Source organism: Rhineura floridana, chromosome 2 (assembly GCF_030035675.1).
Source record: "Rhineura floridana isolate rRhiFlo1 chromosome 2, rRhiFlo1.hap2, whole genome shotgun sequence".
NCBI lineage: Eukaryota > Metazoa > Chordata > Lepidosauria > Squamata > Rhineuridae > Rhineura > Rhineura floridana.
Window position 1 is genome coordinate 52,598,665 of NC_084481.1, and position 144,179 is coordinate 52,742,843.

Here is a 144,179-nt window from a genome sequence, read left to right on the forward strand (position 1 = left end):
ATGGGAAATGGCGTGCCTCTTACCCTATACTGCAGGGGTGGGGAACCTGTGGCCAGATGTTTTTGGACTCCAACTCCCATCATCCCTGAGCACTGGCCATGCTAGCTGAGGCTGATGGGAGTTGGAGTCCAACTGCATCTGGAGGCCGCTCCCCCGTCCCCTGCTGTTTTGTGACCCGAGCAAGGACAGGGGATGGGGTGGCAGTGGGGCCTACAAAAAAGATAAGGCAGCCGGCGGAGTCGAAAGGAGGCGCTTGGTTGAGCTTGTTTGGGTCCTGCTGCTGCTCTTGAAGGAGCGCCGCGTGAAATTGACAAGCGCTTTTGCTTCTGGTCAGTCTTCTGGTCAATCCACACAAAATGCGAGGAATGATAATAATAATTAGTCGTGTCTGGTCTGGCTAATAATAACAGTAATCATCGATGAGATGCGTGTGCGCGCGTAGGTGTGTGTGTGTGGTGATGTAGCATTGGAACGAGAGTATTTTATAGCAAGACGGGTGAATTTTCCACCCCACCCCCTTTTCCTTTCTTTTCCACAGAGACAAAGCGACGCTAATGTAGACTCTTCTCTTTTCTGGGAATCCAACGTGGTTGGGAGTCTTTCTATCCGAGCAAACTCGACAGGACGACAAAGATCTCTCTGTGTGTGAGAGAGAGCGAGAGCGAGAGAGAAGGTGCAGGAGAAGAAAAACCATCTCCTGTGGCTCATTAATTCCGCACCATTCTGATCAGAGCTTCGCTGGCACTGCTAAGGTTATTCATGTTCAGGTAGCTCCTCTTTTCCCTCTCCCTCCCCCTGCCTTTGGAAAAAAAATTAAATCTCTCTCTCGCTCTCCTCATCTCTCCCCCCCACCCCCACCCCCACCCCAGAATGTTATATTATTAATTGCCAATTTGCATATGTGTGCAGCTGCTGTTTTGGCATCCGATTAGCTTGCTGGAGGTATAGCGGAGCATTTGGCAGCTTTCCTCTTTGGAGGGAAAAAAGGTGGGGGGGGGAGAGAGAGAGAAAACGAGGAAGGCGGCCTCCCCTAACTACAGAACAGCTGATAGTCTATCAGCCATAGACCCTGATGGCGTGAATTACAATTACACTACTTTTCACACTAAATCTGGGTGATAGCTACTTGGAAAGAAGTTTCATCTTTTTTCCCCAAAAACCACAAACTGAAAAAAAAAAAGGGGGGGGAGAAGAAATTACATGGTCATGCTGTGCTTTTAAAGGCGGTTTAGGTCACTTTTGTCTATTTAACACCTAATTCCGAGGAGTCCATAGGCATCTGGGAGATGTGAACGGCGCCTAACAATGATTTAGCTGTTCAGATGGGGGAAGTTTTCCCCGCACCCCCGTCCCTTCCGTGTATAAATCTACCTCAAATTACATTTATTAACAAGGCGACCAGGAAGTGTTAAAGTTGTTAGACGCTTCATTGATTAATAATTTGTGGGGGATTTTCAGTTATCATCTCCAAAGTCATGGGGTGGTTGTGGCTTGTTTCGTTTTATTATTAATATATTAATAGCAATTTTAATACAATACTGAGGCAGTATCGTATTAAATCCACCGTCGAATCCGAGGTTCTGACTGCAAGCGAGCTGCTAAAAGGGGTCGCGTTCTGATTGGCGGTTTGGTCTCTTTGACTGCCCAATCTTACCCGTGTTTATTTCGAAGTCCCACTGTGTGCCATTGAAGTCATTCAAAAAATTATCTGCCACTTTCCCACAAACAATTGCGCTCAAAGCGGCTCACAACAAACACAGCAAGGCATTCAAACACAATGTTGAGAGCGCTTAAGGACTGCAGCCCTAGCAGCAGTCATTTGGGCCTGTGATAAAAAAGAGGGGGCTTCAGGTCCAACCCAAAATATATTGAACTGGAAAGAATAGCCCAGCCCAGTGTATATTTACTCAAAAGGTCCAACAGTGTTTAAGTACGGATGCCTAGGATTGCAGCCTAAAAGTGGACCGTCCTATCCCTTCAGTATATGAAGCGCTATTGAGTTTCTTTGATTTCAGTTCCTTGACTCTCCCATTGAAATCGACGGAACTTCAAATTGCTACACTTGACTGGCTCATACCCACTGATTTTAGTGACGGGGGTTACTAAACCTGGCATCAGCCATGAAGTCCAGTCTTGGCCAACTCAAAGTGTCAGAATAACCTACCTCATAAACGCGTTGGGAGAATAAGATGGGATGACCCCCAGGTGTTAACATGTTCGTTACACGACGAACCTTGATGAAAGGGCGGGGTTGGGATAGATAAATGAACGGCATGTTGCCTTGTCTGCCTAGAGCTATTCCACGAACCTTACATGGAGAGAAAGAAACGCGGGTGTGGCACAGAAACCTGTTAAGAGTGAGATGGACAGCTTCCCCATCGATGAACTGGGAGCTCAGTCGTCTGACAGACGTCCTTCCTGCTGACTGCGTTTGGCCTCCTCAATCCGAGACGTCAGGGAAAATGCCACTGCTTTCAATGTAAGTTCGACGGCTCGACCTGGAGGTTCTCAATGGCTGCTAGTTATGATGGCTTTGTACAACCTCCAGTATCAGAGCTGTTGTGCCTCTCTTGCTGGGAAATCCCAAGAAGGGAGAATGTTTGCGACCTTCCCGGAGGCCTCTGGATGGACGCTGTGAAGACAGGATGCTAGACCAGATGAGTCTTGGGTCTGATCCGGCAGGCTCTTCTCGGGCCCTACTGACCTGAGGAACAAAACCCTTCCCTTTTCATTGCCACCGGCGCTAAAACCTACCTTCTGCCCATGCTTTCTTCCTATACTTTAATCATCAGCTATCCACATGCACTCATTATATACGGTATATCAAATCTTACACGTGTAAATAGTGGTAAATAATCAGTATTAAATATTTCATATATAATTAGGAGTCATGGGATTGGGGTGTGTGTGTGATCTACATATACCCAGAGAGAGCAAGATAAATCTCATGCTTTAAATATACGGTTCTAGCTAGTCCTGGCTCAGCTAACCTAAGAGAAAATAGACTGTTTTCCTTTTTTTGTGAGTTGCTTGCATTATTAGATTTCTCACTCTCACAGATTATCCAAAAACTACCCATTGATTGATCGCCCGTAGAGCTGCATTTGGTGTAAAGAAAAACTTCACAGCTTTATTGGCTCCCAGGAGACAAAACAAACAGAACAAGATATTCTTATTAATACAAACAATGCAACAAACGAGGGAACCGTCCCATGGAAATCAGTTCAGCCAAAGCAGTCCAGCGCGCCGCAGCCCCAGCTGAGGATATACCCGGGAGGATGGCTCAAGTTTTGCGGCTGGCTCTCTCAGGCAAAAGGCCCTCTGGGATTTGCAATATTGTTCACAGCATCTCATCAAAGAGATCCCAGTCAGTGCTGAGGAAGATGCCACCGAAGTAAAGCGTGGAGACTGGCTTGGCGTTTCCACTCGTTCAGCCATAAATGGGGATGTTGATTTGCTGGTTTTAAAAGGAGTCAAACCCCGCCTCCCCCGAGCCCTCCTCCACCCCGCCATTCCTTAGAAAAGCCTTCCTCTTGTGGAAGTTGCTTTAAAAGCCTTGGGCCCTTTCTGTTGGGGTTCCAGTTCGGAAGCATGAATAGTCGAGCATCTCGATCCTCCTAGGTGTGTCTACTCGGAAGTAAACAATGCATTCCTAACCATGTCTACTCAGAAGTAAGACCCACCTAGACAGGGAGAGTGAGTGTTGGATCGCAGCCTGCCTGAGGCCTGTTTTGCTCCTAGGTATACGTGCATAGGATCGCAGCCTCAGGCTAATAAGAATTAAAGAAGAAATTCAGGAATCCTTCCTGGAGGTTGCCCTTAGCGATCACGGTTATACACGCTGCGGAACTCTGCTTAGCACGTAATAGCTCTGTGTACGGTATAAAAAAGCCTGATGGCAGAGACTAGTTTGTTCTCAGAGGGGCAGCGGCGTGGTCGTCCAGGGGCTCAGGGGGTCTTAGACCCTTTACTTTTTTGGGAGCAGGTTCCCAGCAGGGTCTCTGTTTCCAGCATCATGAGCCAATCTGCATGAAAGGGAAATGTGTTAGCCACTGCAAAGAGTCTTCTAGCATGTTTCCTTGTTCTTTCCTGCTGATTGGAGCCAATCGGAGTAAAAGGAGGCGAGTCAGCCACTGAGAAGCCACTCCCCTTTCATGCCGATTGGCTCCTAGGGACATCTGTCGTTGTGAGAGAAGGCATTAACAAGGATAGAGAAGCAGAAAGCAGTATTCAAACCTGGCCAGGTTATTCTATAATATTAGATTGTATAATCTTAGAAGGGGTGTATGTAGCCTTGAGGGGATGTAGCTGTGGCTATCATGAAGAGACCCTGCACTCCTGAATTTGCCACTACACTACTGCGGAGGGAGTCAATGGAATGAAACGCCTTTCCCCTCCAGTTTCTAATTAAAGCGGGGACCAGTTGATTTTTTTTGCGGGGGGGGGGCGACTTATTTAGGGAGTTTGTAGGAAGTGGCATCATTTTGAAACCACCGATAGCTCAGGGCTCCTTTGTTAAGGCCTGCCTGTGCTTCCTCTTCTCAGGTTTAACGGCAAAGTAAGGCCTGCCAGCCTGCCCTTTTTACTTCATCTGGTTCCAGTAACATGGCTTCTCACAAGGAACCTTGGGATTCGTAGTCCTGCGGTGGGTGAGACGTAGTCTATAGGACTGTTCCCTCCACCTCTCACAACAGTAATTCTAGGGGAAAGCCAGGCTTCTTTCAATCATCATAAGGCCCCTTTTGATAGGGTAGCATAGAGGTGGATGGGCGGGGCCATCTTTTCTCCTGTCTTGAAATATTTGGGAGATCTTGCCCTGACTGTTGGAAGTGGGGCAAGAGCAACTCCTGTTTTGTTCCTTTGTTTATGTTCCAGAAGGGAGATAGAGTTAAGGTCCTCCAGATGGATAGGCTTGATTACCTTTACCTGTGATGCTCTGACTGACTTCCTTCCATTGCTAGACTGATAACGTCTTAAGGGAAGCTTATCTGCCCTCCTCCTTCTGCCCTTTCCTTTCTTCTCTTCTCTTCTCCGACTGTCCGGGAGAGAGGAGACACCTTTGTCTCTGCTCGCTGTCTCCTAGCCATGAGGGCAACTCCCAAGCCTGGGTATTACGCCTCCAACTTAGTTAGTTAGAACCAGGTATGCCTTTCTATCTACTATGTATTTCTATAAATAAAGTAGCTTTTCTTATTTTACTAAGTCTCATGCAGGGTAAAAGCCTGCTTTCTTAGGTAAACGCGCACACACACTGGCACACTCGCATTTCAGACCGCTGTTACTCCCTGCTTAACTAGTTTTAGCACCACAACACTGACATCCTAAGTGTGATTACTTGGAAGCCCATCTGCATTCACTGAGAGATAATTTATTTCATTTTTTACATTTATATCCCACCTTTCCTCTAGGAGCTCAAGGTGGTGTACATGTTTCTCCTCTTCCCAAATTTATCATTCCAAGTAAGTTGCAATAGCTTATGCTTTATGTATATATAGTTAAAAATGCTCTTTGAGGCTCACCAAAGCCATTGGGAGTGAGGAGGGCCCTGACCATGGGGGGGGGCTTTTTTGGATGTGGCACCCCTTTCTTGAACTCCTGTCCCAGATAAGTTTATTTGATGCCAGCATTTCCATCTTTCATTTTTCCTAAGTCTGTGAATGCACTGTTGTTTTTAATATCCTATTGACTGGTGCTTGTTTTTGTTTATTTTTTACCTTGGTTTTTTTGTAAACAGTACCACTGAGGAGAAGGCATATATATATATATATATATATTAAATAAATGTACCTAGAATTGCAGCCTTCATATTCTGGTGGAGCAGAAGAAGAGGCTGCAGTGGCTGATAGGACTTGCCTTTTAGTGGGCCCAGTCCAAAGCAACCTTCCTAGCAGAAATACAGCCCTATTGAACTCAGGGTGGGACTTACTCCCCAGGAAGCATCCACTGGAGCAAGATGCACAGACCACAGGCAGTAGCTGCAGGCCAGACATGTGTTGATAAGAGGTGCAATGGATATTGCCCTCTTTGGGTCTCTGAAATTGGGCAGGCCATGAAACACTTTAAAGGTGCTTAAAATAAATAAAATCCTGCCTCACTCTAAAAAGTGGCATGGGCTTTTGCTGAACCCACCTCATCCTATTCAGCTTAATGAAACCGTCCACAACAGGCCTCCTGCTCTGGATGTAATTCTGGTCAAATTTACTGATGTGAAATAAGAGCACATAGGAAGTTGCCTTCAATTGAGTCCACCTCACTCAGTATGGTCTCGGCTGACTGACAACAGCTCTCCAGAGTTTCAGATGTTGGAAGTGTGGCAAGAGCAACTCCTCTTTGGTTCTCTTTGCATTCCTAAGGGGAGATAGAGAGAGGGTCCTCCAGCTGGCTAGGCTGCCTATCCTTCCCTGTGTTCCTCTGTCTTCCTTCCATTGTAAACTGATACTCTCAGTGAGCTGACCTCACTTCTGTCCTCTCTCTCCTTCTTCTTGTGAGGCCAGCCAAGGGAAAGCAAACATCTTTGTCTTTGTTCTCTCCCCCAAAGCATGAGGGTAATGACCAAGCCTGGCCGCTGCGCCTCCAACTTAGTTAGTTAGCTGGAACTAGAGCCTTTCCTATCAAGTATGTATTTTGATTAATAATATTCGGCACATCTCTTCCCTGAATATGTTCCACAAGGCCTTAAAGACCTGGCTCTTTCAACAGGCTTTTGGGATTTCTGGGGAGGCTTAATATTTTTTGTTTACATGCCTCCTATTATGCATTGTTTGTTTTATAATTTATACTATTACACTGTATTTTTGTATTGTATTTTGCTATATTTATTGTATGTACGTCGCCTAGAGTGGCCACTGGCCAGATAGGCGACACATAAATTAAATTTATTGTTATTATTATTATTAAAGTAGTCTTTTCCAGTGGCATCACTAGCAGGGTGCGGGGAGTGCTGACCGCACCCGGGTGACACCATGAGGGGGGTGACACCCAGAGCTGCCCCGTCATGGGGCAGGGCACCCGTGCCATTGCCCAGCAAAGGAGCCAAGAAGCGCTCTGGGTTGGCGTCGGAGCAGCCAACTCCTCCTCGCAGGCAGGCAGGCGGGCGGGCAAGACCAGGAGCAGCATCAGTGGGGCGAGGGAGGCACGCCAGCATTCCCAGGCCTGCTTCTCCGGCTGGGTGCCCCTCTGGCGTGTGCCCTCCCAGGGGCATGGGTGGCTGGCCTTGTGAATGTGCGTGCACACGTGCACGCTCAGCAGGACATTTGGGGGTTCACCAAGGAGTTACCGCACCACACTGGGTGATACCAACCCTAGTGACGCCAGTGGTCTTTTCTTATTCAGTGATCCACAGCAAAGTTTCGCTCAGGTAAACCACACACACGCACTCTGCACAGAAAGGCAGAGCAAGCTACACTCAGCTAAACTCTGCTGATTTTACCAACACTCCACTATCAGACAGATGACTTCCCCATCCCTACCTGGAGATGGCAAGGCTTGAACCCGGGACCTTTAGCATGCAAAGCAGATGCTCCACCCCCAGGCCAAAAAGACACAAAGTTAACAGTCACAGGAGGACAAGCAATGGTTCCTTCTCCTCCAGTGCTGTTAGTGGATTTCAGGGGTCATTCCCACTTGGATGGGATCAAGAGGGAGTCATCGGCAAGGTGGTCTGTAAAGAAATTCTTAGAGAAATGGTGCCCCATGGCGCAGTGTTTTAAATATGTAAGCAAAGGTAGGAGGGCCCATCATGAAATCCACCACTCCCTGGCTCCCAAATTTTAGCCAGTTGTACTACAATAAAGGCTTCTTATGAAAAAGCAAGGGTGCCTCCTCCCCCACCCCTAATTCCAGCATGGCTCCCTAAAGCTGTGTGTGCGCAAGAGTGTCTCCAGTTTACTTACTGAAGCCTAGAGAAAATACCATTAGAATCACAATGTGTTTTACAGCCCAATCCTGTGCAATAAAGTCAGAGCTCCCGAGCTCACTTACCTGAAAGTAAGTTCCACTCTAGCCAATGGAAACTGACTAATCAATGTAACAGTGTAATCCTGTATATGTCTACTCTGAAACTGTCAGATATTCCAACAGAAATAATTCCTGTTCAATGGGACTTACAGGTAAGTTTAGAATCGAGCTGCCCATCCCACTGAGTTCAAGTGAAGCTTTCAAGTAACTTTGCATAAGATTGCAGACTTGGAAATTCTGGTACACCCCTCCAGTGAAAACCAGAAGGGGAGCTGGGTAATATGAAAACTCTTGCCCTCCCACAAAGGTTGGCCGTGAAAGGGGGATGGGAGGCCTGATTCCCTTTCCCCAATATTGCCTTTTAGAACAGAGCCCTGGGTTTTTGCTCCTCACATTCACCGGTTAGAATCTGAGCATCGCCACTGTCTGCCTCCCAGTACGCCCACTGAGTTTGCCCAGATTCAGTAAGAGCGAAGCAGCATCAACATGTTCAGGAATGGCACACCTGACTTTATCTCCAGAGATCAGCAGAGAAATGTTGGAAGGACGTTGGCATCTGTAGGATCTGAGAGGTTTCTCGCCTTGTCACTCAACAGACCAACAGGCCCTGTTAGTACTGACCAATCACACAATGGCTATCCTTCCAACATCTTCAGTCTACTCCATCCAAGTGTGCATCCTTTGCTTAGGATGCAATTCTATATCTCATTGACTTGGAAGTCAGTCCACTGAAATCAAGAGGGCTTGCTTCCAATAAACCTGGCTGGGTTGTGGACTTCAGGGATACCATCCTATAGTGACTTGCAGAGTAAGCCCCACTGAAGTCAGTGGGAATTTCCGAGTAAACAATGTGACAGGATGGAGCTGCATGTTGCAGTCTTCTTCAGCATTTGTTTTCCCTGCTTGTGAACATGTTAAGCCAAGAGCCTCCTCACTCCTGATGTATCTCAGTTTAAACATGATATAGTAATTGCTAAAGAAAAGTGGGCATTTCCCCCCTTCCAGATCGACTGCAGTGTGCTTGGGCTGGGCATCCTTCTGATCTTATCTCAAGCAACTTCCACAGTGAGCAAATACAAAAATCAGGCTCACTAAAGGCCTGCAGACAGACTTGCAATAACCTTTATTTTATTTTGTTTTTTAAAAAAGCAAAACAAACCCATGAGCCGTGGCAAAAATTCAGCCCTTTATTTGCCCGAAATCAAATATCTCATCATATCTCAGAGTCTCCCTCCATACTGGCATTCATATTTGTAGGGCTTGCTCATTTTGCAATGGCTCAGAGTGTAAAAGGAAGAGTTTTGCTTTTCTTTTTCATCTACGGGGGAAAAAAGCCTTTGGTGATTTCACACAGATTGTTGTCCATGGTTTGTTTCCTACGGTGTAATAATTAGTTAAATTAGGAGGGTGGAGACAGAGAGAGGCAGAAGGAGAGCGCTTGGTATGAGTGTGTGTTCTTAGGGTGAGCTGGGGACGGCCAATTTGATACCGTGTAAAAAGAAAAGGGAGGGTGGAGAGAAATTCTGTGCAAAGGTTCCTGGGAGTAAGCCGGGGCTTACTTCGGAGTAAGCATTTTTTGTTGTTATATACAAAGGGACGAAGAGCCGACCTAGCTCTAGGTAATCAAGCTCATCGACGGTTTTTTTTATCAAAATGGCTAACAGCGCGAATTTATGCATGTCTCTTCAGAAATAAGTCCCATGGGTTCAATGGGACTTACCCCCAGCTAAATTGACGTGGAATTGCAGCCCGCAGGTCCTTTGGCAAGCCAAAGCAAAGCAAGCAAAACAAAACAAAAAGACCCAACCCTGCGATTGTCGACGCGCAAAGCCTCATACGGCTTGACGGTGATTACATTTGCGAAGTGAAGTAAAATGGTCCAAGGCAGGCCTGGCGCCGCTGGCTGTTCGCCACCATCCCAGTCTGGGAACCTGCAAGTCAAAACCGTAGCTAATGATTGCAGTCTGCAAAGCGCAGCGACATGCACACATGGCTTAGGAAGAGCTCCTTTGTAAAAAAAAAAAAAGAAGGAAAAAAAGCCGTTTCTGTGGGTTTGGCTGCTGAGTTCCCCGTGGGCTTTCGCATCTTGTGGCTGGCATGGCGCCCGAGGTTTCTTCCCAGTGCTCCCATGGAGCTTGGACTTGGCTTTTTACGCCCCCACCCTTCTGTCCCGCGTTATGCCTAGAGCCTTTCCACAAGCTTGCCGCCTAGAAACCGCTGAAATTGACAAGGGCTGCCAGGCACAGTCGCGCTCCCGGGGCAAAAACCAACCTGTTCCGGCCGGGACTGAGAAATCTGGCCCGAGCTCCCCCCCCCTCCGGTCCGCTGAGACCAGTTTCCCTCTCCCCGGGAATTCTGCAGGAAGGGTGGTCTCGAAGGGGAATGTGGGTGTTTGTGCTGCCTTCCAACAGAGATGCTGAGTACCGCGGATTAGACGAGTTCGTGTGTGTGTGCGCGCTTGCTTGCGTTCACAACAGAATTACCCCCCCACACACCGCTTTCCACGAGGGGACCCATTCAGAAGTCTGTAGGCTTAGCTGACGCTCCCCAATCAATCAATCAACGGGCGTTTTTGTTTCTTTTATACAGTCTGTTTTTCAGTGTAAAAAATCTAGGCTGCCGATATTTAGGGCATTTTTAACTATATATACATAAAGCGAAAGTCATTGCGGTGAGAAAGGAGATGCAGTGTTCTCGAGGCCTAGGGAATCCAAAAGATGCCTGAGCTGATCAGTACTGGACTTAGAAGTATTTCGATCTACCCCAGAGAATCAGCGTTACTAAGTTGCTCCTACCCCGATCCTTAACACTGAAATCGCCTTGAGTTATCAAAGGAACTTCCAAGCTAAGATCGAGCGGTATCAGTCCCAGTTTAACCGGTCCTTTCCAAATATCACTGGTTCTGTAGCTGGATTCATCGCCCAAGTTTCTCTGTACAACAGACTTTCCTCAACAGGTGGGACTGAGGTACCAATACCAGGAAAAGGTTATTGTTACCCTCTCACCCCTTATCCCAAAATTGCGTAATGGCCATATAACGAGCTGGTTTTTGGTAGGCAGGCCGGCCTGGGCTACATTCGGGATCCGGGATCGATGGAGATGACTTTCCATATCTAATCATAGGTGGAGAGCCCTCCAGATACTGTTGGACTCCAACTCTTATCAGCCTCAGCCAGGGTGGCCATTGGTCAGGGACCATGGGAGTTGGAGTCCAACAAACACACAGGCGTATCCATTCTTGTACTAGAGGAAATAAGGAGGAAAAGGCAATGGGAGGAGCTCTATTCCAGGACAAGGGGCTAGCAATAAGAGTGAGATGTTACTTTTGCGATTTCTGGTGAGTTTATTTCAATGAGAAGAACAATTAAAAAAAATAACTTTCTTGAAACTTACAGGACGCTCCTATCCTTTGAATTCAATGAGGCGAATGTGTACTTGCTATACTATAGTACACACGCTCCTTGCCAATTGTGTCAGCCTTCGCGGACAGGGGCCTATTTGTATTAGCGCAGCCAGGATCAAGCTGTAGGCGCTGCCCAAATACTCATCAAAAGGGAACCCGGTGATTAACTCGTAAAGATGGAAATCGCGATGGCGAGGCCGGCTCCAGGTCTGCCTGTTGCAGCTGCGGTGGCCCTAGACGGGGCGAGCGGTTTCTCCAAACACCTGTTATAAACAGAACCGACGCCAGCTTCGGAGTCCGTGATCTCGATACAGTCCTGAGCTGTTCTCTCCTTCCAATTACTGCTTTAGTGCCTAATTAGCGCGTGTTGTTCTCTAGCTGTATGTGAGCCTACCGATGGCACCTGAGGCAATTTATCAATTAGACGGCAACTAATGCATTCCTGGCGGTTCAAAGGTTAAGGATGGAGCGTTTGACACCAAAGAATGCGTTGCGGTGTCAAGGCTGCTCAGCTGGCCAGTTGGAAACCTCCGCTGGCCTAATCCAGCCCAGATCCTAATCAACAGGACCTTTCAGCAGTTCTTGCTGCTGTTATTATTATGATCCCCACCAGTTCCACTGAACTAGCAGTTGTGCGTTTTTTGGCAAGTCACTATTTCTCCATCTGTGAAATGGGAATAATAACCTATCTCACCATAAGCATGTAACATTCCTTTTTCGATTTGTGCGCGCTCAAACAACCATACCCCGAAAAGCTTCTTTCCTGCGTATTAACTTGATTCAGTGAAAGGTGTTGTCTCATTGGTCCTAAACTTATAATTCTGTGCTAGCTAATAATCCGATCTTGGAAGGACACCACTTACTTTCAGGCCAGGGGCGCAGTTGATAAAATAACTGACGCAATTCAAGGTAGACTTTTCCTCTGTTTTAAACATTTATGCCTCCCTTCGAGTAGTGCATATAGGTAATGGTGAAATTTCCATGCCTTTCAGTGGGGTTGGATTGTTCACCTAAAATTGTTATTTTCCTGGGCCTTTAACACCTGCAGGACGCCGGGTAAAATCCCACCTACCCACCCACCCACATGATGTAGCGAGGGGTCGGAAAAGAGCTGGATTTCCGTAGGTCAGGATCCTGGTAAAGACACAGGAGCTCTGGGAGGGAAAGGGACTTTTAAAAAGTTGACAACCTTAACAAAAACATTAGGATGGGGTTGGAACATGCCATCACTGACTGGCAGCGACTCTTTGGGATTTCAGACAGGGGGTCTCTCCCAGCCCTCCCAGGAGATGCCGAAGATCGAGCCTAGCATTTCCTGCCTGCAAAGCAGATGCTCTGCCACTGAGGCGTGGCTCTTCTAAATTTTTTTTAAAAAATCAAAAAAAATCACAGGATTTCTGAGATAATCAACAGAATATAATTTTGTACGCGAAAAAGACTTTTTAACAAAAGATTATGGACCCTCCTGGGTCGGAAAACGGACATTTTCCTTACATCACACGTTGCTGCCCTCCTGCAAGTGGAATCCTCTGGTCGGCCCTCCAGTGTCCACAATCCTCTTGACAGTGCTAGGAAGCAGGAGTTTTTCTTTTGAAGGAAACCTGTTTTTTCTTCAAAGGCCACATGGGCAAAGTCCAGCCAGAGCTAATCACTTCCATGTCCCGTTGCTTTGAGCAGGATAAGATAGAAGCAGGTGTTTAAGGGTGCAACCCTGCGGACACTGATTTGGGACCCAGCCCCTCTGAATTCAGTGGGGCTTATTGCTGAATGAACATTCGTAGAATCGGGCTTGCCTTCTCCTGTTGAAAGCAGTGGGGTTCTGAGCATGGCTCTGTGGGATCCCCCCTCCCAGCACAGTGAGGTTCAACGAGAGTTAGCTTCTGGAGTAGTTCCTTGCCGTAAAGCCAGCAAAAAGTTCTGTGGCACCTTCAAGACTAACAAATGTATGTGGCTAAGCTTTCCGGGACCACAGTCCACATGTATGCCTAGGATTGTTGCTTTACAAGCGTTTAGCTTGGGTTGGATCGTGACCAGCGGCTTTTTCGTGTGTGCGTTTTAGCTACAGCATTTTTGGGATGCCCTAGGCTAGGGCCTAGATGTTTGTGGCTTCAATTCGCGTCATGTGCCTTTCAAAACCTTGCAATCAAAGCAGCAGCAGCAGCCGTCTAAGTGCAACTTTGAAGCTTCTGGGGAGAATCTTTTATTGATGAACATTAGTCTTTGCCGCCCAATGTCCGCTCGTGTCTTGGGTCCCATCTCTGCGCGTCACTGCCAGTGTCCTTGTCGAGAAAACCATTAGGGTGATAGCCGGCGTGAGTCGCACTCGGAGTTGACCCATTGAAATCAATGGACTGAAGTGACGCAAGTCTACTGATGCCAATGGGTCTATAGTTAACGTGTTGAGAACACCCTTCACTTCTTAGCTCTCCTTCCCCCCGACCTGGGCACAAACCGGAAAGGAGTAATAAAGCCGATTAAGAAACAAACTTGCTTCCAGTAGCACAAGGAGACGCACCCACTCATCCATTCCTTTTTCTTTGCCCGCGGATGGCTCCTCTGACTAACCGAAAAGTAGAAAACGCTACTTCACAAAAATGTTTAGGGGTTCACTTCCTACGTGACTTTTTCATCGAAAGAAAGCCGGATTGAAATCGGTTTCAGATACATAAAGACAAGCCAGGGTTGTTTTGTTTTGTTTTCTTTAAAAAAATCCTGCCTGGACAGATTTTCGAAACGCAACATCGGGAGGCATCTCAAGTCACCAAACAAACAAATAGGTGTGTTAATTTTATTGCGTCGTGGGCTAAAAGCGGTGCTTATCTTGCCCATCAACAGGCCCAGCAATGCACCTACATTCCTCCACCAGGGAGAGAGCGAGGTGACGTCCGAGGCAGCCGGATGGTGGAATCAATATCTGCTCATATCTTGCCTTCTCCTGTAGCATAATCTGGCAGCAGATAGATACCGAGTCACCTTGGAAAGCCCGTGTGGGAAGAAGCAGCCGCCTCCTCCTCAGCCATATGGCCAGGGAAGCAAGCGTCAAGGCACCTTTCAGTCCGTCTGTGCAAATAATTACAAAGATCGATCGACTAGGAGGAGGCCGGGATTCATTCGCCTCTCTCCCCGCCTTGCTCGACCAGGTAGAGGCGCCGTCGTGACTGAGCTGCCTCCTGTTCAGAACCAGGGCAAGCCAAGCTTGGGCTTCCACTAGCCACGCCGCACAGTGCATTATTATGGCAAAGAGAACGGTAATGAAATGGGCATGTTGAGTAAATATATAGGATCTCTTCCCCGCCTTACATTTTTCTTTTTGCAACCTTCCCCGTCGGAAAGCTACGGAATGCTTCGCCATCTGCAGAACTCTTCTCTCCTAAATATGCTCACGCGTAAAAGACAGGGTAACGATGAAAAATCCCATCGACAGTGACAAGTCAGTGTTCAAAATAAAGCGAAGCAAAGGCGACCACAGGGCCGACGATGGAACTGGTAGTAGGAGAGGGAATTTACATCGAGGAGTGGATAAGGTTGCTTAGGGGAGAGCGAGCGAAATAAATAATCCTCAAAAACCTTCATAGCACGAAGCTTTTTTCTTTTGCGGGGAGGGGCGTGGACGTCTCTCATTCCGTGGAACTGCTGGCGATCTGGTCGCCCCTTTGCATCTCGGGAGTCCAAAGGCGTGGGCTTAGCTGTGGAACCCTCCTCTGTCCCTGTGCATGCACGGATATCAGCGTTTAGCTCAACCTCGCTTATGGGGAATTCTTATCCAGCATCAATATGTTGTTCCCTTCACATTAAAAACACACACACATGCAGTTTCTGTAACTCTGTAATTAATAATATTTTAATGTTAAAGAGAAGTGTATAGTAATCAAAATCTTTAGGGGCAGAATGGAGTGGAAACTGAGAAGGATTTGATAGTAAACAATCCAGCGCTCATTCCCCTGCCTCGTAAGACTAATAAGAGGCACCGGGTGCTACAAGACGCTACATTTTGAAGATGTGCTTTAACGACAACAAAATCTTAGGAGGAGAAGCAGGAAGTGTAGGGAGCTCGGGTGGCCAAAGCTGGATCAGGTACGACGGCTGGCTGCGAAGTGGGGGTGCAATGCAGGATCTGCACACAAGTGTGGCATTTGTTCTTCTCTTCCTGGTCATCTGCTGTGAGTGTCTGTTGAGTTCTGGTAAGGCTGCCCAAGATATTTTGCTGCCTGAGGCAGGACAGGAAATGGTGCCCCCCCTCCAAAGTCAAGGTGCCTGGTACCCAGGTAATAAATTAAATAACTTAAAAGTTATTCATGGCACCCCAAACCAGCTGCCTAAGGTGGCCACCTCTGCCTAATTATATTGCTGGCCCTGATCCTGAGCACATTTGCTAGGGTGTTAGTCCCACTGCAGTAAGTTAGACTTATTTCTGAGTAAAAGTCAGGGTCATTGGGAAGGAAGGGTGGGATATAAATTTAATTAATGGTGATGATGATGATGATGATGCAAAGGCTCAGACTGCACTTGTTAGCTAGGCAAAGGCCTGTCTGTCTGGATGTCATCAGGAAATGCCACATCATCCACATGTGAGTTGTCCCACTTGGTTTATTGAAGGCTTCCAGGAACCTTGCACTGAGTTTGCAGGATGCACTTCTGTCAAACTGCTACCACATATAAAGTAGATAGAGACTGGCATCCTACACAGCTAGTATGTCCAGTATGCATTGAAAGCAACCATAGGCCATGCCTCACTGTGGAGTGGTATCACTGAAGTCCTTGACAAAACCTAGGATGAACCATTTTGTCACAATGGAAAATACTGTAGAATGGAACAAGTAGGAATGGCAACATAATGTTGCAGTATAGAATGCTGCTGTTCAACCCTCTAGTCTTATCAGCCATGTCCTCCTCAAAGGTACACCATTATATTCCCATTCCCTCCCAGCTCCCCAACCCAACAGTCACTCAGCATTCATTAGCCACTGAACATTCACTGCCATCCTTGGGGCATTTCTGGGGTCCCCCTTAGGATTCATCTCCAAATATTTTTCTTCTTGTGCAAAGCTTGGGGTTCCCAACCGGTTGATACTTCCCTCTTTGACATCAACAGATGGTGCTATTTTGGCTACATAAGCAACACCACTCACTGCTGAACATGGAAAATAGAGGGAATTATGGTTTCATGTTATAACTGAAGTGTCACTCAGGGCTGCACCTCCTAGCTACTTACATGACTCACACTGCATTAGATTTTGGGCTTTCTAAATTTTTCACTAGAAACCAGTTCTTCATTACTGAAGGAAGAGTAAACAAAAAACACAGTAGCATCCTCTGACTTTGAAGGCCTGATCCCATTTGCAAACTTTAAGGTGGCCAATGGTTTTTATTGGTTTCAGAGTTTGTTGAAATAATTTTGTTTTTAGAACTTTTGATTTCGTGTTTTACTGTTTTTATCTTGTACACCACTTCGGTGGCTCTGTGCTATGAACAGGTCTATATATTTGTTTAATAATAATAACAATAATAAATAATGGCTACTCACTGGTGAGAGATAAGCACTTTTTTCTTATTAGCTAGAAGAAACAGGTTCAAAGGTCAAAAGAAATGGGAAATAAGAACAAACAAATATTAATACAAAGAGTCAAATGACTAGCAACTCTAAATGACATTGGGTTGTAAGTATTTCCTCTTTGATTAAAAGTGAGTCACTAAGAAAATTAATAAGTTGTTTGAGGAAGAACATCTACACAGGATTGACAAGACTTTTGGACAACAATGTTGTGTCTTCAATGACCCCTGCAGAAACTTATGTTCTGTCAACTAGCTTCATTCTACTTCAATAAAGTGATGTAGCAAAAATGGACTCTTACGGTGAAATCCTATATATCTTTACTCAGAAGTAAGTCTGCTGAGTTCAATGGGCATTATTCCCAAGTTTGCATATATATATTTCTATGAGGTTGGATTTTAAATTAGTGTACGCTGAAAGGTGTATAAAATAATGGCGTTAATTACGTTTGTATTGTATTTTAAACTGGGCTATTTATTTAACCCATTTTGATGGAGCATCTGCTAACTGAAAAGCAGAACAGAAACAATAAATAATAATTTATTAATGGAAATAAATGAGCCCTATACACGCTTGTTGGGAAGTAAATAAACGCCCATAGGATCAGGCACGCAGAACAATCCTACCTAGGTCGAGTCAGACAAGTTTCTTAGATGCATAGGATGGCAGCATCAGTCCCAAATGAGGCCAAAGAACAGTTAACAAGTGGGCCGTGTTAAGACGCCGCCGCCGCAATTCCTATGCAGAGTTAGGGGCGCGAAAAAGAGGCAGCACTCGTAATCACCAATCCAGTCGGTTCTAAAATTGCACGTGGGACTTGGACTTAAGTCCCCTATGAACTATCGCTTCCGAAAGCACGTCGGATCAAGGGGTTATCAGGCCGAGGCGGTGAGCGCGCTTAGCTTGGGAGCGTGTGCCGTCGATGTCAAGGAGACTTCCTTCCTTCTCCCAGTTGAAAAATAAAGAATGTAAGAACCCGGAGCGCCAGCCGGTTGAACGCCGGCCTAATTGGTCTTTGCAAGATCACAGCCATTAAAGCCCTTGCCCTCTATTCCCCCTCCCCCCTCCATTCCCTTCAGTGTAATTAGGCAGTGGTGGTGACGGTTGGGATTACTCAAGGCAACGGGAGATCCCCAAATGGCTTTGGAGGGGAGTCAGGATTGCGCCCTCGATTTGTGGAAGCGCGCGCGCGCCTCTGTGTGTTGGGATTGTAATGGGGGAGGGGGAGCGAAGGAAGCGTTTGTGATGAGCTTACTATGTGGCGCAGGGGAAGGGGAAGGCGGGATCACGGCAAACAGAGGGAAGGAAGGAAGGAAGGAGGCCAGGCTGATTAGCATGCAGCAGCGCTCGCAAGCCCGGCTCCATTGTTTTAACACCTCCCCTCTCCTCCGCGCCAATCTGTCACCGTTCAGCAGGCGAACGCTGCTGCCTCGAACGCTGCTGCCTCAAATGAGACGGATAATTAGCTGCCCCGCACGAATGGCGCACTCTTCTCACCCCTGATTGCTATCACCTTCTTGCTCCTGGCAGTTTTGACACCTCGTAATCAGCCTGCTGCTTTTTCTCTTTTCTTCCCTATTTCTGATTTCCCCCCTCCCCCTTTTCCTTCAGGTTTTTTTTTTTTAAATAAATGCAATACCAGTTGCCATTTGGACTGAGCCTCCTCTGCTGAGTGAACCTTGTATGAATTGCAGAGGAGGTGAGGGGGGGTCTGAGAGCGACAAAAGCGCTTCCTTAAGGCGTGTGTGCGCGTTTGGGGGGGAGGTGCTCAGCTGCTTGAGCTTTGCCGTGGGGCGCAGGGCCACCGAAGAAACTCGGGGGCTTTTGTATTAGAGCAGGGTTTTGTTGTGGGGTTTTTCCCCTCCCCTCCTCAGCTTGCCTTACAACGTTCTCGGGGTCGAAAGAGAATGGCTTGGGCCTGTGCACGGAGGAAGAAAGATACTTTTCTCTAGCGCGCCCCCTTTTGTTTACTGAGGTTCGTTGCAAGGGAGAAGAATAGAGGAGCTTGCACGCGCACACACACTCGCCCAAAACCGCTGGCAAATGTCAAACGGCTGATTTAATCTAATCTAGAGTTTATTGGCGGGCTAGAAGGCGAAGGGGGAAAGAAACTCTAGCTGAGTGTGGCAATAAACAGACCGCAGAGGGAACCTCCAGAAAAGGACAGAGCTGAGACCTCAAATTAATGTACTAAATTTCCCTTCGAACATCGCACCCCCTCGATGAACTAGTGGAATCTGTCACAAGAGTGTTTCCCTCTCTCCTCTAACGAGCAGTGACAGTCTAATTACGGGAGCTACAAGCAGCTGGAGAGGTAGCCAGAGAGCGAGAGAGAAAAGAGGGGTGTGTGTGAGTGAGCGCGAGCGAGCGCACCCACAGACAGGAGAGCCAGATCTATGCACGGAACCAGCGCAGTTGTGGGAACCTCACTTGGGACACCCGAGTCTCCTCTCCCATTGGCCGGAGGAGGCCTGCCTTGGCTTGGGACGCTCCGTCCAGGGCGCGAATCTACGCGCGCCCAATTTGCGCTGTTGCGACCCCGCTGTGGTGAAAACGGTGTCAAATATGCCTACGTCACTCGCGTGGCGTGCGTGGTGAGGGGAGCGAAGAGGAGGAGGAGGAATACCGGCGCCTTAGCTGAGGGAGGAGATAGCAGGGACAAGACGTCTTTCTGCACCCCCACCTCCCCCAAGTTCTGCTTTCTTCCACCACTTTTAAAAATAATTCATGTCCCTGTTGGGCTCAAGCCTCCACTTACGAGTGTTAGTGCTTCCTACTGCCTGAGCTTCCCCTGGTGAGCGTAATAAAGCAGATGTCCCCGCTGGCAGCAGTAGCACCAGTCGCCTCCCCCACCTCGAAAAGTTGCATTAGACTGGAAGCTGCTCAGGGTGTACAAGTTGCTCTTCCTCTCCCGCCCCGCAATAACAACAATAATAATATAATAAAAAACCAGGGCCAAGCACCATGTTTTCAGGGGCATTAGGGCAGCACTAACGATCTGATGTTTTCTTTTAAAATTCTGATTGTTTTTCATTATGCTTCCGTATTTTTATTACTATATTTTATTTTGTTATAAATGGCTTTGGGGCTTTTTGTTGTGAGAAGCGATTCATAAGGGTAATAAACTACAAACGTGTAATCTGGAGCCATCATGAAATTTGTGTGGCTGTAAAAAATTATTAAATGAAAGCATGACATTGTGCACATAAGATATTTAGACAAAGCACCCGCAGAACCCTTCTGACAAGTGTTTTGTTTTAAAACGCTTAAGCTTACTCCCCCCCTCCCATTTTTTATATTTTCCTTTTTTTTTCAATTAATTTTTATTCTAATTTTCAAAACCAAAATAATACAAAAAGAAAACAACACAAATCAATAACTAATACAATACAAAAAAATACATATATATAAAAATATTGACTTCCGATTTGTCATAGTTCAGCTATAAATCTATAATATATAACAAACCTATCTCTTAATAGATTACAAAATCACCTTCCTCCAGCGGTTATCTTAGTTGGTTTCAAATCTCATTAACAACATATCATTTTAATATTCCACAAAAAGTCAAAGAGAAGTTTCCAATCCTTGAGATATATATCAATCAATTTTTTTTCTAAATAAACATGCCAATTAATCCAACTCATCAAATCTATTGAGTCCAGTAGTTTCAAATCGCTCTTCTGTCATTATCCATATTGGGTCCATCTTCCATCTTTACGCACCCAAAAATCTTGCTGTCATAGTCATATAATAGAAGTCTGATAGGAATTTCCTCCATCACAGATATTTTCTTACCATCAAATCCAAACGTAACACTGAAGTATTGTTTCAAAGCCGCATCTCTGCTCCTCTTTTCCACATGATACACTAGTACATTTCTTGAAGGTTTTTCCATTGACACAAAACAGGGATTAATTCTATTAACTTTCTCCATTTCAAGTTCCATCAAATCCTTCCAGTCCAGGAATTTTTTTGAACCGATAATATCTTTATCTCCAATCTCTTTAATTCCTTCACAGACAGCGCTGTATTCCAAACTGTAATATTTATCTCCAGGATCCGTCACAACCAGGAAATCCAAATCTTTTTTCATGTCCATATTTAAGCCAATCTCCATAGATTGAACCTTGCCTTTAATTTCTCTTTCATCCTTTTTTTGTTTTCCAGATCTATCTTTATTCTCCTTTCTCATAGAATCCTGAGTTTCTTTCAGCTCCTGTCTCATTTCATGAAATTCAGTTCTCCACGCTTGTCTATTATTTCTCAGTTCTTGTTTTATTGAGTTAATCCCATCCATTATTTTCTGAAGCATGTCTAGAAATAAAGTCCCTTCTTGTACATCCATGATCTTCTTAATTGCCATTCTTAAAACCAAAAGAACAAAACTCCTTCAATTTTCAATGTCCCAAGCAAAGAGCAGTTTATTTCTTTATCCAGTTACAAAGGAGTTAATCTTTCCAACCAACTAACGTCACACGCTAGACAGTCCTTATCTCTTAAATGTCCAGAAGTGCAAAAACACCTTTTAGTTCACAGCGTTCAAATAACTAGTAGCAGAGAGAATGAGCAGATTCGTCAACAACAAAAAGTAGATCAGAAAAAATAGTCCCTTATATATATTACACAAAAGTCTTGTAAATCAAAAAGATTTCTTATCTCTCCCAATCAGAAAGCTCTCATCCGTTGTAATCTTTAAAACGCAATTTTCCATGTCAGCTTTTTGCAATAAATAAATAAAAAAAGATAAGCTATTTATATTTTCTTCCCCCTTAGTTCCGTAAATAAAGAAGGAAAGTCTTACCTCATCTAGGTTATCTTAATTGCTGTTACTTTGACAAATCTCTTTAGCTATATAGATAAGAAAATGATAAATGTAGACAGGAGGTTTGCCTGCTAGTCCGTTAAAAAAAAACGGGTCACTTATCCAGCTGAGCTAGCATAAAATCCTCGCTCTGTCTGAACTGCTGGAAGACAGACAATTCTGACGAATTCCAGGCTCCAACAATCAAAACAAAACTATGTGGCAGATCTCACGCTTCTTCCTTATCCGGAAGAAATCATCCCCAGTCAGAAAAAAACCTTCTGACTGAATTTAAAACTGGGTAAGTTTCATCCAAGACGGGAGCCCGTCTCAGAGGCAGCACAGGCGGAGGGATCTGACGAATTCCAGGCTCCAACAATCAAAACAAAACTATGTGGCAGATCTCACGCTTCTTCCTTATCCGGAAGAAATCATCCCCAGTCAGAAAAAAACCTTCTGACTGAATTTAAAACTGGGTAAGTTTCATCCAAGACGGGAGCCCGTCTCAGAGGCAGCACAGGCGGAGGGATCCTCCTGGGAAGTCCCCATTTTTTATATTTTCCAATGAGGCCCACTGCCTAGTTGGGTGGCTGAAGCGGAGATTGTAGAGGAAAAACATTAATATGCTTTAAACCACCTCCTTTGTAGTTCTTTTCGTTTTGCATACACTGGATTACGTGCATGTTGCAAGAGATGAGAAGAAAATGATGAAGCTGCTAGAAAGAGATGTGACGGTGTTTCAGTATATCCTTACCCCCTAACAGCAAGGCCATGCCACAGAGATTTAGCCAGTCAGCCAAGCAGAATACTATATAAGCTAAGGGTGGGGAAACTTTGACCCTCTGATGTTGTAGAAATGCATCTTCTAGCATCCCTGCCCATTGGGTAGTCTAGATGCAGCTGACTGGATAGGAGTCCCAGCAGCAAGTGGAGGGCTGGATTCCCCATCCCCACCATAAGCTGTAAGGGAAACAGGCCAATTCGCTCCCTCCCCAATTTTCCCTTTTGCCAACTAGTACTCAGTATTGTGTAGCACCTGCTCAGTCCACAATGGTCTGCTTTTTGTTTTGAAAGAGGAATTGTTCTCTTTCCGAGTTCTGTTTTTAAATTTTTTTGGTGCTTTTGCAAACCCGGGGATGCCACATCCCCAAACCCCAAAATATCTCCCCCCACCCGGTTTGTCTAACAGGAAGGAACAGTGCTAACAGAGTGATACATGTCAGCTCACAGGAAGTTTAAAGAATGGAATGTGGATAGAGATATACATAGACAACATAAAATATGTGACTTTAACAAAAACAACACACCTTTTGTTGTATTGTTATCACATCTTACATCTCCAGGATTAAGGCCTATTTTCCAGAAATGCAATTCTGTCTCTTGCAACACCCTCAAAAGGACAATTTGTAAGCAAGCCTAAAGAGAGATGCAAGTCTCAGAACTTGTTATATCATACATGCATTTGTAAAAGGCCTGGCATGGATGTTTTATTACAGGAAAACCACACACACATTCTGGGTCACACTAGAGACAAAACCCTGCACAGTACAGTTTATTTTAGAGCAAAGGCAGTTAACAGCTTGTCAAAAACAGATGAGTGGTTGTAACCAAAGTTGTACAAAAATGTCTGTATAGCCAAATAAGTTAAGCAAGACATCAAGGTTTTCTCCTCTCTATTGATTTGTAAAATGGGGACTTTTATGTATATATTAGACATTTGGAAATGTGAAGTTTAGATATTAACAGCACATATAGACAAATTATTAAAACATACAGTATACATCTGGACAAAAAACCTCATAGGCCAAGGTTACCATGTTGCAAACATTATCAGCTTGTTGAAAAATATCACACTGGCATATATATGTGTGTGCTTTAAGTGTCTCAGGTAAAGCCCCAATGATTGTAAACTGCTGAGTATTAACAACTTATGTGATCTATGTTGAAAATGAAAGTTAAAAACAAATAAAGCTCTCCACAAAAGACCCCAATAAAGCTAAATGCTTGTGTAGTCATGATATATTATGAACACCTTATATCATGTTTACCTCGGTCCTATTAAACTGGTCGGATGTGTCTTTTGCCTCAAATAGGGATCTGCATCCAGGACTGCTGGTTGTTCTGTGCAACTCCTGATATTGCCAGACCATTGGCCAATCTAGTCTAGTATTGCCTCCTCTGCCTTGCAGCAGCACTAGAGTCTCAGGCAGAGGTTTCTCCCATTACTTGCTTCCTGATCAATTTAAACTGGAAATTCTGGGAATGGAATCTTAGATGTTCCACTTGCAAAGTCTGTGCTCTTACTGGGCTATGGATCTTCCCTGTAATCGTTCACAATTCCAATTGGAAATGGGGGTCTTCGTCTACTGACATTTCTGGAGGCTGCAGTTCCTCCCACTGTCCCTTTTTTCTTTAGCTGTTAAGACTGACAACAGTTTCTGCCTGCTTGATTGGCAGGCAGGCAATAGTGCAGGCTTCCTCCCTCCTTCACATAGTCTTAAACAAGGGGAAGGGGATTTGGAATAGGTAAAAGTAGCAGTGGGTGAAGTAAAGGAGGGCTGACAGGAATATTAAGGCCTTTGGGAATGAAGGACCTAGGAGTACTGGGCTTCCCAGGACCCCCAACTTCCTCCAAGAATCCTTGACTGGTAAGCTGAGGAACATAGAAGCTGCCTTATATCAAGCTAGACTATTAGATCCGCCCTACTCGGCACTATCTGCATTGACTGACAGTGGCTCACTAGGTTTTTCAGCCCTACCAAGAAATGCTAGGGATTGAAGATGGGACTTTCTGCATGCCAAGCATATTCTCTATCACGGAGCTACTGCCTTTCCCCATAAAATGGAGTTACTGCAGGTTAATGCTGTTATACTCAACTGATAGTGAGCAGGATGCTTATAAAATATACAGTGTACTAGACGGGGGAAGGCCCCCCATCTCAGTGAGGGCAATCCATACAGAAACAGGTTCTTTGTGCTAGATTGCTTCCCCCCGTGTCCCCAAATTCAAGAGATTGCAGCAAGTCACAAAATTCTTTGCAGTCAATAGCCCTGGTTTATGCACAGTTTACAAAGCATAGGGTGAACTTCCCTTGCCAACTGATTTTTTTTGGGGGAGGAGAGAAAGGGTGGGGAAAAGATACACACACTGCTGGTACAAGGCCAACGTTTGTGGACTAAACTCACCACCACAGGTCAATCTGAATATTCTTCACTGGCCTTAAACAATAGAATTTAGGTTTTAGGTACGGGAATCCCTATTCCTAGAAGTTGCTTTACTACTGTTTAAGTTGATATTGTTTAAGTGAGACCACCTGCATAAGTAATAACTGCTTACTAATCCTGAAACAGGACAAGGCAAAACAGCCAAGCTCTAGCTCTGCTCTAGACAACTCTTTATCCTGATCCTAACAGCCTCCCAAAAGTCACATGGGCCACAGCACTTATCTGTACAAGCGTTCCGCGACCACTTGTCATGTTTAATGCCTTTACCATTGATGTAGGGCAGTAGCACACTTACGATCAGGAGCTGAGAAGGGTGTATGAGTGGAGTCCTAATACTAATTGCTAATGAGTCAGCAAATGTAGTAAATGCATTTAAATGTGATAGGATCAGCACAGAGTAAGTACACAATTAAGGGTGCAATCCTAACCCAGGTGGCAGGTGGAGCTTTGTGCTGGCCTCGCTCTGCAGGCAGAGGCTGGCAATGCTATGCAGAGGGACACCTCTGCCTTGTCCAAACACACATCTGCCTAGTGCAAAGAGGGCTTGTTTTGCTCTGTAAATGCTTAACTTGGGACTTGCCTGCATCACATCTGTTTCTAGTTGGAGTGAAGGACTGTTATCATTCATGATCTAATGTTACAACAGCAACAGTAAACGTTTGTTTTAATATGAAAAATTGTTGGTTAATAAAAGAAAAACAAAGACACAATTGTGCTAGAGTTACTAAATCCATACCCAAAATACAGGTTCAAGTCATTCTAGTTTTTAGACTGGATGGTCATAATGTCCAGTTCTCCCCAACCCCCGTTTTTGAGAAGAACATACTGGTTCGGTTGCACCTAGTTTCCTTGAAATTGGCTTCAATCATAATTAACATAGCTCCAGATTGATCCTGGTATCAAAGTAGCTGTAAGCTCTGAAACTGTGATGTGTAGTAGGACTGAAATTAAAGTAGAGCAACCGCAGGTTTTCAGTTTAAATAAAAATTATCTGTGCTCCAGTGACACTAGGACTTCAAGTTGAAGTGTGAATTCAGATGCCTGAAAAAGTCCTCCCTGGATGTAAGCAATGGTGGAAAAACTTTTTGACAGAATTCACATATTCCAGGCTGATCAAGTTCCGATTCTGCAGAAGCAAGTGCCAGTAAGTCATTATCTTGAGTGGGATATGGGTTCCGGAGTGGCTGTAAAAAGCAGAAGGGGAAAAAAAGAATTAGCTGTTTATGTAAAATGAATACTAGTTTTTCAGTGGCTAGGGACTGTTTTTTTTTTTTTTTGGTAGAACTAAATGCATAGCATTTCATTTGACTGAAGAATGGTTTGTGATTAGAAAAACAAATCAAATAAAATATTTACAAGACTTTTGCAAGGCTGGGCAGGATATAAATTGAATAAATAAAGACTATTCTAGAAATATTTATCAGCTGAAGCATTTCTTAGTGACAATTCTAGGTTGGAAAATAGACTTACTATACTGTCTATTTCAATAGATGTCTAGGAGTTATGTCAAGGTGCCAGTATTTGTATTACATGAGAATTACTACTGAAATGGCATTCCCGTTTTTTTTTTTAAAAAAATGAAATGCATTTTACCAATATATTTCTTTAATTACATAACTTAGGAGGGCAAACAAGCAACTTGGGTTTGGAAGGTTTTTTAAAAAATATGTATATAATTTATATATACTATGTGCAAGTGTGCATATGGACACCCCTCTGCCATTCATATGTTCCAGAACCTTAAACGTTCTGAAGCACAGAGATTTATTTATAAAGACAAAAACAAGCAGTCATAATTTCTCTTAGGAGTCAATTCTTTGTCTAAACAATATTTAATATTTGTCAAAAGGCCTTCAAAGATTTCTATTGTGGCTTTTTTACTGTGGTCAGTCATCAATCCTTGAAGAACACAGGCTAATTAGGTGTAATTACATCAAGTTCTAACAAACAGACTACTTTTTGTTGGTGTAAATTGCTTCGGAAACCTGTCTAGGCAGTGACGTGTGTTTTAAATATCACTATGGAAGTGTGCTTTTAATTACTTATTTGCAATTCCACCTTGATTTAAACTGGCAGTTTTAATAATAGCACTAGGAGTCATGACTAGATGGCCACAGTATATAAGGTTATTTATGTGATATTTGATTAAGTTCACACAAGCAGGAGGGCCTTATCATGCATTTTTTTACTCATTATGTTTTAAGTTTGATTCAGCCAGTCTCTTTGGTTTCTACTGCAGTGTTGTTGCCTAAACACGTATTTATTCAGGATTATTTTTTTCATTTTACAAGGCATTCAGCTGTTACTGTAGTTTTTATTTTGGATCTCTGCTGACAGCTGTACTTTTTATTTGGTGAGATTATGAATATTTGCAAGAATATTATTAGAAGTGTCAGCCAATTAATTATCTGCCTTTTAACTGACTGAAATTGTGGTAGCTTGAAAATTGATTGGATTAATCAATGTTGGTGTTTATTTTTAAGATACTGAAGAAAGCATAGGATGATTCTTTTTTAATGGTTTTCAGTTGCCAGCCAATCTGTAGGCCCTGGCGGTCTAAAAGATGAATTATAACTCAAAATCAATTAATATATGCAATTTTTTTTTAAAGGTACAGATCAATGCAAACATTGAAGCATTTTGTTGAACTGGCGCCACGTTCACATATTTACAGTGATGGAAATGCTCTTAAATGTTTGTTTTTCTCAAAATTAGGAGTTCTGTTTGCTGGACCAGATGACACAGAATGCATGGATGAATTGGAAGTCTAATCCTTCAATTTACTCTTGTTTTCAGTATTACAATTTTCAATCCAGGTGTTTAAGAAACTGCTATATACTAAGGAAGCAGGTTCAAGGTTTTATATTTAGTGTCTGCAAGGAAGAGCTAAATGTATTACATCAACTGAGAGCCACAGCTCTAACGACTTATGGCTGCCAATTGCACTGCATTTAAGTTTCCCTTCTACATCGTTATTTGTTAATGCATGTACTAAATACATGACAGAAAGTCCTTGTCTACAGGGGTGAGGGGAGATCAGGCAAGTAAGACTGCACTACTTAGATGTCAGCAATGGCAAATAGCATATTAAAAGGACTCAAGTGTTTTAAGTGTGCCTTCACACTGGCCACTTTTATCACGCAGACAGGATGGTGAGCTGCCCCAAGTTGTCCAACTGGCTTTGTATGGGAGCAAAGCTATGTACTCCATCAGGAATTGCTCCTCGCTACTGTAGTGAGTGCATCTCTAATCAGACCCTGCAAAGGTTTCAGGCCAGCTCTATAGTTCATAGGGGCAAGCATGTGGCTATCATTCTTTGCTTTGCATTCATTGTAGCTTTCCCTATAACAGGGCCGGAGCCTTTTTAAACATTCCCCGGGGAATTGGGATCTTTATTTTAGCAAATGTTTTGTCACTTTATTTTGTCACTTTTCCCCCTATTGCGGCTAAAAAGGACTACATGTGCATTTAAAATGATGGAATCTTTGCCCAGCCTATTGTTTAGCTGGACTCAAAGTACTGGGATTTTTGATCTGTTAAAAGTGATGCTCAGTCCCCTTAAACTAAAAAAAACTATGAAGACATTTAGGAAATGACAATAAAGATAACAATATGTTTAAGGAAATCTATGCAGCTGAATATGTAATGGTTTCTAAAAGTAATGTTGGCTTTTTTGCCTACGTTATTGGATAAGATGCACAAGTTTAATCAAAGGCCTTATGTTCTTCATTCCTTCCTGGATACAACTAACAAATATTGGAACTATTTTCTGTTGCCAGTTGTCTCTCCAAATGTAAACACATAAAATATCAAGACTTCCTGGCTACCACTGAATTCTAGTACTGGCCATTCACATTTTAAAATGTATACCCTATGCTCTTCCTTATTTTTCAATAATATGCATTTTTATACTCTTCCGTCCAGTACATTGTAACAGTTCAACACCAATTCTCCTGTACTTTTTAAAGCTTCATACTTCTGTATCAACTTGCAATCACATACCAGCTGTTTCACATGCTTTAATATACAATGCAGAGTGCCATCTATTGAGAAATGAACACACAGACTAACTAGTTAAAAGAACAAGCAGGAGACATGATGGAGAGAGAGAAGAATAAATGCTTTCCAAACCATGGGAATCTTACTAGTAACAGAGGAAATAGGCTGGCTCAAAACGAATTCAGAAATTGGTGAGATAAAGACAAAAACAAATTATTTGAGGCATCAAGTAACTCAAGGCAAAAACTAAAGCCTAATGTAGAAAAACAAACCCACAGAATTTGGTATGAATATATAACAAATTGTGCATTATAAATGTGCCGCTCACCATGATGATTATCTTAGAATAAAAACAGACTGAATAAACAGACTCAGGAATTTGGACATATGTATCTAAGATTAAGAGTGTTACATTGGACTTGGGAGGGGAAAAGTAAAAGGTATAGCTCATTAAATCTTTAATAATTTGTACCAAGGAGCCATTACTCACAAAAGTGGTGACTGTAATTCATGACTACATTAACGTGACACAGTGTGATCAATATGCCTCTTAAAACCTGCGTATGCTTGCACATTAATTCATTGCCTTTCAACAGGGTTAGTCGATTTAAATGACAGTAATGCCACTATAAATATCTTACGGATCACAGCAGAGTTCTTAAGGAGGTGTATTTACAAAAATAACTGAGGTTTGCCTATTAGTTTTATTTTTAATAATTTCAGATTAAATGATATCCTTGCATTCTAGAACTGCTGAAAATGCTAAATCATCACTCCTTTAGTGTGACATGGCTCACAAATAAAAATATATGGATTTAATACCAGACACAGCGCAATCCTATGCTCATTGATTCAGCAGTCCGTTCCACTGAGTCCAATTGGGGTTAATCTGGTAGAAGGTGTATCTAGGGTCTCAGACTAACAGACTTTAAAAAACCCCAAAGAGGTCCAATCTGCTAGTAGCATGAGTGAGATGCCGCCACCTCTTCCTGAAACAGGAAGCAGCAGCACCGAGATAGTAGTAGATAGAAAGAAAAGAAGAAAAAAAGGGGGGCGAGCAGCAGCCTCGGGAAAAGAAAGAGTAGAAAATGGATGGAGAATGGCAAAATTATCAGTAAGGCTTGAGTAAATCAAACTTGAGTCACTTCTGAATTGAAGCTTTAAACACCACCTAATCACAAAAGTGCCTAATGTGCGAGGATTGTGTGCACACTAAAATGCAGCGGAAAGCTGAAAACTGAAATCAATATGCACTGGTTTGTATATATGAAGCATGAACATTTATCAGCTTACAATCTCTGGAACATGGAAAATGAATGCCTGTGTTCTTTTGCAGCCTTTCCTCTCTGAATCAATAAGCAGTTCTGCGATACACGGCCCAGGATCACATAAGTTCTTTTAAAAAATCCTATTTGCACATGATCCAGAGGCTTCTATCTAGGTGCAAGTATCTGATGCACATGTAGACCTCCACAGCATGGATGAGAGGAAGCACTGTGTAGTGGTTAAGAGAGCCAGGCTAGGCCTAGTGAGATCAACAGAGTTCAAATCTAAGTTCAGCCATGACACTCCAGTCACTTCCTCAGCCTAACTGACCTCACGGGATTAGGAACATAGGAAGTACCATTATACCAGGTCCGACTACTTGTCCAAATAGTCTTGCCAACTCTAACTGGCAGCGGCTTGCCAGGCAGAAATATGTCTTTGCTATCATATCAATCTGTGAACTCCTACATACACTGAGCTATGAGATAATAAAAAGGGCAGGATGGAAGAGAAATTATGTACAAACACTATAATCTCCTAGAGGAAGGGCAGAATAAAAATGTAATAAATAAAAGTGAAAGGACTTCCTCATTTCCTGTAATCCCAATGATATCTAGACTGTGCACACAGAGCTGCCTAAACAGTGCCCAACAGGGAACCCCGTGCTGGCTGGAAGAGAAGTGTGCACAAGAGTATATGCGGACATTTGACCTGGGGTCTCTGTGCAAGACAAGACTCAAGAGCTTCTTAGAAAGGAGTAAATATATTCTTCAGCCAGTCAAATAGCCTCAGATATAAACCCAACAAGATTAACTTGTCACCTAATCTCAAAGCATACTGCATCAGCAGGTAAAGGCTCAGAATGGGGAATGCTGGCTGCTGTCTCAGAGCACAAATTCTGACAATACGGTGGTGACACAATGATATTGGGCAGTTGTGCTAATGGAAATGTTTTAAATCAGGGCAGTTAATAAATTTTGCATTGGGTACAAACTAGGTTAGGGAAGTTCAACTACCTGCTCATTTCCACAGCTTACAGAATAATTGTATGTAAATACAAAATTAATTGGGGGACACACACAACAACAACGGATACCTGCTGAGGTGCTCCAACAGTTCTCTCATTAGTTTCTAAACAGGGAAGGTTTCTATCAGGGATATCTTGATTTGGAAAGACAGTGGTTCCAAAATTGTATGAAAAAGGCATGTTAAAGCACAGAGCATTGTCCAAAGGATTCTGTATGAGTGTGTTCATATGGGGAGAGGGTCTGGCTTTACTAGTATTTGGCAGGTTATGCATTGCAGAAGTACTTGGATCAGCACCATGTTCCTCAAAGAAGTTACGCTTCTTGTCACTGACGCTCACCCCCTGGGCTCCAAGGTCCTTATTAAACTGCTGATCCAGAAGCAAGTTCTCAGTCATCACAGTGCATGGGATAGGCGGAGCATCTGGAGCACTCTCCAAGAAAGTGACATCATTGTCTGTAGGTGGGAACTTAACATTAAACTTAGAAAGGGACTCAACAGAATTTTCTTCCTCTTCCTGTCCCATTCCTCTTGGTGTGGCAGATGGGAAGTGTGAAACATCTCTATTTAGATCCTTTTTAACCCAAGGATTACAAAGATCATCTGCTTGTTCATCGGTGCACTGGATGGGCGTGGAGAATGAAATTTCTGTAAAGACAGATGCAAAGGAAATGGTTAAGCAATACCTAAGGGAGAGAGATTGGTTTAAAGCACATCAGCTCAAATGATACAAACCACCTGACAAATCTAATTTCCCCAAAGGCCAGCATAGCCGATTTATCAGAAAATTAAAAATACATAAATGCATTTTTGGGCATTTTTTTTCCTGGCACAGTATGACACCACTGATTGACATTGGGACTCCTCCATGCCAACCATTGATTCCACTATTCAAGGGTAAACTTGCCAGAACTCTTGTATCAGACCAGAAATTGACACTCTACAATTGCCCTTGTGCCTCACTACCCCCAATGCTCTCTCTAGCAATTACTTGTTTACTTTTTATTTAACAGAATTTATGTACTGCTTAATCATCAAAACCTCTAAGTGGTTTATATAAAAAGTAGATTAAAATTACCAATAATATTAGATGTTAAAAGTTAGCTTAATTTTTTTCAAAATTAAATCTATTAGACAGACTACTTTTTTTTTTTTTTTTAAAGAGGGTGGCCGGGTCCCACTCACTACTTAAGATCACCATCGTTACATTCTATATTATACAAAAAGCCTTTTCTAGACACTGCATACAACCACACCTTTTCTTGCAATTTCATTTTGGCTAGAATTTGGTAATTTTGGTAATTTGGTAATTTTTCTCGGTCTGAGTAATGCGAGGCAACTGGGATTTTTGGGTTTTAACAAACTCTGGCTTGTACAGCCATTTTAGCACACAGGGCTGCAAAGATGTCTAGCATCTGCTGCAATGGCCATGAGCATCCATTTACCATAGGCTAAATTCAGCCCACATTTGGCTTTAGCAAGCCACAAAAACACATTAAATGCAGGTTAAGTGTAGCATACCAAAAAGGCAAAACTGAACTGAATTGGCCCATGTAGCAGTACATGAACATCACTAGCTCTGCACATGCCAGTCTCTTCCTATGGATGCTGCACAATGAAATCATTTGTGTGAACTGTTCCTAGGTTGCACCACCTTTTGAAGTTGGCTGTAAATGACAGTACTAGAAATTAGGTGCAGTTACTGTTATATTATAAAAGTGTGGTATATGTTTTAATTAGAAAGAAAACCAGTGGTGTGGATCTAAGATCGAGACCTTCCCGTTCTAACTTCCTGTTAGAAGTGCTGGATTAGACAGATCTTGGCCTGAACTAGCACTGGGAGTTCTTATGACAGATACTAGGAACGGATTTGAAAATATTTATAAAAGTGGACATCAAACAGAATTATGCTGCAATCCTATACCCAGTTACCTGGGAATAAGCCCCACTGAACTTAACGGGATTTACTTCTGAGTAGACATCTCTAGGACTGCACCCCCCAAAACAAAATGCATTTAATTCACAGCATTGCAATTAACTCAGAACATTACTGCACAAGACTGATTGAAATGAGTGAGTGTTTCAGATTGCCTCCACTCTCCTATTTCAACAGAAACTGAGCATCTAACGTTGTATGTCGTAACCACCGTGGCATGCTTCAAGATGCATACACAAAGTAGCTATTAAAATAGTATCTGCATACTTTCCTTTCCTTTCCATACAATGAGCAAACCCTGCCATACAAATTCCAATATATTTTTGCTTTTCGCAGAATAACTAGAGGCGGCATCACTCTTGTTTTTCTTGTACAGAGATAATCTCTGTACAGCGGGGGGGGGGGGAGTGGAGGGAGAGAGAATGTGAACACCATTCACTTGTGAAGTGAAGCAAGAGTGTTTACTGTGCTGGAAGTAGACAGGTCAAGAAATACAAAGCAAGTAGCAGATTCCCAATCCATGCACTTGCAGCAAAATGAACAGTCACATCACACTTTACAAGTGACTGTGTATATACACACATATGAAATATATTTATTTCATACACCAGGGTTATTGCCATGTTGGATCACTTCATACATTATAGAGCACCACAAAGAGGCCAGGCAAATTCCAGACAGCTTTGTACATAGCGTACACCATATTCAAAAACAAAACACAGTTTTCAGCTGAAAGCTGGAACACAGTAAGAGCTGCAGTAAAGCGATACCAGTTACAGGTTCTCTCCGTAGGTTAAATTTACTCAGCTGGTCCGTCTGTGCTCTTGCTAGTGCACGTATGCGATGAAATTGTTCCTTCATGCCCCAGAAAATAGTCTCAAGTTCATCCCTAAAAAAAATAAATTATTTCAGATGGAAGGCACCATTCTGTTCCACTCTTATTGCCTTGAAACGGCCACCTGGTAAGCATAATCTTGGGAATATTGGCACCACCTATACCTAAAAGCCAGACTCAGGGGATGAAAGAAACACGATGCAGGAGATCTGCAATCTGAACTCACAGCATTAAAAAAAACAAAACTGTGTAAAGCAGTTGGAGGGGCACTCCCATTTTGATTGGTGCAATGGTTCTGGGGGTGTTTAATCATTTCCCCCTGCACCAGCTCCCCAATCCAAGTGGCTTCCCGCCCCCATCTGCTATGAGCTCCTTTAGGCAGAAAAACACAGCCCTGACACAGGCACTGTACTTATTTCCCCCCCCGCCAAATGGGACTTAATACCAGTGACTGGGAGGGAGGGGCAATTTATACTGGGAAAATGGTGCAAAAGAGACTGTTAAAATACATAGCACTGTTGCTCTGACAAAAACAGAGTGCTCCACCATACCACGGAGATCTGACTGTGGATCTCCACGTCATGGTTTGGCACTAAGTATTAAAACAAAGTGAGCCTGGCTTATATTGCCTACCTTTGAAGAGTATGTACATGAGAAACACATTCTGCAAGGGATGGCTTCTCCTTCCACCACAGTACTATGACTGGTACCAGCCAAATTCTCCCTTCTATTCAATGCTTAAAGATACTGGGGAGTTGGGGAAAGTGCCTGCCAGAATCTGGACTCTGAAGCCATTCAGAATGGGCAATGGAGGAACAAAGAAGTCATTTGGGGAGAGCTGTGTGTGCGCGCCAAGAGAAACTTTCACAAACTGAGCTCTGCCATGGATGAAGGCAAACCGTGAGCAGCATTGCTGCAGAACAGGGCAAAGGGCTCAAGTATGGCATGTGGTGGTAGAGGTACCAGGAGCCCCTTTGCCTCCATTTCCCCTTCACAGCAATGGAAGCTCTGCCTTTGGGGGGGAGAGGTGGAGGGAAAGAGAGAGAGAGAGAGACAGGTCTCCCAGGTCCCGCCACATTTCAGGGCTTGAATGTAGAGATGGGCCAAAACAGGAATAAACTGATCCATGTATCCTAAAAGGGCAAGTGAGTGTTTCAATGCCTTCTGACTTTACATTCTCCCTCTTCAATTAAAGGTGACAGAGAAAGGGACGGCAGTGCTGATACACAGTGTGCTTCATGTTCGTTACAGCCTCTCATTTAAACAAACTTGCTGATGCTCAGAAGTGGCTCTAGACATCTTACTCAATGTTTGGGGGGTGGGAAGGGAAAACAGAAGCACTCCCGGCTTTTTAAAAAACCAGCGAGCAAGGGTAAACAATAGGTAATTACAGAAAAGAAAACAGCTTTGTAAAAAAAAAAAAAGAAGAAAGGAAGAAAAAAGAAGTGTGAGGTACCTTTCATAGACAGCTGTAGCAAAGGCCTCTGGAGATAATTCCTGCCTAGACGAAGTGTGTTTTTCATTCCTTGCCTTTTAAAAAGATCAGAAGTATGAAAAAGGAAGAAGCTTGCATTACAAGACCCTAACAAAATAATCCAAATGAATAAACACACCAAACAGATTCATATAGTAACAACTTAACGGCTCTAGTTTTTCCACCCTTTAAAAAATATAAAAACAAAACAAAATGTAATCATTCTAAATTATTGTATGAAAAACGTGTTACCTGGAAATCAAACATACCACATCCTTATTTACCACTAGGTGCTAGAATATGCCCCAGGTATTTGGGTGGCTGGATACTGAGAGTTACATGCACTCTGGTACAGAGCTTACACAGAGGACATAGTCATTCTGAGTAAGCCAGAAGGCTCCAACACTTAATATTATTTTGACCATTTCCTTTACATTAGAAGATTTTATCATAATTCACTCTCTTTTTTATACAGTACTTTTTGCCTTAATGTTCTCCAATATTTGATCGAATCCTCTTCAAACACATAGTGAAACTGGGGCAGAGAACTAATATTGATTGCCACATATAATTATTGCATGCATCAGATCATAGCCTCATATTTGTTCTAGCAAGAAAACTGTCAGCAGAGACTCTACTGCATGCCTTCAATAAGCTGATGTGATTTATCCTGCAGGAAAAGAAGTTATTATATATGACTACCACCTTGTGGGTTAGCTCAGTATTGCATGGGCGTTTTATTCAAAAGCCTGAAACTGAAGTTGTTACAATAATCCATCTTTTAGATGGCTTTCAGAAACTTTAAAGGTTGTCTTACAAATGAAGCCAGTATATAGTCTCTGAAGCATGGAGACAAATGGCAAGGCAGAAAAATCCAACAGGCAAGAAAAATAATCTGAAAATTACTATTGACAAATTATATGCAAAAAGGAAGAGAGGGAATAGCACATGTGCATAATATACATCTGCATAAGAGCACAAATGTATGGCTTACAAAACTAATTTTTATTCTAAAAGGATTTTCCAAGTTGCCTGCATGAACAATTTATAATATGCACATACACTATTACTTATATGCAAAAATTTGGGTACCCCTTTGATATTCTCACCTCTTTTTCATATCTTGGAACCAGCATGCAATCTTGTGCTTCATTTCTTTCTTTCAACTGTTTTTTCAGATGCCTTATTTCATCTTCTTTGATGGTGATAATAGATTCGAACTTCTTTTCCTTTAAATTGCTTTCTTCTTCAGTTTGTTTTAATTTTATACTTTCACTCTCCAATTGTTCCTGAAACAGAAAACCCCCACACATACAGCACAGTTGGTTAATTTTCAGGCTCTGACAAATGCCATTATAGAAGAGATTGTTATAGGCTAAATCACGTCTTATAAATCGGTGAAAAAGGTGAATTCCATGTTAGGGATCATTAGGAAAAGGATCTACCAAAAACTGCCAATATTGTAACACACTGATGCAAATCTATGGTCCACCCACTTTTGGAATACAGCATCCAGTTGTAGTTGCTGCACCTCTAAAAGGATATTGTAGAGCTGGAAAAGGTTCAGGAAAGGGCAACCAAAATGATCAGGTGGCTGCAGCAACTCCCCTATGAGGAAAGGTTATAATGTTTGGGACTTTTTTCTAAACTAAAAAGTAAGGTGTATAAAATTATGCATGGTGTGGAGAAAGTTTGAGAGAAGTCCTTCTCCCTCTGTCATAATGCTAGAACTAGGGGTCATCCAATGAAACTGAACGTTGGGAGATTTAGGACAGACAAAATGTGCTTCATCATACAGCACATAATTAAGCTACAGATTTTGCTATCACAAGATATAGTGGTGGCCATCATCTTAAGATAGCTTTCCAATGGTATGAGACAAATTGGTATATACCCAGTCAATCACTGTGCTCTGCAGGTGGGGGCCATCTTATCAGGAGGTCTGTTCCACACAACATAGGAAATGGACCATTAGTGTAGTGGCGCCTACCCTTTGAAATTCCCTCCCCTTAGGAGTTAGACAGGCGCCATCTTTGTTATCTTTTCGGCACCTACTGAAGACCTTCCTCTTTCAACAAGCCTTTTAAGTAGAGACCTTATCCGAGTCTGCATCTGTGTTGGAATGGCTTTTTAATATATTTTTGAACCTTCTTTTTAAAAATGATTTTAAAGGTTGTTATGTTTTAATATATTTTGAAGCCTGTTTTTATGAGGTTTTAAACTGTTTTTAGTGCTTTTGTTTGCTGCCCAGGGCTCCTTCTGGGAGAAAGGGCGGGATATAAATCAAATAAATAAATAAATAATAAATAGGGTAAGGCTATCCTCAGGCTTCAGAGACAACATGCCTCTGAATACCAGTTGCTGTAGAATAACAGGGGGAGAATGCCAAGGCACTTATTTCCTGCTTGTGGGCTTCCCATAGGCATCTGGTTGGCCACTATGGGAAACAGGATGCTGGACTAGATAGATCTTGAGTGTGATCTGGCAGGGTTTTTTTTAAAAATGTCCTTAAATGAAATCAGCCTTGTACACACTGCCATCAGGTTAGGCTGAAATAATTAAAAACCATTTACTGCAACATGAAGTAACATCTCCTTGTGGACAATTATTCAAAACAATTGTGTGTTATTTTGAATACCTAAAATAGTGACACTAGCGGAATGCATATTAGTGCTTATAAATGTAGGAAATGTTGTCTTATTCCATTTATATACTCTGTTCACTAATATTTAATTAGTTTCAGCATGTGCTAGAATCAAGATAAAGTACATTTAAAGAAGGTGACAATAGTCTTCAAGGATCGTAATTTCTGGAACAGTTAGAATGTAGCTATTTAGCACTTAATGACTTAGGATTTTGCAAGACTCAAGCTATAAAGCTTCAAAAGATAAGAAATTAAGGCTTTTAAAAAGTCTACTTTCCTCCTACATGATTAAGCTATTAATTTTCTATATATGATGACATTCTACATGAAAAGGGAAAAAAGCCTCAGCAAGGGGGCGGGAGGAGAAAAACCACGATGCTAGCAGCCGCAGCCGCTGCCACAGCCAGCTGTCCTTTCTTGAAGGCCGAAATCTCCAGCTCTGATAGATGCATGACAATTTATTACAAAACGGAAGCAGAACCATAATTCAGCCTCCCTCTCTGTGTGTGTAAATTCTCTCTTTCTCTGTTTTTGCAGACTATGTGAGAAAGACTGGCACAGGCAATGCATAGGAAAAATGAGGAAAAGCACAGTGTCCTAGATAAGCGGTGAACTAAAGCACATTTCCAAAATGCTGCAAAACATACAAGAATTGCATCTGACTCTGGCAGGATCTGTCTGTTTACACAACAACAAGCAAAATATCTGAAATAAATCTGCTATTCTTCAAATTTTCCAAAATAAAATATCAAAATAAACAATGTTTTGCATCCGACACTTACAAAGGGGAAGAAAACAAAAAAGGCTCATCTATCTGTAATGCACCTTCATCCTCAGTGTGTTATTTGGCAATAGATGCCACTGACTTCAATGGAATGTCTGGACAGGATGTGAAGCCACTCAGAGCACTGATGTTCTACACAAGAAGTATTGGAAATCCCAGCCAGGTATTCTCCGATTTCTATGGGTCCCATCTCAGGTCACTTTTGTAGTATAGGAGCTGTCACAGCACGTCCTTCACATGTCCCAAAGAGTTATCAGAAGCCTTGGGTCACATGGGATAAACTCAGGCTCCTGCTCATCCTCACACCAGCTTTCCCACTCCTCATAACTGGGCCAACACTGATGCGAGAAGATGCTGTAACACTGTGGCTCTCATGCTACAGAGGGCGCAGGGAAAGGGACGCTGGATTTTTGTCCCCAACCATCACCCACAGGCTTCCAAATTTACCTTGACTTTCACTATGAGGGCTAGATATGCTCTTAAACAAAAATGCTGTGAGTTTCAGGCTGACAAATCTCATAAAGGACACAATGGATTTCAGATCTGTACAGTGAAGAACCGCAGGTAAAACACAGCAAGCTCTTTAGAGCTATGAGAAGTTAGCACAAAGCGAACGTGAAACACAAGGAAGGCTATTTGTTTTAGGAGTTTTTGGGTGAAATGTTGGTCAGATTTAAGTTCGTCCAGGAGAAACTGGAGAGGAGGAAAGCAACTGAAGATGTGAAATATGTTCAGATGATGACAGATTTCTTAACTATTAATGGCAAGACCTTTCAATGTAGTTTACCATAATTTAAAAAACAAAACAAAAAACAAACAAAAGCAGTGGCAAGTTACATGTTTGGAGGAAGGCTTTAATACCCATACCCATTTTGCTTGATAAAGTGGAGGAAGTTAAGGTGGAACCAGAAGTTCGATACAAATATTTTTTAAAAAAGTGAGGGCAGGGCTGAAAGAATAAAAAGAAAAAAGGCACAAGTAAGAGCTATTGAACAAAATCCCTGCCCAGACCCTTCATGCCTCCAGCTTCTGCAGGCTGGGCCAACCAAAGGTCTTCTAATGCCTCAAATACAAGTGTAGGGAACCTCAGGGCTGGGGGCCAAATGCAGCCCTCCAGCCTCTGTATCTGGCCCCCCAGACTCTCCCGAGGCTACAACCCATCTAAGTCACACCACTCGCCAGCCTTACTTCATGCCCCTCCTTGAGCATTTTTGCCTGACTGGTATATGTCCTTGAACTCAATTAGCATTTGTTGGCCCACCCTCTTTTGCCCCTGGCCTCACCCACCACAGGCATGTGGCTGCTAGAACATTCCCCAGATAGGAATGCAGCCCTTGGTCTGAACAAGGTTCTCCTGAAAAAGGTTCCCCATCCCCAAATGATGGTCTTTTCCTCTCGCTGCCCCACATATACTTAGAATTGCCTTCTAGAGCACCTATCAGATGCTGTGCTTTTCTTCCTCTAAATCCCTCCCTCAGAAGCCACCTTTCCTAAGAGGCCTTTGGGTCAACCCCTTAGGAGGGCAATTCCCTACTTAAAATGAGCACATGTACATGAAACCAAAAGCATTTGCTCCCCCTTGTTTAACTTTTGCCTCCATCTTCTCGCTGTCTTGTATTTCCTCTCCTGTATCGAATTTTAGTTCTCCCACGGCAAAGGCTAATTAGGGTGACATCTAACATTGCACAAGCAGAAGACAAGCTCACACAATGAGCCTTGCCCTCTCCCCTGAAGCACCTCCAGAGGATTGGGGTGGGGGACAGGATTTACCAAATATTATGGGCCAAGTTGTTCAGGCTGCATGGGGCGGGGGGACATCTCCCCAACTCAGGCACAGGGTTCTCATGCCGTGCTGCCACATAATTATTCTGCCCAGTTTTGGGCAATGCTTCCCATTCCACCACAGCACCGTACAGCTCATCCCACAATGTCGTAAGTCCCTCCCGGCGCCAACCCTCTGGAGAAGCTTTTCAGAGGGTACTGGAGGCTGCAGGAGGAGTGAAAAAATCATTGTGTGAGCTTTGTCTCCTGCTCACCCAATGAAGAATATCACCCTTTTATCATTACTATAATCCATCCAACTTGATGCAACTGTTAAATAAACAACAAGAACAGAAACATGAGAGATTTCCGCTCAAGTACAAAGCAGGACTGAGCATAAAAGTTGTTACAAGCAAGGGAAACAAAGGCCTAGTGACTGTTATAACAGCACAGCCAATTGCCTTGTAGCCTCACATTCCTGTTGTGTCTTCTCTAGTGCTCAGGGGCCAATTCAAACATTACATAGTAACAAAGGCCACCAGCTTGTCCACCTACCGTTGGCGGCGCCTTGATCGTGACATCAGGCACCAGTGGCAGGAAAAACAACTCTATGAAGCCAGCTGGGTTTAGCCCATCCCCTCTGAGAGAGCCAGAAAAGGCACCTTCCTGAGGAAAAAATGAGCCCCTCCATGCATCCACAGAACCACCTCTATGCCACTATTCTGCAGGCCTGTTGTTCCAAACACAGCCCCAGCAGTCAGAAGGGTATGGTACCAAGTTGATTCTAACAGCAACAAAGCAAAACCAAGCATCCACTCAACAAGAAGCCTCAGCAGTCTTATCTCCCTCAGCGCTGTCTCTCCAGAAAGTGTAGCTGTTTCTAAACACCTGTTGATTCTATTCACAATTTACATTTTAGGTGTACTCCTAAAAATGTGATGTGTGAAGTGATCCTAAGGCAATTATCTTCAGTGACTCAGTGTTAGACTGAAAATCAGCTTGGTAAGGTTACTTAGTTCGATGCAATAGATGTTTCTCTCTATTTTATCTAGTCAGAGCAGTCACCTGTAGCTGTCAATTCAGATGTTTGATCATTCAGGCAGTTTTCAGTTGGAAGTCTAGAAATGTGACATCAAAGTACCATTCATGTTGTATTAATATGAGTATTGAGATGTTACAAGACCATACTTGCATCTCCAAAAGCCTTTGGCCAGCCAAGCAAATTGTAACTCTGCTGTTTTCAGTCTGACCGGACAGGGGTACAGACGAAGGCCACATTCACACCATACATTTGTTCCACTATTATTCCACTTTAAACTCTAGGGTCTCCTCTCAGCACCCTTAACAAACAAACTATACTTTCCAGGATTATTTTGGAGAAGCCATAACTGTTTAAACTGGAATATTAGTGGAAGAAATGTATGGTGTGAATGTGGTCCAAAATGCATTGCTCTACACAACTTACACTGCAACCCTTCTATTGTCGTTCAAGGTTTTAAAGACGGAGGTGGACAGCAATTTCTTCTGGATCCAAACAATTTTAACTCCCATTTTATGAATCACATTGACCAACAAAGCTATGACAATGTTAGCCTCTCAAAGCTTTTGTGAAATTGAAAATAAAGATTTAAGATTTGATTCAAACATGAATTTAATCATCCGTTTCAAAATACTAGACTGTGTGGGCCCACATTCACTGTCCTCTTGATGCATGCACAGTAATGTACGTGCCCACATATTCTCTCAGTGTCTTGGAGTTCCTCCTGAACTGGGTGTATGGATGCCTGTATGGATGCCCATGCAGATGTTACATCATTCTTGTGATCTGGGGGTGAAGCTATGACTCTCCCATCACATGTACAGTATTACTGACTTGTAATTGTGTGAATGGGCCGTGTGTCTGTTCCAGGATCTAAGATAGTTATATATGTTAGCATTAAAGAATATTTTGAACAGCAACAACAAAAAAAATTAGCAGCAGAAGTGGATATCTTATTTTGCCTAAAAAGAAGGCTCCCAGTGTGCAATGAAGATTCATCTCTGTGGTCTGTCACAGATGGTCTAACAGTTCTGACCACATAATTGAAGGAGTTATTGTCTATGCTCAAAGGGCTGTTCCACATGGCAAGCATTCCTTCTCTCCACTGTATCTATTTTCTATTTTTGTTGTATAATGGATTACACATACAAGTTTGAACTCACTTGTGCAACATTTCCTAGCACACTTATTTGGACATGGGCAGATTATAACTTTAGTAACCTAATGGAAAATGAGTTGTATTTTGCCATGCTATGAAGTATGATTAAAGACGCTGTCTCTGGTCCAATTTAACTGTGACCTGGGTGTATGAGGAAAGAAGCTCCCCTTTTCAGTGTTCCACATAGCAGGCATTTCATTTTAACCACGTCACTTAGCCTGAAAACACAGTGTTGATGTGTCAGGGATTTATGGCCTAGCACAGCTTTCTCCAACCTGATGGTATGGACTACAACAGCAATGCTGTTAAAATGTCTTCTAGAAAAATTGCACTGAAAAATAACAGAGGAGATAGAAAATTTGAGTGAAATTCTCATGGATGGGGTGCTTATCTACTTCTGAGGTGGCCAAGTGGTCTGGTCTCTGCAGGCTTCCTGCTCTTCAATTAAAGCCTAGGGAAAGACATCATGAGGTAACTGTTCCCACGGGACTTTTTCAGATGAAACGCAGACAGCCAGGGAGGCTACAGAGTGCTGGAGAAATGCTTACTGGCAGGAATGACACATGCACCACCCTTGGCTATGTTGTAATGATAAGCGCAAAACCCTGCACCAACCGAAATTCTGAAGAAATTCAATTCTCAAGCACCCTGAGAATATCAGGAAAATGGAAGCGTCTTTCGCAAAAAGAAAGTTTGAGAAACTGGAGAACCGATTTTGGCACAGCGCGAGCCTATACAGAGATTTCATTCACCTTTAAAATGGGACCGTTTGTACCCATGCCAGTATTTCAGTTTCTTCCACCACAATTTTGTGTATCTGTTGCAACAGAGATCTCTCATTTGTTGAACAAGCGGCAAACCTCAGTGGTATCTGGACAAATGAAAATCTTACTGGAAGGACATACAGAACCAGATCCTCAGCTCTTCCAAGCTGGCATAACTGGGCAACGTCCCTGGAACCACAGGGTTGTATTCAACTAAGACCTACTCAGAGTAGACCCACTGAAGTTACTCATGTCCATTATATTCAATGGGTCTACTCTGAGAAGGACTATCACCTTCGGAAATTGACAAAGCTTAACGGAACCAGTATGGTGTAGTGGTTAAGGTGTTGGACTATGACCTGGGAGACCAGGGTTCGAATCCCCACATAGCCATGAAACTCACTGGGTGACCTTGGGCCAGTCACTGCCTCTCAGCCTCAGAGGAAGGCAATGGTATACCGCTTACCATGAAAACCCTATTCATACGGTCGCCATAAGTCGGAATCGACTTGAAGGCAGTCCATTTCCATTTCAATGGAAGAAAAAGAAACAATGAGACACAAATTGGCTGAATTTGGATAGAACAATATCCTTCCCCTGGTTGGCATGACAGTAAGGAGTCTGGAAGATTTCAGTTTTTCTGATTAACCAGTTAGTGTGCCATCTGTACCCTAAACTGTGGTTTAAACAAGCCTATGGTTTGAAGTTGGCTTGTTTCAAATAAAGCATAGTTAAGATCAATCAGTTCTTGTCTCATCCAAACGAGAGGCTTATCATTATGTCATTTTTTAGATCATCAGAGCCAACCTTTATCTTGCAAAAACTATCCTACCTTTAAAAGCTTCTCTCTTTGCATTGCTGATTTCAGCTTTTCATGGAGCTGATCAGAATTTAGGTCTAGTAAAGTACCATTTCTTCTTGTTTCACTGTCTTCAGGTACTGGAACATGGTCATGTGCATTAACTGGAAAATAAAGAGTCATTTTGAACACTGTTGAGTTATTAACTGAAATAATCACCAAGTAAATATGAAAAAATGTAAAGGTGTGTCAGGATTTTATTTCATTCATGGAGTGCAATCAAATAATGCAGCTTCCACAAATTTTGTTTTTTGTTTTATACATGGAGATAACTCCTGTATAGGAAAACACATGCACACTAACATTTGAAATACAACACAGTTGTCTGTGTTTTTCTCTGAGTAGACAGATTAGCCAGCAGTTTTGAGACTCAAGCATGCTTAACACAGCATAGCACTGCAGTGCTGTTAAAATGTTGTCTTCTAGGAACAGAAGAATGTCATGGGACTTGAGTGTTTTCTTTTCCCTGCCCCTCAAAGCCTTCATTTCTTATTCCTCTTTTTTATGGAATATTTTCTTCCCCCTTTCTTTCCCCCTCTTTTCTCTTTTTACATAGCCCTCCCTCCTCTCCCCCTATAACCTCCTTCTCCAGAAGTTAGTGCAAAAAGGTACTAAGTGTCTATGAAGTTATGCTATGTGTTTCCACTCCCACACACCTTCATTACTGAGTAATCACAACCAGCAACCATTCATTGGCTCCCAAGTCAGAGGCTACAACTTCCAGGAAGATATGAACCTTATTATTTATTTATTATTTTATTTATATCCCGCCCTTCCTCCCAGTAGGAACTGTGGCATAACACAATCTGGAAAAAAGGGATGGAGAGGCAGCTGGACAGCAACTGTGAGAACAGGCGGTACAGCACATGGGCCTTTGGAATGATCCAGGCAGGCTTCATCTGCAAGAACAGAGTCACTCTTCTCAATAGCACATTCAAGTCTCCATCTCTCTCTTCCCAACTGGGTGTCCAAGTTTTGCAAATATTTTCATACCCCTCCTGTGAAACACCCCAAGTACCAAGCTCATGTGCCAAATACCTTGGTTTCGTAAGTTATACTAACAAACTCTGGATGATCTCTCATCAGCCTTAGACAGCATGACCAATGCTTAGGATAATAAGACTTGTAGCCCAACAACACGTGGAGGGTCACAGGTGAGCCACCCATTTACACTACTGAGCCTCAAAGCTCTTTCAATGTGTTAGTGTATCTGTAGTAGTTTTCACATTGTAATGTTCTAGTCAGCAATTGAGTTTTAGGACAGAAGACACTGTGAAGACAGGATATAAGGTGGCAGACTAAGCTCTATCCCACTCCTTCCAAGCGGACTGTCAGCAAATGTAATTGTCACACACATCATGACTTCCAAGTGCCCCTCAATTCTAGGCTGGCAACTAAGAAGACAGATGGTGTTAATCAGGAAGCCCAATTTAGTTTTGGGGCCTTCAGTCACCAATTTTTTCTGTGGCAGCCAGCAGCCATTTCTCATCTCAATCCTAAGTGCACAGAGCACAATCCAGAGAGGTGGTGCACCTAAATCCAGCTCAAAATTAACAAGAAATGCAGTGTGATCCCATGCATATTCATTTAGAAGCAAGTCAACCGAGTAAAAGGAGTAAACGTACACAGGCCTGCAGCTTCAAACAGGCATTAAGCCCTTGAATCCCACTGCATCAGTGGAACTGACACATACCTAACTGCCTGAGACTTTCTTCCACAAAAATGGTATATCAGAACGACCTAAGTTCCTTTATGCCTACTGCCACAATCTTCATACATTAACATCTTGCATGTTTTGCTCCTAGAGAAGCTCCCAACACTGAAACTTCAAAGCCCCCTTTGTAATTTGTGGGAGAAGGAGAGAAAAAAAGGGCATTGTGGCACCTTAAAGATGATCACAGTAGCATAAATTTTGCCAGGTGCATGATAAAAAAAGCAGCTTGCAATATCCAGTGTTGGGAAAATCCGGGAAAATCCACTGGATCATGGCCATAAGAGAGAGAGAGAGAGAGAGAGAGAGAGAGAGAGAGAGAGAGAGAGAAAGAGACAGAGTGAATGAATGAGTGTGTGTTATGCATATATATTTGACAACTACCTACCTTTGTTGGAACTCAAAGAAGCCAACTGTGATTTGAGTTTTGCAACAAAGCTTGCAAGAAATGTAATTTGGTCTTGTTGTTCACATATTTGCTTTTCATAGCAGTCTGTCTGTAAAGATAATTTAATTTAAAATAGTCATTTTGTGATGACGAAAGATTTCAACTCATACATGTACAGCACCTGCCTAAGGCAAAACGTCTTGCAAACCACTTAGAGGTTTTACTACAATCAAGCGGTACATAAACTGTGTTAATTGCACAAAAATAAAAAAAGTATGCTTGTTGCACAAAAATTAAAAAACGTTATCACCCATGTCCAGTGCTCTAACGGAAAGGCAGAAATGATTTCATTCCACCATGCTGTTATCCTTGCAACAAACCTGTGAGGTAGGTTCGACTAAAAGATAGTGAGTGGTCCAGGGTCATCCAGCGAGACTTACGGCTGAAAGCAGGTCTGTCTCTCTTTTAGAAGTTAAGCACTGTGTAGTTTCCAATAGTGGGCTTTAACAGGCTGGGAGTGTTATTATGTCAAATTACCGCCAAGTAAAACCTCTTGCATGACCAAAATTAGTTATTTGGGTGGCTATATGATAGAAACACCGTGATTTTTTGTAGCCACTCCCATTCTTCAGAGTCCAGGAAAACCATAGCTTTAAGGAGGCAGAGCAGGAAGAGAAATACTCTTTCAGAATATGTCAACCCCCTTATACATACACACATCTACCTGCAGCCTGACTCAAATAATTGTTGCTTTGCCAACGCATTAAAAAGCCAAAAAGGTCAGTATTTTCCAGCAGCTAAGGAGACCTCAGGAAACAGAGAAGGAGAAGAAAAGTCACCAAGACCCAAATTGAAAATGTACAACAGCAATGTCTTGTCAACACTTCTGTACAGAGCACAGGCATGACAGCTAAAACAGACAGAAGAGAAGATGCTTTTGACAGCCAGCGTGCACAAATGATTCTCTTGGAGTCAGATGGCAGCAACAAGTTACTGACTAGAAGATATACTTGACAACCAAACATCCCTCTGCATCAAGCGCCATCTGGCCAAGATGACTCTGGCTTCTATGTATTTGACACAGCTCCGATCTTCAGAGAATAGCAAAACAAGTGGCCAACCAGCAACATGCAGAATCAGCTGCTGGCCACACACGGGTGGGTGCGCCAACAAACAACAGAGCATGGAGCAAAGTGGGGGAGGGGCAAGAGAATAGACATCAGAGCAAAATCAACTTGTCACCTGAATTCCAGTGTGCAAGTGCTCTACGGGTTGTTCCATAACATTTACAGTTCAGCACCCAGGCAGGCTGGTTATCAAAGAGGTTAACAAAAGCCGGCACTTTGACTTGAAAACAACCCACTTTCCTGGTTGATGGTGTTTAGGAAGCAGGCTCATAGGCAAGAAAGTTGGGTGAAGCTGGGAATCACTGCAGAAGAACCCAAATATAAAACACACAGGCAGCCCAATACATTTAAAAGTCAATTTAACTGCATTGGTGAACAACTGCGTGGAATATTGCCAGCATGCTTTTATCTCCATGAGTAGAAGGATAAATTATAGGGTCTTAAAAATGAAAACTGAATGCAGTCACAAGAAAGGCACTATTCCATTTTTTAAAAACTGAAAATTCAGGGAAGGGTATGAACTATCCCAGAGGGGTACAGCCTCCTACAGGCCTCCCTTTCCTAGGGCTGTGAGTAACACAACCCAGCAGGGGAGCTTGGAAAAACTGGAAGAAAAGCGCTGGCACTTTTCTCCGTTCAGGCCATCAACGGGCCATAAATGACAAAGACAGGAAATGTGCAGGCAGGCTGGCAAGAATGATTTTGTTGTTGTTGTTGGGCTGGCAACTTGGCTAAGCTGAACTGCGCAGCTGCTTTGACTACTGCGAACTCCTAGACTTCAAGCCAGAGGAGACCCAAGTTCAATTCCGCACTGGGTGACCTTGAGCTAGTCACTACCTCACAGGGTTGTTACAAGGGTGAAACAGGGAATGACACACCACTCCCAGGAGCTCATTACAGTATTATCCTGCCTGTCCCTAGGCCACTCTCTGGCCTAAAGACAGGCATGATCCATAAAAGGTTAATGTATAATGTAATGATAAATTAAAAGGATTACATGTGCTATGTATGTTAATTTTAAAAGAACTGTAAAGAAAACAATATTTTAAAGGCAGGGCCCTCCTGGATGTTGCTCGTCTCCCAGCTCCCATCAGCCTCAGCCAGCTTGGCCAACAGTCAGAGATGGGACGAGAAAGTCCAAGACCTTCTGGAGAGCCACAGGCTCCCCAACCCTGTTTGAAGGAAACAAGCATGGCTAGAGGACAGAATGGGTAACATCTGACCTGGGTTTCCCTTAGTAGCTTCAAACAGGCATTAAGCCCTTGAATCCCACTGCATCAGTGGAACTGACACATACCTAACTGCCTGAGACTTTCTTCCACAAAAATGGTATATCAGAACGACCTAAGTTCCTTTATGCCTACTGCCACAATCTTCATACATTAACATCTTGCATGTTTTGCTCCTAGAGAAGCTCCCAACACTGAAACTTCAAAGCCCCCTTTGTAATTTGTGGGAGAAGGAGAGAAAAAAAGGGCATTGTGGCACCTTAAAGATGATCACAGTAGCATAAATTTTGCCAGGTGCATGATAAAAAAAGCAGCTTGCAATATCCAGTGTTGGGAAAATCCGGGAAAATCCACTGGATCATGGCCATAAGAGAGAGAGAGAGAGAGAGAGAGAGAGAGAGAGCAGCTTCACCCTGCTGCGTCAGAACTGTCAGGAATTCCCATCTCTTCAACTGCATGGCAGTTGTGACCACTGCGTTTCTGCCTCAGGCATGCCAGGCAGTTGACTGACACAGCTCTTAGCCATTACAAAGTGCTTAGGTTTTTCACATAAGTGCGGGGAATGACCATCTCTGAGGATTTATGGAAGCGATGCAGTGCATTAATGTTAGCGTACCTTTTAAATGGCTATATCTGATATTTAGGATTACAACGAACGTTCTTTAAAACATGAAGAGTTGGCCTGTTTCTTGGTTTCAGCAAGTTTTTTCAAACAACTTGGAATTCAGGGTTGTTGGCTGGTTAAGAACCAAGCAGCACAACCCAGCCTAAATAAAGCTCATTGCTGGGAGAGTTCAGCATAGGCTCAGATGTCCCCCACAGAAACAAGTGGGGTTCATTCACAACACTTGCATATCATCCAAGTAATTTATCTTTTGAAATAATGTACCAGCTATTTTTAACAAGAAAGTAAGGAAGTTCCAAATGACTGGTTGTTTTAGCGCTTCCTCTTGCACTGCCTCTGGCCAGGCACAGCCTACTTTGGAGAGTGCAGCCAGCAAAGCAATATCTATATACATTTCAAGGCCTCCTCGCAGTTAAAAACATGTAACAATATGCACCAGACAGGTGCAAAATTTCCATTTCACAGACAACGACAAACAAGATGCATGGTACAGTTTCACACCTGTAAGCGGAGGATCATTCTGGATAATTAACACAATTCCCCCAGCAACTATGTTGACCATTTCTCTTGTGTGTGAAATTAGAGTCAACCTTTCTTTGGAAGCCGTCATCAATGCAATCTTATCTTGTAGTGTTAAACGTAAAACAGACACATACCTTTTGCTTTAGCTCTTTCACAGCAGAGTCTCTATCCATGCATGCCTGTCGGAAGGCTTCGTATGCCTTATTAAGCTGCTCTGCAATATTCTTATCCATACTTCCCAGCAACGTCTCATCACCGAAGAGATTACAAATGCAGCCGATCTGGTTAAATTACTGAAAAGGGCAAGGAAAGCACTGGTTACCGTACAGGAATTTGGGCACTCCGGTGTCTTTGTACAATGGATTATATTTCAGACAGCCATGCAAAAGTCAGAGGTTTCTACGCACATGCACCCCTCTCCATCTTCTACCCAGGCAAGCAAGAGTCATCCTCACAGTTCAAAGAGACATTCCACCCAGGAAAAAGCACTCAAGAAAGGTGTGGCCTGGGGGAAGAGTTCCAAGGGCCAATCAGAGAAGTCTGGAGAGCCACATTTGGCCCCCAGGCCTAAGGTTCCCCATCCCTGCCTGAAGCAGCCAAACGTGCAGCAATATGGTGGCTCCACACATGGCACTCTTCACTGGTGCCTCAAGGCTACAAGCAGCAGCACCTAACATGAGACAGCAGCACCGAGCCTCACAGCATGCATGGCTTGTAAGATACGAGAAGCAGGCCCAGCTACAGCCATGTCTGGCTGTGCATGGATTCTGTCTGTCTGTCTTTCCCTCCCTATTCTTGGTGCTTTAGATAAACAAGGCAACATGGATGTACATCCACAGAAAAGATACCACCATTTCTTCTATCGGGAAGATGTGCAAGGAAGACAAGGACAACGATCAAAAGCTGCAAGAAGGAGGCAGGGAGCAGAGCACGGAGCATCCGGTGCCGAGATCAGGAACTCAATTTACTCGCCCTACATTTTTACTGGTCCTTTTCAAAGGCACCTATAGGTTGATGGCCATCATCACATTTTTAACAGTTAATCTAAATCAGGGATGGGGAACCTGGTGCTCTCCGGATGTTGCTGCAGAACAACTCCCCACAATCCCTGACCATTAGCTATGTTGATGGAAGTCAGAGTCCAACAACATCTGGAGGGCCACAGATTACCCATCCTAAATACCTCTTCAGCGTATCTGGCATTTAGGCTTCACAAAGTTTCCACTCAGGATAGTAAAGATAAAAGGCTTTATCTTCCCAACACTGATGCAGATGCTAGACTGCCTATATACGGCAATGCCCTAAACAGGGCTGTGGAGTCGGAAGCAATTTTGGGTGGAGTCAGAGTCGGTAGAAATGTACGGACTCCGACTCCATAAATGGCAAATGTATATTAACTAGTAATAACATATTTACTGTAGTAAAATGGTAGCACAAGGCATTTCATCACCACCACATGAATCCAGAGCTTGGAAAAGTTACTTTTTAAAACTACAACTCCCATCAGCCCCAGGGATTGGGCTCATGGGAGTTGTAGTTCAAAAAAGTAACTTTTCCAATCTCTGGATTCATGTGGTGCTGATGAAATGCCTTGTGCTACCATTTTACTACAGTAAATGTGTTATTACTAGTTAATATACATTTGCCATTTATGAAGGAGTCGGAGTCAGAGTCGGACAGTAGAAAAATAGAGGAGTCGGAGTCGAAGGTCTGGCATACTGACTCCACAGCCCTGGCCCTAAAACTGGCTGAAGTGTTCATTGACTGTTAATGTGGACTGCCCATTGGCAGAGCATATATACAAATTCCACAGATTTGATGCTGTACTTGTCATGCATAATGACTAGGCTTGTTAACTAATTAAATATTTTTAAAAATAGATTAATCATCTACTTTTTAATTGTATGATCAGTTAAACTTAATTGAACATAATTTCAATACTATATTAGGTATCTCTTTGAAATACTGAACTGTGAGAATTCACAATTTAACAAAGAAAAGGTAGTGCACATTTTAGAAGGGCGTATGTATATATATCTATTATCTATATTTCTCCCATTACAGAAACACACCACAATGGAACTAAACACTTAAAAACAACAACAAAAGCATGCACTAAAATTAGACCTCACTGATCAATCAATTTAGTGTCGTGGTCACATTGATTTTCACTGGTATTTAAATGGTTAAATCATTTAAAACCAGTAAAACAATAATGATATGCTGGTTGATTCTTATTTATCATTTACTTACTTACTGTGTTTCTTAGTTGTCTAATAATATGTATACTGGGTAACAAAAAGATAATATGCAAAACACAATTCTAAAATGCAGCATTAAAACAATCAGTATAAAACTATTATTAGTATATGAATTATTTCTATATTTTTGTTATATAAATATTATTTCTATTATTAAAATGTTTATTACTTTGTATTCATTTTTTTTACAAACATTTCATATAAAATTATAGGAATTACAAATGTGTTATAATACCTTACCCCTCTCCCAATTATTTTTGTGAAAGTTGGTACGCCGGTAAAATCAATGTCTCAAAAGGGGTACGCGCATGTTGAAAGTTTGGGAAACACTGCCCTAAGCTGTTCCTGGCAAAGTGAGCTTCTGTTGCTGAAGAGAAACAGAGGACCAGTCAGTTTCATTCCTCCTAAGGAGCATGTGCCAATTAAGTTAAATGCAGCCAAAAACAAACCACCACCACCACCACTACGAAGGCAGAAAGGAATTTCATCAAATCTAAAGCAGCAGGCCCTCGAAGGTGAGGGTGGAGGTTAGATTAGATTGTCATTTAATTTATGTATCACTTCACACAAGTCGCAAAGCAATTTACAGGGACAATATACAGTAAAAATCCATTAAAACAAAATATACTAAAAGTGTCCATCATCCACAAAGTCATCCAAAAGCATAAAATAACCATCCAACCCACATAAGGATGAACATATTAAAATAAAACAACCAAAAGGCCAGGTCATTCCCACTGGCCAATAAAAACATCTTTGCATGGCAAAGCATGTGCCAGGCGAGCCTCCTCTGGAGGGCATTCCACAATCTGGGAGGGGGGAGAAGAGTGGTTTAAGGCTGTGGCTGGCTAATATTTACTGTAGTATCCTGCCTTTCATGCCAGGGAGGTCAGGGCAGCGCACATAGGGATACCCATTATATCCTTAACAATGTCATGCGATAAATGAGGTCTGAGAAACAAGTTCCTATCCCTTTTTATGTGGATGTATAAGAAGGCATGAGCCAGTGTGGTGTAGTGGTTAAGGTGTTGGACTATGACCTGGGAGACCAGGGTTCGAATCCCCACACAGCCATGAAGCTCACTGGGTGACCTTGGGCCAGTCACTGCCTCTCAGCCTCATGAAAACCCTATTCATGGGGTCGCCATAAGTCGGAATCGACTTGAAGGCATTACATTTACATTTAGCTATGCCACTCCCTCCTCAGCCCTGCGTTTGTGGAGTTACTGTGAAGGGAGTGGATACACATAGGCCCTCCTCATACTGATGCCAAACATGCAGCCACCAGGAGGTACATGGTCAGCAGGCATGATCCCCCTCCCCCCTCACTGAACATGGGGCGGAGTGTGTCTAACACCTTTCTAGTAACTTGTCAACAGCCTCACTGAACATGGGGCGGAGTGTGTCTAACACCTTTCTAGTAACTTGTCAACAGCATGCAGTAATTTTTGTGGAGGTCTATTGAGTTACTTAACCAAATTACAGAACTGGGTACTGTACATGAGGTAGCCCAAATTAATTCAGTCCTCTTTGACCCGGATCTCAGGACTGAAGAAGGCACATTTCCTTTTAGCTGGCCACTGTTCCCTCCTGATGTGCTATCTCCGAGCTTTCAAATAACACAGAATACAAATGTGTCAGAGTTCAGTACACATCTCAAAATGGCATCTGTGTGCAGAGGTGGCAGAAAGAATGCTTATTATACAGCCACAAGAATGGCTGTATGCTATAGCAGCATGGGTTTTTCGCATTCCGCAATGTTAAACTGAAAATACCCCCATGCCATTCTGATGCTTCCCATAAGCTCATTTCAAAACAAAACCTTGCAAAACCTATATCCCTGAACTCAGAAACACTTACTTAACAACCCTCTAAGTTTCCATGGCAATACACAAAACACTCAGACAGAAGCTAGAGTTCAAAGTGTAAAACCAGAGGGAAAAAAATCCAGACCCCTGTTGGACTTTTTTCTGTCAGTGGTCTCATAATTTGCTGAAATTAATTAAAAATCAGCCATGTTCACAGAATACCTGTAATCCTATTACTGACTTTGCTCCATACTCTGACCTTCATCTTCTGCAGTTTAAAGGTTAAAAAAAAAAGCACGGCTGATTTTTAATTAATTTAAGAAATTTAACATTGGAGTCAATGATAAGCACATGCATGCTCAATAAGAACCAACTGTCAGTGTTCTAAAAGCCAGACTCACAGCTGTTTGGCTTGACTAATCAGGGGGCCACTGCCATGCCAGACATTTATTCCACTTTAAACAGTCATGGCTTCCCCCAAAGAATCCTGGGAAGTGTAGTTTGTGAAGGGTGCTGAGAGTTGTTAGGAGATGCCCTATTCCCCTCACAGAGCTCCAATGGCTACAGTGGTTTAACAGTTAACCCTTCTTCTGGGGACTGTAGCTCTGTGAGGGGAATGGAGCATCTCCAATCAACTCACCATATGCTCAGAGGCACACGTTACCAAATTCTTCCAAGCTACACAGGAAGGTCACTCCAGTAAGGAAGGTTACCAGTATCTAGATCGAAGGCAGAAATAGATGTCCTGCCTTCATCACAAAACACCAGTTAACAGGCACCCAGAGTTTTGACATTAAAGCATGCTCTTAAAGCATGCACTTCAATGAAAGATTTAAAAATTTAATTTCAAAACAAAGTATGTGCTCATCACTAAAGTCACTACACATTGTTCTTCCCTAAATGGTTTTGCACTCAGAAACAGTGGTCCAAAATATTCTGATGTCTGGAGGCAGAAAATACACACAGAGGCCCCTTGGTGGTGAGAAGATAATCATAATCGAAGAGATTAGCCTTGCTCATACCTGGCATCCTTTTGGTATTATTAGAAGGTTAGATTTTAAGAAATTTTTGGGGCACCGGGGAGAGGGAGAAAATCTTCAGTCTAGGACAGTGGTTCTTAACATGCACCTCCGGGGGTGTGAGACACTTTTTCTAGGGGTGTGAGGCGTTGTTCAAGAGATTTTAAAAATTCATTTAAAGAGAAGCAGAAAATTAACTATACAACCAAAGGTTTTGGAATTAAAATAAAAAATGAACAGTATTTTTTCAAGGGGTGCGAGAGCTTAAAATCTTAGCCCTATTTCAAGTATTCCAATCAAGTTTTGACTAAACATGCCAGGGGCGGGTGGGCTGCAGGGACGAGCACACTAGCTCCGCCCACCTTTGCCTACTCTACTCATGTATGTAATTTTACAACCCTGATTTTCCAGGGTTCTTAAACATGCTGGGAATCGCCTAGTACAGGAGGCCCCCTGATTCCCACAGTCATCCTTTTTCTCAGGGAGGGCAGCAAAAGTGAACTTGAGAGTAGGTAGAGCTATGGTGCTCATCCCTACCTGCCTCCACTGCTCATTTAGTCAACCCACTGAAACACCCAAATACAGCTCCTATTTATTTATTATTTATCTGTTGAGAAAAATTGTACCTTGCTTATCAGCTTAGTTTACGATCAAATAAGTCTCATTAAAATCATTAAAGCAAACTATCAAAGCAAAAATAGCACCAGCATAATTAAAACACTCACACGATGCAATAAAATAATACTAATACTACTAATAAAACTAGCTCAGCTAACATTTAAAAGACCTGAAAAAAACAAAAGGTCTTTGCCTAGAGTAGAGACCACTCCCAGAGACAGCATTCATTGCCACAACAGAAAGTACTCTTTCCCCAGTCACTATCCACCTGACCCCAGAAGAATCATTTTCACACAGCATGAAAAAAAGGCCACAACAGAAACAACTGCATATGATATAAGCTGTGTAAACCGGTACGTTCTCCTACATAAGACTTATTACAATGAATAGAGCTGTAATATCTTGCTTTTGCCCACTCCCTATTCATTTCAATGGGGCTTTGGTGGAGGAAATCCCAGCAAACTGCCTGCTGCAACTTTTGAAATGTACAAGGCCCTTGGTTAGCATTACAAGCCAGTTCTGCAAGATTATTGGTCAGCTTTAGCCCAACATATTCCATGTGAAAATTTCTCAATTTGCAAACAGATATTTTCTATTCCTCCTTAATGAACCACAGCCCTTCATAAATTAATAAATAAATCAATAAAATTACTGACTCTAAGCCCAAGGTTGTTTTTTTGTTTATTTAAGGAAGCAAACAGCCTATTATTTATTGATTTTAAAAGCAATTTTAAATCTCAGCTATCTTGAGAAGTGTGTTGTGTTCTTTGAGTGCTTACATAATATGCTTTGAAGCTTATTTTTTGTTTACCTTTTCCACAATTACCCTGAAGAGCCTACGCACTGTTTAGCAAACTGTTGCAAGTTATGTCTTGCAGAAATAAAAACAAGTGCCGTGATTGGCTACAGTGAAGTCTAGAACCTGCTTTTCCAACCTCACAAAAGAAACAGAAAGTCAACAGTGCAGTCCAAATGTGTGCTTCTCTTGTCCGGATTGTAAAATATTTTTTTTTAAAAAAAAAAATTCAGGACATTGCTCAGTGGGATAGCCAACCTCATGACCATACTTAACAACATGCTTTTACAAGCATTTTCTAAAACATTGTTCAGGTTAGAGGCAGTCCTGGAACAGGGTGTGTTGCAAGGAATCCCATTTCTGGCAATACAAGGAAATGCAAATAAAACATTAGACACACAAGTCTGCATTTCAAAAGCATCAAATTGATACAGACCATTTACGGCTGTTCCTGCAGGAATAGCAAATACTGGACCATGTGGTTTTCTCTCAATGCAATTCTAGACCATGTCGTCTTCTCTCAATGTATTTCCCCCCTTTTCACCTAGAGTTGAGCTGCTATTCTTGAAAGAAATGCCACAGGTCTGCCTTCTCCACAGGAAGCTGCCTTATGCCGAGCCAGACCTTTGGTTCATCTAGCTCAGCAATGTCTACACTGACTGGCAGCAGCATTCCAGGGTTTCAGACAGGGAACATTCCCAATCCTACCTGCAGATGTTGGGGACTAAAACTGGGACCTTCTGCATGCAAGGTAGATGCTCTACCATTGAGTTATAATGCTTTCTATCGGTCACATAGTGTATAGCTTTTATTGATAAAAGTGCAGATGACATTGTTAATTGGACAGGTAACAAACGATGTAACAGTTTTTCCTGTTTCAATCTCTTAAAGCAAGAGTTGTCCTCAGGGGTGTAGTCGTCCAGGGTCTCAGGGGGTCTTACACCCTTTACTTTTTTGGGAGCAGGGTCCCAGTGTCTCCACATCCTATGAGCCAATCAGCGTGAAAGCAGAGTGTCTTAGCCACCGAGAAGAGTCTTCTAACATGCTTCCTTGACCTTTCCTGCTGATTGGAGCCAGTCAGAGTGAAAGGAAGTGAGTCAGCCACTGAGCAGAGTCTTCTCAGCAGCTAACACTCTTCCCTTTCATGTTTGTTGGCTCCTAGGGATGTCTATTGCGGGAGAAAGTATTAACAAGGATCTCATTCTCAACCCCGCAGCAAAAAAGGATGTGTGTGTGTGGCTATGACTAACATGAAGGGCCCCTGTGTTTCTGAATTTGCCACAATATTACTGGGGGTTGTCCTACATGGAACCTCTTTCCCTTAGCTGCATATAACCATTTTTGAAAGAACTTTCAGGTAATTATTTATGAAGCACTCCTCCACACACACACTACCTTGAACTTAGAAACTGTGCAAAACACATCTGCAAAGACGCCCTGTCCAGTGGGTTCACAATCTAATGCCATTCCAGATTCAAGAGGTCTTGCCTAAAAATCAAAGCGGCTACCCGAGAGGAAAGCTTCCCAGTAACTGGAGAAAGAGAAATGGAATTTAATGCAGGTAGCTAAGGAGGCGAGAGAGGAGAAAAGTGTGCCCATGTGCAAAAAGGGGAGGCCACCTAAATGATATAACCATTACTCCTAAGCAGGCCCTCCCTTAGCATGTGCGGGGCCCGGCGCAAAAGCGAAGTTGGGGGCCCCCCACATTTGCTCCGGGTCACAGTCTTGGCCGAGTCACCGCCGTAGGTGCGCAGGCACCAGTCCCGGAACTGCCGGCCCAGCTCACTGTCCCCGGGGCGGCTACCGCTCGCTGACCGCAGCAGGAGCAGCGGCGGAGGCTTCAGCATGGCAGGCAGGCGAGCCCCCATCCTGGGCGGAAAGAGAGCGAGCACGTGCTGCGCCCTGCCTGATGAAGGCGAGCAGGCAGGGAGGGAGGAGCCGGCTGGTGAGCAGATCACCAAGCGCGGGGGGCCCCCAAAGCGCAGGGCCCGGGGCAACTGCCCCGCTTCCCGATGCCTAGGGGCGGTTCTGCTCCTAAGAATAATAGTACGGCAACGTGGCATAGGGCAGAGATGGGGGAACCTGCAATCCTTTAGATGTTCCTGGACTACAACTCCCATCACCCCTGACCACGCTAAGGAGAGCTGTATTCCAACACCTGGTGGGCCATGGCTTTGTTTATTATTAGAACACATGGCACTTTAACACTGTTTTGGGAAAGGGCCATAGGTCAGTGTTAGAGCACCTACTTTGTATGCAGATGGTCCCAGATCCAGTCCCCGGCATCTGCTAGATGGACTATTGATTTGACTTGGTATAAGGCAGCTTCCTCTGTTCCATCCCTGTTAAGAGTGTTGGGCTGGGAACCAGGAGACCATTAAGCTCACTGGGTGCCCTTTAGTCAGTCACTCTTTCTCAGTTCAAACAATGAGGATGTTGTGAGGTTAAAATGGGAGAATCATGTGTACTGCACAGTGCTGGGTAACGGAGAGACGGGATACAAAAGTAGTTAATAAGTGTAGTATTATCCTGAATGCTGTATATCCAAGGAGGATTTCGTTCTGTTGCAGAATTCTCAAAGAAAATGTCTGCTTCGCAGCACACAAGCTATTTTCCTTCTGCGTAAATATTATATTTGTAATAAATTTGGGGTTTTTTAATTAAACAATTTTAAAGGTCAGGTCTATGACAATTTTGCATATTTTGTTAATATTTCTCTTTTGCCTTCCTTTCTATTTTGCACTCTACTGCTTCTTATTTTTTAGGAGAGGTTCTCAAAGGTACAGACCTCTGTTTTGCTCATCGGTGAATCTGATTCTGCTGCAGTGTCTAGAGAGAATGTAGCCTCAACTCTGGAATGCAAGTATATTTTTGGACAGACTCACCTTTGGCTGATCTCACCAGCATACCGGAGCAGTCTCTCTACATTTTCCCCTCTTTCTTTATGCACTTTTCAACATGCACATCACTATAACAGATGGCAAGCTGCTTTATCATAAATAAAAAATGGAGAGGTCCTCTCAGTGGCTATTTTCTAAAAGAGGTATGGGAAACCTGTGGCCCTCCAGATGTTGTTGAACTACAACTCCCATCATGCCTGAAGAGTGACCATGCTGGCTGGGGCTGATGGGAGTTATACTCCAACAACATTGGGAGGGCCACAGGTTCCCCATCCTCTAAGAATAAAGGCACAGAGGTTCAAACCTGCTTTCACCACCAATGCTCTGACCTGAGGTCCGGCCTTCTGATCCCAGATGTGGGTGTGTGTTTGTAAATATGATTGTTCAGTGGGAAGAAAAAGTTCCTCTGTTCATGCTGACTCTATTCTATATTACACCTTGACAGGCTGGAGGGCTGACATTTGTAGGCTCTTGGTCCTAGCTATATTCTACTTTAACAATAGCTACCGCCTATTCATTGTTAATGTGAAAGGATACCTTTCATATTTTTCTACTTCATCAGTCAGAAAACCTGTGTATAGAATAACCTCCTCAACACATCATTAAAAAAAATCAAATCCCTTAAATATTCTGGAAGATCTGGATTTGAAAGATGTAATGATGTCAACCAAGAATAATCAGCTTGAATTGCTAGTGGTTCTCAGTAGGAAAGCTACAGTGTTTGCACCCGGAAAGGCAGCATCAGTAGCTCAGTGGCAGAGCATCTGCTTTGCATGCAAAAGTCCCCAAGTTCAATCCTTGGCATCTCCAGGGAGGGCGAAAGAGACTCTTGCCTGAAACCCTGGAGAGCCCCTGCCAGTCAATGTAGGCAATACGGAGCTAGATGGGCCAGTGATCTGACTCAATATAAGACAGTCTCCTCTGTTCCTAAACGGTCTGTTACCTTTGGATACAAACAGAAAGAAAACTCACTCTTACATTTCTTTTTTTTATCTGGCATGGTGAGAAAACAGCCAGTGCATCTTTGGTTTATATGGTGATGTGCCCTTCAATATCACACTGGCAAAAATTTGACCTATGCAGCCTGCTCCAATCCAATGAGAAGGTTATTCCAAGGGCCCAATCTCAGCTGGTGACAAAAACACTCTCATCACGAACTAATACTTGCAGCCTAATCCTATGAACGCTGACTCAAACTGGGTTGGATGGTTTGCTGAAACTGCAGCTTGTGCAAAATGCAGTGGCCAGATTGGTAACAGGGACCAGATGGTTCGAACATATAAAATGGATTCTGGGCCGCTTGCACTGGCTGCCTGTATGTTTCCGAGCTCGATTCAAGGTGCTGGTTTTAACCTATAAAGCCTTATACGGCTTAGGACCACAATACCTGATGGACCGCCTCTCCCGACACGAACCCACCCATACACTACGGTCCACATCCAAGGCTCTCCTCCAGGTGCCTACTCGGAGGGAAGCTGGGAGTCTGGCAACAAGGGGGAGGGCCTTCTCAGTGGCGGCCCCCAAATCATGGAATGATTTTTTTGACGAGGTGTGCCTGGCACCAACACTGTTATCTTTTCAGCACCAGGTCAAGACTTTCCTCTTCTCCCAGGGATTTTAGCATGATTTTTTAAAATTGCTTTTAAAAACTGTATTTTTAAATTTGTTAAGAGCGTTGGGCTGGGAACCAGGAGACCATTAAGCTCACTGGGTGCCCTTTAGTCAGTCACTCTTTCTCAGTTCAAACAATGAGGATGTTGTGAGGTTAAAATGGGAGAATCATGTGTACTGCACAGTGCTGGGTAAAGGAGAGACGGGATACAAAAGTAGTTAATAAGTGTAGTATTATCCTGAATGCTGTATATCCAAGGAGGATTTCGTTCTGTTGCAGAATTCTCAAAGAAAATGTCTGCTTCGAAGCACACAAGCTATTTTCCTTCTGCGTAAATATTATATTTGTAATAAATTTGGGGTTTTTTAATTAAACAATTTTAAAGGTCAGGTCTATGACAATTTTGCATATTTTGTTTACCAAAGGCCTGATCCTTGGCTGGGGGATATACATACGAGAAGGGAGGGCAAGGTAATTACCAAGGCTGAACAGAAACAGTATCTAATGGTGGCAGCGGTGAAGGGAGAAATAATATCAGTTCAAGTATCCAGAGCAACCCAGAGTTGTATGCGTTATCTATAAAGATACAAGGGGGTTGGGAACAGCATAAGCACGCAGTCACAAAAGTAACCAGGTAGAGAGAGACTCAGGCAAAGTCTCTGGGAGTATTGGTTATAGGACGTGACTGGTGGTGCTGCCTAGCAGGGGGATCTAGTGAGATCTGTGCTAGAGTGGAGTGAGAAACCATATAACGGACGGTCCAGACTGGTTGTGCCTAGTGAAAGGCAGTAGCCACAAGCAGGTGGGAACCTGACAGGGAGAACCAGGGAAGGACGTCACATATGTATTTACTGTTTTATTTTACTACATTTATATCTCACCTTTCCTGACAAGAGCTCAAGGTGGTGTGCATGTGTCTCCTCCTCCCCATTTCATTCTCACAGCAGCATTGTGAATTAGGTGAAGCTGAGAGGCAGCGGCTGGCCCAAGGTCACCCATGGAGCTTCATGGCTGATTGGAACCCTGGCCCCCGAGGTCCCAGTACAACACTCTAACTGGGGGGTGGGTAATGGAATCCAGCCAGCAGGCTGGTTCCTCAGCTCCCCCACCCCTCAGGATGGACCACTTTGCTGGGTGGGCAATCCACCCACCTGTCATACTGCCTAACATCACCATGACATCAGGTGAGCCAGCTTCAAAAAGGTACTAAGGGCAAATTCACATTTCTTTTCACTCTGAATGTTTGTCTTTTGTACCTGGCTCTGACTGGTGGATCTGTCCACACTTATACACTAAATCTTTCAAGGAAACTGGAAGGAAGAACTTCACACCACTCAGGACTCTTCTAGTCGCAGCTGATAATCCCTACAGAGAAAGGGGGACTGGGAGACACACGTGATGCTCCTGCCCGGTCACTCCTCCGAACTGACTAGAGATGAAAGTGATTTTTCTATAGGGCTCTTCACAAGCTACCTCACAAAACAGCGAACAGGAAGCTTTTCCTGTCCTCTGCCCTTCTGCGCCTGTTTCTCGACACGTACACATTAAAACACCCAATTCCTTTTCTCTTACTTTCCCTTTGATAATAAGAAGCGAAATCAGAATCCACCCTGGCCTTTGACTTGTTTCAGGTGCAACTGGTTCGAAACGAAAACTGCCACCAAAGCGCCTATCCCTCTGTGTGTGTGTTCCCCCCCCCTCCCGGGGCACTTCCGCCCTTCTAAGGAAATGCACGAGCGATAGACGCACAGAAATTAGCTCTTCTTCTGGCCGTGTTAGAACAGAAAAATGGTTGAAAGTTATAGGCGGAGGGGGGAAATGAGCACTAGCTCGCTGTAATCCTTGGCACAATCAGTTTGGAAATAAAGTCCCGTCTAATAAATCAAGACTTACAAAAAGAAAAAGAAGTGGTAAATATGTTTATGACTGCGCTGTTAAGGAACACAAATCAGCTTTTTGGGATGCAGTTTGGTACACTTTTTGCCGCTGAAACATGTGAAGAGGGACGAAGCGCAGAGGGTTAAAGGAGGGCAAGTTAAAAAAAAGTACGAGTGTGTGTGTACGAGAAAGAGGCTCCAATGGAAACAAAAAGCAAAGGAGAAGCGTTTAAACAGAAGAAGGACTGAAGCCTTCATTGCTCACCCTGGAGTACAGCGGGCTACTTACAGAGGCAAAGGCACTTAAGGAACACCCCAGCGATCGGTCCTAGCACCTAGGCGCAACGCTGCTGCCCCGACGCGCAAGCCAGGAACCAGAATTCACTTCCCGCTGGGTCCCTATTGCCATGTGACTGGTCGCATAAAGCTCTGCGCGGCGGCTCCAGGCTCAGCTTTCCGAAGTGGGGTCAATGTGACGAGACCCCAGCGCCCCATTGTCTCCACCTCAACCCGTCCTTGCTCCTCCCACTGGGCCCAATTTCCCTTGCCCAAGAGGAAGAAGAGGAGGCTGAGTGACTGGCTGCTTCAAGCAGCAGCCGCCCTCTACAGCTTGCTGCTTTCACTCACTGCCATTCGCCTTCTGCTTTCTTGGCAACCTCATCGGACCCGCTCCAAACAACCGCCCTGCCCAGAGAGAGTGGAGGTGGAAGAGACTTGCTTGCCCTTCTCCCTCGTGAGATGTGTGGGTCGGTAGGTGCCTTCCCGATGTATGCAGGACGACAACGCACAACGTCCCTAACTATTGGCCATACTGGCTGGGGCAGATGGGAAATGGAGTCCAACTGCATCCAGAGGGCCACAAGTTACAAGCCTGCTCTAGTTGGTGCGGTGTAGAGGAGGGGCGTGCTGCGATCAAGGCCCAACTGCCGCACCACCCAGTGGGAGAGCAGAGAAGAAACGGACATAGATAAGGGATGGGGAACCTGGCAGTAGTAACTATTCTGAGGTCAGCAGTGGTGGACCCTGCCAAAGTACTTGAGCCGTGGGCTACTGCTTCACCTCTGATGCTGGCCCTCATACACAACACAGAATGGAGGAATATTAATTTCTACAGAGATGCTGTGCTTCTCGTGGGCATTTTTCAAAAGTAGGGCACACCTATGTTTGATTTTTGTAATCACGTATTTCTAGGTTCAAAACCCTTTCTTCTTTCCCATATTCTGCTTGTGTAATTATAATTGCATTTTACTAGCTCAGTTTCCCTGTTCTTTTGTAAGAGCACTAGAATTGCTGATCAGCAAGGTCTGCCTAAGGTCCATTGAGTCAGCCTTGCTTCCAACAGCCAGGCACCTTTGGAAGCTCACAAGCAGAGAAAAAAACAAGAGCCTTCCCCTATTGTTTATCCCCAACATCCAGTGTAGCTGGTTCACCCAGTGTACACTCATCATTTGATGACTACAGCATCAGGTGGTGACTTGATTGTGTGAAGGCCATGGAAGTCTAGCCGTCAAGGAAACCTTCATATTACTTCAAACAATGCTGGTCAATGGAGTTGGTTCATACTATGCGCAGGCTCAGTGTGGCAAAGTATATTGATTGACCTGTATGAGTGAATCAGCCCTGAGGTTCCATTTAGCAACCATGGGTACAAGAGGGATCTGCAACAAAATCTTGCAGTGTTTGTGAGGAGTGCTCAAGTTCAGGGCTCCTCTCACTTGGGGCAGAAACCTTGTTATCCTGTTCAGGGGTGAGGGGAAAAGACTTCGTCTACCTTCTTAATTCACACCTCAATATTCTGTATGTTTTGCAAACTTACAGTTCTTCATCAGGTCATTCTGGCTTTTTCTCTTTTTTCTTTTAAATGTATAAGTGTGTGTACTTCTACATACCTAGGGAGTCCCCCACATATTTAGAAACCACTAACTTATTTTGGGTGGTGCCCCTTTGTTTCCAAACTGGCACTCAGCCACATGAGTTTGCTATTGAAGGAAATTTTGATAACTATGAATATTGTCAGTATTCCCCATTAACACTATCTAACCAATTTGATGGTTGGCTCTGGCTTGTTTGTAATACTCTTCTCGGGAGAGGGATTATTATTATTTGTATTTTATTTTAGCTTATAATACTAGCTTACTTACAATATTTGGGTTCTAAAAATATTATGAAAAATACCTGATAGTGAATTTATGGTTTAGCCCAGGACTGGGGAACCTCAAGCCCATGGACCTAATTAGACTCAACAGGGGTCCCAATTTGGTCTGCAAGGCCATTTTCCTCAAACCATGTCCACCTCCCCCACATCCATCATCATGTGTGATGGGGCAGGTTAAGGGCACAGCTCCAAACAAATAATTGGGAACTAAACGAGACCTCCTGATTGTTCCTTTGCAAGTGGGCTCGTTGTCTGTGCCAATCAGCTGGTTGGTGTTCTCAGCAAGCCCCACTGGGATTGGCTGCAAGAACTCCCAAGTGCAGCTGAAGGGGCTCACTATCAGCACAGATAACTTGATTGGTAGTACCAGTGACCCACACTGACTGCACTAGGGAGTTTCCTATTGGTATATTCCCACCCACCTGTCAAAAGTTGTCCCATGGGGGGTGGGGAAGTAAAGAACATGGCCCACTGTCCCAATCTAGTTCCCTGCCACCTGTCTTAGCCAGTAAACCACAAATGCCATTTTGTTAATGGGGATGAGAATAGCAGAATGGGACATAGGTAGTGCAATCCTATGCATGCTTCCTTAAAAGTAAGTCACACAGTATTCAGTGGGGCTCACACTGTACCTTAAGTATACATAGGACTGTAGCCCACGTTACTCTGTGTAGTGGAGGTAGGGCACTTTTGGCCTTCCAGATGTTAGATTCCAACTCCCATCAGTCTCAGCTATCATGGCCAATGACTAGGGCTGATGGGAATTGTAGTCCAACAATGCCTGGAGGGCAACAGGTCACCCACTTGTGCTGTATGGAAGGAGTGTGTTGAGCAGAGATAGACCAGTGTTCCTTGTGTATGAGTGCAATTTGAAGTGGGGTTGCTTGCTTCATGCTGCAGTGATGTACCATCCTTGCAGCTGTTTGACTAGGCAAATCAGCCATGATTTGCCTCACTGCCATGTCTGCAGAACGCATATGGTCCAGTGACTCTAGTTCACTAGTCTTCAAGTGATGGGTTGGAACCCACTGCCGGGTCATGGCCTAATCCAAAGTGGGCTGCAACAGCGACACTATCATCATACAAACATACGATTTTTTTAAGATTAAGAAATGGGTCTCGAAATGCATATTTGGGTTAAAGATGGATCCCAGGTCTGAAGACTACCATTCTAGGTGGATCAAAATCCAGCTCTGCTCTGTGATTTAAACATTTTTCAAATGCAGTCAATGGAGGTAATAATAGTGACTTAAAGAGACGCTATGATAACAAACAAGAGAACAATGCATCACACATTAGTGATAACCAATTGTAAGTGACTAACCTGGGAAATGATTACCCATTACTGTGATGGAAGACAAATGTCGAGAGCATAGCGGTGTATAGCTTTTACAAAGACTCTTCAACAAGAGGGAGGGAGTCTCATACAGTCCCCACTGCAGAGAAACTCCCGCATAGCAGCCTTTACCAGCCTGTGGGTCTCCAGATATTGCTGGACTACAACTCCCATCAGCCCCAGCCAACATGGCCAATGGACAGGAATTACGGGAACTGTAGTGCAGCAACATCTGGGGACCCAAGGGTTGGGAAAGACTGCCGTATAGAAATGTGGAGAGGTGTTTATGTTCTCCTAAGCAGGCTGCCAAAAATGGAAGTATATATGAGCATGTATATGCTTCATCATGCAGCTGACGGGCAACAATATGTGGCTTGTTGGGCAGTAAAATATTGATAGGATTGCAATCTTAATAGTAGCTGAGATAGTAGTATTATCTTGAATCAGAAGTCATCCAATAAAATGTGTAGGCCTAAACACACACTATCCAAGTTAAATGGCATAGTTTCTGTAGTAATTTTACAAAAGCCCCCTTGAAATGAATGGGAGTAGTACAAGAAATTGGCACTGCTAGGATTGTGCCTAGTATTACAGTGATATTGTTAGGACAGATTTTTATGCAGATATATTGTAGACGTCCCTCTAGTACTAAATCACCATAAAACATCATTACTAGTCTCAATCTACATACATACCATACATTTAAAGCATATACCCCCGAAACCTGGGAATGTAGTTTGTGAAGGGTGCTGGGAATTGTAGCTCTGTGAGGAATGAACTACATTTCCCAGGTTTCTTTGGGAGGGGGATATACTTTAAATATGCTTTAAATGTCTGATGTATATGCAGCCGTAGTCCTCTAGCAGGAATGTGGTGTTAGGGGATAGCCCAAGGGGTGGAGTCCCAGCTCTCTTCAGGCCTTTTTAAAAACCTGTTGTTGTTGTTTTATATGCTTCTTGGGCACTTTGCTTATAGGACAGCTTGTACAGCCCGAGGATGTGGACAGGATCCCTGGAGAAGTGAGAGCCACCACATGTCTGTTAGACCCTTGCCCTTCTTGGCTTATTAAAAGTGCGAGATGGGGAATGGCCGACTGGGTGAGGGGATTGGTTAAGGCCTCTTTACATCCAGGCAGAGTTCCACTGTGCCTAAAGGAGGCAGTTGTAAAGCCTTTGTTGAAAAAGCCCTCCCTGGATCCCTCTATAATGGGTAATTATCGGCCAGTGTCTAATATTCCATTCCTGGGCAAGGTAATAGAGCGTGTGGTGGCCTCACAGCTCCAGAGATTCCTGGATGAAACAGATTATCTGGACCCATTTCAGTCTGGTTTCAGGCCTGGCTATGGGACAGAGATGGCTTTGGTCGCCTTGGTGGATGACCTACGAAGAGAACTGGACAGGGGGAGTGTGTCCCTGTTGGTTCTACTGGACCTCTTAGCGGCTTTCAATACCATCAACCATGGTATCCTTCTGGGCCACCTTGCTGGGATGGGTCTTGGGGCACTGTTTTATAGTGGCTCCATTCCTTCCTGGAGGGGCAAACCCAGAAGGTGACGCTGGAGGACTCCTGTTCGACTTCTTGGCCGTTGGCCTGTGGGGTTCCTCAGGGTTCAGTTTTGTCCCCCATGCTATTTAACATCTACATGAAACCGCTGGGAGAGGTTGTCCGGGGGTTTGGGGTTCGGTGCCATCAGTATGCTGATGACACCCAACTCTATTTCTCCTTTCCACCTAATGCCGAGGAAGCTGTCTTGGTTCTGAACCAGTGCCTGGCATCAATGATGGGCTGGATGAGGGCAAACAAATTGAAGCTCAATCCAGACAAGACAGAGGTACTCCTGGTCAGTCGAAGGGCAGCTCAGGGAATAGGGATTCAGCCTGTGCTGGATGGGGTTACACTCCCCCTGAAGACACAGGTTCGCAGTTTGGGTGTGCTCCTGGACTCAGCTTTAAACTTGGAGGCCCAGGTTTCTGCGGTGGCCAGGAGTGCCTTTGCTCAGTTAAGACTAGTTCACCAACTGCGCCCGTTCCTGGAGACGCCTGATCTGGCTATGGTGATACATGCCTTAGTTACATCCCGTTTAGATTACTGTAACGTGCTCTACGTGGGGATGCCTTTGAAGACTGTTCGGAAACTTCAATTAGTACAACGAGCGGCAGCTAGGATACTAACTGGGGATGGCTACAGGGATCATACAACTCCCTTGTTGCAAAAGCTCCACTGGCTGCCAGTTTGTTTCCGGGCACAATTCAGAGTGTTGGTTTTGACCTATAAAGCCCTACACGGCTTAGGCCCAGGCTATTTGTTAGACCGTATCTCCCTATATGAGCCTACCCGGGCCCTGAGATCTTCGGGAGAGGCCCTCCTCTCAGTCTCACCACTGTCACAAGTGCGATTGGTGGGGACGCTGCCCCTAGGGTTTGGAACTCCCTTCCGAGGGAGGCAAGAATGGCCCTCTCTTTACTGTCCTTTCGTCGACAGGTGAAGACTTATTTATTCCAGCAGGCTTTTGGAGTAGAAGTTGTTTAAGACAGGACTTCTAGAGGTATCCCGTATTGTTTTACTGTTTGATTACATTATTCTTAAATTGGTTTTAGGTATTTTTAGGTGATGTTTAATTGTTTTAATGCTGTAATGAGTTTAATTCTATTTTAAATGTAGATTTTTATATGTCCAAATTATATGTACCCATTTTTAGTTGTAAGCCACCCTGAGTTCCAGTTTTGGAAAAAGGGTGGGGTATAAATAAAGATAACAACAGCAACAACAACAACAATAATAATTAGAACACAGCACACACACTATTGGTAAGACCCAGCCATCCGCTATCTTAATTTCCCAGAAGCATCTCTACATATAAATTAGCGTGTAAACATTTTATGTAAATTTGTGTCATGGCCCTGTTGCTCAAGGCTTTTTAAAGTACAATAACTAGAAACACCCTTGTCCTCTAGTACTGTTGAGGACAATGTTACCATAAAACATCATCGTAAAAACAACACACAAAATGTGTCCACAACGTTATACCAGAAGAGTGATGATTGCAATGACTGAGCAGTATAAATACATAAGCCTCGGTGCTTCGGGAATAAGTAAATATTCAATTGTGGTCCCCCACCTGTGGAACTCCCTCCCAAATGATCTCTGCCATGCCCCTTCTCTGATGAGCTTCCGCCGAGCCTTGAAGACCTGGCTCTTCAGGCAGGCTTTTGGGGTGGGCTAGATTTTATTATCATTGTTTTTAGATTTTTAATGTCTAATGTATTTGTATGTCTATTTTGTACGTCGCCCAGAGTGGCTGGATAACCAGCCAGATGGGTGACTAATAAAATAAATAAATAAATAAAACACTTAAAATTTGATTCCAAGCAAAACCTACAGGAGGTTTCATTGAAGGCAGGAGTTGTCAAATTAGGAGAAGAGATTGTAACTTTTTAAAAGCAGAGAATGGATTTACTTAGGCAACCTTTTGAATTTGAATATATTTTGATGCTAGATTTGTTGGGCTGTTGACAATGAGCAATCCCAGTGGTGTTTACAGAGAAGTAAATCCACTAAGTTCAATGGGACTTCCTTTTTAGTTAAGTGTACTTAAAATTGCAATCTTGTTTTCATAGATTATGAGTGGGCACAAATGTTAAGGACATCAGACAAGCCCAGTAGTAACAATTTAAACAGAAGCACCAGATCATAGAGTAAATCACCCATAAAGTTAAAACGAATATTAGAATTATAGACTCCACCCCCTTTTTTCAGTATAGTAACTTGATACCAACAAGCATAGCTCCCCGTACATATATCCAGCAGCAGGATACAGTCATTTTTTATAGGTTATGCAAACAAATATTTTGGTTACCTTGTAAGTAATATCTTGATGAACCTTTTTATTTTGCTTCCATTCCTAATAATAATAACGTAGACAATGTTGATGGAATCAGAAAGCTTTCTCCATTGGAGCTTAGAGAAGTACAACTCAGTCAGTGTCCTGTTTGGTTTATGAGTGATGTTAGTTGGGAACTTCCACTGAGAAATCCCCACTTCAGAACTTCCTTGTATGCAGCCACAGACAGCCAATCATTATGAAACATGTTCTCTGTAAATGAGAATTTAAAGTGAAAACAAAATGTAAGTAGAAGTCCCTAGCCCTGGAGCCCTGGAAATAATCTCATGCTTTTCAGAAAGGCCACTCATAACTACTAAGCAGTCAGTAGTGTACATGAATTAATAAGGGTGAAGAAGGGATGTTTTTCAATTAGGTGCTCCAAAGAAGCATTCCTTCCCTCCCCCCCCCAATGTATGTAGTAAATTATGAAAGTAACCAAACAGAGAAGCAATTATTATATAGGAAGGGCAGATTCACATATTACATGTTGAAACATGCAAGTCTCATCTACACTACGTGGTCATGTGTATTTTATAATATGGGACACTTACCTCACCGTCCTGATACAAGTTTTAGGATGGAAAATTGGTTGATATTGCCATTTCCCCATTTTGAAGTGTGGCCCTGCACCTTTGAAAACACAGTGTGGAAATGGTCCATTTTCCTGATATGAGTTTATGGGGGAAACATACAGCGAATATGGGTAGGTACACATTCTGAATAATTCAAGTGTTCTGTAAAAGAAGTTCTACTGTGAGTTTCCTCTGATGACCAGTTTATAGTGCAGCAAATTAGCAGTTGTTTAGCTGTTATATGTTCTACACATTTTTTCTGTTAAGTTTCTCCATCACCCATATGTGACACATCACTGATGATGAGTAGCGTAATTTGTTGTAAGCTCCTTAGAGATTCTGTTACAATCAAGAGGTGTATGAATTTTGTTAAATAAAAATAAAAATAATTTCCTCCCTTGCCATATTGAGTCTAATATATGGGAGTGCCTACTCTCATAACAACCTGCCTGCAAAGCACAGTAAAATCACTGGTTGATGCACTTCTCCAACTACCAGCTTTCAATGATGGCATAGCACCCCAGAGCCTACAAAAATGCCCTCCCCAGGAAGGTATGCATGATGTCACCTTTGCTGTCTTTTAGGTGCTAGACAATTTTCCCCCCTACAGAGGCTTTTAAAAAACATAGAATCATAGAATAGTAGAGTTGGAAGGGGCCTATAAGGCCATCAAGTCCAACCCCCTGCTCAATGCAGGAATCCAAATCAAAGCATTCCCGACTTGAGAGCCCACTACCTCTCTAGGTAATTGGTTCCATTGTTGTATGGCTCTGTTAGGAAGTTTTTCCTGATGTCCAGTCGAAATCTGGCTTCCTGCAACTTGAGCCCATTATTCCGTGTCCTGCACTATGGGATGATCGAGAAGAGATTCCTGCCCTCCTCTGTGAGACAACCTTTCATGTACTTGAAGAGTGCTATCATATCTCCCCTCAGTCTTCTCTTCTTCAGGCTAAACATGCCCAGTTCTTTCAGTCTCTCCTCATAGGGCTTTGTTTCCAGTCCCCTGATCATCTTTGTTGCCCTCCTCTGAACCTGTTCCAGTTTGTCTGCATCCTTCTTGAAGCGCGGAGGCCAGAACTGGATGTAGTATTCAAGATGAGGCCTAACCAGTGCTGAATAGAGGGGAACTAGTACTTGACGTGATTTGGAAATTATACTTCTGTTAATGCAGCCTAATATAGCATTTGCCTTTTTTGCAGCCACATCACACTGTTGGCTCATATTCAGCTTGTGATCAACAACAATTCCAAGATCCTTCTCACATGTCGTATTGCTGAGCCAAGTATCCCCCATCTTATAACTGTGCGTTTGGTTTCTTTTTCCTAAGTGTAGAACTTTGCATTTATCTCTGTTGAATTTCATTCTGTTGTTTTCAGCCCAATGCTCCAGCCTATCAAGGTCCCTTTGAATTTTGTTTCTGTCTTCCACGGTATTAGCTATGCCCCCCAACTTTGTATCATCTGCACATTTAATAAGCATGCTTTGTACCTCCTCATCCAAGTTGTTAATAAACATGTTAAAGAGCACTGGGCCCAGGACTGAGCCCTGTGGTACCCCACTTGTTAGTTCTGCCCAGTTTGAGAAGGAACCATTGATAAGCACTCTTTGAGTACGATTCTGGAGCCATCTGTGGAACCACCTGATAGTTGTTCCATCCAGCCCACATTTAGCTAGCTTGCTAATCAGAATATCATGGAGCACTTTGTTAAAAGCTTTGCTGAAGTCGAGATATATTATGTCCACAGCATTCCCACAGTCTACAAGGGAGGTTATTCGATCAAAAAATGAGATGAGATTAGTTTGGCAGGATTTGTTCTTCTAGGATGCAGTTTATTGGGCCCTGGAGATTTGAACTCATTCAAAGTGATCAGGTATTCCTTGACCATTTGTCTATCAATCTCAAGCTCCAATCCTGCCCCTTCTACTTCATGTTTCCCGGAAGAGTCATAGACCCTTGTTTGGGAGAAGACTGAGCCAAAGTAGGAATTGAGCACTTTTTCCTTTTCTTTGTCATCTGTTATTATTTTGCCGTCCTCATTGAGTAGCTGTGCCACCATTTCTTTTCTCTGTCTTTTACTATGTACATACCTGAAGAAAGCTTTTTTGTTGCTTTTAGCATCCCTTGCTAGCCTCAGCTCATTCTCAGCTTTAGCCTTCCTGACACCATCCCGGCAATTCCAGATACCTGCCTGTACTCTTCCTTTGTGGCCTGGCCTTCTTTCCACTTCCTGTATGGGTCCTTTTTTGTTTTCAGATCATGTCTAAGCTTTTTGTGAAGCCACATTGGCTTCTTCTGCTGTTTCCCCCCTTTTTTCCTTGGAATTGCTTGCCATTGCGTTTTTAGAATTTCCTTTTTGAGAAACTCCCATCCATCTTGGACTCCTTTTCTCATTAGGGTGGTTTGCCATGGAACGGTACTTACAATTGTTCTGAGTTTATTAAAATCAGCTTTCCTGAAGTCCAGGGTGCTCGTATGGCTTCTCTCGTATGGTGTGGTCACTTTCTCCCAGAGTTTCCATAACTGCCACGTCATCCACCAAATCATATCTATTGGTTAGAACGAAGTCCAGGATAGCTGATCCTCTGGTTGCTTCCTCCGCTTTAGACAGACATGTCACTGTCTTAAGTATGTTAAACTTTATAAGTTTAAGGTTGTAATTTTAAGTACCTGGGAGTTCTATGTACTTGGGAATACATCCCCTTGAACTCAGTGGGACGTATATCTGAACAGAGCAGGAGTGGGGAACCCAGGCCCAAGAGCTGAATGTGGCCCTCCAGGCCTCTGTCTGGCCTTTGAAACTATCACCAGGCCACACCCCTCATCACCCTGGGTGTTTTTGCCTGGTTGGAATGTGACCTTGATCTCCCATAATGCTTCTTGCCTGGGTGGAGGGCGTGTGCAGAAACTAGCCTACTGTGTAATATATGTAACATACATTGCTCTGCCCATTCTTGCCTCTGGCCTCGCCTGCCACTGATATGTGGCCCTTGGAATGTTGCCCAGAAAGGCATGCACTCCTCCTTGGGATGAAAAGGGTTCACTATCCTTGGAGAAGGGCTACATAGGATTGCTGTGGTAACCACACTTTTTATCTGCTGGCTGTTTCAAATGTACTTCTTACTCTTCTATTTTTGTAACCCATCTTGAAATCTCTGAGAATAGGTGGTATGTGCATGTTTTAAATATAGAAATAACACAGTGCTTGCCCTGTGAAGAGGGCACTTGCATGGGAGCTAAAATGAATAAAAAAGACAGCTAAAATGGGGGAGGGCTATAAATCAGTGGCACAGCACAGGCTTTGCATGCAGAAGGTCCCAGGTTGAATCCAGGCATCTCCAGGTAAGGCTGGGACAGATTTCTGTCTGAGACCCTGGAGAGCAGCTGCCAGGTAGGGTAGGCAGTACTGAAGCAGATGAGTCAGATTTGACCCACTATAAGGCAGCTTCCTATAGTCTCTGTTCTTGAAGGGTAGAGAACTCCCATGCTAGTTTCACTCTCCTAATCTTCATACTTAGGCAGTGTACAGATTACCAGTTTAAAATGTAGCTAGGTCATCCTTTTCTCAATTGGGATTGAAGCTTTTTTGGGGGGGGGGAAGCGCATCAAAATGCAGTATTTCCTAAGAAAATATAGATGCAGGATAGATATGGCTTGTGGTTAACATTGTACATGTACACTGCTTCCGAAAGCAGTGGTGGGAGCACACTGGATGCAGAGTATATGGGAGTGTGTACACAGCCATCATCCTCAGATATTAGCTAGACTTGCTGCCAAGGTGGAACTAGCACAGGGCTTCTCCATTTCTTGTCTGATTTGTATATTTTTTCAAAACAGGAAAGTATGGAGTGGAGTGTTACGCAAGTGTGACCTGACAATCCTTTTATGGTGAGATCTGTCTGTGTGGATTTTTTTGTAGGCTGAGTGCATTGGAGCCCTCTTATGTATACTTAGTACTGCAATACTTTATTGCCCCAGGCTATGGCCTGAAAGCACCTGAGGCTACCACCTTGCTGAACCTAAGCAGGTCTGGATCCGGTCAGTGCCTTGATGGGAGACTGCCTGAGAACCACATGTACCCTGCCTTGACTTCTATGATGAAAGAAAGGTGGGGTATAAATTAAGAAATAAATAGTAAAAGGTCAAAAGGAAGCAGCTGCATTCTGTCTCTTGCATGCACACACACACAGTTCTCACTATGAGGAGAGGACTGTGAGTCACACTTCTGACATTACATATCATCATCATTGGTTTATTTCTCTACCATTTTTTGGCCAAGGCCGCCAAAGCAGTGAACAGATTAATACAAAAGAAAATACAATAAAGCTACAGTAAATACAAATACAAAAGTACAATAAATTGATAAAATAATAAACATAAAAAAGGCATGCCATGAATCACACTTTATATATTCATAAGTTGCATTTGTGCTCTCACCACAAGAAGAGTTGCCATCCACAAACAATTGCCCACACAATAGGCTTCTGCTTGGAAGCAGCTGTACAGCTGCAGCAAAGTTCTTTACTGTTGCTCTCCAGGGTGGGTGGGCTGGCTCAACCTTCAGGCTGCAGGTGCAGTAAAGAAGGGCTGGGAAGGCTAAAGTTAGTATTCAGCTCCCAGCCAGCAATAGTCATTGCTACCTGCCCACACAAAGCCATGTTATTCATGGTACAATTGGACCAATTGCAAGAGTGCCCTGATTCTCAGGTTTTTTTTTTTTAAAAAAGTAAATTGACCTTATGTTAAGGAAGTTGGGAAGCAAAATGTGCAGACAGATGAACCACCAGGATACAGAAATCTCTGGGTCCTAAAGAGCAACTATTTCCCCTTCCCTTTAGTTTTTGTTTTCTTGTCTGTCTCTAGTTTGTCCAGGCCCAGCAGCATCAGTCAGCCATGTCATAGAATACTCTATATACATTTGTAATTAATATAGTACAACCTTATGTATCCTAAAGGTTTTGGTTATCTCCCGCCTAATCAATATAATGAATGAAGACAGTTTGGAGGTTTGGGGATAGGAAGTAATTTATAGTATGGGTTAACGAAGTTAAGAGATCAGCTAAGTTTAACCTGAACAGGGTTAGACGCATGTTGAAGTTTGTGTTTGACTTCTGTGCAAACAGACAATGGTGAGAAGTGTGGAAAAGAAATGGCTGAATTTTTAAACATTTAAGGTTTTATTGTTGATTATGATTTGTCGTAGTACTGATCTTTGGAAGCCTTTTTTGGTTGAAGAGTAGGATAAAACATGCTTTGTTTCCTGTCAATAGTACAGTATGCAATATAAAAACACTGCTACCTCAGAATAATGGAGTTTGCTTGGGTTCTTGAAGCAGTGAGGTGTGTTTATAAGTTAGTAAAAATAAAATAGACTCAGCAAACAAGAAACAATAATTTTTTAAAAAATGTCAAAAATGGTGTGTGCAAAAACACACAAACAAACAAGCATACTGAATGCAAGACTTTGATGCTGATAAGTGCAGAAACAAGTCTTCTGCACAGTGTAGATTCTGAGGACATAATGACTTTGCAGCAGCAAAGGCAGACAAGATCAATTGCAAGGAAAGACTCCTGCTTTGTAGAACTCATTGTCATTTTATCTGATATTAGACACATACCCACAGTTTTCATTTTTAGGCACCTACTTTCAACATTTATTTTTTATTCAGGCCTGTTCTAGGGTACAATCTGCTATTGTTTTATTACAGCTATTTTATCAGTGGTTTTTCAGAATCGTACACCATTCAGATGTGAGTATGCATATGTTGCAGTATATAAATACATCAAATAAAATAAACAAGCATTAATTCAATATATATTTTTAAATCATGCATTCTTTTCTGGGGGAGGAGTTCCTTCCTTAATCCAGCCTTTCTGCATCAGCATACTTTCCTGCTTTAAGATAATATATGAAATGAGCTTTGGGTCAGCTTTGCACATGGGTATAGCTCAGAGCAGATTCACATATGTATGTTTATTTCTTTATTTTACTACAATTGGGTCTAGTTCATATGTTTAGCATGTCCCATATGATCACCAGTCATGACAGTGAAAACAGCATGAGCCATGTGTACTGTTCCTATGTGAGGAGGATGGCTAATTTCACTATGTGATTCCTGCTGGGTGGCGAGCCCACTGGTGGTCCCATGAAGGTTCATCACCAAACACATGAACAGAGCCTTGATGACTAGAGGATGAAAGTGTGAACTGACTCCACTGAAATGCATCACAGGTGAGATATGAAAATTATTTCTGTGGTACTACATTTGCAATGGTTCATTCACACATACAAGTCATCATTTAATGTTACAACTATGAAGTGATGAACACAAATGTGTGAATTAGATCTCATAGACACCTTTCATTTAAGAACTGGGCATGTTTAGCCTTGAGAAGAGAAGACTAAGAGGAGATATGATAGCACTTTCAAGTACTTGAAAGGTTGCCACACAGAGGAGAGCCAGGATCTCTTCTTGATCATTCCAGAATGCAGGGCACAGAATAATAGGCTCAAGTTGCAGGAACCCAGATTTTGACTGAACATCAGGAAAAATGTGCTAACTGTTAGAGCGGTACAACAGTGGAACCAATGACCTAGGGAGGTGATGGGCTCTCCAATATTGGAGGCATTCAAGAGGCAGCTGGACAGGCACCTGTTGGGTATCCTTTAATTTGGATTCCTGCATTGAGCTGGGGGTTGGACTCGATGGCCTTACAGGCCCCTTCCAACTCTATGATTCTATAACATGTATGTGTGGGATGGTGAAAAGTCCCAAATTATAAAATAGAATGGATATCTGGGGGTGGGGAAGAATAGAAGATGTAAATCAAAACAAAGCCCACATTTCACATTGGTTTCTTGACCAAGTCTTCAACAAGAGCACCTGAATGCAACTCCCAAATCAATAGGTTAAGCTACATACTGCATTTGGATTTATTAGACATTTTTGGTGGCGTTTCAAAGTCAGACAACGTTCCTGCTCTTTATATTGCTGGGTATAGAAAAAGTCCTTTGGAATTGTTTAAACATGAAAAATCTGTTTCTTCAAGATTTTTGAGTGGTTACTGCTTTTTTCTGTCTATTTGATTGCAACCGGATCATCAGGCTTACTGGCAATTGTTTAAATTGGCAGGCAGCCCAACATTGCAATTCTTTTGAGGATTTAGGGTCTGGAAAATAGCAATGTTTGGCTCTTCAGTGGTGGGTCTCCAGGATATGGTAATTTCCACCTCATCTCTGCTTTCTCTGCTTAGGATGATTTCACAGCTAAAAGCCTCTCTTGCATGCGTTGTGCATTTAAATGTTAAAGGGGAAGAAAGCCATTTTAAAATGTAATATACATTCTAGCCAATGGAAATTTTACATTTGCACTATAGTTCTGGGAAATGCAAAAGGCATTTAAAACTCCTCTGCAGAAGAAGAAGACGACTACCTATAATAAGCCAGAGCACACTTTGTTTTTTGGAATATATCAATGCTTGAATGTTTACAGGGGATAGGAGAAGCTACCCTCTAAGTGCATTGTCATGGTTCAGACATGACACCTGGAAGCCATTGCCAAGAGACCACTTTTAGCTGACCCTGGAGATCACAGCAGAAGAAAGGAAGATCCTAGCCATTGTAATGGTTACATATTTTTGTCATGTTGTAGAATCAACCATTCATGCTGAATTCATATAAGGATGAAAAAAACTTTAGCCTTTGTAGGGCAGTGATTAGGAAGTATCTCAATATGTTTATTGTGTCATATCATTGATGATGTCACTGGTACTACAAATGGGTGGCCATGCTATTCAGAGAAGAACATTCCATATCGCTTCTACTATCATAAATGGCAAGCTTAAAAATGGCCTTGCTCCAGTGTTGTGTTGGGATTGGATACATGACATAGTGGCAATTATCAGTTAGAGCCACTGTCTTGTAGTGATGAAGAATTTTGGACTAGCATCAGAGAGACCTGGGTTACTTGAGCAGTATGGGAATAAGGCCATGGGAAAGTGGCTTCCACTCAGCTAACATAATGTGAATTGGTTGTGGCATTTTTAAAGATAGGTGGATAGATAGCTGAAATTCATATAATAGATGTTTTTTTGCTTGGGGTGTTATGCAACATATCTGATAAAGTAGAGCCAGTGTGGCGTAGTGATTATCTACAGAATTAAAACCTTTTAAAACAAAGTAATTGAAAAACACAAAATAAAAATAATTAAAAGAGCACCCTATTAATAGCCTTTGCAGTCAGTTCTCAAAAGCCTGTCGCAATAGAAAGGTCTTCACCTGCTGATGGAAGGACAACATGAAGGAAGCCAGTCTAAGCTCCCTAGGAAGGAAGTTCCAGAGCTTGGGGCCAGACACTGAGAAGGCCCTCTCCTGTGTTTCCATCAGATGTGCCTGTGAGGGTAGCGGGACCAAAAGACAGGCCTTCCCTCTATGATTTCAGAGTGTGGACAGGCTCATATGGGAAGATTCTATTGGTTACAACAGAATGCTACTTTCAAGCCTATCTTGGGAGGAGGGACTTTGCAGAGACCAGGCAAGCCCCCTGTGGGCACATGTGTGCCTGCAGGCACCACATTGGCAACCCAATGTTGCTCAACAAGAAGTGCTTGGGAAAGCAACTACTGGAGCCCATCAACTCCCAAAAGCTCTGCTTGTGAACTACTCTGCCCCCTGTCGGCAAGAAGAAGGTATTGCGGGCTTAGCGCTGATGAAAGGCATCAGCCCTCTAACAGATGCTAAACAGTTTATCTGGAAGCCTTTAAGAGCTTTTTGCTGGGACAAGTATTGTGTGGCTGGTTATGAGCAGCATTCTTTAGCTGCCATCTTTTTCTGTATCTGTATCTATATTTAATTGTTAATTTGGGACATGGCAGGCTAAAAACATAGTGTCTACACCACTACTGTACTTCCTTTTTCCCAGAATGTGCCACTACAGACTGCCCTTCTATCCAGGCATGCAGTGCCAATGCAACGAACTGAGAGTGTGGGGAATCCACATAAGGATGTGCACCTCTTTACTGATATAAGTGTAATTGACTAATTGTGGGCTACTGGAAGGGGGTATATACAGTTGCAATCCATGCCACATTTGTCCTGTGTATATATAGCACTATATAGCATGCCAGATAAAATTCAGAGCTGTAAAAATTGTCTAATGGATTCTTTTGTCAATTGCAATTGCAGTATAACAATTACAGATTTTGTTGTATAAATAAAGGTGTACATATTGATTTGGCTATACATTAGACAGAAAAAACACAAAAAAACCTGACCAAGGTAGTTTGTTTTTGTCACACTTGCATAAAAGCCTGCAAAAGAAGAAGAGTGATGAACAAGCCTCAACAGGGATTTGTTGAGCAAATGTCTCCTTTCTGCTAAGGAGTGTGAATGGTTGGAGTGTGAATGTTTTTTGTTCAAGGCAAGTCAGTCATTTGCTTAGCAGCTGACATAGATAGGACTAAACTACAAAATAAATTCAGAATAAAGTTTACATAGCTTCACAGTCAAAACAGGCTGGAAAAAAGAGACTAGAAAGAACAAGATGCCTTCCAAGAAAATCATAAAAAACTTAATCACTTAATTTCTCAGATCATCCTCATACAATTTCAACGTTCCATTCTAAGAATAAGTGAGGGGAAACCAATAAGTGGAATTGGGTTTTTTTTTTGTAAATTACTTGATTCTGGACTGAGGGCTTTGTGAGTGCGAAGCAAGTGTGTTTCATGTTCTCTGCAGCAGAGAGCTTCCATTGCTTTCAAACTGCAAGCCATATCTGCTGCAGCTCAGTAGGGCCAATAATATAAGATCAGTTATGATCTGCATCCCTGAACTGCGAGGAGGGCATTTATTGTGTGTGTGCTGTAGAGTCTTTTACTTTCCCTGATATATGTTGTATTGTTGTTGTTATTGTGTATGACCCATCGCACATGAGCCAGGAAGTATATGTGTACAGCTACAAATCCTGGTGTGGGGGTGTCTTGAAACCATTGGGGCAAAGTCAGTTTTTCATGCCATGAGAGTGGTCTTGCCTGCCCCCATCTCTGGGGCTGATTATTGTGTTGCTTTATTTATGGGGCCATCTTTGAAGACTGCTTAGAAAGAACAGTTAGTTCAGGATACAGCTGCCAGGCAACTAACAGGGACTGGGCGTTGGGTTCAAGATTTGAGTAAAACATCTTAATTTACCTAGGCTTATGGTTTACACAGCAGAAAAAAAATAAATCTTAATTTCACATATACACTCATGGGGTCTGAACTGGCGGTGGCTGAGCAGGAACGAGACCTTGGGGTCGTAGTGGATAGCCCGATGAAGATGTCGACCCAGTGTGTGGCAGCTGTGAAAAAGGCCAAGGATTATTAGGAAAGGTATTGAAAATAACACTGCTGATATCATAATGCTGTTACATAAATCTATGGTGCAGCCACATTTGGAATACTGTGTACAGTTCTGGTTGCCTCACTTCAGAAAGGATATTTAGTGGGAAAAGGTTCAGAAAAGGGCAACCAAGATGATCAGGGGGGTGGAGTAGTTGCCCTATGAGGAAAGGTTGCAGCATTGGGGGCTTTTTAGTTTACAGAAAAGATGAGTAAGAGGAGACATGATAAAATTATACATGGCATGGAGAAAGTGGATAGAGAAAAGATTTCCAATGAAGCTGAATGTTGGAAGATTCAGGACAGGACAAAAGAAAACACTTCTTCATGCAGCGCATAGTTAAAACTTTGGAATTCGCTCCCACAAGAGGCAGCTAGGGACAGCCTTTTCAGTAGTGGCATCTGTGTGTAGAACTTTCTCCCCGGCATTATTTTGCTATCTTTTTTGTGGCAGGTGAAACCCTTTTTGTTCTTTTAGGCCTTTTAGAGGATTCTGAGCTTGGATTGTTGTAATCTACTTCATTTAAGTGCTGGCCCTGTTGGGTTTTTATTGTCTTTTTTTAAAAAATCTGATTTTGTGTTTGAGTTTATCCTGTTGTGAAGGGTATGAAGGACCACCATGGACCACCCCACTGCCCCCTTGGCTTCAGTCCTGTGTGGATGTGGGATCAGGTCCCCAGTCAACTGAACTGGCTGAGGAAGAAGGGCTGAGAGACAAGCCAAATGAGGAACAGGTGGGGAGAGACCCAGCTATTGGTAGGGAACCTTCAGAGGCCCATATAAGAGAAGGCCTGAGGAGGGTCTTCAGCCAAAGAAGGAGAAGGGCCTGCCAGAGACGTTGAGGTGCTGGAAGGCTACAGGATGAGGAGTGAGGTCTCAGCCTAGGCCCCAAGGACTGTGAAGGGGCCCTCACTGGGGAAATGTGGAGTGATATAGCTACCTGTTCCCAATAAATTATAAGAAGCCAAACTGTCCTGGGGTTGTGATTTTTTCCCTGTCTGCTGCAAGAGGGAGCCCAGAGCTGTGGATACTGGACCTCTTGATGGTCCCCTGCCCATTGACACCCAACGAAGGGTCATATATAAATGTGTAAAATAAGTCAAAGCCTTGAACCTACCAAGCTGCTTCTGGGAAGCTAAGAAGAGGCAGGCATGGGTTGTACAGGCACTGCCCAAGTTCTGCAAAAAGCCTTGAGGGATGTTGGGTGTCCAATATTTTTATGAAAGGGAGTCAGAAAAGTTAGAGTTTTACTACAGCGTTCATCAATGTAAGAGCCCTGAGATTGTCACTTGATGTAGGCTTTCTCTGTATGCCACCTTCTTGGGATGTCTGGAGGGAACTGATGAGAGTGACTATAGTAGCTCCTCCCCATTTTTGAATAGTCTACCCAGGAAGGTCCGCCTGGCACCAGCCTTGTCATTGTTCCAATACTAGGCAATGATGATTTTGTTTTCACAGGCATTTTGTTTTCCCGTGAATTTGGGCAACACCACTGATACTATATTACATGGTTTAATCTGTTTTTAAACTGTTTTTGACAGTTTGTTATTGTATTGTTTTACTTGCTTGTAAATTGCTTTGGAACTTTTTTAGTGGGAAGCAATATACATATTTAGTAAACCAAATCTAATAAATCTAACCAGAGCATCCAGACTTACAAGGTTAGTAGATACAGAACTGTCGCTATTATACAATTTGGTGTGATAATTTTGTATTACAATAATTTATGTTTTATTCTCTTTTAAGATTTCATAGTGGTTTGCAGCTGGAACTGTTACCATCAGGGTCTTTTGCTGTTAGTGGTGAATCATTGCACCGACTGCCTGCAAGGCATGGGGACTGTGTTGACCTTTGCTATAGCCAATGGTAATTGACTCGTGTTACAGCCAATGGCAGAATAGGAATTACTAGGATTGATACAGGTGGCAAAATCTGAAAGACGGAGTGAGGCACAAAGGAATTAGCTAGTTGCTACCTGTTTATTGCAGTCCTTTCCCCGGCACCATTTTCAATTTAAACCAGCCATAGAGGAAGATGCCATCTGGGCAAGCCCTTCACAAAGGAAAAATCACATGTGCGCGCGTGCACACACACACACTTGCCTGGCACAAGTTCAGTTTCTTTCCTTGCCAGCTGTTAAGTCATTTTCATATCTCTTGCTGCTTTCTTCCAAGTGAAAACACACCTGTTCTTCTAACACTGTACCCATTTCCTGTTGGCTGCCTGCAAGCAAGAGACACAAGAGCATCTTTATAGGAGAGGCACACAGAATAGATGGTCTGGTTTTCTTATAATTTTAAAAAAAGGCTGAACCATTGGGAAGAACAGAAAGGAAGGAGTCTGTATCTGCCGTAGCTTGTATTCTTCAGAGACTGGAGGCCCGCACGCTGAAAGCAGATAAGAACTAATGTTCCCTTAGTAGTGCTGTGCTGAACGTTTTTCCTGTGTTCCTTCCACCCGACCATTCCCCATTTATAGAGACAAGAAACTGCATCTGAAAATGCTGAAAGGGGAGAGAAAACTTCGGAGAAAAATTATTACGGGTGGAGTGCAGGGCTTTTGCTGGGCTTCCCTTTCTTTCAAGGTGGTCAAGGGCTGTTTGTGAGTCTCCTTTATTTCATTCTACAAGTCATTCCTCCAGTGGTCCGGACTTCCCTTCAAAACAAAATCAGTAACTTAACTGCGCCAGTCTCAGGCATTCAGTAGCCAGCCTCCTTGGCTTCCCACTCTTCAAATAAAAGCTCGGGAGGATATCATGTGGTAACTTCTTCCGCGGGCCGTTTTCAGATCAGGAAACGCAGGCAGGTGGGAAGGCTGCAGTGTTGACACAATGTTTAATAGAAACAAACCCAACAAAAGGCTAAAGAAATTCTAAAGTGCCCAGAGAAAGAGGCAGAAAAATGGAAGGCTCTTTTGTAGGGGAAGAAAGCTTTTGAGAAATTGGAAGGACAGATTTCAGCACAGCACTATCCTTATACTTCCAGAAATGGTAGCCATCTGCAATGGTTTCAGACACTTTCTATTTTTGGAAATGCCTGAATGGGAAACATGAATTAGGGTATTGAGCAAATGTCTCCATTTTTGTCACTGGTAAACAGAGTTATGTTAATTATTTAATTCTATTTAATTATTAGTTTAAACTGGATGGAAATAAATCTTTCCAGGTGTAAGCCGGGCCACAGCGAGAGTGACCTCCCCTTTCTCAGGATAACCAAAACCCCTTTCCTGATTTTTTAAAAAAGATCTTTATTACATAAACATATTACAAAAATAGATTTAATAATTAATTATTAGATTTAAAAAATAATAAATACTAAAGATCTTGGAATGGAATATATGAATATGTAGCAGAGTGGATAAGGTTGGCAACCATCCTTCCTCAAAAGTTAAACTTTTCACCAGAAATAATTAAACATCCAGTTTGTAAACACAAACTTTATTCTTAAAGGTTGGTTGGTTGGTTTATTTATGCATTACTTTTATATACCACATCTTTTCTTCAAGGAGCTCAAAGTGGTATACATTATTTTTCACTCTCCATTTTATCATCACTGTGAAGTAAGTTAGTCTGAGAGGCAATGATTGGCCCAAGGTCACCCAGCAATTGTCATGCTGAATGGGAATTCAAACTGTGGTCTCCCAGGTCATAGTCCAACACTCTAATCATTGCATCACACTGGCTGTCAACACAATCTTCTCCTGAGATTTTTACTTCTCCTTTTACATACTGAGTTACCAGACACCATTTATCAATACCTTCTCTAAAATTGTATTTTCCCTTTTGCATAAGTGTTAATTTAATAATATGTAGTTATTCCCATAGTTTTTCCTGAATCAATTTAAAAAACAAGTTCCTATCCCTTTTTATGTGGATGTATAAGTAGGCGTGAGCCAGTATGGTGTAGTGGTTCAGGTGTTGGACTACGGCCTGGGAGACCAGGGTTCGAATCCCTACATAGCCATGAAGCTCACTGGGTGACCTTGGGCCAGTCACTTCCTCTCAGCCTCATGAAAACCCTATTCATAGGGTCACCATAAGTCGGAATCGACTTGAAGGCAGTACATTTACATTTTATAAGTAGGCTTGAGTGCAGGAATGCAGGCAGTATCTAGCTATTTGCTCACAAAAAAAAGTCTGCTCCTGCCCTCCAGTGTGAGTGAAAGGCTGTACAAAAACTTACAAGCACTAGGCACATTAATGCCATTTTAATTTGTAAAAGTAATTGTAAAAGTACTTCATGCAATTAAGGGTGTGAAATCCTATGCATCATTTATAGTGGCTAGAGAGTTTTGGGACTTGGAGGAAGTCCCCAGGAATGGTCTAGCCTCGGGTGTGGGGAACCTTTGACTACCAGATGTTGCTGATCTACAACTCCAGTCATCCCTTGCAATTGGCCCTGTTTGCTGGGGCTGATGGGAGTTGTAGTTCAGCAACCTCTGGAGAGCCAAAGGTTCCCCACCCCAGGCCTAACTTGAAGACAGGAACATGCCTTATGGCCTGGAAGTGTTGAGGACTGGACTTGGGTGCTTTTTCATACAAAGCATACTTTCTATCATTGAACCCTTCTCCTGCACTATATACCAGTGAAGATGCACCTCTACCAACTGTGTTTTTAAAGTTACACCAGTGTAAAAATTGTCCAGTGTAGCTGGGACTGTAGGTTTGCTGCCCAATCAATAACTTTAAACAAGTCAGGCTACTTATAGTTAGGTTATGGCTATTCAGCACCAATTGGTACCTGCATACCCCTTGCGGCCACCACACCATATTTCTGGTTATGGTCCTGGGTCTAAGAGAGCAGTGTGCCTCTCAGTGTGTTTCAGCAATCTGAATGTTGGGAAATGCTTGTGTATTGCTTGGGTAGCCAAACATTCTGGCCACAAGAATGCCACAAGTAGCAAAGATCTGCAACATTCCTGGGCAGAAACCAGAGGTCCAGCGGTCAGTCAGATTTAATTCCTGCTTTTCCTGATAGTGCTATACTTACCAAAATGGTTATTCAGGAGGACTGATCTAGTAAACTGGAGTTGTGGATCCAGAGCGATTCACATTAAAAACAACAAAACACCAGCTATATAATGTGTGGTGGTGGTGGTGATGGTGTGTGTGTGTGTGTGTTTTAACCATTCTAAATATCAACGCAATATAAGTTCATCTTTCATCCTGTAAAATGGGAAAACTCAGAACAGAAATGCAGAAACTGCTGCCAAAGGCTTGCTCACATTTTACTGTACAGCTATGAAACAACAGGGGATTCTATTACTCAGCCTCTATCTGTATGTACACCCTGGGGAATGTTCTTCATTTAGACCTAGTACCTTTTGTGAGCATTTACTATAATAATGTAATGAAAGGAGGAAGAGAAGGCAATGGTGGTGAGTGAAGCACCAGTCAGATCACAATACTTTTCTGATGGGTTGAATGTTGTTTAGAACAGGATTGGGTAAACTGCATACTAATTTCAGAAGTCCTCTGCAAACCATCAGTTCAGAGCTCTTGCAAGAGCGATCTGCACCCTCTCCTGGCAGCCTGGTGAGTGGGAGAGAGTAGAGGCATCAGAAAGAGATAAAAGGGGGCATCAGAAAGAGATGGAGGGAAGACAGGATGGCAGAAAAAGGTAGTGGGGGAGAAAAGTAGCACATCCACTTTCGGCTCCAGCCCTTCCAAGAGCTGACTTCAGCCTCCCCCACTGCCAGTATGTGCTCCTAGGGAATGTGGCTCCACAGAAAAGCCCCACCCCTGGTTTAGAGAGGTCAACAGCAGTGCAAATCCTGCACAAGTGTCATCTTTGGCTTGTAGTGCTTCATTGTTCCTGCTTTCTGAACAATGTGGTGGGGTTATTATTTTTAGAGGCAGCCTCATGGCAGTGCGGGCAGCTGGAACACGGGACATTAATCTCTCCCAGCCTTAAGACTCTGTGACTCATTAATAAGGGCCAACAGGAATGACTGGGCCTGCAATCCTAAACACACTTTTTGGGGAGTTAGCCCCACTGAACACAGTGAGCCTTCAAAGGAAGGACACATCTGATTGCAATATTAGGCTGCAACCTTACCCTAAGCACACTTACTAAGGATTAACAGTACAGTACTAGGCATGTCTACTCCATTCAGTTAAATGGGACTTACAAGTAAATGGTTTGCATTCTTAGTCCAGCTAAATTCACCGGGATGTATGTGTCTGTTTACGCAGACAGAATAAGATTACTAGACATCAGGAGCTAATCTCAATCTTGTAATATGAATGTTACACAAATATAATGTAAAGGCTTCCTGCAGTGAAAATAGACTTGTAGTGGGGAAAAAGCTGCTCACTTCTGTTAAAAAGTGATACTTCAATCCTTGGGGAATGGTGTGTGTTCACTTTTGGGGAATCCACTTGGTCAGCTCAGCACTGACAGCACTGATTGGGACAGGACTGGGTGAAAGAGATTCCTGGATTATTTTATTATTTTATTTATTCATTTATTTATTAAATTTATATCCTGCCCTTCCTCCCAGAAGGAGCCCAGGGCAGCAAACAAAAACACCAAAAGCACTTTAAAACATATTAAGAACAAAATGCTTTAAAACAAAACACCTTTAGCAACATATTGAAACAACGCATCTTAAAAACATTTTAAAAAGTGGTTCAAAAACAGACACAGACTGGGATAACGTCTCTACTTAAAAGGCTTGTTGAAAGAGAAAGGTCTTCAATAGGCTCTGAAAAGATAACAGCAATGACACCGGTCTAATATTTAAGGGGAGGGAATTTCAAAGGGTAAGTGCCACAGTATTCAAGGTCTGTTTCCTATGTTATGCGGAATAAGGTGGTATCTGCAGGGGGCCATCACCTGCAGAGCACAGTGATAGACTGGGTATATAAGGGGAAAAACGATATTTCAGGATTCAATCTTTTCCCAAAGAGGTAGGTGGCTTTGCCAAGACTGACTGCACCAACCAACTCTTAAGAACCAATCTGGCATGGATTGTTGTTCATGAAGCTAAGTGTGCTGGATGGAAGATTTTACCCCGTGTGGCAGCCTTTTCCACATATGGAACCTCATCCAGCAAGAAGACTTGTCCAGAAGTCTGCATCTTTCTATAGATTGCTCTTTTGGGTAGACTGCAAGTTTCTTCCCCTAACCTTATTTACTGTCTAATTTTGTGTAGCACCTACTGAGCTCTTTCCATAGCTTTTGATTACTCTAGCAGTTTGATGACCCCTTTCCAATATATCACAAGTGCCCACATTATAATTGTTTGGATATTTTTATTTTGGTAGAGTGTGTGTTTTTGTTCATTTCATCTGAGTCTTTTTTTAAAAGTTCCAATCTGTATTCCACCCATCTGGTTAGTCCAGCACTCTTCTTAATTAGTAAAATGCCATCCTGTCAGATTCACTCCTGCCAGGAAAGTCATTCAGTTACCAGATCACTTCTTCACCTCCATCATATATCTGAACATTTAAAAACTGAAACGCATCACATTCTTTTCCGGGGGGGGGGGGAGAAAGAAGCAAAATCAGGGCAGCAATGCTAATTAGGAAGAATTTAACAGTCCTGTATAAGAAACAGTCCTCGGATTGTATATCCAGAAGTGTAATAAAATACATACCTGTGCTCCGTTTCAATTAACCTTTATTTACTTAAGAACAGCAAAAACTAACTGATTTCCCACCCCCCACTCCAATCTATTCTCATTCCACACCCATAGTATAATACTGAATGTGTATTACAAAGAAATGGTCTTTATGGTAGTTGGGGAATAACCAAGAAAATAAAAACATCTATTATTGTTGTTGTTTTAGCCCATTCTTCCCTTAAGGAGCCACTTCAAGAGAACATGTTGGCTATTAACTCAGAAGCCTTATGTTGAATGTATCAGTTATATTACAAAAACATAATTATTTTGCTTCCATCTCCCAATTATACCAAATGGAATGCCAACCATTTTCAAATTACTGGATGAGAGAAGTTTATTTATTCATCAACTGAAGAAATACAACTTCAGCCAGTCAAACAGCATAGCATATTGGAAAAACAAAACATTATTTCTAAAAAGGAAAAAAGTGCCTATTTTATAATAAAATGATAACACCACGGCAAACATATGGGGGCATATGGGGGACATTCAGTTGGTCTGTAAACAATTCGCACAGAGAAAGAAACTGAGTAAGAAATGAATTGGGACTCCTTTCGTTCATCACCATTGCCTCTCCTGTGTAGCCATAAGTGATGGTGATTTTCAACACCATTTTTTACTCTTTTAGAAGACCCATAATATTGGGACATTCAAAACAAGGATCCTTTGCTGGGTGGAGAATGCTATCTTCAGTAGCCAGAGAGTAAACATTTCTAGACCTTAGCTGAGAGGCATAACAAAGACTATACATTTAAAATCCTGCTAAACTTGACACTAATATTTACCACAGCTTAGGGATGGCAGCAATATCACTGTGCACGTCTATATTTCTCTCTATATATTGATATCTGGATGATAAAATGCAGCAGAATTACTCCACCTCAGCATCTCAGCGAAGATTTGCAATTTGCCTGCTTCGGATCATATGAAAAGCCCTGCTGGAACAGGCCCAAGACACATCTATCTAGCATCTTGTTCTCACAGTGGCCAACCAGATGCCTATGAGAAGCCCACAAGCAGGACCTGGACATAACAGCACTCTCCCCAATTTCCAGCAACTTATCCTCCATGAATTTGTCTAAATTCCCTTTAAAGCCATTCAAGTTGGTGGCCATTGCTACATCTTGTGGGAGCCAATTCTACTAATTAACTCTGTGCTGTGTGAAGAAGCACTTCCTTTTCTCTATCCTGAATATTCCAACATTCAGCTTCATTGGATGGCCCCCAGGTTCTAGTATTGAGAGAAGGGGAAAAACGTCTCTATCCATTTTTTACACACCACACAGAGTTTCATATACATCTACCATGTCCTTCCCTTACTCATCTTTTTTTCTAAATTAAAAGGCCTTTCCTTGTAGGGGAGTTGTTCTAGCCCCAGAGTGGTTAGTAGCAACTGCACCGGATGTGTGGCACCATCCTTTCACATTGGGTCTCCTCCTCATTTTGCCTCTGTTGCTCTTCGCTCCCTTGATTCTGCGGCATGCACAGCCTATCATCATCTATAGCAATACTATGGCTTCTGTTACTAGTAGTCGGGGAAACTGTGGAGTTCTACAGCAGGTCCATGTTGACTGACTGACACTACCTCCACCCATGCTTTGACAGGGTACTAGCCCTTTGAAGCCTGGACTGAGGAGATGGTGCATGGGCACATTGCTGCTTTTAGTGGTGGTCAACACATCCTACACATAGGATGCAGTGGTTATCCAGCCAGCAGGCACACAATCTGTTGAATCAATGCCAGAAGTTTGGTGCAACCAGAAATATAGATGCTTTTGAAGGATGAGTGTGTGAGGTATGAAAATGTGTGTGTGCATGCATGTGTGCATGTATTCTGGAGTGGGGGAAAATAGTGTACTTCCTACCAGTGGCCAAAGTGAACAGGGCCAGATAGGTGTGGTAAAAGCGTAACATACTTCATATACATTCATTTCTAAGCTGAGATTATCAGTCTGACATTGCAGGTGTTAAAAAAAGTGTAATCCATTTTCTTCATGATCACTGCTTAGTGTGAGTGTGTATTTGCTGCAAAGGCCAAAGAGGTAAGACCTGCTATTTTAGTTAAGATGCTATGAGGCACTGGGCACAATACCAAGTCAAGTACAACTTGAGCCACAAGTACCGTATGGCTATAATGTAGCAGCTGAAAAATATTGCTATGAAAATATGCTGGTTTATATTTCATCATCATTTTAGAGAACACATTTCCTGCTCAAATGCTTGCAATTCATTAAGGCGTACTTGTCTGGAGAATAAAATATGCATCGGGATTTTGAATAAAATAGCACTTCTCATTACAATATTGTGTTATAAAGAACAACTCATTTGTTATGTTGGTTTTGTTCAGGTCATGAGCAAAAGAGTGGATAAAAATATTGCACTGCAAGTTGCAAAAGATCTCCTATAGATTATATATGTGGTATCTTACTGCAGACCTGAATAACTGGTCAAACTGAACCCAGCCCTTGCATGAGCACCTATTGGAATGTCAGTTTGGGGTTAGTGTCATTATACAGTTTAGTCACTAGGTGGCACTGGACTTGTATCTGAGTGGAGTCAGGATTTTCCTAATACTGTTCTATCATTGTTTAAAAAAGACAGTAAAGTTCTTGTCTAGCTTTCTGACTGATGTGTTCCTTAAGCCAACCATGACAGTATGTAAACCTCCTGTTTCTGTTTTCTTTGACTTAAATAAATAAAGCAAGTTATCAAGGCCTTGGTAGGCCTTGGTACATGATTGGTGGGCAGTGTTTAGCTTGGTGAGTCAGAAGTTGTTTAGGCATGCCTTATTGGCTAGTGGAAAATCAACAAATCCTCCAGCCCAGTGAAATGAAGGCGGAGATGGTGGTTGCAGCTCTTTTGCCTGACATTTCTCTGCTAACCACTAGCCCTCTGCCCCATAAACAAACAAATGGTTTTTAAAAACAAAAATAGTTGTGTGGGTGTCAGCCCCACTGCCCCCTAGAATTTGCCACTCTAAATCTGTGGAGTGCCGATTTGTAGACCAGCACATGCATACACTAGAACCTCACTATAACACATCTCAATGTACTGCGGAATCAGATATACTGCAGGTGTAACCATGTCCCCCTCCCCTAGTAAAATACTGTATACCCTTTTTTATCTTCTGTGCTCCTTGTCCTTGATGAGTCTTCAGTTTGCTTCCCCAGGATGTTTCTGAGTCTTTTTTTCCCCTCTCATCCTTCTTTTTAAAAATCTATTTATCTGTTTCCTGAAGGCTACTCCCTCCTGACCTTTTCCTTCCTGGCAGTTTTTTCCCTAAGGGATGCTTATCTCTTGAGCCTTCTTCAGGTTCTTAGGATACTGTCTTTGGAGTTTTATTTTTATTTTAACTTGCTTTTCCCTCTCTGCTTCTTCCTTCCTGTTCAGTTCCGCAGCGGGTTTTTTCCCCCCTCTCTAGGAACCACTACGCCAGTACTCGCTGGCTGTAACCCTCACAGTGCAGTTTTAATTATAACATGGAAGCCCTATACCATGGTGTATCCTTTATTCCCTGGCTCCCACATCATAGTGAGGTTCTATTGTACTTGGATAGTCGGGTGGTGGTGGTGGTGATGCTTTCATTTGTTCTCATTTTATGCCAAAAAGTCTCACGAAGCCTTACAAAACAAAACAACAAAACAAAACAAAACAATTTCAATACAAAGATTGAAGATTAAATATTAAAATAGAAGCTCTAAGAGTGAACAAACATTAGTTCTCAGGACAATAATAATAATTAAAATACCCACGTCACCCATCAGTAAAAGTCAAGAGAAGTATTACTAGGCATTCATACCAGCACTACACATCGTGCCAGGTCTTACACTGTTGGCTGCTGGTAATACTGTAGACAGAGTTCTCTTTCCATAGAGTTTTTTTTTTTTAAAAAAAACAAAAACTCTCAAAGGCCTTTATGGACCAGAAACATAAATGTAAGAGGCTGATTAAGAATCCCTTGAGAATCACTGGTGAAGAACTGAGCAGCAATAGCTCATGTAGTAGTGCACAGGGAGCATACTCTCAGGCAAAACTCCCAGGCTAATGGTGAAGAGGCGGCGGCGGTGGGGAGCCACTTTGTCCAATGTAGACACTTGCCATGCTATGACTGCACAGAAGCTTCTGGCAACCTGTACCAGCTTGTAATGATATCATTGGCCTGCACAGTACTGCTTTGCTCTCATTCTGTTATTCTTTGCCCTCAGTTGTTCACTTTCCTATCTCTGGCTGGACCCAAACGGAGGATTGTCTTTTAAAAGCACCAAGCTGCCAAGATTCATCAAATCAAACTGGTCCTGTAATACAGACCTGTCTATTTTAAGAAAAGTTTAATTAGAACAAACATGCCTTCCAGATGAATATAAAGCGTTGGGGATAGAGCTACATCCATAGCTATAGCTCTTCTCCCCCATACGCCAGCTTGGTAGTGGGTGATCCTGGTATAATTATTGCAAGAACTATTTTTTCCAGCTCCTGGCTGTTGTTAACACGTGTAGCAGGAAGAAAAAAAAATACAGAGCTAACATTAGACAATAGAAAGTCTTTGTGAACAATGAGTCAATTACTTCTGAAGAACAGAGACACTGGAGGCGAGGTAAGCAAGGGCATTCTGAAACTTCATCTGGTTCAGAAAATAGCAGTCAGATTATTGACTAGGACCAGCTCTTTGGAATATCTCACCAGTTAAAGCTTCTTCACTGGTTTCCAGTGTGTTGCCTGACACAGTCTGAGATTTTGTTGTCATTCATTTTTTTTGTTTTCAGTGTTGATTATATTGTTGGAATCTGCCTTGGAACTGTTTAAGAAATACCCTGCCTCCTTTTCTCTTTTGTTTTCCCTCTGTCAAATGTTAGATTGTATGCACCTTGGGGCAGGGACCTGTCGTCTTCTGTGCTGTAAAGTGCCATGCGTGCTGATGGCCTATATCAGGAATGGGGAACCTTTGTCCCTCCATATGTTGCTGAACTACAACTCCTATCATCCCTGGCCATTGGCTGGTTGCTAGAGCTTATGGGAGTTGTAGTTCAGCAACATATAGGGGGCCAAAGGTTGCCCATCCGTCTCTAAAAAGAAACAACTTACTTCATAAAGAAAATGGCTGTTGTGGGGATGGACAGCTAATGATAATATTCCATTTCAGTATGTGTAGGAAAGGTTCTGCTAATTGTATTCCTTTCATTAAAAAAACAAACAAATCCAAAACTGATCCAGTTTTTTTTAACCTTAGATTTATGCATGATTTCTGGAGATTGCTTTCATCCAATATATTATCCACAGCAATCTACCCCCTTTTTTGCTTTTAATATCTGAGGGTTTTAGAATACATACATCATTCTAAAGTGCAGAGATAAGGAACCTCTGGTACCCTGGGATGTTCTTGGACTACAATTCCCATCATCCCTGACCATTGGCCATTGGCCATTGCTGACTGGGCTGATAGAAGCTGGAGTCCAACAACATCTAGAGGGCCATAGGCTCCTTATCCCAGGTTCAGCAAATCTGCATCTGCTTAGTCATAATGACATCAAAAATGTAAAAAGAAATCGTATGGTTGTTGCTTATTATTACTGCTTGGTTGTAGGCCATTGCACATACAAACAGGAGAGACAAATAAAATTAAAGCATATTATTTAAAACAGATAATGGTAAAGGTGTCCCCGCACTTATAGTGCGAGTCGTTTCCGACTCTTAGGGTGATGTCTTGCGATGTTTACTAGGCAAACCGTATATATGGGGTGGGATTGCCAGTTCCTTCCCTGGCCTTTCTTTACCCCCCATCATATGCTGGGTACTCATTTTACTGACCACGGATGGATGGAAGGCTGAGTGGACCTTGACCCCTTTTACCAGAGATTCGACTTCCTCCTTCCGTTGGAATCGAACTCCAGCCACGAGCAGAGCTTTGGAAACTTTTAATTTAGCCCCCTGGACACCTGCAACCTTGATTCAAGAAGGTGTAGGTCATCCATCTATTAGAGCCCACATTAATTGCTTATTGATTAATTATTGGAGAACTTTAACAGAATCCTCTGCTACGGTTTTCCGCAAATTGTGTTATGATCAGTTATTGAATTGTAAATCTTGGACCTTAATGTATCATAATGTGCTCCAGATTTAGTTGACCTCGGCTGATGCATTGTCGGACATAAACTCAAAAGAGAGGTTTTGTGAGTTTATTATTGGACATAATTAAAAGGAATTATAGCACTGGGAAGATTTGAAGTGCCATAAGACTCAAAAGATATTTTAGGACATCTGTTGGATTTTCATCTCCCTTTCCAGCCTTCTTTTTTATCTTAGGCAGGGACTGTAATTGAATGATTAATTAAATATATAGACATCTGGGTTTACTGTATATTTCTACATGCTTGAAGACAGTATAGAAAGTTTAATTTTCAATAATTTTTTAAACAGTGCACCTAGAGCAGAACATTACAGATGGTGTTGTTCATAATATCAAATTTGGGTTCTTATGTTTGCGTAATTATCAGAAGCAGCTCAATAGATTTAAGTATTAATGTCCATATGGATGGACTTTGCCCATTAGCAAAACAAATTCTGAGTTATATATAATGACAGACTGGGTATCAACTTGGAGGTTTGTTAAGGGTGCTGGGAACTGTAGCCCTGTGATGGGGAAAACTACAGTTCCCAGGTTTCTTTGGGGAAAGTCGTGCTTTAAATGAGTCTGCTTTAAATGTGTGGTGTAGATCTGCCCTTAGGCATCACACCTAAATAGGCAAGAGTTCTTCCTTTCTCTCCCCCTCTATCATATGCAAATACACATGCTGCATCGAAATTAATCAAAGCATTACTCATTCAAGTCATGATTACATATATTCCCATCAGCGACATTGACAAAGGGTAGCCCAGGGGACAAGTCTTTTGTGCCTGGTCCCACTTCTCCTGTCCCTTTCTCTTCCTTTTTTTTAAACTTAAAAAACTTTGCTTCCAGGGAAGCTGGTACACTGCATAGCACCATGCTGGCGAAACACCAGCCACTCTCCACAACATCCTTACATATAAATGAGCACATGGAAACATTATGTAAATTTATGCCATGGCTCTGTACCCCGAGTCCTTTAAATAACTAGTAATGCTCCCTGATCCTTATAATGTAAACATTATGCTGCTTCTGCTTATATGACCATGTATATTTAATATTATTCTTATAATAATTATATTAAAATGAAAATACTACTTTTTAAATTAAGTACTGATGTACCAAAGACAAGTATCTGGCACCTTAAAAATCAGCATTGCTGCTCCTTTACTTTAAACTTTACTTGTCACACCAATGGGTCAGCCAACCAACCACACATACTGTCTCTGATACTGGCTAGTTGTAGTGAGCGTTTGACACTTAAGTGGAAAAATATATGGTCTAATAGATAGAGGGATGCATGGATCAACAGACTCAACTCATTTTTTTACTGCATCATTTCAGCCTTGAGTAGATCAAATATTTCAGGGCAGCCAATGTGTTGCTCTCTAGATGTTGTTGGATTGCAATCACCCCTGTCAATTGGCCATGCTTTCTGGGGCTGATGGGATTGTAGTCCAAGTACATCTGGAGACACCACATTGGCTACCCTGAAATATTTGATCTACTCAAGGCTGAAATGATGCAGTAAAAAAATGGCAATGACGGCAGGATGAAGCTATCATGTATTGTGCTTAATCACTGTGCATTCTGGGCACACAGTGGAGATCTTCATATTTCCCTACATTTTTATTTATTTTACACCAATTTTCCTTCTTGGTACCTTTTTTTGTTCTTATGGTGTCGTGCCAGCCAAAGAGTGTATTATCAACGAGTTACAATCCGACAGTCCTTATGGACTTCCAGCTGCACAGAGGTATTTTGGGTGGTATTTCTTTTGCTTCTCCCTACTACTGTTTGTTTTGCTTTCCTTCCAAATATTGAATGATCTGGTAGATTTATTTTCTAAACAATGTTCATTTTCAATATTGTCTAATTTTGTAGGGAAGAAAAGTATATTCTGTTTTTTAAAGTACAGTAACAGAAAACCAGAACCTTTCAGCACTGGTGTGGTCCTTTGGGATACTAAACCAGAAAGTTTAGTATTACAGTAAATGGACACCCTGTTGCTTTCAGAGGGGTGCTGGCTTCTGAGTAGATATAGTTTGGATTGTGCTGTTGGTAAAGCTTGATTAGGGATCCTCTGCAAATATATCCATATCCAAGCAGGGTTGGCAATCCCACTCAGCCAAGGTCACAGAAATCCACATGCGGCACAACCTGACCCGGGGGCTGCAGTTAGTGCAGAATGCTGTGGCATGATTGCTGACATGAGTGAGACCCTATCAGCACATAACACCTGCTCTGAAAGCTGCACTGGTTGCTGATTTGCTACCAGGCCAAGTTCAAGATGTGCTTTCCACATTATGGGTGCCACATAGTACTTGTTCTGCTCTTGTAATAAATCAATCCTTTCATGTAGCAGCACCAACACTTTGGAACTCCCTGCCTATTGACATTAGGCAGACACCTTCATTGTACTCTTTTTGGCATCTGCTACATTTTTGTTTAGGCAAGCCTATGTAGGTATGTAGAAGCTATTAGGTGTTTTTATCCTGTTTTTAACTGATTGTTATTTGTATTATTTTGAATGTTTTTAAATACCTGTCTTTAACTGTTTTTGCCAGTAATTTTATTGTTTTAATTCCTTCTGTAAACAGCTTTGAGATTTTTTACAATAAAGCAGTATATAACTGTTGTAAATAAAATATATAAATAAATTTCAGAGTCACTGTGGCCCTTGAGTCTCTTCCCACTTTTAGGAACAAAGGAATTAAGGAATCTGCTTTATACCAACTCAGACCATTTGGTACCATCTACCTCAGTACTGATAACATGGACTAGCATTGACTCTCCCTGATTCCAGGCAATAGTCTTTTCCAGAGATTGAATTTTAGACCTTTGCATGCAAAGCATATGCCCTACTACAGAGCTACAGCCCTTCCCCTGTTTAAAAAGTATCTTTTAAAATTGTTCTTTTCAATTCAGTATTCACCTAGGACAGATCCACACCATTCATTTAAAGCACATTCAACATCCATTTGAAGCACATGAATCACACCACAGAATCATGGGAACTGTAGTTGTTAAGTGTGGTGGGCATTATAACTGTGAGGGGGAAACTACACTTTCCAGGATTCTTTAGGGGAAGTAATGCACTTTAAATGTGAGCTGGATGTGCCTCAAATGTATTGTGTGAATCTACATCATAAACTTTGCCTGCATGTAAATTGTTTTAATTATTTTTTTAAACTGGAAAGTGTAGTGGGTGACCATGGGCACCATCTTTCATCTCCCCCTAAAGATGAAAACAACAGAGGGGAACCATGACCAACCCAAGGAAGAAGAGCACACTTAAAATGTAGAGGAAATAATAATAAACAACCATAGTGTGAAATCAGATATTTATTGGGACATAGTATGAAGAAATACTTATATAAGCATGATTGTCAAATATGTTTATTGTTTACACAATTTGCAAAGATATTTATAGTGCAATCCTATGCATGTTTACTCAAAAGCAAGTCTCAATATATTCAATGGGGCTTACTCAAACAGGGAAGCATGCACAGAACTGCAACCTCAAGTGATAAGGAACTTCAGTGATTGAACCCAAAATTCAGAATCGTGCTACTTTAAGCTGTTTTGCAGCTGTTTATACTTGTTTTTATGGTTATTGGATTTTAAAGGGATTTATTTCTTGTTGTGAGCTGCCTTGGATTCCAGTCGGGAACCCTACCTCACAGGGATGTTGGAAAGATTCCATATACATGCACATTGTAGATGTAAAATACATACGCCCCATATAATAGTTTATTGTCAAAACCAGTTGGTCATTGCAGAACATTTTTAAAAAAAAATCAGTATTAGTTTCCTACAAAATAAAAACAGTGACACTTAAGTAAGCCCTGCCCAATTGCTTTAAAATAGGATTGGAGGGGGAGAGACAAATTTACAACACAAACACCATTCTTTGCTAGTCCCATTAATTTACAGCAAAATCCTAACCATGTCTACTCAAAAGTAATTCCTACTGAATTCAATGGAGTTTACTCCCAGTATGTGGGATTAGCATTGCAGCTTTACTCTCAGAAAAGTGAGTACTGGATTAAAGCTTCATACTGGGAAGGTTTTCAAAACACTCCCCTCTTCAACAGCCAAGGAAAATTTAAACTTGTTTGAGTCCTCATAATTAGAAAAGTTTAACACATTGTAATGGCATTTAGATCTCCTGCACACAAAGAGAAAAAGACTTGCTACTGCTGAAAGCTGTAAACTTACTCAGTTTGTGAGATTTTCAGACAAGCAGGAAGAAAACCCAACATTTTTCTGGACTTGCAATGGGTTCTAGCTATTGCCTGGATGTCAACAAATCCCTTGTCAATCACAACCCTGACTTCACTTATTGGCTACAAACCTGAAAGGGTGAGGATTAGAGCAACCAGCTATGAGCTCATTTAACAGAAGTTTTGGGGAGGTGGCTGACATTTTGGTGTATATCTGTTGAACCAGACCACCTAGAAAATTAATTTTTAAAAAATGTAAGCTGAGAGTTGGGAGATTGAGGTGACCCAGAGAGGACCCCCAAAATCCTGAGTCTCCGGGCAAAAACTGGAGAACTGGCAACCCTATTTGCAGCAGAAAATCACTAGAAACCTCTTGACATAATGGTCTTAGGAAGTCCCCCCTGTTTATATGGTGATGTGTAATACAGTCCTCTTGTGACTGGAAGCTCTCCTGTTCATTCTGCTGAGCGAGACCCTTGACATCTGCCCCAAAGTCCTTCCCTGATGGCACCACAGCTAGGTGACCTTGTCTCTCACCTGGAAGCACCAATGCCTTGTTTCTTAGGACTGTAGTAACATGGTAGAATGCAAGTGGAGGCAGAGCAGGATATGTCTTCCTTACTTACCAAAGACTGTGGGTTTATCTGTTTAAAATACAACCTATTGTTGCCTTTGCTTTTACACAACGAATATCAACTGAATATCAGTTTAGTGAAAAGCAATATAATTTATGAGGAGGGAGTGGGACCTGAGTGTAATCTGCACTGCTTCTGCAAATACAAACAAGAGCGTTAATCACACTCCTGTGATTTGTATTCACCTGGACAAGGCCACTGGAAGGAAAATCCAAACATCAAAGAAGATGTGTGAAGAATACAGAAATGCCTGTTTTTTAAAAAATAAAATAAAATTTAAAAACACACAACATATGGCATGCACTCCTCACTCATCCGGCATTTGCCATAATCTGTTTATAATCTGTCTTCAGACTGATCGTGCTAGATTTTCTTGCAGTCCTAAATATATCAGCGGCATGATTGTGAGCACGCCCCACTGAAGCGAATGAGAAGGACATGCTCTGCTAATCAGCTGATTGTCAGGACTCATTGTTCCTTTGAACTACCCAAAGCCTGCCTTTAGGAAACTGGACATTTACTGGGGAAATTTTGGCTGCGTGTATCTACAGATCCTCTGGAGGCCCCTCTCCATGGCCTAAGAACAGGCAAAGGATGCAATTGCAACTTTTAGTAGAGGCTCTGCCAGTGCCAACCCACGGGTATGACTTTTTTCATCCAGCCTCTCTTCTCCACAAACACACTGTGACTTTTTTAATGGATTTCAACACGTAGAATTATAACATATAAGTATATATATATACATATACATATACATATATATATATATATATATATATATATACACATATAAGTATATATATATATACACATATAAGTATATATATATATATATATATATATATATATATATATACACACATACATATACATATAAGTATATATATAAAAAAATAGATAATTGGAAGATTCTGCCAAAGCGATCGCCAAAGGCAAGACTATTCATTCTACCCCTCCCACAAATCATCCTATGCAATCCATTAAGGCTGCAATCTAATAAATGTCTACTCAGAAGTAAGCTTCATTGGGTTCAATGGGAGTTACTCCCAGGTAAGTGTGTATTGGATTGCAGCCTCAACCACTATTTATGTATTCAGAAGTTTAAAGCAACAATTTACTGTGGTTCATTCTTGTAGCCTTCTGGCATCTCAAACTCTGAAATCTTCTTCTGTAATAGCCTCTTAAAAGTGCCATTCACATATTGGCTGCAGTTAACGAAAGGACAGGTGGTAACTCTGAAAAATAATAATAGAAGCAAATATTTATTTTTAAAATGAGAATCACCAATATTTCTTACACAGTTTAAAGGAAGTTTCTTCTTAAAAAAAATTCATTGCAGCTTTAAGGTTAGCTAAATAGAGGGAGAAAGAGAGAGTGAATGAAAGAATAGCATTTAGTATTTCTGGGGACATTATGTAGGAACTTCTATAGCTTCCAGTGTCATTCTGTGCTGCAGTACGTCCAGCCCCACTGAAAAAAGCATGTTCTGTAAACAAGAATATTGCAGAGTTAGTTTCATCTCTGCCTTTTGAGGTGAAAGTAGTTCTTCCTGTGGTGGATATAGGCTCCTCGGGGAGGAGAGGGGAGAGATCCCTAAAACAAGGCAGGAAAACCGGTGTTAAAGCACAAGAAAGGTTTATTAAAACAAAGTAACTGTTTACATGAACATGAACTTATTTTCTGGTTAGGCATTCTCTTTCCTACCTGTTTGTACTAATGGCTACAGAAGTAATTTGGAAATTCATCTTCCTTTATGCAAAGTATTCAAAGGACTAGTTTTAAACTTGTTCATTTGTTCTGCATTTTATGATTTTATGATTTTATTGTTTTATAATGCTGTAATGGTTTTTATTTTTTCAGAGTTGAGATTGTAGAGAGTCGGGTAGGAATTTTGGCTGCTACATGGATACACAGTACTAATCTCTTGGCATTCACCTTGTGCAATAAAGTCAGCAGCTAAATTGCATGTTAAAGAAAAGAAAAGCCATATGAGAAGCAGAGAGTTACAAACAAAAAAGAGGCAGCGATGCCTCACCCGTTCTCGGCCTGCCATTTTTCCACTCCAGATTGCCCCTTTGAGCGGTGTCCTCCCCCCCAACTTCCAAAATCATGCTGTGCTCTCTGCTCCCCTACCATGTCTTTGACCTCCCCTGACAGCTTTTCACTTTAAAAAAATGATGTTGAGACCCAGCTACATGTGTTTGCATATAACGTGCCATTAGCTCCTTAATATATACGTGTAGCAGCATATTTAAAAGTCTTAGCAACTGACACTGTTTAGTTCCTTTACCTAAACTTTGGAAATATGAACGGATTCCCTCTTCATGCTGAATATAATACAATTATATTCAGCATTAATAGAAAAATAAGATGTTTCTGCAGCATGCCAGTAAACATGGCAGCTTTAGATGTAGCGGGATCTGTTATGCGATTTTTCTCATCTATTTCTCTCCAGTCCATAAATGTACTTGACCTCTCTGTTTTTCTTACCAGATGGCAGCAGCAACTACTTTTTGCTTACTTTTTTCTAAATTCATGCATCTCAAACTGCTTTTTTGGTGATCTTGTGGCCCCAGCTAGTAATTTATCATCATTGAACAGATTTACAGAATTTACATGGAAAATGCTCTTTTCCACTCCCGCTCCAAAACAAATGGAAATATTTTCTTCTGCTAAAACTGACTCCCACACCTTATGGTGATGATTCTCCAGTCTCCATATAACAATTCTATAGCTGTGGAGTTTAAATGACATTAATAATTTCACATCGCAACTTACATGGATTGTTTAAAGTCCGTCAAGCCATGCCACTTGCATCCTGCCTTAACAAAACTATAACTTGGGATGAAGACTGAGTTCTGTCCCTTGTTGACCGGGGTTTTCCACCTATGTAGAGAGGGGACTTGGTCTGCGAGATGGAAACAAAGGACTGATGGGAAGGCTGATTCTCCCTTTTTGGGGAAAGAGCACAGGTGGATTAAAGGTTCAGCTGTACCCTTATAAATTGAATGATCTGTCCTGTCAGCGGTAGTAATGACCATCTGTCAGGTGGCTATGAATGCCAAGATACAAATCCACCCTATAAAGAGATAAAGTGATTTTTGCAGTGCAAGAGCCAATCAAAATCCTTATTCAAACATGTATATCCTTTCATGTTACATAATTAAAATAATGTCCATTGTATCTTAAGGTAAGCCATGTAGCTTTGAATGAACATTGAAGTATTTGGGTTTTGCATCTTGATTGTTTAAGTTAATTTCTTTGGAATTGTTGGACATTAATAAAGATTGTTTGTTATGTGGAACTTAGTTATACTGAAACTAACCAACAGTAAATACAGTTGTCTGGAAATACAGAGTATTAGAAGCTAGAGTTAAAAATTTCCTCCGGGCATTTGTATGTATTTTCATATTTGTGGAAGGTATTTTGTAAACTGTATCTCCTGAAACAACAAAGAAGCTTTTCATCAACTTCATTCAGGATTTGTTAGCTTTACAGCAGCACAATCAGTAGCAACATCTTGAAACAATTTTTCAACATAGGCTCATAATATAACAAATTAACAACAAAAGCAATAGTAAAACAAGCTCAATTATGAAATGGCTAGTGGAATAAGTATAGCCTAACCTGTTTTTGAAACGAGGCCAAGGAAAAAAGCAATTGTCCTGTAGGCCAGCCTATCCCAAGTTGATGTTTTGCAGCCATGCTGGCTGGGTCTGGTTTAGTCCAAAGCATCTGGAGGGCATCAGGTTGAAGAAGGCTGTTCTATACAATCTGTTCAAGCTGACTGTGATGCGTCCTTCCCTGGCTCTCCCTGTCAGGTTCCTACCTGCTCGTGGTTACTGCCTGTCTCTAGGCACCACCAGGGACTCCACCAGTCCGGACCGCACTCTCTTATGGTTTACCTATCCGCTCTAGCACAGATCTCAACAGATCCCCCTGCTAGGCAACCACCAGTAACGTCCCAATACTAGTATTCCCAGAGACTCTGAATACTGGTATTGTTATTCTCTTCACCGCTGCCACCATTTGTTACAGTTCCCCTTCAGCCTTGGTCATTACCTTACCCTCCCTTCTGGTCTGTGAAACTCCAGCCAAGGATCAGGCCTTTGGTAAACCAAATTAAGTATTTATTAAAGATAACAAAGCTAACAAGATTAACAAGATTTCTTCTTAAGGCACATAAGCATATGGTTTTACTCAATACTAATCCGAACTCCACCCCCCTCCTTCTTCACTCTCTCCTGGCAAACAACTCTCTCAAACCCCACCAAGCAATCCACTCTTTGTCTTCTCCCCCCAGATTCCACAATTCACCACCTCACATTCACCCAGATTTACCTGTCATCCTTTCATTTATACTGTCAGCCATTTTAAACATTCAGCCAATCATCAAGCATTCTATTGCCCATTCACTCCCCCTCCTCTTTCACTACTTACCATGTATACTCTAAACAACCAGCACTTACCATATATACACTAATATATAGGAACATCACACTGACCATGAGAGCAATTTGGGGTTTGTAACTCTGTTGTGTTCAGATCCCAACCACCAAATTCAAGCCCCATTGTGCAATTCTCTTTAAGAGGAGGAACCAAGTCAGGTGTTCTGTGGGCTGGGGGTGGTTTAAGGTCCTTGGCAGATGGCAGAATTTGAAACTTTTTGCTTTTGTGTCTGCATAGTCAGACTCAGTGATCCTATCCTTGGTTTAGGCCAGCAAACCTTTAACATCAACTGTGACATGCCAGATGATATGTTGCAGTAAGATATATATAAATAAATAAAAATAATGAGATACTCCTGGCGCCTTCTCTGTCATCTTTTCGGCGCCAGGTAAAAACCCACCTCTTCGCCCAGGCATTTTAAGCCTATTTTAATTTAATTTTATTTTATTTTTTATTTTATTTCTGTTTTAATATGTTTATAATTGTATGGCGCAATACTCACCTGCTTGTATTTTAAATATTGTGATTTTATCTTGTTGTACACCGCCCTGGGAGCTGTTAGCTATAGGGCGGTTTAGAAATGTGACTAAATAATAATATCACCCATCCCATGGAAGCGATATACCTCTCAAGAAGTTTGCCCCTGCTCAAAAAAATAAAAATTAAAAAATTCTTACCATCAGAATTTTGTTTCCCAAGGTCTACATTCATATGAAACAGTTCCAGTTCTGTAAAGGTTTAGAAGATCTACCTCATGCATTCACATCCACACCATGCATTGAAATCATATTTAAAGCACATGGCTTCCCCTAAAGAATCCTGGGAACAGTAGTTTACCCCTTGCAGGGCTATAGTTCCCAGCACTCTTAACAGACTACCATCCCCAGGATTCTTTAGGGGAAACCTTGTGCTTTAAATGTATGGCACGGATGTGAAAGCTGGAGTCAGGGTAGACAGAGTGAAGTGGCTGCTGCCATCGACAGCTGCTTTTGAGTGTTATGAAAGCGCATCCAATTGTTAGTTATTTAATCCATTATTATTGTGTTTTTACTGCCATGGAGGGTGGGTGGGGAGGAGCGTGAGGGATTTGTTGCCACAGGTGCCAGAAATAACTTGGCTTCTATGTACTTTGACTTGGCAGTTGTGATGATTGTGGGGGCTATTTGCTGCTCTTCCTCAGGCAGCAAACCACCTTAGATTAGCCCTGTTAAGAGATCACATGGATGTGCCCTAGAAAAATAAAGTGTTAGTGTTGGCTGGCCCTTCTATCAATCACGAATCTGGGGGCAAATCCACTTTGCTGGTACTCATGAAGATCCTTACCTGTAAACCAAAGGTACATATCTGCATATAAATGTACAGCCTTCATTGTAACATTTTTCTTAGGATAGGATGGAACCCGAAGACAGAGCAAAAAGGAAATCTGACAGCTAACATTTAGTAGGCAGGCTTTTATGCCACAGGTCAGCAGTATAACATTTTCTGTTTCATAGTCCCATGTCTTGACCATGCTATTCTCCAAACTGAGTTGCTATATGCCTTTCCACAAAAAGAGCATCAACACATTTTCAGCTTTAATGATCTCCACTTTAGATTGTGAAAGTGATAGCATCAAACAGCTCTCATGCTTTCACACTTAAGTTGCAATATGGGTCAAACTGAGTTTGTGTGCCGCAAACTGATGCTGAAGTGCCACGGAGTGTTTGCTGTGCACTTTTCCCATGTGTTTACTTCCATTCATTTTAATGAGTGTCGCTGACCTGGTGTGCTCTCCAGCCAGGAGAAATTTCACTGAAATAAATCCACTGACATTTGCCCTGACACTGATCAAGATCATGTCAGCATCGCACTGTTTGATTAAGTCTTTGGTGCTTCTAATGGCATTTGGAACCTGAACACTTCATGGTCCATTTATGAAATACTTTTTCCTTGCTTTTCTAAGATGATCAGACAACAAATTCTGGAGAGCAAAGAGTTGTCCACTTTATGTGATGTGCATAAATATATGTCACTTAAACGTCTTGGCACATACTGTGTTAAATATTGCAAACAGCTGAAGATATTCTAGGATCAGGAAAAGTTATTTCTTCCTTTATGACAAGAAAAATTAGTTTGTCCAATAGATCTGCTGCAGCAAATTGTATGTGTGTGTGAGAGAGATATATATATATATATGTCAGTTTTGAAAGCAACAAACAGAACTTCACCCAAGCTTGCTCTGGATCCCTATAAGGATTCTGTTAATCACCTAAAAATATATGCATGTAATTGTGATTAACAAAACAGAGGTTTTTATTGTAATACCAAAAGTTTTGGCTTCCGCCTTCATCAGCTGCTAACATACAAATGCTGTTACCAATGTGGCGGTTATAGAGCTTTGAGGATGGAATGCTCAGAGGCCTGCTGATGGCTCTAGCAAGATGTTCAGAGTTTGCCAGCAATGGTATCTCTCCCTGATTGCTCGGTGATAGTTAGGAGATGCTGGATGGAAATCTACCAGAAATGGAATCCATTGCTCTCTGCTCTTTGACACCTCAGTATGATGGAGGAGGTTTTCTCTGGACAGAATGGAGGCTCTGTGGATGTTGCAATCAATAATATGTGGAGGATATCCTCTCAGAAGAAGGTGTTCTTTAAGTTCACTGATCCTTCTCTGGTATTTATCTTCAGTGTTGCAAATAAGTTTGATTCTCAGAGCTAAGCTATACACAGTGTTTTTCTTTATATGCTTAGGATGGCAGGATTTCCAGTTTAAATAGGTGTGGGCATCAGTGGGTTTGCTGTAGAGATCAGTGGCTATTTTGTTGTTTTCAATGGTGAGAAGGACATAAAGAAAAGGGATGTGCGGATTGTCATTTGTACTATTAAATGTAAACTTAATAGATGGATGGATAGAATTGATGTAATTTTTAAATTGTACTAAACTCTCTTTACCATTTGTCCAGTCTTGTCCATCTTGCTAGAGCCATCAGCAGACCTCCTGTTGTAGCATTTCACCAGCCTCCTAATTTGCGCAGACTGTTAGTAAGAGCTGTGCTTAAGCCACCTATCACCAATTCTGGGTCTCATCCTTGTCACTCCAAACGCTGTATCACCTGTGTGTACCTCAGGGAGACAGCTACTTTTACAAGCACTAGGACAGGCAGGACATATTACATCAAACAGAACATCACCTGCAGGTCCTGCAATATAATTTATGTCATCAAATGCAAAAGACCAGGATGTCATATCCAATATGTAGGAAAAACCACAACTGACCTACGCACATGCTTCAGAAACCACAAATCGGCAATCTTAACAAAAAAAGTGGAGCAACCAGTTGCAAAACATTTCAACATTGAGCGTCACAGCCTGTTGGACTTTCCTATAACAGCTATAGAGATGGCAGCAGATCCAGCAGTGTTGACTAAAAGGAAGAACTTTTGGATATATTCTCTGGACACATTGGCACCACATGGCCTGAACCTGGAGGACAGTACCAGCATCACTAAACTTCTGCAAATAAAGCCCCTCTGAGCATTCCATTCTCAAAGCTCTATAACTGTTAGTAGCTGATGAAGGCGGAAGCTGAAACGTTTTGGTATTACAATAAAAACCTCTGTTTTGTTAATCACAATTACGTTTGTGTGTGTGTGTGTGTGTGTGTGTGTGTGTGTATATATATTTATATATATATATAGTGCCAGTTCCACTGCATCTCTGCCTCTCTTTTCTCAAAACGGAGGTGCAAGACGCTAGTCAAACTTCCCCCCTTTTTACTCTTAAAACCTTGTCGGATCAGCTCAGATTACAAAATTCTGTTTCAGGGAGGTTTGCAATGTTGCTGTGTGTAATTGTGTTGCTAAATTTAGTTTAAAGCAGCACAACAGCAAGCTAAGAGTATCAGCGGATGTTGAAATGTGAGTGTGCCAGCATGTGTGCGCGTTTACCTAAGAAAGCAGGCTTTTACCCTGCATCAGGATCACTGAGACTTAGTAAAATAAGAAAAGCTACTTTATTTATAGAAATACATAGTAGATAGAAAGGCATACCTAGTTCTAACTAACTAACTAACTACGTTGGAGGTGTAACTCCCAGGTGTGGGAGTTAGCCCCATGCTAGGAGAGAGCAGAGACAAAGGGATGTCTCCTCTTTCCTGGACAGTCGGAGAAGAAAGAAGGAGTGGAAAGGGCGGAAGGGCAGGTAAGCTTCCCTAAAGACGTCACAGTCTAGTGACAGAAGGAAGTCAGTCAGAGCATCACAGGTAAAGGTAATCAAGCCTATCCATCTGGAGGACCCTAACTCTATCTCCCTTCTGGAACATAGACAAAAGAACAAAACAGGAGTTGCTCTTGCCCCACTTCCAACATGCAACTGGTTGGTAGATTGACCCCTTTGTCTTCCAGGTATGGCCAATGGAAATGCTTTGCTGAAGGCTCAGGCAGAGACAGGCCCAACACTTAGCTGTGGGCGGCCCTGAAAGGCAGCAGGGGAAGGGAGGTGTAGCCAGCAAAAGGTACTGTCGCTTCAAAACGCAGCCATTCTGGCTGCTTTTGAAACTAATGCTGTGCCCACAGCTTAATTCCCCAAACCATGCCTGAAGCTGGATTGACATGAGTCTTGATAATCCATATCATCCACGAATCCCTGACTCTTAGACACTGTTATATGTTCAAGCACCTCACCCAGAAATGGAAGATTTTAAACTGGCCAGGAATTTTGCAGAGAAGTTTTTTCCAGCAAAGATCTTGCAACAAGGCTAGATGAAACTATCCCTTTCTCTAAGGAGGCATTTACTACTCTTACCTCCAAGGCCAAGCCTCCTCTGGCTGCTTTGTGCATGACACAGAAGCCACAGTCCAACACAGAATTACATTTTCTTAAATCAGCTTATTTTAATGAGCTTGAGAACATGGAACTGTTCTGTTTTGAGTGAATCCCTGTGGACCACCCAGAATCTCTTGGCAAGTTGTATTTGGCCAACAGTTAGCCACCCATGCTGCAGAAAGACTGTGTACCTGAGGATTCCTGGTCTGGCACCATGACATGCAGCCTGGATACACCAGCAGTGCTCAATGTTGTTTCAGCAGTAGCCATTCTCAAACTGAGGCTTAAATAGGAGCTGCACCTCTATGTGAGGCTTACACACACGTTTAAAGCATATGATGTCCCCCCCAAAATCCTGGGAACTGAAGTTTGTTAAGGGTGCTGGGAAATTAAGCTCTGTGAGGGATAAACTACTCAGGATTTTGGGGGGGGATGTTGTGTGCTTTAATTGTATGGTTTGTATGCAGCCTGAGCACCTAGCTCTGTCATTGGTGGGCAAAGCCTCATGTAAAGGGGTCCAGCCTGCTTTAGCTGTTGTTGACTCCAGCAGAGCACAAGAGACTGTGGGTACACCAGGGCTTCTGAGCTGGAGCCCTCAGGGTCAGAGGAGGGCAACACAGCTTTCTTGAGCTGAAAAGGTACTGGCACAACAGGCTCCTATTGTGAAAGTGCTTCTGGTTTAGTATGGACACCTGGGACCAGCCTTGGTGGCAATTGGCAATTCAGTTCTGAATCCCCAGCCTCATACTCTGAAGAGCAGGAGTCCACCACCATGACACCAGGCTCATGACAATAATTCTGTGTTAGATCATGGCCAAAAACCTCAGAGGAAGCTCATAAGTGCCTTTTAATGTAATGTCTGGAAAATGCCCTTGTTTGGAAGTTCAGTTCAGTTGAAATAAATGGAACTATTAGTTTCAGCTCATGGCCCAGCTACGTCCCCAGGGATAGCCTGACGTCTGTTGTCTATTCTCTGATGACCTCTAGGTTAGATTACTGCAGTGCATTACACATGAGGCTGCCTTTGAAAATGGTTTGGGAACTGCATTTGGTGCAGAATTCAGCAGCCAGATTGCTGACCTGGACAAGATGGTTGCAACATATATCGCCACTTCTGGAATGGCTGCATTAGCTACCAATTAGTTTCCAGGTGTCCCATCTGGAGCCGAGGAACTCAGGCATACACAGTTCAGTAAGGTTTTCTCTTTTTATTAAAGTTACAGTTATATCAAAAGCTTTTTGACTCATTCACCTAACTATGCTTTCTAGGAACTATTTCCCTGATTAGCGCTGACTAAGCAAGCCTCCGGTTACAGACATTGACTCAGCACCCCCTCCTTGTTAATGCCCCCTTAAATAAGTTTCACTTTCACACACAAACGACAGCTCCTCCTAACCCCCAGCTGTTGTTCTTCACGCCTCTGAATTCTGTGAGAGCGGAGGGAAAGGGGCTGGACCCAGTGGCGTCACTAGGGTTGGTGTCACCCAGTGCGGCCCACAGTGCCTTCTTTTGGTGACTGTGAGTGATCGCGCGTGTGCAGTGCACACACAGCCGAGCAACAGGGCCCGGGAGCGCGCTGCCGCCTCGCTGCCACTGCTTCCACCTTCTAACAGCCGAGGAAGGCAGCCGGCGCAGCACGCGAAGGCTCTCGTTGGTGCCTAGGTGGTGCCTGGGGGTGGCGGCCTGGGTGTCACCCCCGTCTGGTGGTGTCACCCGGTGCAGCCTGCACCTGCCGCACTGCCCTAGTGACGCCCCTGGCTGGACCTCAACTTCTCTCTCTGAGTGAGGGGGGCTAACTGACTGGGTAGGCATGGGAAACTGCTGAGCACCCAGCTGGGAATCAGCAAGTGGATCAGGTGGCTCCTCAGATGCCGGAGAAAGGGGCGTGTCCTCAGATGCAACCTCTGACAGCTCTCCCTGCGCTTCCACGGGAGGAGTTGGGATTTGGGTGTGCTGAGATCCTTCCTCCCTCAACTCCATGCCCAAGTCCTCAAAGTCAGAGTCTTCCTCCTGCAAGCCCTCCCCCCTCTCCTGGGTCACAACACCAGGCCAAATTCAAAGTGCTGGTTTTGACCTATAAAGCCTTATGTGACTCGACTCCAGTACCTCAAGGACTGTATGAACCAACCCAGATCCTGCAGTCATCATCAAAGGCCCTTGTTTGTGTGCAGGAGATTTGGAGGGTAGCAACATGAGAATGGGCTTTCTCAGTGGTGGCTCCCCATTTGTGAAATGGTCTCCCCAGGGAGGTATGCCTGGTGCCATCGTTGCCTGTTTTTAGGCACCAGATAAAAAAAAAATTATTCACCCAATCCTTTTGAAGTTTAATTTTCTGTTTGTTTTTCATCAGGTGAGGAGGAGTTCAACTTTGTTGTATGTATTTCATGTGTATATTATGAAGTTTTTATTCTTGATTTTATATCTATTTTTAATGTTGTAAGTAGCTTTGAGTTTCTTTTTGAAAAAAGTGACACATAAATATAATAAATAATAAAGCAAACATGATTAGAACTGAGGGTGAAAAGCTCTTTTCCTTGTTCATCTATGCATGCATCGCAAAGGCGTATGTGTACAATGAAACACCCATGTATAGCTTTGAAAGACAAGGCAGCTGAGGAATGAAAAATTCCTTGATTGTATAAAATGCTAACTGATTTTGATAGATCGATAATAATTTCTGATGACCCGTTCATTAAATTCTGTTATAATTATTACACGGCTAGTACTTTGAGCACCTCAGCAAGAACATGACAAAATATTAGCTTTTTCAAACTAATAACACTTCTGAAGCTGCAACCCAAATAGCTCACGAAAAAGGAAGTGAACTGTGTTGCAAAGGAGGATGTTAATCCCTCCCTCCAATAAGGCTAAAAACTGCTGTGTATTTAACTGAATGCTTAATTAAGCCAGCCTTCGTTCTAACACTGATATAACATTTACAGTAAGAAACCCTAATTTAAACATTTCTTCTCATTAACCATGATATCCAGAGAGCTTTCCAAGATGCTTAACAAATATCATTAGCTGCATAACTCCTTTTTGTCTACGTGACTGTAAAAGAGAATGAAAATACCAACACCTGAGAAAATTACTGGACGTCATGAATGTATCTCTGACCATAACTACAGAAGTATTCCTACTCCCTACAAGGAGTGCTCCTGTTCAGGGCTCCAACCAGCTTGGAACTGGAACCTTGAGTGGTATTCAGACTTTTCCAGAGGAGGGGAAGTTTCTCTGCCAGCTGGATTCTGCGATCAGCTGGAGGGCCCCTACTTGTAGTCCTGCTGGTGAGGTCTTGCTTGTTGGGTTGGGGAATGAGATTGCTCCCTAGCTCTGGGATTTCCTCCCCTTAAGAGACATGGGTGATGATGTCATGGCTGTTCTTCCATTGTGTAGTCCCGACTTATCTTTTCTCCCAGGGTTTTAGAGGAATTGACTTTCTGCCTTTGTAATTTATGCAGTACTTTCCATCATCAATGCCTCACATTTTATATTCGTATAAAACCCCTGGTTTACAGTCTGACAGGCAATTACGCTCCAGGCTTTCAGACAGGAGTCTTTCCCAGCCCTATCTGGAGATGCAGGGGATTGAACCTGGCACCTTCTGCATGCAAATCGGATACTCTACTACTGAGCTACGCAAGCCTGCCCATCTGGGTATACCAACCGGTGTAGCACGATTTCTTAAGAGTGTGAACTGGGAAGTCCCCAGTTCATATCTGACCCCAGCCAGTATAAAGCAACCATTTCTGTTGTTGGAAAAGTGTCATACAAACAAATGCAGGAAAAACAATCGTATTCAGTTTGAGAGATTTGATGGTTTGGATAATTATGCACCACTAATTAATTCAAAATCTGTTTATCAACAGTAATCTGTAGCTGCAGCATTTTGTCCCGACGGCATTAACAAAGGCTTATCACCTGCTTGCTTGTTGAGATTTGTCTCCAAAGCAAATTAATACAATGTATCTCTCTCTCTCTCTCAATTCCCATAACTAACGCTTCCCAGAACTTGCAATAACTTTTCGTATCTGAAACCAATTAGTTTTTCTAGCTGAAATTTTAGACACTTCTGGGTGATGATGAGAGATATGCTGAAAACATCGACATTTCCTGTATTCAGTTTCATTTTGTGACAGACATTCTATTGTAAAGAAACAATTTAATTATGGCTTGTACTTGAAGATAGGAGTGGTTACTGGTTAGTTCAATCAAACAAGTACAATGAATCCCTACCTGCATCATGTTAGCATCTTGGCCCCTTGGCACTCTAACCTCTATTTCCGCGGCTCCCTTTCCACATCCCTCCTGCTCATTGCCTACACTTCTCCTCCCCATGTCCTTTGCAAGGCTTTCCCCTGCCCCACTCCTCTGTTGCTCTCCTTTCCTCAATTCTATGTCTTTTCAACCTTTCCTCTCTCTGTCAGTCAGTGCTCACTCTTCTTTTCTCCCGTCCCACCTTTTCATAACTGCACTGGTAATTCTGTCTTTTGAGGAGATGCCCATTAAATTAATTTCATAAACGTTTTGGTTGGTAGTGTGGGTTTATGTTTTTATTGCTGTTCTTTTGGTTTTATCTTTCTGGGTTTTGCACCTCTGTTTTTCCTTCTTCTCTTAAGTAATGATATTTTTCAATGCAATCCTATGCACATCCACTCAAATTTAAGTCTCAGTCAAGTTAGCCCAAGTGTTTTCTTATACTTTGATAACATTTTTATTATGTTTTTGAACTTTATAATGCATTTCTTTTTCTTTGTTAACCACCTTGAACATTTGAAAAATGTATTTTAGAACTGTTGTGATCCACCGTGGGATCTTTGGGTGAAGGGCGGGCAATACATCTAAATAATGATAATAATAAATAAAAATAATAAATGCATCTTTTAAACAATAAACACATTTAATAAGAACATATGAAGAGCCTGCTGAATCAGGCCAATGGCCCATCTAGTCCAGCATCCTGTTCTCACAGTGGCCAACCAGATGCCTATGGGAAGCCCACAAGCAGGACCTGAATGCAAGAACTCTCTCCTTTCCTGTGGTTTCCAGCAACTGTTATTCAGAAGCACAGTTTCTCTGAAAGCACAGCATAGCCATCATGGCTAGTAGCCACTGATAGCCTTATCCTCCATGACTTTGTCTAGTCCTCATCACTGCCTGCTGTGGGATCAAATTACATCATTTTAACTATGCACTGTGAAGAAGTATTTTGTCTGTCCTGAATCTTCCAACATTCAGCTTCATTGGATGTCCACAAGTTCGAGTATTATGAAAAAGAGGAAAAGAAAATTTCTCTATCCACTTTCACCATGAATTTTATACACTTCTATCATGTTACCTCTTACTTGCCTTTTCTCTAAACCAAAGAACCACAAATGCTGCAACCTTTCCTCGGGGAAGTCATGCCATCCCTTTGATCATTCCAGTTGCCCTTTTCTGAACTTTTCCCAACATAAATATTTCTTAGCTCACTACCCAGCAGCTGAAGGCCAAAACATCTATTCCACTGCCTTTCATGGTGGTGGAGAAGGTTTTCTCAATTTTCATTTAATTCTGGGTCTATTTGCTCTGTAGTCACTTTGTAAGGTATGTTATTTGTGCACTAACCTACTCTGTGATTGTGACCTAAACAACTGTGTTGATGGTCCTGACTTAGGTCAAGGCTTTGGACTTGTGCTTTTGGACCCTTCCAGTTAGATTGACAGATGATTTTTTCCTACTCCAAACCAAAACAGAGAACTTTCCAATCTGTGAAGCAGGTATCACAGGGTTAGGGATGGAAGGATCTGCCCATTTTGGTTCTCTATATTTCTTATTTTTCCAACCTTACATTCAGGTCTTCCATGTTTTGCAGCAATTTGCTTCTTTAATCCTCATGAAAACTTATCAGTATTTGAGTGCAAATTTCTTTTAACAAATACATCTTTATAGGGCATTTTGACAAATGTACACATTTTTGCAAGCAGTTTTCCCTGCTATAATGCAACTTCATATGTTATTTTCACGAATATATTCATTTTTATGCATACTTTCCTCAAATGTATGCATTTTTGTTAAAATTATTTGTTTGGAGAACCACATTGCAAAATTCAGGTAAGCGCAAATTTCAAAGGATAGCAGTGTTTTAGTTTGCATATTATTTCAGAAAGTGCAGATTTGACAGATTTGGCGTTAAATGCAAACTGAATTTAATTTCTCCCCCATCCCAACACAGGGTTAGCCAACATGGTACCCCCTGGACATTGCTGGACTCGTTGACACTCATCAGCCCTATCCCCTGGCCATGCTGGCTAGGTCTGATGGGAGTCAAAGTCCAAGAACATCTGGAGGGCAACACATTGGCTACCCTGATTTATCAGGCAGCAGCTGACCTTTCTAAGTCTGGTCAGCTTCCCCTGCCAACTGTTAGTGGACAGGTTACCCCTTTTTTCCTCTATGTGGCAGGGGTGTAGTCGTCCAGGGTCTCAGGGGGTCTTAGACCCCTTACTTTTTTGGGAGCAGGGTCCCAATGTCTCCAGCATCCTATGATCTAATCAGCATGAAAGGGGCGTTTGTTAGCCACTGAAAAGAGTCTCCTAACATGCTTGCTTGTCCTTTCCAGCTGATTGGAGCCAATCGGAATGAAAGAAGAAGAGTCTTCTCAGTAGCTAACAGTCTACCCTTTCATGCTTATTGGCTCCTAGGGATGTCTGTTTTTGTGGGAGGAGGCATTAACAAGGATCTCATTCTCAACCCAGCAGCAAAAAAGGGGGGGCATGGCTGTGACAATCATGAAGGGACCTTGTACTTCTGAATTTGCCACTATGCTACTGCTATCTGGTCTTTATCCAGCTGCCCAGTTTGACTGTTCGTCTTCATCTTCATGCATCACTTGCATTATGTATACTGGCAAGAAGCTAAATAAATCTTAGAAGTTATATCTGGGCATATCACTTGGAGAATGTGAAGGAGTCAGCTTCAGGCACACGCAAGAACTTTGGCATTCCCATTGAACTTTTGACTTTTCATTTCTGTGAACAGATGACCCTCCCTCGTGCCATATCAAAGTGCTTTCAAAAGTCTCTTTAACATCCCAAGCAATTTTCTTGGTGGTTGATGGACATTTATTCAAGAAACACAAGTCCAAAGCCCTCCACTGGGCACACAGAATTTCTTGGTAGTTCTATAGATCCCAGCCAAAACCTAGATTTTACATGAACTATCAAAAACATGGCAGAAATGGAAAAGAATGCATGGGGAAATACAGAGCACATTTATATACCCAAATCCAATACAACAATGAATTGTATGTATGAGTCCTAATCCAGGAAAGGACAACCTGGGGCTCAGCAGATGTTTGCTGGACAACTCCCATAATCCCTGATCTTTGGCCATGCTGGCTGGGGCTGATGGAAGTTGGACTCCAGCAACATCTGGAGAGCCACATTTTGCCCACTCCTTTTTAATCTATCAAGGGAATTCACAACTGCTCATCAGATCATTGGCTCCAGCTACCTCCTCCAAAGGGTTCAGTTCAGTTCAGGTTGCTGTGAACTTCCCATGTCTTGCTCAGGGAGGGAGAAACAATATTCTCTGACAATCAGATCAAATTTTCTTTTTCCTAATTTTTGAACTCTGGCTTATAAACACTAGAAATAATCTATTTGCTCTATTCTTACTGTTTGTTTCTTTTGAATGCTCTCCGCTAATAAAATGATTCACTTAAAGGCAGTAGTTTTATACTGTTTAAATTTTTAAATTGTGTTTTAAATTGTTTTTATAAGATCTGTTTTAAATTGTATTTGTTTTAATGTTTTTAGTTACTGTAAATCGCTTAGAGAGCTTTGGCTATGAGGCGGTATACAAGTATAATAAAATAAAAATAAAAAAATAAAAAGTCATGTGCATGCTTTCTTTGGGAGTAATTCTTAGTAATCACAGAGGGATATGTCTGAATAACATGCATAAAACTGGACTGCACAACATTATCCCCATTTTGTGTCAATTAAGTATTTAAAAAACGGATACCTTGGGCATCGTCTATCTATCTATCTATCTATCTATCTATCTATCTATCTATCTATCTATCTATCTATCTATCTATCTATCTATCTATCTGTCTGTCTGTCTGTCTGTCTGTCTGTCTGTCTGTCTGTCTGTCTGTCTGTCTGTAGATATAGATCCTGTTGTACTTGAGTATATAACTAGAAGGCTTAAAAGTCAGCAAGATGTGAAAACTTCAGTCTAAGAATGGAACAAATCTCTTCTTTAGATAAAACAAACTGTACACGTTGTGTATATTAAATAGATCATCATGTCAAAATCGAAAGAGTATGGAGGATTATTCCTACCAATAACTAATTGTAAAAATGCACAAACACGAGTGTTCCAATTGAAATGAAAATCCTCCAGGGCTATTCACTGTCTATATTTCCTGCTCATTAAAAAAAATGAAAAGGAGAGAGAAAAACAGAAAGGTGCGATCAAGAGAAGTGATCATGGAAGAGTTAAATCCCCCAAGTTTCCTGATAAATTTCTTATCATTTTAAGAAATTGTTGAATGTCAAAAAGTGGGTCCCCCCCCCAGCTATGAGTCTAAAACTGAACATACTGTGAGACATAAGGTGGCAGGTGCCTTGGCTCTAAACTATCAAGTCTGTGGGCATTCTGTTATAACAGGTGCTCCAAAAATTTGAACAGATTTTAACGAGAGCTGTATGGGCTTTTTAATTAGCCTGGTTACTCAGCATGTGTAAGAAAGCACTAGGTATATGCTTAAAACATCACAGTGTCTTACAGCAAAAAAGGAAAGAAAAAAAGGGGGGAGAGAAGAAGAAGAAACCTCACATGCCCAGAATGATTTGAGCTGTCAGGGCTTTTCTCTGCTTTGTTTTCCTGATTATGGGGATTTAATCATCCCTTTACAAAGTAACCTGAGTGAAAAGAAGCATCTCGTTCAGAGATTTAAAAATGGGGTTTTAAAAAACTTGGATGTGATTGACTCAACCAGTAATGAACAGTATGTGCCCAACAGAACAATGGCAGGGCAAACAATGGCAAAATCTATTTCTACCATATTTTTTGAGCATCGAGGCTCTACTTTCATTTCTGCTTTTTTGTTTCTGGCTAAGAAGACATCCATGATAATGCAAAATGAAAAAAGGCTGAGGAAGATTTTGAAGTTGAAAGGAAAAAAATGTGGCTTTTCCTTGGAATTAATGGTCCAGCAAGGGTGAGGGGGCTTTTGTACAGTGCAGAATCTCCGGGAGCAAATCCCCTGTAGTGCAAATCTAAATTTGTCTCACTATTAGCGTCAGAAACTAGTGTCTTTGCAGAACAAAGCAAACAAGCTCCTTTCTTTTTCTTTTTTAAAAAGGACAGTATGGTTAACATTTGTGACTTTATATGTATGAGAAATCTGTGATCTTCTGAACTGATTCTGTTCTTAAGTCATGTTATTTTCCTTTCATCCCTGTTTGTCAGATTTCACCTTCGTATACCAGTTTACCAGTATTTGTGGGAGTGTTACAACTATGTTTTGTAAAGTCTAATATCATTGATCCTATCACTGATATAATTCATTCTTTCGGCCTTATAGATAATGACCAAGTGATTAATTTTATTTCACTTTCTGAATGTTTCTTTTTGCTGCCCTGGGCTGCTACTGGGAGGGAGGGTGGGATATACATAAATAAATAAAAGATGTCTTCTTTTGTGTTGCTGTACATCGATATTTCGTGTGAGGGTGGTATAGAAATAGTTTTATAAATAAATAAATATCTGTTAATCTTTCATGGGTTCTCTACAAATATCTGTTGCTGAAGGTGGCTTCTAGTGTGCATATACTACACCCCAATATGCATAATATAAAGCATATCCTGCCATGCATTTTCTATGCTTGCTTTTTGGTGGTATCATACCTTCAAATATATTAACAGGAAAAACTAGAAATACACATTTTAGATATGCATTTTTATGTTATGAGGAGCAAAATACATATTGAAACATGGATTTTGCGGCACAATCATCTGTTTATTTACTCAGATGTGTTCAAATGGGGTTTACTCCCAGGTCAATATATACATTTACCTAGAAGTCAGCCACACTGAACTTTATGGCACTGACATCTGAGCAGATGTTAGAGGATTGCAAGCAAGAGCACAGCTCTCCTAAATATCACTGTTTGTAAGGGCTGAACTATATGCTCAAAACAATTATATGGCACACTCCTGGAACAGAAGCACTTCATATATATGCAAGTGGGAGATTGTCAGACTCTTTGTCAGAAATTCTTTGCAGACAGAAAACGAGTACTTCAGGGAGAGGCTGGGTTTAGAACCCTTCTTCCAGAGGACAGAATTAGACATGGAGCTTCAGCTGAAAATGACACCCCCATCTTAAATTCTGCTTCCTTTTCCTGTAATATATAGGTGTTCCTCTGGTCAACCAGTTTATTGAGCATTCATCCTGATTTGTTTGCACGAAGCTTACTCAAAGGTTAAGTTATGATAGATTTTTTTTAGCATTCGTGCTGATTTTTTTTGCAAGGAAGTTTTATGACAATGAGCATTCATCCTGGTTTGTTTTTGCTTTTCATTGCTTTTCTCTGTCACTTTCCAAACTGCATTAACTAGTCTGTTGTTTTTTTAAAGTGGATTTGTTGTGTTAGGGCAACAATCCACATTAATTACACAAATCTCAATTTCTAGTATGTACTTGAATCTCTCCTGCAAAATACTGACAGTCTTGAGGTAACCTTCATGATTTCCCCTTCATGTTTCCCATCCCTGTCAATGATAGCCAAAAAGCCAGTGATGCAGAGCAGAGGAATGCATGGTATGATGATAGTAAGAAGATACATACAGTCAAACTTGAACATTATGGGCAGATGGAGAAGAATGCAATGTGGTGCTGCCATGCCTAGTGTAAGATGATGTAGTTTCACTCTCACATGCTAGCTTTATTTGATCTAGGACTTTTTCACCAGGGGAAGTACCAGTCACCAGATCCCCCAATCTGCATTATGAAATGATATGGTCTAGTGCAGGACTAGCCAACATGGTACCCATCCAGATGTTGTTGGACTGCAACTCCCATCAGTCTTAGCCAGCATGACCAAGTGCCAAGGATACTGGGAGCTATATTTCACAAACATCTGGAGGACACCATGTTGCCTACCCTGGTCTACTGTAACTACTTGGTTCATCTGTGAAATATTTTGACGGAGTAATTCTGTTTTCCGCCCATACTCCAAGTGGCTATGGAATGTGCAAAGAGGGATGAGCAAAGAGGTCTAACCAGCCCAGATGGCCCTGGAACTGCAAAGAGTTAGCATTTTGGGGTGATGGTGGTAATAACACACTGATCCCCACTGAACTCAATTTGGCTTACTTTTCAGTAAGCATGCCAAGGATCAAGCTCCACAATAACTATCCAATTTACATGCAGAGCTGTAGACGTTTTGTTTTGTTTTCACCCAACAAATTCTGTTTATACAAAAAAAGTATCTAAAACCTTGCATGTACATGTTTAGATTCCATACTGGACAAAAAACTAGGGATGGAAACATCTGCCAGTCTTGGTTCTCTCAGTTTCTCATTTATCCAGTCTTAAATTCAGTTCTCCACATTTCTGCAGCAATTTGTGATTTTTTTAAAAAAATGCTCATGAAAATTCTTCAGCATTCTAGGCTGAATTTCTCCTAATAAACACATACTTGTAGGCAGTTTTATTTATTTTATTTATTTATTAACCTTCGGTTCCACTCTTCCTCCCAGAAGGAGCCCAGAGCTTTGTTTTGACTAATGTACACTTAGTCAAATGTACTGTGTACACATAGTCATAATGTACACATTAGTTTTAACTAATGTACACATTTCTGCAAGCAATTTCTCACCATACAATGCATTTTTGTATGTTATTTTCACACATATAGTCATTTTTATGCACAGTTTCCCCTAACATATGCAGTTTTGTAAACATTGCTTGGTTGGCTAACTGCATTGCAGAATTCGAATAAGAGAATTTCAAAGGATGGCTGTGTTTCGGTTTTCATATTGTTTCAAAAAGAGCCAATTTGATAGATTCAGCTTGAAATGTGATCTGAATCAAAGTTTCCTCCCATCCCTGCAAAAGATTCAAAAGAAGCTAATCAGAATATGTATTCTCTTTTATGGTCTTAAAAGTTAAGTTCTTTTAAAAATTGTGAGTTTTTGTTTTCCCAACAAAAGACTCAAAAGAAGCTAATTAGAATATGTATTCTCTTATTTTTGCTTTATGCTCTCAAAAAAAATTAAGTTCTTTTTAAAAATGGTGAGTTTTTGAGTAGCAAGTGAGTAATGAGGTCAATACAACAGCAGCAGCAACTGTCCTTTCAGGAACCACTCCCTTGGAATTATCTGTCTAATATTCATCATTATTTCATATCTTAGATGATGATGTGCATGCCGGCTGCTCACTTTATAAAGTCAGAGGGACAAATTTATATCTGCCTGAAAAATAAACTTTTAAGCAAGATGTTGCACTTGCAAAGCAATACATGAAAAAAACAAATTGGGGAGCTAGGAGTTAAGTCACTAATTACAGTTTATTTATCTTTCTTATATTGAGTTTGGCAGTTCTGACTATCTTTTCACTGCACAGTGTTAGGGGTCAATTAGGATTCAGCTGATCCTGGAGTCAGTTGACAATGATATTTATAATTAGATGGAGGGAAAGTGAAGGAACCGATGTTTTCTCTTTCTCTCCCTCATTAGGGCTGGTTGGCTCAGCCACTTTTATTGCTAGCTCAAAGTCAAGGAAAAAAGGTCATGTGATTGTTTCCTAAATGAACTGTTTTGCAAAGTACTGTTGTCTTTTTTATGGATGTCTCCAGCCTTCAGAAAGTAAACAGTTCTTATTAAAAAATTTAAAGCCCAGAATTCCTCATAACTGACAGTTGAAATGGGTCATCTATGCAAGGCAGAGCCCCATCAGCCAGGCTTTTGGCCACCAAGATTTAGACAGAAAGACCTTTTAAAAAGCATCTCTGTGTTTGTTTTTGAAAATATAAGGCCTGTTCCTGCCCACCCCCCCTTTCCTAAATAAACCGGAATTTACCTTGTGCATGAGAACAGAATTAAGTTTCTGGGAGATTCTCCTCAGAATTCTCCTATGTGAATTTGAATGGAAAATATTCCCCAGATATTCTCTGAATATTCAACATTTTGTCATACTGTGTGTATTCAATATCCAAGTTTCAATAACTGAGACTTGACTGTTGAGGATACTCTTCCTTTTTTGCACTCAGCTGCCTTTTTGCTATTTCCACTGAATTATCTAAGGAAACGTTTTAACAGACTTAAATCAAAACCCACCTTTTGAGGGGAAAGTGCTGTCTCTGCTATTCTGAGAGCTTGCATAAAAATGGTATCTGGTATTTGATTGGAGACGTATGTGTTTAAATTTTAAGATTCCACTGTATTAGAAAACTGGTGAGGAACAGTATTTTGTTTAGTATCCAGGCTACAATCCTATACAGAGCTCTCCTTTTTGTTTCTTGTGCCTAAAGATCTTCTTGCAATGGTGCCACATCAGAGGGAGAAGATTTGATTTTGATTTGATTTTAATATTTCTAACCCGCCTTTCGGCCAAAAGGCCCTCAAGGCGGCTTACAAAAGAGCACCCATATAAAAATACACCAATAAAATAATAATATATCATTAAACATCAATAGTACATAAATAAAACAATAAACAAATACATTTCAAAGTTAACACAAACTACCTCCCCCCTCAAATAGATATTATAGGCATTGGGCTACTTTGCAAGGCTAGCCATACTCTCTGAGTCATAGTCCTATCCCCATAGTTCTGGGTGTGGCGTGGCCCCCTCAGCCCACAGAAGCTGGGACTCCTACTTACGATGGCAGCGGGATGGCGATGGAAGATGTAAGGCACTCAATTTTTGGAGGGCTGGTGGGAATACCACAGCATCGGATACCTCAGCAGAAGAGTTATTTTTATAAATGAAAAAATGTTGGGTGTTTTGGGGGGCACAAAAACATTTTGGGGGCTAAATCCAGCCCGTGGACTTTCGATCACCCCTGCTGCTAGACACACATAGGAGGTGTAAATTCCACTGAATTCAATAGGGTTTATTTTGGATCAGGCATATATAAGATTGCACTGTAACAGTTTTTTGACATTGCATGCAAGGGCATTTAGTACTTGACAGCTGAGAGATTATATATCTGCCACAATCAAAACACGTCTATAGCACATGAAGCACAGACCTAAACATTTCATTCTCACAATGTGAATTTGTATCAAAATATCTACATTCCAATTTGAAAATGGGACAATGTTGGCGAATTTCATTTTATTGCAAGTACTTGCTTTGGCACTAATCTGAATGGCCTTGATTTGATGAATTTAGTTTGTAACATTATAGTTTTGTAAAGTTAAAATGCCAGAAACAACTTTTCCCCTGCATGGAACTTTAACTAGTTGCTTCACTATCCATTAAAAACCTCCACTCAACTCTCTCCTCTTTATATTACACACACTCACAACTTAACATAATAAAAATATCTAAGTAGTTTACTAAATACTTACATACAACCACAACATTTAATAAACTGTCCTAAAAACTAGATAAAAACCAAACATGACATTATATCGCAAATAAAACTGAGCAGTGTAGAAAACAAAAATTAAAAATCCAGAGAAGAGTCTAGGAAAGCTTGAGTAAACATAAAAGTTTTTAAAATATATTTAAATGTCTTTTACCTCACAAAGTACCCAAAGGAGGCCCTTCCAGAGGGTGAATGGGTGCCTACTTTTGATCATGGAACAGCCAGCAGGGTTTCCTCAAAAGATCTTTACTGGAAGAAGCAGTCTGCTAAGAATCGTGGCCCCAACTTGTTTAGGGCTTCACATGTCAATAACTTGAACTTGGCTCTGTAGCTAACAGGCAGCCAATGCAGATCATTCAACACTGGTGGAATATATGTAAAGCCAGGTGTTCCACTATGCATCCTAGCAGCTGCATTTTGCCCTACTAACTGCAGCTCTGAACCAGGTGCAAGGGTAGTCCCACGTATAGCACATTGCTATAGTCTAATTGTGAGGTTACCAATGCATGGACCACCATGGCAAATGAAATGCCATTCCCTTCTCATCCCTCGTGGCACAATTTAATGTAAACACACACTGGACATTTAAAACACATGGAATTCTGAGAGCTGTAGTTCACCCTTACAGAGCTATAGTTTCCCAGTACCTTTCACAAATGACAGTTCCCAGGATTCTTTGGGGTTTGGGAGCCAGTAAGAGTTTCCCGTCTAGCTGATGGAATACTGGTTGGTTGGTTGGTTTACTGGGTAAGTAAGAAAAATGAACTACATTGGGTCAATGTCTTTCATTACGCACATGTTTTTATATCAGTCTATTGAAAGACACCTTCATATTTATTTTGTATTTCTTCCCAGAAGAAAGGCTAATGGGGCACTGCCCTTCCAATCTCCCTGGGCTCCTGCCGGGAGGAAAGGCAGGATATAAATTAAATAATAAATAAATGAATACATTTGCCAGTCTGCCCTCATCCACCTGCCTATCTTCTTCTTACAACAGTCCAGGGAGTGGTACTACCTGCCAGCGTCCTTCTCCTCAGTCTCAGTGATGCCCTTGCAGCACTCAGCAAGGGGGAGCATGGGGATAAAACTAGGATGATTTGGCTCCCCTTCTCATTGGCTCTGGCTCTGCCAGTCACCGGCTGTCAGCTGCCTCTCCGCATTACTGTCGTAGAACTCGACAGGAGAGAGGATGGGGACAAAAATAAAATTAGCTGGCTCTGCCTGTCATTGGCTCTGGCACCACCTACTGTTGGTCTCCCTGCCTTCTGCCCCACCAGTTCCAATGGTCACCCGTCACCTTCTGTCCTACCAGTCCCAATGGACGCCAGGTTATTAAATTCATTACCACAAAGAGTGGTGATGGCCAGCAACTCATAGCTTTCAAAGGGGGGTAGACAAAGTCATGGAGGGTAAGGCTACTACTCGTGATGCAGATATATCACCTCCAGCAGGAGAAGCAGTGAACCTCTGCATATCAAGAATCATGAGTGGGAGAGTGCTATTGCACTCATGTCCTGCTTGAGGGCTTCTCATAGGCATCTGGTTGGCCACAGTGATAGGCCTTTAGTCTGATCCAGCAGGGCTTTTTTATGCTTTCTATTCTTCTTTTTCATTTTCTGTCTCAGAGGCATCTTGCATGTGTCCACCTGGAAGTCAATTTGATTGGCAGGCATGAGAGGCAGAGCCTTTTCTGTGGTGGCTCCCAGAGTGTGGAACTCTCTTCCCTCAGAGGTGCATATGGCCTCTACAGTGGAGATTTAAAATATTTTTAAAACTGCCTTTTTCGAACTAAGTTTTTTTCTAGAGAGCTAGGTGGCAACATAGATCTGTTCACTTGTTTTATTAGGCACTGTAACAGTTTTAAATGGCCTTTTTGATAACTGTTTATGTTGCTTTGCATTCAAAAGGTCCCAGGTTCAATTCCCCAGCATCTCTAGCTAGGGCCAGGAAAGATTTCTGCTTGAAATCCTGGAGAGATGGTGCCAATCAGTGTAGACAATACTGAGCTAGATAGATCAAAGGTTTGACTTAGTATAAGGCAGCTTCTGATGTTTTAAATACTGGAAATTACATCTCCAAATTCATAACACTGGTTTAAAATAGTGATTTTTTAAACATGGTTTTGAAGATGCCTTAATTTGCTGGCTTGTTGCTGGGCCTTTGGGGCACAAACTGTAGCCATGATGCCAAGATTTTCTTTACAGAGAGGAGAACAAGATTTTTTTTATTAAAAAACAAAAATACACACAACTTTTTTTTTTAAATGCCAAAGACTCCTTCCCCCCCTTTTTTACACCACTGAAAATGCTGAATATATTGTAAAGATAAATTTCATAGATGTGTCAAAATACTGAAGCCAGAGCCAGTTGGCTGCTTTGGCTAGCATGACCAAATGCCAGCACAATGAAAACCTCCTTGTCTAGGAAGACCTCATGCTGAATGAGAAGCTGTTGCTGCATTATAGAAGGAATCAGTCTTTCCTTTGTGTTGACTTTGCCAATAGACAACACATTTTAGGAGACAATGGAAACTTTCCATCTCTCCTCCTTTCCACTTTTTGATGAAGAAGCTCCTCACCTGAAATGGAAGAAAGGTGCCATTGTGGAGGCATTTTTATACCTGATGCAGGTATGGAATAAAGGCCATAAACGACAAACATAAAATGACCTCTGTCTGCTGATGTGTTATGTTACTTGGAGGTACTCGCTCAGCAGAAAGTGGTGATGAGGGTTGTCATCTGCAAATTGTGATGAATGACACTCATACAGAAGTTTCTACGAAAGCCTTTCTGAATGCCTTTTCCAACCTGCCTGCCTTTTCCAACCTTGTGCTTTCCAGATGTTCTGGACTATAACTCCTGTCATCCCTGACCATTGGCCAGGCGGGCTGAGGTTGAAATAGTCCAAAACATCTGGAGGACACTGGGTTGAGGAAGGCTGCTGTAGGCTCCCTACCACTGGACAGCTCCATCAGTGAAGGCAATGGAAGAACCAACCAGGCTGCTAGACCTGCCATACCAGTAGCATTCATGCTGATTTGTGGGGTACTTTTGGACCCCAGCTGAACTTTTCATTGTGTAATTTACATGTATGTAGATCCAGAGGGATGCCTTTCTAGGACATTGTCACAAACTGGCACCCATACAATGTCCTCAAATTTCAGTCAGATACCACTTACCATTTTTCTTCTGTAAACAAAAAACCACAGTGGGCCAATAAATACCTGAGTAAAAAAACCCTGGGGCCAGATTTCTCCCTTTTATTGTGTAATTTACACATGACTAGACCTACAGGGTTGCCCTTCTAGGGCGTTGTCACAAATTGTCACATGTGCAACACCCCCAAATTTCAGCCAGGTACCACATACCATTTTTCTTCTGGAAACAAAAAATCACTGGACTCCAAAAATACTCTAGAAATTGTGTTGTTTTCTCAATATGCATGGGGGCGGGTCCAGGTGAGAAAAATTCTGCCTCCTCTGAATAAGTGTTTTTTGGTTCAAGGTGCTGTGCTATTGTCAAGCAAACTTGTGGTGACAACACTGAAAAAAATGGTGTCTTTCATCCCTCTACTGGAAATCTCATTGGGGTTCAAATATACCCCAAGTCGCGCAGTGTGATTTTTTTTTTGTGCCAGGTCTGTATGAGGATTAAAGCTGCAATCCTAATCACACTTAGTAGCAAGTTAATAAGATTGAATTACTTGCTCCTGAATAAGCATGCTAAGGGTTGGAATAGAAGACTCCAGATCTTGGACTCCAACTCCCTTTATGCCTAACCATTGACCCCACTGGCCAGAGCTTACAGAAATTGGAGTCCAACAACATCTAGAGGGCCACACAGGATGTCTTGCAGGAAATATCCAATGGGTGGAAAGAATTACAACATTTTTATCTTGATCCACAGATCCTTTTTCAGTATAGATGCCTCTGTGCATATCCAGAGCTGTCCCTAAGCCAGAGGAGCTTCCCTCCCCCTTTGAATGACAGGAGCCACTACACAAATGCATTTGTTCACACACATTGTGATACTATGTTGACATGGACGTGGACATTCATTTCTCCTTCATGTGTGCCTCAGTAACAGTGTGAGGGGCATTTGTCTGAGCTGTCCAGGAACCATTGTCAGGTCCTAGTATCATTTAAAGAGAAGTTGTATGGACGAGCCTTCTGGATGCAGTTTTCATACGTACCCAGAAACGTTGCATCAGCCTCTTTGAATTGAGGGCTCCATGCTACTAAGCATAGTTGCTCATGCGAACGCACTTAGGAACATACTTATTTGTCATGTAGCATATACGAGCCATTTTGAGCAGTTTTAATGAGAAAAATAATCTTTCATTTAAATAAAATAAATACATGAACTATAACTTGACCTTTGCTATCACTAGATCTACAGAATGCATTTCTCATTGATTTCTTTATGTTTTCCACCCTCAGAATTATCATAAAAATAAAATATCATATTTAACAATTCCCACAATGACAGCAAGTAAGCATCCATTTAAATAGATCTGAATCTTTTCCAGATTTGTCTTCCAAGCATCACTTAAGAAACTGTTTGTTCAGTTTTATATGAGGAGCTGCCAAAATACTTAGTGCCAGATCTGGTCTCTGATTGCAAAATAAAGTGTGGTCACTTAACAGTATATACAAAGAAAAATTCTGTCTTGCAAAAAGTTTAGAACATTGTTTTAATTTTTAGCTTTCAAATGTAAAATGCAGTGTTGGGCTGCTAAGAACCACCTGGGTTTTGTTCAGATTTTCACGACTTACTGCAAATGTACTTAACTATGGTCTGGGGGATTTGCAGTTTCTAAGCTGATGCGCTGAGCTGCAGCTTACGTTCATGATTTTTTTTGTAGCATAATAGGCTGTCAAAACAAATCTGTTCTATATTTGTGTGTGCGCACATTTTTGTTTCCAGATTTTTGTCCATCTCTTATTAAAATGATAATTTTATTTTACCTATGACCATAAGGGTGTGTGAGTTTTAATGCAGATAATATTCATCAACATCTCAGTAATAGAAGGGAAATTAAGATTTAGAAGTAATGATTATAAATTATTATTAGCAGTTTTGTATATTTTGCTTAGTGCATTATGTGTGGTGTAAAATCACAGTAATATTTTCTAGTAGAAATGTTACACATAATGTAATCATATAAGGGAGAAGATCTTAGCTTATACACACAAACTTAACATCCTCTGCTTAATTAAAAAAGAAGGTATAAGCAACATTATTCTGTTGGCTTCTTGGTGCCCTACGAAAAAAAATCTCCCAAATAAAGAACTGAATAACAGCAGCCCAATCCAATGCAGGTTTAAGGGTGCCTAACCCATTGTAATCAGTGGGCTGTGCATGCCTAATTCTATGTTGGATTGTACAGGCCAGACTATCCCAGGATCAATGAGAAAATGTTATTGATGTTACAAGAACCAAGAGGGGCTTATTTATTATTTTATTTTAATTAATATTCTTTACTTTATCTCTTTCTCTTTGCTCTGCCTTTTTGATCCAAAGATCAACTACGTTTAATGAATATAATTCCTTATTGCACTGCAGAGGACAAAGCAACCATGCTGGACAGCCAAATATAATGCCAAAAACTGAATCCTAGTAAAATATATACTTATTTTGGATGAAAATATTTTAACTTTTACAAGACAAGCTCTACAAGAGTGCCTTAAACACCATTGGTTGGATATAATAAAGAGACACTAGTCTACTCAGACTAGACCCACTGAAATGAACAGACATTACTAACTTAGGTTCATTAGTTACAATGGTCTTCTCTGAGCAGGACAGTTGAATACCACCCAATGGATTGTATTCACCTAAGTCCTACTCAGAGTAGTCCCATTGAACTTAATGAACCTAACCATGTCTATTAACTCAAAAATATCTACTCTGAAAATATTTTACCATGGAATACCACCCAGTAGAACTGCAGGAAAAGAGGTGGAACATAGCTAGATAATTTAGCAAACAAAGGATTTTGTTGGTCCGGAAGCTGCAGCTGGTGCAAAATGCGGTGGTAAGACTGCTCACAGGGGCAGGGTATCGCCAACATGTCACCCTGCTGCTGATAGAATGGCTGCCCATTTGCCAAGTTCAAGGTTCTCGTTTTGGTGTACAAAGCCCAATACAGCTTGGGACCAGGATACCTGAAAGACCGTCTTACCCCTTATATACCCAGTCGATCACTGCGCTCTGCAGGTGACGGCCTCCTGCACATACCATCTTATCAGGAGGTCTGTTCTGCACAACATAGGAAACAGACCTTTAGTGTGGCGTCATCTACCCTGTGCAATTCCCTCCCCTTAAATATTAGACAGGCGCCATCTCTGTTATCTTTTTGGCGCCTATTGAAGGCCTTCCTCTTTCAACAAGCCTTTTAAGTTGAGACCTTATCCCAGTCTGTTTCTGTGTTGGAATTGCTTTTTAATATGTTTTTAAACTTTTTTTTAAAACAATATGTTTTTAAACTTTTTTTAAAGATGTCTTCAAAGCTTTTAAAAAAATGTTTTTAAAGTTGTTTTGTTTTAATGTATGTTAAAGTCCGGTGGTATGATGTTTTAAAGTGTTTTTAGTGCTTTTGTTTGCCGCCCTGGACTCTTGCTGGGAGGAAGGGCGGGATATAAATCAAATAATAAATAAATAAATAAAATTTATCCGGTGTGTTCTATTGCTTTGTGGGGTATATTGAGTCTATTTGGAGTCTGGCTTCTTATGTTCTAGGTACCTGACTTAGTTCAAAATGCTGCTTTCTTACTAAGTGAGTAACGCTCATGAAGAGAGGCTTTGGATGCATAATAGCATTACAGAGTGAACAGAAAACAAGCACCTCCCGTTCTGCTGTTCCTCTGCAACATAGTCATGCCCCTCAAACAATACTTTGGCATTTCCTCTGCACCTAATACGCCATACTTAATTTTGGTGCCATTGCCAAACTGATGTGCTCTATATAGCAGGAGGGTTCCCCAGATGCAACTCCAGAGGAAAATAATACCATCATAACTAAGCTTTAATCGATCCACAATTTTGCATATGATTGTTTTCTCAATATTATTATTTCCATGAAGGGTGCAATTTCCAGATAAAACATAGCTCTAAAATTCACCAAATTGCTGCATGATTATTTAATGCTAAAAATACACATAGTGGGTATGGAGTGATAGGGACGATACCCTCCACCTCCACAAACATTGTGCTTATCACCCCATCTGCCACCCCAAATGCTAAGTCTTAGCAACATCACTGCTTTTCAGCATGGTTTATTATTCAAATTGTTGAGGATAGAGTGTTAAAGGGAATATAGACATTTCAAGATTAAAGGAGCAGAGTGGAAAACATAGACCTAGGATAAATGGCGCTGCAATTCTCCTGAGGGTGTTGTGGTGATTACAAGATTTTCTCCCTGTGTGTTTGTGTGGTAAATGGGTGTCTCACATATCATTTCTATCTATCTATCTATCTATCTATCTATCTATCTATCTATCTATCTATCTATCTATCTATCTATCTATCTATCTATCTATCTATCTATCTATCTATCTATCTATCTATCTATCTATCTATCTATCTATCTATCTATCTATCTATCTATCTATCTATCTATAAAATATATAAATGGATCTAAACACAGTGGGTAAGAGTAACCCAACATTAATCATACTCAGAGTTGAAATCGACAGACTTAAGTCAAGTCTCTTGATTTCAATGGCTTGACTCTGAGTATGGGTTTGATATCACCCAGAGAAGGAAGATGTCAGTACATCAGTTAGATATGTAGGCTAGGAACATATGGCAGAGGAAAGCAAGTTTGGGGGAAAAAACACTATATATTTCAAAAGTAAGAAATGGAAAATAAATGCTGATTTAGATTGTCCACTATGAAACTGTCATGATATTTGAATACTAGGATCTGATCCCAGTTTCAGAATTTGTTCTTGCTGAGGGAAAAGAGATGCTGTTGGAAAAACTTCAGCTGCCGATAAATGCTAAAGGAGGGATTAATGGACTATGAGTCTGCTTTGAAACACTTATTGGCGATGTCTACACTTGAGTATCCTGTCAAAATATTTTCATTTTTGTTACCACTGTGAGATCCTCCAGGACTGGCTCCCAGAATTTTACTCACTGTATTTAAGACTCTTTCTATATGATACACAAAGTAGATTTTTTTAAAGGCTTCATTATGACACCTGTTTGAAACTCAGTTTTCCCACTGTGTATGAATTGGTCTTCAGCACACATACTTTTTTCTTAAAATGGCTTGTTTAAGAGCCAAGGCATGCAAACTAGCTTTCTTTGTAATTATATGAAAAAGGAGGCACATATTTTGTGTGTGTGTCTATACTGTGTATTCCTTGTGGTGCAGTGAACAGAATATTAGGTAATATGAAGAAGACTGAAGTTCAAATGCCTGCTCAGCCTGGATAATCCCTGGAAAGGTACTGTCAGTCTAACTTACCTTGTAGGACTGTTGTACCAGATTGGGCAGAAACAGTAAAGTATTTTGCAACCTAACGTTTTGTAAAAATTGTTAAGATTAGTTTCCTTAGAGCACTCCATGGGCACAGTTTTCTAGCACTGGAAATGGAGTGTTAACATGATCATAAGATTGATTTCCCCTGAACTCAAGTTACTGATCCGTGTGTGATGCTTGATTCACTGAAGACAGATCTGTAACTGCAGGAATTCCAAAGACAAAATTCCATTGAGTTTTTAATATGCTGTGTTAACTATCCCAGAATCTCAGCACTGCAAAATAGGTTTTCAGAAGATGAATAACCAAATGCAAAACCAGTTTAGATAACTCTTAAATAAATGAAGTATAAGCTAGGTTGTACATTGTATGATGGGAGAGAAATTCATTCAGTTAGCATTGTAATGTAAGCCTACCTAATTTGCATTTCCCAAACCAATATTTAAACTGAAATGCAGCCGTCCTTCAAAATCTGCATTTTGTGATTCAGTTATCCATCCAAAAATTTACATATTACTGGAAAGTGTGCACAGAAATCTGTATATTAGTTACCATAATGTACAAAAATGAATTATATTAGGAATAACTGCTTGCAAAAATGTGGATGTTAGACCAAATTGCATGCAAAATACATATATTAGGATTGCACACAAAAAATCTGCAAATTTTCATGCAGACTTTTTTAAAAATTGGAAACTGAGGTGGAAGTGGAAATGAACTTAAGACTGGAGAAATGAGAAATGGAGAGAAAACAAAATTGACAGATTTCCACATCCCGTGTGTTGCACAATGCTTACACATTGGTCAGAAATGGAACAGCGGTGAATTTTCTTTCATTCTAGAGAATTTTCAGTAATAAGAGAGCTTTTTCAAGCATCCTGACTAAGGAAAGAAGCAGTTCAGGGCAGAGGGAATTTTGGGGGGGAAAACTCTAGATGCTCTGATGCTGTGAGGACAACAGCAAGAATATTCAGCATGGCTTTTGGAGGTAGCAAGTGTAAGATCTGGGAGCCACAACTAGCTTTATATTTGCTATCAGGAGTAACACACATCCTATTATTTTCACTGGGATTATGTGTGGAGTAAAATACTATAACCAAGTGCTCTCTAACCACAGTGATCGGCAGTGCCATTACTAGTCTTTCTAGATGGACCATACCTCAGTGGTAGAACACATACAGAGGATGCTGAAGGTCCCAGGTTCGATCCCTGGTCTTTCCAGTACAAAGGATCAGGCTGCAGTAATGAATTAATAATGGTTGTGTACCTGCAATAGTTGCTCTACTGAAATTTTGCATTCTGACACAACTTAGGCTGCAATCCAACTCATATTTACACCAGGCTGAGAGAAGTTGGATATGGCAAACCTCCGGTTGAGCTGGCAGGGTTCTGGCTCCACTGGGTTCAGCCAGCAGAAGCCACCCGGGCTCAGCTGTGGCCGAGCCGGGACACTGCCAGCGCAGCCAGGGGTCCACCAGAGAAGCCCAGGCTGGCAAAAAGGGTGCTGGGAGAAGCCAACTTAAGGCCCGATAAAGGGGGACTTACGTAACATCCAACTCCCTTTCGGAGCACTCCTGCGGGTCCCAATCTGGGCCAAATTTACACCGAGAAAAAGATTGATCTAAGAAAATAATTCTGCTGGAAGTCAATGGGGAGAGCTTACTCACTGATAAGGATTTTTGTGAGAGCCGCCTTTTTCTTTTCCATTCCTGCGCGTGGTTCCTGGCTGAGCTGACGTTCAGCCTGCATGGTAGTTCCCAAACGGCAAATGGATGCTGCTGAGCTTCCCACAAGTTCCTCCTTCACAGACTTCCCATGAGTTGGATTGCTCTGCCTGTCTATTCTTGCTCATACACTGTTGTGCAGGAATAGTTGCTCTCCAGTGTCACTTCTCCAATTTTCACTTTGCCCACCAACAGTATTTGCTGTCAAATGCGCTATACTGTTTTAGGCCCATGAGAAACTAGGACAATGAAACTGTACTTAACCTTCAATCCTCACCAAACTGAGAAAGCTGATGTCTGGTTTTTCACTTACCAATCTGAAAAAGTCTCATTCACAATAGGAAAGGCAGTACATAATTACGGCTGTAGTCCGTCCTTCTGAATAGGGATGGATAAATTTGTCAATTTCGATCCTCCCCATTTCTCATTTTTCTAGTCTTAAATTCAGTTCTCCACATTTCTGCAGCAATTTATTATTTTTCCTCTTTGAAAAATCCTTATAAAAATTCACTAGCATTTTTGTGTGATTTTCTTCTAACACGTTGTAATGCAATTACTACTAATATGGAGCAAAATTTCTCTCTCTATAGTAATATATAGAAAGCAATTTCCACAAATATAATGCATTTTCAATGTTTTGTCACTAATATATGCATTTGTAAGCACACCTTCCCTATATATGTGCATTTTTGTACACATTGGTTGGAGAACTATGTTGCAAAATTCAGAGAAGTGTGAATTTTGAGGGATAGCTGTGTTTTGGTTTGCATGTAGTATCTCATTAAGATGCAAAAGGATCAAATTTCTTTCCCATCCCTACTTCTGAGTAGACACGCATAGGGTTGTACTCTTAGTATAATTTGAATAGCTGCTCTTGTATTTCATGCTTTGAGGCCCATTTATGCCCATTTCCAGACTGCACACTGAGCAGATCATCCTACCCTTACTACATTACAGACATTAACTCTCATACTATCTATTTCAGTCATGCTGATATAAGTAGAACACAGAACCTGAAATGCTTAATTCCCCCCCCCCAATGATAGATGAACCAATACGAGCTCAGTTGGAACATTCTTGGCCAATTAGGAACAGTTGGGAGGGAGCATGAGGAATGACTTGGGATCGTGACATTAGCCATAGCTGCCTGATGTCAGTCTCCACAGGAAGGCAAGGACCCTTCAGATTGGTCTAGATGTGGGTGTTACTGCCTCAACACCTATACCGTAACAGTTAACATTAAAATTGATGTAGACGAAGTATATGCATGTTGTGAAAAGAACAGCATCTTGACAATTAAAGAAATTGGGGGAAACAGAGGAGGAAGCCATGAAGTTAGCACAGATTTTGGCCCAACTTAAAGTAGCAGTAGAAGAAGAGAGAGAGAAAAACAGGCACTTCTCAGCAGTGAAGCAGAGAGAAGTATTATCACATTGTCAAAGAATCTTTTGATCTTGGAAGGATGCAGTCTCCAGAACATAACCATATTTGACTGAACCACCAAAGAAATCTTTTGTTTTAATTGCTAATTCACGAGATGGGAGAGTTACATCTGCTGAGAATGAAGAAGGACCACACACAAGCCCATTTGTTACCTGGAAGACTTAATAGTGGCATTCCCAACTCAGTGGGAAAGCATTGGGACTCACACACCGTCTGCTGTCTAATTGTCTTTTGGCTCAATTTGGTGCATGCAAATAGGACTGGGCTGCAAAAGATGGTTCAGGAAACCCTAACAGGATATCAAATACCAGGCAGCGCAGAGCAGATGGTAAAATAATTTTCTAAAGCAATCTTCAGGAAGTTTGCAGTAGACTAAGGAATTGGAAAATAGCAGGTGGATAAAAACGGAACTGTAACAGGTTATGAATTGTCAAGTATATATACACACACACAAAGAGAGAGAGGGGGGAGGGAGGGGGGATGGCCTCTGATGATGAATGGGTGGGAAAAATCAACAGGAAGAACAATGACAAGAGACAAATATTCACATTCCAAGCTAAAAACATAGAATCATAGAATTGTAGAGCTAGAAGGGTCCTATAAGGCCATTGAGTACAACCCCCTGCTCAATGCAGGAATCCAACTTAAAGTATACTTGACAGATGGCTATCCAGCTGCCTCTTTAAGGCCTCCAGTGTTGGAGAGCCCACCACCTCCCTAGGTAATTAGTTCCATTGTTACAGCTCTAACAGTTAGGAAGTTTTTCCTGATGTTCAGCGACAATCTGGCTTCCTGTAACTTGAGCCCATTATTCCGTGTTCTGCATTCTGGGACGACTGAGAAGATATCCTGGCCCTCCTCTGCGTGACAACCTTTCAGGTATTTGAAGAGTGCTACCATATCTCCCCTCAGTTTTCTCTTCTCAGGGCAAAACATGCCCAGTTCTTTCAATCTCTCCTCATGGGGCTTTGTTTTCAGTCCCCTAGTCATCCTCGTTGCCCTCCTCTTAACCAGTCTGTCTGCATCTTTCTTAAAGTGTAGTGTCCAGAACTGGATGCAGTACTTAAGATGAGGCCTAAGCAGTGCCAAAGAGAGGGAAACTAGTACTTCATGCGATTTGGAAACTATACTTCTGTTAATGCAGCCTAAAATAACATTTGCATTTTTTGCAGCCACATCGCACTGTTGGCTCATATTCAGCCTATGATCCAAACCTATATTGCTGCCGGAATCCTGTCCAGCTGATGTAATATCAAAAGGCATCTCCAAGATTTCTTTGCAAAGAAGAATATGGATGCTATTAGTTCATCTAGATTCTCCATTACTTTTCCCCTTATTAAAGAGCATCATGAGGAAGAGAAATATCTGTCTGAATTAAATCCACCTTTTCTCCGAAAGGCATTTACTGCATTGCGCTGTCAGACAATGAAAACCAACTTCCTTGAAGGAAGATACAAGAGAATTCCTAGAGATCTGCGCATCTGTATTTGCAGTAGTCATAAGATAGAGGATACCATCCACTATATGTTACACTCTAAACTGTACAAGACACTAAGGAAGAAATACTTGGAGAAATTTCTAGTGGCAATTTCCTCCTCCTCTAGTGATATAGAGAAGATCAAATATTTGTTGAACAGCCCAGATAGATCTGTAATGGTCAGCACAGCCAAATTTGCCGTGAGAGCTGCTCAGATTAGACAAGTTTGCCTCACGATCTGAGTTTTACTTTCAAATGTTGCTACAACGTTATAATTTTTATAATTTTGTTACAGTTTTAGATACCATTGTTAAAGTTTTTAGATACTACCTCTGTATATTAGTATTTTATCTGGCTAAAACCTGTATTTGGTTGCCTGTAATAAACTGATGATGAAGTGATGATGATGATCAAAAACTATTCCAAGATCCTTCTTTCAAGCAGTATTGCTGAGATAAGTATCCCCCATCTTATAACTGTGCACTTGGTTTCTTTCTCCTAGGTGTAGAACTTTGCACTTATTCCTGTTAAATTTCATTCTGTTTTCAGCTCAATGCCTCAGCCTATCAAGGTCCCTTTCAATTTTGGTTCTGTCCTCCAGTGTATTAGCTATCCCTCCCAATTTTGTACCATCTGAAAATCTGATAAACATTCACTGCACCTCCTCATTCAAGTCATTAATAAAAATGTTGAAGGGTACTGGGCCCACGACTGAGCCCTGTGGTACCCCGCTCGTCACCTCCCCCCAGTTTGAGAAGGGACCATTGATAAGCACTCTTTGAGTATGTTTTTGTAGCCATCTGTGGACCCCACCTGATAGTTGTTTCATCCAGCCCACATTTAGCTAGCTTGCCAATCACAATATCATGGGGCACTTTGTCAAAAGCTTTGCTGAAGTTGAGATATATTATGTCCAAAGAATTCCCAAAGAATTCATGTTGTACACCGCCCTCATGTTGTACACCGCCCTGGGAGCTGCTAGCTATAGGGCGGTTTAGAAATGCAACTAAATAAATAAATAAATAATATCAGGGAGGTTACCCAATCAAAAAATGAGATAAGATTAGTCTGGCAGGATTTGTTTATTATTTATTTATTATTTGATTTATATCCCGCCCTTCCTTTACAAATCCATCCTGGCTTCTAGTAATCACTGCATTATTTTCAAAGTGCTTACAGAATGACCGCTTTATAATCTGCTCCAGAATTTTCCCAGGGATTGATGTCCAGCTGACTGGTCTATAGTTCCAGGTTCCTCCTTTTTGCCCTTTCTGAAGATGGGGACAACATTGGCCCTTCTCAGTCATCCGTCACTTCACCCATCCTCCATGATTTTGCAAATGTAATAGATGGTGGTTCTGAGAGTTCTGAAGCCAGTTCTTTCAATACTCTAGGATGCAGTTCATCAGGCCCTGGAGCTTGGAGCTTGTTCAAAGTAATTAGACTTTCCTTGATCATTTGTCTATCAATCTCAAGCTGCAATCCTGCCCCTTCAACTTCATGTTTGCCAGGAGAAGTCTAATTTTGGAGAAGACTGAGCCAAAGTAGGAATTGAGCACCTCTGCCTTTTCTTTATCATCAGTTATCATTTTGCCATCCTCATTGGGTAGCTGTACCACCATTTCTTTTCTGTCTTTTACTATGGACATACCTGAAGAAAGCTTTTTTGTTGCCTTTAGCATCCCTCGCTAACCTCAGCTCATTCTCAGCTTTAGCCTTCCTGACACCATCCCTGCAATTCCATGCTACCTGTCTGTATTCTTCCTTTGTGGCCTGGCCTTCCTTCCACTTCCTATATGTGTCCTTTTCTGTTTTCAGGTCATTTTAAGCTTTTTGTGAAGCCATATTGGCTTCTTTTGCTATCTTCCCTCTTTTTTCCATATGGACATTGTTTGCAATTGTGCCTTTGGAATTTCCTTTTTTAGAAACTCCCACTTATCCTGGACTCATTTTCTCATCAGGGTTACTTGCCATGGAACCTTACTTATCATCGTTCTGAGTTTATTAAAATTGGCCTCCCAGATGTCCAAGGTACGTGTATGGCTGCTCTGAAGCTTTTGCTTCCTTTAAAATCAAGAATTCAAGTATAACATGGTCACGTTCCCCCAGAGTAACTTCCAGTTCATCCATTAAGTCATCTCTGTTGGTTAGAATCAAGTCAAGGATAGCTGATCCTCTGGTTCCTTCCTCTACTTTCTATAGGAGAAAGTTATCTCCGACCCAAGACAGGAATTTCTTGGTGGGGCCATGCTTGGCAGAATTTGTCTCCCAACAGATACCGGGGTAACTGAAGTCCCCCATTACTACTACATCATGCCTTCTTGAAACATTTGCAATTTGCTTTTCAAAAGTTTCATCCTCGTCTTCTCCTTGATTGGGATATTGGTAGTAGACTCCAACCCCCATGTTCCTTTTATTCCTTGCCCCATTAATTTTAATCCAGATACTCTTGGTGGGGCTACCAAGCTCATCCTTCTGAATTTCTGTGCAGGGATACATATTTTTAACATATAGTGTAATTCTGCTTCCCTTTCTATTCCTTCTGTTCTTTTTGAACAAGTTATATCCTTCAATTGCTGTATTCAACTCATCCTACCAAGTTGCAGTTACACCTATTAAGTCCTATTTACCCTTCTGTATTAAGAGTTCAAGTTCATCCTGTTTGTTTCCCATAGTCTGGGCATTAGTATACACAAGACCATATGATTTATGATCTGGCTTCCCTCCTACATTTTTATGAATATTATTATTATTAGGCCCCATGAGAATAATTAGAGTCATTCGTGTGCATAAGACTTTGTCAATCGTTACCTCCAGGTTTACATCTCCCTCCCCCTTAGGATTCAGTTTGAAGCTCTCCTGATGAAGTTCTCCATGCTGTGGCCAAGCACATTCTTTCAATCCTTGTGAGGTGCAACCCACCATTTGCCAGCAGTCCATCTTCCAGGAAGAGTAGCCCATGGTCTCAGAATCCAATTCTCTCGTGTTGCCACCACCTTCATAGCCAGTCATTCACCATTATACTCCTCTTCTGAGCCTCAAATCTGCTGTGATTTCTTTGTGGCTCCACTTTATCTTTTATTCCCATATGGATGAGAAGAAAGGGATATGTGTCAGTGGGCTTTACATGCATGGCAACTACAGTCCACATCTCTAATCCATCCTCCTGGGAGACAGCATACCTGGCAAGTCTATGGGTCTTATTGGCATACTTGGGTTTCAATCCCATGCAGTAGGTGTCTCCCACTACTACTACTACTACTACTACTCTTCTCTTCTTGTTGTTGAGGGGCATGAGTTCATTGCCTCTGCTTCACTAAGCACCAGCCTCTCGCTCGCTGTCCCATGGGGTCTCCTGTAATTCTTCTTCAGCAGGCTGTCCTCCAGTCTCATCCTCAAATGCCTGAAATCAGTTCCACAGTTCTATCAATGCAGGGTGTCTTCTAGTTCTTCTGCTACTGTCACCCTTTTCCACGGAGGTTCCTCCACTTTGCTGTTGTTCTCCACTACAGTCTCCTCTTCTGTTTCAAGACGCTGCTGTCTTCCACCTCCTGTACTTCTCTTTGCTGCTGTTTTTCCAGTGTTCTGCCTAAGAATTCTTCATCTTCTCTTGCAGTTAGTAGTGCATGAAAGTATCGGATAGTAGTGCACGATAGTTTTCAATTTGAGCTGGGACTAATTGATAAATGCAGACTCATCACTTGATGACTGCCCATCAAGTAATGACTTACATGTGCAAATTGGCCCTTACAGAAATAGCATCGTGGAGGGCACTTTAGTAAATCCTCACATCTCCTCAAACATTATGTTTTTCAATGCAGTCAGAGCACACATTCATCTGCTAATCATCAACTGTACAATAATCAAGGGTAGAGAAATCATTCAATTTCTTGCATGTAGGTGTGAACTGTAGTATTACTATAGTATTACTCTGCAGTATTACTAATCTCACGCAATTCAGCATAAAGCCTGATTCATGCTGTCTCATTCCATGTGAGCAGTACTAACCTGGGATATGGCATCCACTCACACTAAGAACATAAAATAACCCTGCTGGATCAGGCCAATGGTCCATCTAATCCAGGATCCTGTTCTCACAGTGGTCAACCTGATGCCCATGGGAAGCCTGTAACAGGACCTGAGCAGTGAACACAAGAGCACTCTCCTCTCCTGCAGTTTTCAGCAACTGGTATTCAGAAGCACACTGCCTCCAACGGTGAAGGTAGAGCGTAGGCTCCAGGAATTTGTCTGTTGTTATTATGTGCCTTCAAGTCGACTATGACTTATGGCAACCCTATGAATCAGTGACCTCCAAGAGCATCTGTCATGAACCACCCTGCTCAGATCTTGTAAGTTCAGGTCTCTGGCTTCCTTTATGGAATCAATCCATCTCTTGTCTGGCCTTCCTGTTTTTCTACTCCCTTCTGTTTTTCCCAGCATGATTGTCTTTTCCAGTGAATCATGTCTTCTCATTGTGTCCAAAGTATGATTACCTCAGTTTCATCATTTTAGCTTCTAGTGATAGTTCTGGTTTAATTTGTTCTAACAACCAATTATTTGTCTTTTTCGCAGTCCATGGTATGCGCAAAGCTCTCCTCTGACACCATATTTCAAATGAGTTTATTTTTCTCTTATCCTCTTTTTTCACTGTCCAACTTTCACATCCATACATAGAGATCAGGAATACCATGGTCTGGATGATCCTGACTTTAGTGTTGAGTGATACATCTTTGCATTTGAGGACCTTTTCTAGTTCTTTCATAGCTGCCCTCTCCAGTCCTAGCCTTCTTCTGATTTCTTGACTATTGTCCCCATTTTGGTTAATGACTATGCCAAGGTATTGATAATCCTTGACTTCAATGTCCTCATTGTCAACTTTAAAGTTACATAAATCTTCTGTTGTCATTACTTTAGTCTTCTTGACATTCAGCTGTAGTCCTGCTTTTGTGCTTTCCTCTTTAACTTTCATCAGCATTCGTTTAAACCATTACTGGTTTCTGCTAGAAGTATGGTATCGTCTGCATATCTTAAATTATTGATATTTCTCCCTCCAATTTTCACACCTCCTTCATCTTGGTCCAATCCTGCTTTCCGTATGATATGTTCTGCATATAGATTAAATAAATAAGGTGATAAAATACACCCCTGTCTCATGCCCTTTCCGATGGGGAACCAATCGGTTTCTCCATAATCTGTTCTTACAGTAGCCTCTTGTCCAGAGTATAGGTTGCACATCTTTTAAAGCCCTACAAGCTGATGGCTGTCACTGCCTCCAGAGAAAGGAGAGTACACATTAGCCTGTACTTGGATGCAACCACAAGGATTCCCATTACTGCAGCAGCTGTAAAAAGCCTTGTTGCACTTATAGCAACAGCGGCCAGTGAATGTGGTGGAGCTGACCACCCTCCCAAGCACACCGGCTTCCAGTGAATCACAGATATTCCTTCTGTCTGTCTGTATTTATAAAACCCACCCATTTAGATGGCTTTAAAAGAGGCTTAGACAAATTCATTGAAGATAAGGCCATCTGTAGCTAGTAGTCACTATAGCTATACTACCTCTAGGATCAGAGGCAGAATGCCAGTTTGAGTACTAGTTGCAGGAAACAACTAGTGGCCATTGCCCTCACAAGGCTTCCCAGAAGCCACTGTGGGAAACAGGATGTTGGACTAGATAGGTCTGACCCATGCTTCTGTATCCACATAAGATTGCAGCCCCATACACAGCTGAGTAGGGCATTAGGACTTAAAAGAAATTCATTGTGTGAGCTTGAGACTATTATAACTCTCAGGTTTCCTCCTCTTGATAGAGGCGCATAATAGATTTTAGCATATATATTTGATTTATATTAGGCCTTCCTAAAAACACTCACACAATCCCCACCCCCCACCCCCATTGCTGCAGGGGTGAGACTGTGCTGGGGCCATCAAGGGGCAAGCTTTCCCACCTGCCTTGCCCCACCCCTCTGTCTGGATCTTATCAGAAGGAGCTGCAGACTGAGATGTATTGCTGTTTTGCCCCCTGCTCTTAGTGACATTTTTCTGGGGACTGTCCTTTATCAAGATGATGACTACTTTTTGTTTTTAGTTGTTGTTGCTTTTTAGAAATGTTATAATTTTGTTGGTTTGAATTCTTGTAGATTGTGTTGTTTTGATTTGTATTTATGTTTTTCTATTTGTGTGTAAGCCGCCTTGGGGGCCTTTTTGCCAAAAGGCAGCCTAGAAATAAACACTAACAAAACATAACATTGGCTCTGTGAATGTGGCCCCACCCTCTGTGCTCCCAGTCTTCCCTGCATCGAGTGGGGAAGGTCTGCAGGGGGCTTATATTCACATTCAGTTGAATGTGAATAGAACGCTCACATGCAGGAGCATAGAGAGACACTTTTCATTGGGTAGGCAGACAAAAATGGGGGGGCAAAAGGGTTGGGTCATTGGACATGATAAAAGAGGTTTCTGGGGGGAAAGTTTTCATTGGTAATGACAAAAATAAATCCCAGTTTGTGCATTTTAATTTGCAACTATGACTGGTGAAGTTTAAATAAAGCAAACCAATTTAAAATACAATATTTTCCACACACAAAATAGTTGTGTAAACTAAATAACAGTGACTAGGAAGTAAATGTGTATTGTGCAAGTCATCCTGCCATAATGATCTGAACTGTTAATAAAGTCTAATGCTCTGTGATTTCTCTGCAAACATGCAGAGGAACTGTTCACTTGAAATTCCTTCAAATACATTAGCCAAGATTACTAAATTTGCTTTTCTCTGATGAAGCACTGAATGCCTGTATAGTGTCAAAGTTGAGAATGAATTTTTGCACACAGCTGTAGATGCACCAAAGGTGAGTCCTGTGGCATATAAAGTGTACATGTGTGGAAAGGCTTCCTTGTACAAGTACAATGTTTTAGTACCTGTACAAGGAAGCCTTTGAGTTCAGTTCTCCCGAGGCACCTGCTTCCTGGAGCTAACGTCAGCCCAAACTGTATCTACTCAGAAGTAAAGCCTGTTGAGTTCTATGGGGCTGAGTCCTTTGGTAAGTATGTTTAGAATTGCAGCCTTCAGGAGCATCCATCTTTTCTCCCGAGTGCTCCCGTCTAACATCTCCACAATACTAGGCTCCTCTCTTCCTACAGTGGCCTTCTGGTGACTGGCCTAGCCTGAAGGCACTTAACCCTTCTTGCCGAGAGCAAGTAGGCTAGATTAAATGTCCCGTACCCAGGCTCCATCTTTTAGCTAAGATTTCTATCTTAATTTCCAATCAGAGAAATGTTTTTTGTTTTAATTGTATGTTCCAAGCAACTGTGATT

General features: G+C 41.9%; 1 protein-coding gene across 9 annotated transcripts; it reads right to left on the bottom strand.

Moving 5' to 3' along the window:
* Positions 1-23,188: 23,188 nt before the first annotated feature.
* TANK (TRAF family member associated NFKB activator) lies at positions 23,189-70,474 on the bottom strand. 9 transcript variants are annotated; one of them, XM_061608657.1, is made up of 10 exons: positions 63,268-63,782; positions 52,589-52,715; positions 50,222-50,380; positions 46,585-46,693; positions 44,459-44,589; positions 36,585-36,764; positions 35,458-35,531; positions 33,937-34,055; positions 31,571-31,878; positions 23,189-26,123 (listed from the first exon to the last, which is right to left on the bottom strand). In XM_061608657.1, the coding sequence occupies exons 3-10, from the start codon at positions 50,318-50,320 to the stop codon at positions 25,947-25,949; spliced, it is 1,197 nt and encodes a 398-aa protein (XP_061464641.1). In that variant the 5' UTR covers positions 50,321-50,380; positions 52,589-52,715; positions 63,268-63,782; the 3' UTR covers positions 23,189-25,946. The 9 variants fall into 9 exon arrangements, with proteins under 9 accessions (XP_061464641.1, XP_061464634.1, XP_061464633.1 ...); XM_061608650.1 differs by having other exon boundaries at positions 31,301-31,878; positions 63,606-63,781; XM_061608649.1 differs by having other exon boundaries at positions 31,301-31,878; positions 63,268-63,781.
* Between the last annotated feature and the right edge of the window lie 73,705 nt (positions 70,475-144,179).

Coding starts and splice junctions, on each gene's coding strand:
- TANK (XM_061608656.1), bottom strand. CDS start 50,320: ATGGATAAGAATATTGCAGAGCAGCTTAATAAGGCATACGAAGCCTTC. Junction 46,694..50,221: donor TGAAAGAGCTAAAGCAAAAG/GTATGTGTCTGT, acceptor TTATCTTTACAG/ACAGACTGCTATGAAAAGCA. Junction 26,124..31,300: donor CTGTTGGAGCACCTCAGCAG/GTATCCGTTGTT, acceptor TGCTTTTTACAG/CCACTCCGGAACCCATATCC.